A 144,179-nucleotide genomic window follows, 5' to 3' on the forward strand; every position below is an offset into this window, starting at 1 on the left:
TACAGTTATTAAATTACTGTGTGCACCGGGAAGGAAGAAAAATTGTTGGTGGCTAAAAATGTTTATAATTAAAACTGATGGAAAGAAATGGAGCAAAAGGCAATCTAGGCTGAATGCCAGAAAAACATATAATGGTAAGGTCTGTCAAACTGTATAAAAGTTCACTGACCAATGGAAGCAATTTTCAGTTATTACACTTGAATTGGACAAAGAATGGAAATGTGTTCTAGGAAATTTTTTTGACATAGTGAGCTGAATAGTGACTTTTCAGAATATGTGAATAATTATTTTCTCTAAAAATCTTGTTAGCCAGGCTGTAGGTTTGGTCAGTAGCTTCCTTTCTGCTTGAAGATTTTGTATTCTGAGTTGCAGGTGTAGGGAAACATGTAACTTTCAAAATATAGTTCTGGTTGAGCGACATGTACAAATTTCCCTGTTGCTTTTAGAAAACAAAAACAAGGGGAGATCAGGACTTTCAGGAGAAATCTAGACTGAAATATTTCATGCAGAATTGAGAAATGGGAGAATGACCACATGCTAGGCAAAATTTAATTCTTCAATGGTTCCCACAATCACAGAATGGTTGAGGTTGGAAGGGACCTCTAGAGAGCATCTGGTCCAGTCTCTGACTCAAGCAAAGTGACTTAGAATTAGGGCTGTGTCCAGTCAGCTTTTGATTTTCTCCAGGGATGGAATCTCCAAAACCTCCCTGATCAACCTGTGACTCTCCCTGGTCATCCTCACAGTCAAAAAGAAGTTTTTGTTGTTCAGAAGGAACCTCCCGAATCTGTTTGTGTCCATTACCTCTAGATCCATCACTGGAAAAGAAAATTACCTGGTTACTCGCAAACCTAAGTTTTTGACTTCTGGATGCTGTTTACTAAAATGGCCAAAACCTACCCACACTATTTTTTCCCCCTTTATTTAATTCCAATTCCAGTTATCAGCAGAGAATACTTAAAAAGAGACTTAACTCTGTAGCTGTAATCAGATTTGTGAGAAGTGAGAAAATGTAGATTGTGCATGGATTTCGTATCATCTCTGTGAGATGATGCAGTGAAGCTTGAAAAGGATTCTGAAAAAGCTGAATTTGTAGAACTGGAGTTTAATTTGTTCAATCGTGTTGTTCAGCCCTTAAGAAGCTACAAAATACAATTCACCCCACCTTAAAATAGAGATTGGTAATACCTGCACCTTCTGCTTCTATGATTAATGCTTAAATTGGAAGCATCCAACGTTCCTCTCTTAGATGGTGATAGAAAGAACAAGAGGTTGGGATAAGAAATCTACCACCCTAAGAAAATGCATCTTAGGAGAAGGTTTCACATGGCGCTGTTATTAGTATACATCTGGCAACAGCTTGTCTTAGGCTTTTGTGAGTGTTTTTGCAGAAGATTCAGAAGAACCATGTCAGTCCAGTATCTACATAGGCATGTTTGTGTTCATATGCAGTGCAAGAGGCCTTACATACATAATCTTTACCATAATTATCAAGAGAAAATTAATCACCAAAAAATTTCGTAAGCAACAATTTCATAGTAAGCATTTTATATATAAAAATAAATATTTATTTGTGAAAAAATATTCAGAAACAATTCCCTATAAGCTTTATAGTATCTATTATTCATAACAAATAAAAGGACTTGATAGCAATTCAAATACAAAATAACTTTTTTTTCAGTATCAGTGGCAGCTGATTTTTAGCTTAAGGTGATATAAAATATTGGGACATGACTTTGTTACCTAACATATAGCTGCTAAGATTTAATGTTGCTGAACGGCTTGCTTGGATGCCTTTCCAATGATATGCAAATCCTTGACGATTTCACAGTGATTAACTTTACCATATGCTTTTTTTCAAAGGCCAATTTTTCCAGGCCATCAGTTTATATGCAGATTAAACTGGCAAGTGTGACCAAACTTTTAGAATCAAGTAAAGTAAATGTTAATTTCTTCTAACACTTTTAATTTTCTTATTGCAATTGGAAAGTTACAAAATAAGATAGACAGGTAATAAATGAAATTCCCATTTGGGATGATAGCTGGAGTAGCAGAAAATTCTCCTGTTGTCACAGGTTATAGCTACCAGTTATTTTACGTATAAATCATTTCACTCATATCTGGTTGGTAGGATTTCTTGGCAGCACCAATATTTACAGTGGCTGATTCTCTAAGAGAAGGCTGAAAAATATTTTCTTCTCTCACTGCTTATGAATGACTTGTGTTTGCTACCAGAAAGAAGGCAGATTTCTAAGTACACAATAGAGATTTTGGGCCCTGGAAATGGATGGAAATAGGCAGGTATGAATAAATACACCATGAAGTTAACTCAGTTGGTTAGAGCACAGAAATAACACCAAGGTCATAGGTTTCATCCTTGTATTGGCCTATCACTTAGGAGAAGGATGTGATGACCCTTGCAGGTCCCTTCCATCTTGAACATTCTGTGATTTAACTAGCAAGGAAGGTGATTAGAGAAACCCTCCTTCTGCAGCACCTCATTGTCCAAAGAGAAGACAATGTGTTGCTTCTCTGGCCATAGACAATGAGGTGAAACAATAGATACTGGTTTGTAGGAAAATGTGAGGTGTCTGCCACAGCAGCCTCTAAACCAGTGTCAGGAATTCAGTACTCAAAAAATGCACTTTATTACTATTGTCTATAGCTCAATTAAAAATCTCATATATATATATGCGTGTAACATAGACTTACAATTTATAAATAGGTTAGTGGATGATCTCCTGCTTTTGTCCTGAGATCTCAGTCTCTCTCTGCCAGGAGGGAAAGAACATTTTGCTCTCAGAAAACGGAAGAACTACTCATTTCTGGTAATAGATGGCTTCACTTAGATAATAATGTTTTCTTAATTTATGGGTATGTGAAGAAGTTTTCCTGAGCAAAAAGCTAAATTCAAAGTCTTGACTGATTCCTGCTCTCAGAAATCTTGATGCCATGAAAAGGGACAAGTCTGAAAAAAAAATACAAGGAGAGATTTAGGTTTAGAATTTACCTGTGTTCCCAGATTGCCAATCCCTTCTAGTGTGTCAGACCTAAAGTCTAAGTAAGACCAGACACACAGCTGAGCTTGTGGCTAGATTACAAGGGAGACAACTGCTAGATGACAAGATGAGGATGGCTAAGCTGTAAAGAGGAATAAACCAGGACCCTATTCGTGCTGTGATAAACAAGAAATCTGTGTCTTGGCTCATTTCTACCCTCCAACAAGAGGGTTGATACAGCACAAGGGTTTACAGCATGTTTGTAGATAGCTTCCTGTTCTTTTAGACTGGAGACACCTAGAAGAGGTACTGAAAGCAGTCCTGATTTACATTTATAGATCCTGGCACCTAATTTTATCTTCCAGGAAAAGGTTTCTATGCAGAGCAGGTAATGCATATTCAGAATTAGGGAAAGAATAATTTTATATCCCTTAGATTTCGTAGCTACCATGGTGAAAAAAGCTAGAAGGATCCTGAAAAAGCACAACAAGTATTCAGTAGGATGAAGTTTTTTCATTGTACTGAATGAGATGAGGAGGGAAGTTCAAAGACTAAAATAGGTATCATACCTTAGAGGGGTCAAAATTTAAATTAGGGGAGAAAATGAACACAGAATAAGCAAGAGGAAATGAAGATGATAATTTAATGCATAGCAAGGAAATGGAAATATTAGCTATAATTAAACACTTATTGGGGGAGACAGAAAATTAAGGAAGGCTGAAGTGAGGAAATAGGTGATTTACTAATCAAATCATCTTGGGGAAATCAATAAACGCATCAAGGTAGTACATCCTAGAAAGAAGTAACTGCATCACCTTGAATATAAATGACTCAATGAGAAAGACTATGCATAAATATTGAGAGTCTAAATAAACAGGAGGTAATTATATCTCATTAAAGGGCAGGTGTAAGAATACTTGGAAATACTGCCCACACTGATCATTTGAGACAATATACACTCCCTACAATACTGGTAAACAAAATCCATTAAGGAATGAAATTGGACATAGAGATGAACATTTCTCAAATTTTAAACTGGGTTAGATAATGAAATTAGAATAAGTTAGATGTTATTCTATGTTTAGAGGTACATATCTTAGTTGAAAGTTGCAAACTTCATGTTGTCCTAAGAAAATATGCTGTAAAGTGTAAGAATTTGCCACACTTCAAGAACCTTTAAAGGACTACCTTTTTTATTTTTAAAGTATTTTTTCCTTTGAGACCAAATCTAGAAAAAAATAGGTTTAGTAGACTAAAACAGATTATGAGTAAATAATAATAGAATAAGATGAATAAAACATGTCAGCAATTCTTTCTTAGTTGGACCACAGAATCTTTCTTGTGGTGACCAGAAGGGGGAGAAGGAAGGTCACTGACTCTGAAGAAACCTTTACTTTATGAAGGAATTGGCCAACAGAGAATGAAGTTTTCCCAAAGCTCTTCCATGGAAACAATATGGAAGAAAACATGAGGGATGTGAGAAACTGAACTGCTGACCTCAAGAATTCCATTTTACTTGTGATATCTGTTAAGGAAAATGGCAAAGTTCTAAATCCTTTGGAAAGTTTTTTCCTTCCCACTATGTATACACATGATCACGAAGAGAAGCCATGACATTTGGAAAGACAGTAGTAAGGAGTAAAGGAGGAAATAAAAAATGGCAATAAAGAAGAAAAATATATGTAAAGAAAAGCCAAGGCTTGTGGACATAGTAAGGAAATAGTGGAACTGTATTTCACCGGTTTCATAATGCTAGCACTTATATTAGAAAAAATATTTTAAGGTATTCATTTCAATATACTGAAATACTGCCTTTATTTTTGGTTGTCATCTTCAGAATAAGGGTCAGAAAATTCTCTTTGTTCCTTCTTTGTCTCTCTCCCCCAAAAACACAAGCTAATTATTACTGTGTCCTTTTAAAGGGATACACCAGAGAAAATCTTCCATTCACACTGAGACCCACTTTGATGGAAAATGAGTCATGAACACCGAGCCTAGTGTAGCCCACATTAAATTTATCATCTGCTTGGTGTTGCAAATTAATCTTAAACTAATCAGGAAGTATCTTGTAAAAGAGGATGTGTCTGAAATAAAATTCATGTCATACATTGATTGTAGACTAAATAATAGGAAGTAATTTACAGAGCCAAACACAAATGGTTACATGAAAGGTACCTATTTTCTAGGTACCTATGCTAACCCTATGAAGACAAGACAGGTGAGATTGCTACAGAAATGAAGAAAAAAAATTTGATTCACTTTAATCTTGACCGTAAAAAGTTTGGTGGTCTGGAGATATATTTATGAACAGGCCTCCTTATTATTTCTGATACCATGGCATGGCCGGTGGGTCTTGATGTAGAAGTTAAAACTACATCTTCTTACTTCAAAACATGGAGATAATCTTCAAACCAGAAGCATGAATCTAGGTCTTCTCTACTATGCAAGCCCCAAATGGCTGAGGTTGGGAGGCAGCTCTGGAAACAACAGTTCAGCCCCCAGTTCAAAGCCAGGGAAGCCAGGGCAGGATGCCACAGGCGGATCCCTAACCCAAAGGTTATAAAGAATGTTCAATGTAGTTTTCCCCCACGAGATTAGACGGCTGCGGATGGCAAGAGAAGAGTCTGGCTCTCTAGAACCAGGTTGGGTATTACAGCTTTTATTCTCAAGTCCTGCTCTGATTGCTGGGGATCTTTCCCGGTGACTCGCCGATGCCAGAGAGACCTGGCCCCTCCCCCGATGTGGCTTTTTCCCCCAGGGGGCAGGGCCCAGAGGCAGGGCCCAGAGGAACCACCCCATCAGTGATAAGTGGGAGGGAACAGGGTTAGGTTACATCTCATTGAGGGGGATGGGCACTGCTGGGCAAGGACAGATAGAAAAGAACATTACAAATATAAACCAAATTAATGCATTACAACATTTCCCCTTTTCTTATTAAATTAAGAAGGAGGAAGGCTCAGTTCATGGGAGATGCTCAGAGTTTGGACCTTGAGTACCTTTAAAGTTGCAAAAGAAAAATGACCTTTAGTGCAAACTGTTTAGAAAGGAATAATGATAATTAGAAGGAGAAGGTTCGGCACTTTCGCCTCCTCCAGGCAGCACTGGCCACTTGTGGGCCCTCTGCAGGGGGTTGTGCAGTTTTGGGGATGCAGGGTTTCACCCCCTCAGCTGGCACCCACTTGAGATCTGGGGAAGTGGACACATAGGCGTACCCACAACCCCAGGTGACCTGATCATGAGGACTTTTTGTTTCTCTGGTCGCTGGATCCTTTACTATCATATCTGGTGACTTTTGCTGAAAGGCAGAACTGGTTAAAGCAGGATTATTTAGTTTAACATTTACATTTTCTAGTTTCTTTGAAAAATTCCCTTTAGACCTTTGAGACCTCCTGCCCCCATTGTCCCAAAAGTCCAGAAATGGCTTCTTCAAAGGGCATTGAGATGCCCAATGTCCAGCCTGATCTCACAGGAGACACGTTGTTCTTCTCTTGGGCGGTGGCCGTGGTACACGAAGCACGGTGTCTGCAGCAGCTTTTTGTGGTGGCTTGACTCTGGAATTGTGGTTTTGATGAGCCTTTATGAAGGGAATCTTCCTGGCACACACCTGGAGCATGTCATGTAAAGTTGGAGCTGGTTCTGTGGACAGGCTGAGGATAGCTGCCTTGCACTGTTCATCTGTATCGGCCAGAGCAATCTCCTCCAGGACCTGTTCCTGGGTTCCCTTATTCTCAACCTGTAACTCGATAGCTCGTGTTAATCGCTCCACAAATGTTACTGAAAGGTTCTGATGGAAGCTGCTTTATTTTACTATAAGGTTGGAAAGACTTATCGGACTGGGTTGCTAATTGAATTGGCAGATTCTTATTACCAACAGCCGTTTCAGGATTTTACCAAAGCTCCGGAAGTAAATCTTCTTGGAGGTCAAAGGGAACTGTAGTATTTCTTGCTAAATTTGCTTTTAAACAGTTGCAAAAGTATTCTCTTTCATATTTGAATTTGGCCTGAGCTTTGCATAAACCCTGAATCGCTTGTTGGGGGAGGGGTCCCGATTACTGTGGACAGCACCCTCTCTTTTTGATTGTTGATATGTGAAAGGGGCGGCAGAAAAGCCGGGATTGCTTCCTGCTTCTGGGTTCCCAGCTCCCCCCACCCTCCCTCCAGGGTGTGGGAACTGGGACTGTGGGCTGGGAAACCGTGGGAACCAGGGGCAGGGAGGGGCTGGAGGCTTGGGTCACACGGGGAGGAGTCAGAGGGTGGAGGTTTGAGGGTAGGGGGCAGAGTCAGAGGAGAGGGCAGTGCCAGGGGTGGCACTGAAGTGAAGGAGGGGTCTGGGGAGAAGAAGGAATTGCCGGAAGGAAGGGCAGACAAAAGGAGAGGTTCCTCCTCGCTCAGGAGCACATGGCTTAGGCCATTTTGGACAAAGGAATCCCCTCCATCTTGTGACCCACCCACCTGGGGACTACTGAGATGGGAGGTTTGAGCACTTGGACTGCCTGCAAAGGTACAAGCTGGGGAACATTCACAAAGAACTGGCTTTTTTCCCCTTTTTATTTTGCTTCTGCAATGCAAACTTAATTTTTAAGCTATAAAAAGCAAAATTTGCATCTTCTTTATTGTTAGAGGAGCCAGATTCAACTATTTTTTTTGTTATAGCCTCCCAGAATTCTGGGGAGCTTATCTGCTCTAATGATAAGTGTGGAAACTGAGAAAATAACCACAGGGTTAATTTTTTCAGCTGTTTCTTTGAATAATGGGTCTCATCATTATTCAAGGTATATAAAATGTAATAATAGACTCTTTTGTGAGGAACAGACAGCCTAGCACCCATTTTTGGCTCAGATTTTGAATTTCTGTGTCCTCTTTATTGTGACTGAGAGACTGAAAGGAAAAAAAAAATTGCTGGAGAGAAACAAAAGCCAAAAGTTTCCTTTTCCATCCCCCAGGCTGCCAAGAGAAGCGTGCTATTTAAAGCACTTTGAAGGTTTATTCTGAAAGCAAAACCTTCCTCGACAGAGGAAAAAACCCTTTTCCCTGAGGAATCCCAACTCTGAAAAAGATTTTCCATTAGAAAACCGAAAGTAATACTCACCAAAATTCCAGCGTTCCTTTCCTTTCTTTCCCAACCACTCCTTTTGCCTGAGACTTTTTGGTGCAAAAAGAGCTTCCAGTCCCAGGGTCATATTTCCACAAACATGTGGTCACATTCTCTGGGAGCTGCTTGCCATTCGTTGGGGCTTCTTCGCAGCACTCTGATGGGATTTTTGAGTCCAAGGGAGAAAACTGCAGCCCTGGCCTGTAGAATCCTGTGTTTTGGAGACTCCACAGTGAACGCCAAGCCTGACGGGTCTGTCCCTGCATGGGTGGGCTACGTTTCGTGACTCACGTACCTGCGTGAGATTCCTCGGCCACGTGCTCCCCGAGTGGTTCTTCCAGCTTTTTGGGAACCTTTTGTGGCTTCAAGTCCCTGTTCGGGCGCCAGTTGTAGTTTTCCCCATGAGACTAGATGGCCACCGATGGCAAAAGAAGAGTCTGGCTCTCTAGCACCATGTTGGGTATTACAGCTTTTATGCTTAAGTCCTGCTCTGATTGCTGGAGACCTTTCCCAGTGACTCGCCGATGACAGAGAGCCCTGGCCCCTCTCCCACCGTGGCTTTTTCCCCCCGGGGGCAGGGCCCATAGGCAGGGCCCAGAGGCACCACCCAATAAGGGATACGTGGGAGGGAACAGGGTTAGGTTACATCTCAGTGTAGGGCGATAGGCACTGCTGGGCAAGGACAGATAGGAAAAAACATTACAAATCCGATGAAATATAAAACCAATTAATGCATTACAACAGTTCAATTTCTTTCTTTCAAGTTCCACAGCTGGAGAAAGAGTTGATGTGTTTTTAGAGAAATAACATACCATGTAACCACTTTGTTTATGTGCATGCTGGGAATCTGGGAGGCGTAACACTAATCAAGCAGAGGAGGTAAATAGACTTTTTTTTTTTTTTTTTTTTTTTTTTTTTAAATTAGTGCTCCAATAAATATATTGCAGCTTGAGGCAGTCTATTCCAGACAGAACCCTTCTGGAAAAGAAAAGATTCCTTTGTGGCTCTCCAACTTGTTTAAATACACTAGTTACTAGTTTAGCAATGTTATTGGTTAGTAATTCTGCACATATAGCAGAGCGGTATCTGCTGAACTTAGGAGGCAGGCCCCCCTCCCGCACTTCCAGCTTATTTTTATGAAACCAGAGACTCCCCTGGGGGAGACAGCAGCTGGATGGAGGTTTCTGGGGTTAGTTTGGATTCAGGGAGAAAGTTAAGTCACTCCCTCGCACTTTCAGTGCATTTTTAACTTGAACTGGTTGCTGAAATACAGTTAGGTAGATGGCTAACTGTTAAGTTGTTCTTCCGTTTATGAAGAAATTGAAAATAGCTGATAAACTGAATTCACAGATAATTAGAATGACCTGTTAATTGCCACAGTGCAGCATGACACTCCATCTGATTTGCACATGATTTGCTCAGAGACAATCATCTGACATTTTCTAAGGGCCCGAGAAATGCGTGGCTGAGCAACCAGGTGACCCTGCTGCACTGGGTAAACTGCAGGTTGCCTGAATGGTTTGTGATCCCACATCTCACTGCACCATTTAAATGCCTGCTCAATTAGATTGGCCAGTGGTGAAGGTGAATGAAATGAAGCTGCTGAGCCATCAGCTAGGGAAGCAAGGTAGAAGCATGTGTTCTCACTTCTTGTCTCACTACAAGGATATTTCCTCAGGGATGGGACAGAGAGGATGGTTGTCATTTCTGAGTTGCTGAAGGATATCTTGTGAATCATATATATGTGTGCAGAATAATAATAATAAGAATAAGAATCAACTAGCAAAAATTTTATCTGTCTCCCTTAAAAGTAAGGGAATATTAGTACTGAAGGAAGGAATGGAGTCTTCCCGTTAGTGTACGGGTCTAAGTGGAATGATTCAGATGTGTGAGTTCTTTCCTGCTGCTTTCCAGACAGAGTTGAGAGTCTTTGTTAAGGAGGAGGATGTGATGACCTGCAGACTCCTGCAGACCAAAGCGATAGGTGACAATCACACTGAGGTCAAAGTAAGTGAAGGATCAGGGTGAGATTTGTACAAAACCCTGGGTGCAGACTGTGATAGCTCAGTAACAGTGAGTGGTGCCTTTTATTATGCACTATCCTATCAGGCAATGGGCTGGAGATGAGGTAAGATAAAGAGCTGATTGTTATGATTGTCCTGAAATCTCAGTGGGTATGGGAGGAAAGACATAAAATATTCCTCTTGTCAAGTATGCCTCTTTACTCAAAGTAGAAGAGTACATAATTTAACTGGAATATATATTTTTTGCTACTTTGCCACTGTTATAGGATGAAAGGAATGGAAACTGTAGAGCAGCAGTCAAATAGAAAGTATGGAAATAGCACAAGGTTGGAATGGTTTTAACTGCCAAGAGGAGAGATTTAGATTAGATGTTAGGAAGAAATTCTTTACTGTGAGGGTGGCGAAACACTGGCACAGGTTGTTCAGAGAAACTGTGGATGCCCCAGCCCTGGAAGTGTTCAAGGCCAGTTTGGATGAGGCTTTAAGCAACCTGGTCTAGTGTCATCACTGCCCATAGCAGGGGAGTTGGAACTGGGTGATCATTGAAGCCCCTTCCAACCCAAACAGTTCATTACTATGATTTTATGAAATATTTTGATTCAGGGTGAAAAGAAGTTTCAACACAATTTGGGAGGAGGAAGGAAGGAAGGAAAAGAAAACCATTGATTTTGGATAAAATTTAGTTTGGTTTAGGTATGTTATGATAGACTCTACTGTCTTACTAACTTGAAATTAAATTTTGAAAAGATTTTTCAATTTGGAAGACAGCTTCCAAACCCACTATCAAAACACTTTTTCAGAAGAGCAGAATCCTGGTTTAATGGGGAAAAAAAAAAAAAATGTTCCAACTCTTGGTTTTCTTCCACAAGAAGAACAGTAAAATCAAGAATAAACTTTACTCAAAAGCAGCTGAATGCCTGTTTTTTTAGACACACATTAAGATCCCAAGCCTCTCTTGCTCTCAAATACTGCATTCTGAACTAGAGAAAATATCTTCTTTCACTGCTATTTCTATTATAGACTTCCACAATAAATCTTTTTTGAATTTTTTTAAATTCCTCATATAGCCATCAAATAAGTGCAATTGAAATACAGCATATGTTTTATTTGAAATCCCAGTTTTGCCAGATATTTATGGAAATTCAATTTCCTGTTTTATTGGTCTATTTCTTACACACATACATAACATATTTCAAAGCACAGCAGGACTGCATAAAAGGCAAGGGCTGGGTACTGGTTAATATGGAAAGCTATCATTAGTGAAAATTAAATTAATTGTATTATGCATTATGTGCTGTTGAATTTTAATGAAAATACTATAAAAAACCAGCAGGATTTCTTGAGAAAGGACAACCCTGTAAACAAAGCATCAAATACCTCACCAGGAAGCCTTAAATTTCTGAAAACTAGAAAGAAATGAACCATAATTTCCAGCCTAATGGGGAGGTTAGAACCACAGTCTCTAAAATACTTTCAATTCACATCAATGCCTTTACTTAGTCTTTTCAGCTGGCAAATTCAGGTAGTCTTCAGAATAATTTGTTTCACACCATAGAAAGATTATTTAAACTCTGGTCAACTGGATAGGGCTGGGTCATATTTAAACACAATGTCCATTTTTGTCATTTACTTTTTTCTGCTTGAGAAATTCTTGTCAACTTTAAAAATCTTCTTTTTGTTTCCAAATGATAGAGAAAAGAACCTCCTAGAAAAAAAAAACCCAAAACAACTAGATTGCAAAAATCTGGCAGAAAGAGTTGTTTTCCACCATCCAAATAAATTTTTAAAATTTTCCTTTTTGTGTGTGTGTGTGATTTTGTATTGATTACACATATATTGAATTGATCCACGAACTTTTAGCAAGATAATTACTGTGATATCTAGAACGTCCATTAAATAAACAGAGGTTAGTCAAGGTTGCTGTTATCCACCAAAATATCCACAGATTTTGAAACATATCCCAGTTGGGTTTTTCAGTGCAAGGGCATAGATTTTGTGGATTACATTTGTGCAGCACCAAAATGGAACTATTAAAAGTCTTCTAAATTCATTGCAGGACCTTGCAGCCTGTTCTTATCTGGAGCCTGAAAGCTGCATACACCATGAATCTCTCCTGAGTACTTACAAATTCCCTTCTATGTTAGAAAGTCACCAGAAGGAAAATTACCCCATCTGAACACTTTTCCAAATAGAAGAGAGTCTGAAGCATCTAGTAAAATTTCTCTTTTTTTTTTGGTGAAACCTTTAATCCAATATTGATACATAATACTCCCTAAAATGTGGAAGTGTAAATACTTAGGCTGTGTATAATGAGGTATTTAAATCAAATGGACATTAAAAAAGCTAAAATACTGCATTACTGCAGTAATCTGTAACTGTTTGCTTGCTTAGCTCATTTCCTTTTTCTTTACAGGTGAGAATTTACAGAAACCATAAATTTTATTTTAGTCATTTTTTTCTCAGGTATGTGATTTGGTGCTTATATATTAGCTCTTCAGCTGCAAATTGCACTGCAGACCACTACAACACAGTTATATATTTTAATGCAACAAGAAGATGACCAAGAGTTGTTCAAGTGGAAAAACAAGACATTAGTTGGAGCAGAAACAGAGAATGACTCTGAGGAGTGACAGTGATGCAGATAGATAACAGGACTCTTTAAAACAAACGTTTTGTCTTGCATCTGTGGAGTGAACTTGGAGTGAGAGTGCTACCCAAGACACACTGCCTAACATGATGAAAAGTAGGACAGCTGTCCAAGGGCTTAGTTTTCACATGGGGACTGATATTTCAAAGAAGAAGAAAAAAAAAAAAAAAAAAAAAAAAAAAGAGGCTTTTATAGAAACAGCCAAATCACTGACATAATGTGGTTAGAAAGCTTTAGATCCTACAGAATTCAACATTTTTTAAAATTTTTTTTCCCCCAAGTGACTAAATTGGAATGAGAAAAAACAAAACTTTCCAAAGTAAAATGAAAAATACTTTTTCTGGAATGGATGATCAACAAAAGAGATGTAACATAAAATACTTTTAAAAGTTTTTGAAGATTATTAGATCTCTGGTGTTTGTGGGTATGCTTTTAAAACTGTTTTGAGGCTGATCTATCAGTGACTAATGCAGAAAAGTGGAGATGGGATGTTGTGCCACATGGTTTTCAGTGATATCACAGCTAAAAAAAGGGAAAAAACCTCACAAAACTTGATAAATCTTATATCTGTTTTTTATGGGTCTTTCCTGCGGAAAAAAAAAAATCAAACTAAATAATTCAGTTCCTGCAATATGTGTTTCCTTCTGTTTTCCTTAGATTTTGTTGCTCAGGATCAAGAGACTTTTCTTTTTGTTTTGTTTGTTTTCATCAAAAGCCACTGTTAGTAAAAACTTCAGAGGTGATTTGGGATACATAGGCTTAAATCAGGCTTAAAAAGTTGCATTTATGCATTTGCTATTATTTCCAATACTGTGCATCATATGGTAACAAACCTTTAAAAATGTAGTAGGCAGTGCTTTGCACAGCTTAGGAGAATTGGCTTAAACAAATCCAAAGCATCAGACTTACCTGAAGATAAGTCAGCACCTCTGACTTTTTCTTTGACTTCAGTAGGTGATAAAGAAAGGTTAGTTAAGAGACACTTATTATATACTCATATAATGACCTTTAATTTTAAAGAAATGACCTAAAATTAAAGCAATGTTTCAATGTCTCAGGTCTGTAGATGTGTATTTAAAGTGGCTATGGCTTTCTATTGACAGGGAACACACATAGTGTTGTGCCTGAATGCTCTCTGTAAATTACCAGCCAGCTTGCCTAAAGGTGGCATCTGAGTGAAACAGATGAGTAATAAATATCCCTTGTAAGGCTCAGAATTAAAACTGGTCTGTGAGAAGGGAACTGCTGGAGCACTTTTCCACATTTTCAGAGGAACAGAAGGATAGAGTAACTTCAATACTTCAATAATATTAATTCAGACCCAGTTGACCATTCCTTGTGGCAGACAGTAGGACACAGAAGCAAGGACTCCTCAGACATCTTTGGTATCTTTCTCTCCATTTCTTACCATTGTAATTCTGATATTTTTTCAATATCTCTTATCCTGTTTTGAATTTCATTAAGCTTTTGTCTTCACTACCATTTGTGACAGTTAACGACAGCACACAGGACATTCGCTTACTATGTGAAAATTACTATTTCTAGTATGAAACGTAGATTTGATGATTCTGGTTTCATGCACTGGCTAGAGACTCTCAGCTTGACATTTCAGGCCTATCTAGCTATCTTCAGATGTGTTCAAAAACTCAGTGTATATGGTTTTATAACTACCCCACATACAGGCAAAGTTTTTGTATCTATACTACATTTGACAACTAACTTGACATGCATCTTTAACTTGCTCCCACTAGACGGATTTAGTTTACAAAGCCTCTGCAAGAAAGAGACAAGATTCAGTCCTGAAACACTGCACATGCTTAGGTGCATTGGATCCATGCCTAGTTCAAATAATAAAAGGTTGTTGCACTGTCTTGGAAAATGCTAATGGACAAGGATCATTAAAGAAGGCAACGGTCACACAAAGGTAATTGTCACAGTACTCTTCTATTGCATTTCCATGTCTACAAAAAGGTAATTTTATAAAAAAAAAATCAGTTACATTGATGCATAATTTCATTTTGGAATTACATCTTCATTTGATTTTAATTCATGAAAATACAAATACATTTACATTCTGTTTCCTTTATTATCTTTTGTGTAGATTGGAAAAGCTGACTTGCCATTCCTTGTTTTTTTGAGGCTCTCTCCTCATGCACTACATTATAGCACTACACTTTTTCACAGATATAACAGTACTTTACCAGATGGATGAAAACAGATGGGCTGGTTTAATTTCTTCTTTTTTTTTTCCTTCCTCTTAGTCTCTAAATAAGGATAAATTTCTTGCACCTAGTAAATTGCCCTTACTTTTGCATGGGGGAAAAAATAATCAGATCTTTCATAAAGTAATTATTTAGCCATAATTGGCAATTCATGCCTGAAAATTTAAAAAATATTCAGAAGGATGTTAATTTAAAAATATGTAAAATACATAAGTCAATACAATTCCTCCACTGACCTGTAAGAAACAATTCAAATGCAAATTCTTTTATTATTAGCCTTTTATTTAAACTTCTGGCTAATAGTATCACTGATGCATTTCAGAATTTCAAATGAGTACTCCATTTTATTAATCCCACTTAAAAATACTGTTAAAAAGGTAAGTTGTACAAAACTGTGTGAAACCTAGCACTTCTGCCTTTAAATTCAGGTTTGTGCCAGGTTTGTATTCCTCTTTGTAACTGTCAACTGTATTTGCATTTCATTGTTGTCAGTTTGAATTTCTTCCCTCTATTTCCTGTGTGCTATATATTGTAATTTTGTTTTCTCGGTCCGCATTTTATTCTTCAGAGAGAAAATACAATCAATAACCCCTTCATCAAAGACATTTCATGCTCTAGTGAAAAGCTAACCAGGTATGCACAGTTTCAGACATTTTAACTGTTTGCTTCACAGGAAGCACCATCTTCTAAAGGGAAATTTGACTGACAGACAACTGAAGTGATGCATTTGGTACAGGGAGGATGTGGGCAGAGCTGCAGGGAAGGCAGTCACTGACACAGACTGCCTCTGCCACGGTCTCTCTGTGTGAGAATGCAGTTCGGCTTCTTGTGGAAGAGATAGCTGAGCCTGAAAGAACTGTGACCTCAGATAAGATCTACCTAAACAAACAATTACGCATGCAAAAAAGCAGCTTTTAGTAAGGAGGTTGAAGGCAAACACAAATTAGTTGGGTTTTGTTTTGATTTTTTTTCTTTTTCAGCAGCTGCATGTTTGCAACAAACAGCAAAGTTTTGCAAAAGAGTACGTAGAAAGGGTTTGTAGCTACAAAAAAATTCCATCCCCCACCCCACAGCAAGTAATAAAACACAAAGCCTTTGGGGAAGATTTACAGAGTCATAGAACCATAGAATGGTTTGGGTGGAAACCTTAGATGTAAGGTCCAACCCTGCTGCAATGAGTGTGAGGACGTCAACTAGATCAGATTGCTCAAAGCCTGTCCAACCTGACCTTGAAGTCTGCATTTGTTACCTCTAATGTACTCTCTTTGGGAGAAGCACAGGGAACAAGACTTGGACCTGGCAGGCATTTGTCACAGTCCTTCATTGAGGCAGCTGGACACATCTGGACAGTCTCCACCTGTAGACTGAGGATCTTGTCCCTTTTTGGGTGTCAGAAGGTACTGAGAGGAAGCAAAGAGTGCACATTTGCTGTGGTATGTAGTGTTCCTCTCCAAAGAGGTTTTCAGATCATCTGAAGCTACGACTGGAAGGTCAGTCCGGTGAGAAGCATTTTAGAAAGGCTTGAAATGAAACTGAGTCTACTCAGTCCTTGCTGAACAAGGTTTTTACATTTTAATAATATCAAAAAAGCCCCCCCCCCCCCCGCCCCCCCCAAATCCTTTGCTAACATTTCATTCTCTCTGTCCTTTTGGAGAAATTCACAAGGCATCAAATATGTCTTAATGATGGGACTTGGAGGATGACACTATGAATGAGACTAAGTTATAAATGAACACTCTTATGCAATATGTGCCTACCTATAAAAACGGAATAACGGCTTTTCCTCATCCTCCCACTTACCGATGATGCACCTTAATTCCATTTCAAAGTGTGGAGTTTTTTGGCACAGGCAAGAGACATAGTCTGTGACTGTTCTTTGAGCTTTCCAAGGGTGGGATGGTGTTGAATGATGCATCAGCACAATCTTGAATTCAGCTTTCCCTGAGCCTTGTAAAGCATGCCGGTGTGAAACCTATCTAAATTTCATAGCAAATCTCTTAGAAATATATGGTACCATTAACATGCATAGTACTCAGATTTTATAAGTAATAGTAATTAAGAGAGAAAAAAGGTTAAATTTTCCCAATTTTAGATGGAGAACAGCACGAACTGCAGAAGGATTCTCTCATAAAAACACATGCTATAACCTAAAATGGTGCATAGGCATAAGGAAAGACAAGAAATACAGGAATTTTGTTCTAAAGCCAAAGAAAAAATAGAAACCTCATAGCCATTTCATGACAGGACAGCATCTGGTTAAGCTGCAGAAGACAATGAGTCTGCTTCAGAAATGAATGGGATGATAGAAGTTCTGGTTAAGTGGAATTTTAATAGCACTGGGAATTTTCATTGCAATGCTATTGCACTATTACAGCCCTGTGTTTTCAGAAATACTCAGTTTTATCTTTCAAAAAGATCTCTGGGGATAAAATAGATCCTGATTTGTCTGACATATCAAGTCAATCTATTCCTACCAATATTAAAATCCCTGAGTCCATGCAAGGGAAAACTCTTGTAGAAAAAAGCATTGCAAGAAAAATTCTCAAGGGTACAAAAATGTACAGCTCTGCCTTCACCTGTTTCCTCAAATACATTTAAGAGTGTCCTGATTCCAGCTACGACAGAATTTTTGCAGCAGCCAAGAGAGGAAATGTCCAGGACACAAAGGTTATTCTGTACCACTCCATGTTATTTTCCAGGATGGTGGAAGGGCTCCCTTCCGGGTTGTGTAGTGTGATGGAGGAGGCGATCAGGGTACTATGGAGGCTTCTGTGAGAATCATTTGCCTCTTTCTTGTACCCTCTGTCATTAGTATTGTTGCTGTTACTGTTTGTTTTCTTCTTTGTTTCCAGTAAATTGTTCTTATCTCAATCCCTGATCTTTCTGCCTCCAATTCCCCTCTCCAGCCCATTTCAGGGAGAGGGAGGGGGAGTGGGGTGCAGGTGAGTGGCACATGGTATGCAGAGTCTCAGCGGTAGCACTAAACTGGGGAGTACCATTCTTAAAAGACTACAGCCTTATCTGAAAATTAACCCTGTCTTAGCTGGAACCAGGACAAAAAGCTATCCCAACCACCCTATGTAAAGCTCCTGCTTTACGCAAAGGTAGTTGTGATGGTGCCAGCTCTATTGAACCTGTACCAGAGCTGGACTCTAGTGGTTTTTTAATATTTTTTTAAAATACCTTATTCTTAAACTTCTTGAGCATAATTTTCATGTATTCCTCTTTGTAACTGTCAACTGTATTTGCATTTCATTGTTGTCAGTTTGAATTTCTTCCCTCTGTTTCCTGTGTGGAAACTCCTGTATTGGAGTTTTGTTTTCTCACAGTTTTCTTTTCAACTCAACAGGTACCAAGTTTTCATTAAAAGGGCTTTCCTTCTCTGGAACATGCTAAAATATTTTAAAATAATTCCCCTTTTTTAGCCACATTTATAAAATTTTATTTTCCTCCTCTTGTCTTGCATGTATACACTTCCATGGTAATTTTTTAAAAACAATCATTCACCTTGATTTGTGTCTTATCGTCCTAAATTAAATACTGGCCATCTTTTCACAGACCATATTAAATGAGTTTTCAGCTTCCAGACCCAGCAGCAGCATGTCAACATTCGGGTATTGGACTAACAGCAAGTGGTCATTAATTTTATAATGAAAATATGCAGGACAATGTAAATAATTTTTAAGAAATGCAAATAATAAATCAGAGGGAGAACTAAAGGATTAACCCACCTGTCTACAGCTGTTAAAATTGCTAATCTGCAGCTTGCTCAGAAAATGAAAATCAGATCTGATTGATTGCAGCATTTTTATCCCCATAATTTTCAGTGACAGACAAAAAATTACAGGAAGCGAAGCCTACAACAATCCTAACTTGGTTTAGTGTATACAATTTATCCCTCTATCCACACTCAATTAAACAATATGGTATGTGGCTAATCTAATTTCCTTGTTCTAACACACAGACACCCACCACTGAAGTTAATGGGTTTTATATTATTTTACAGAGCTATTCTAACTTAATTAAATAAACAGGATCATTTTATTCAGTGCTTGCAGTGGATAACCTCTTGCCAATCTCAGTGGCATTACAGCTTGGTTCACACAGAGGGTGTGTCTAGTTAAACACATCCACGCACTGACAGGTGCTCAACTCATAACCACAGACAAACTCACTAAATTGTACCATGTGATCAGAGCTCCAAGAAGCTTGAGTTAATGTCAACATTGCCTTTCTTGCTATTTTCAATCTGCAGAATGAAATTACAACTGTAGTATTTGGAAAAACACGCATATTATTAACCTTTGGAAACTTATGGATTGAGCACTGCTAAAGCTAAGTTTGGTAAAGCACTGGTAAAGCTAAAAAGCTAAAGCTATCATAACTGTTTCTTTTGGGTCTAGAAGACAACTCTTCTGAGCAACAGCTCAGGGAACTGAGGCTGTTTAGCCTGGTTTAGGGTGACAGAAATGGCCACAAAATGTCCAGGGGAGGTTCAAATTACATATTAAGAAAAGAAAAAAAATCACTGAAAAGTCATCAGGCATTGGAATAAATTGCCCACGGCTGTGGTGGAGTCACCAACTCTTCAGGAATCTCTGTGTGGCACTTCAGTTTTGGGGTGATTATGGTGGTGCTGGGTGGACAGATGGATTAGATGATCTTGAAGGTCTATTTCAACCTTGATGATTCTGGGATTCTTGCCTCACTGTACTTTCTCCAGCATGGAGGTGTGTTTAATTCTCAATTGTACATTGTGAAACATTTGAGGTTTATTTTTTGGTAATTTTTAGGAACATTGCCTCAATAAAAACATCTAATTTTAATGTTCATTTTTTCAGTAGAAGCATTCTTGTGAGACCTCTTCCATTTTCCTATATCACTTCCCATCAAAGATGAAGTAGAAAAGATACAACAGCATCCCTTACTGAAAATAAAATTGACTTAAGTGAGCTTAGTCTGAAGTCTTGAGTTATTAACAAATAGCACTATATATCCAACAGCAGGCAAATCCATTTTGGTCCTCTGGAAATAATAGAATTACTATTTGCTATGTATTCCTAGTCTTCTTCAAAGTCATCTTGCACAGTCATCAAGGATCACAGGAAATGTGATTACATTAAACATGTTCTACGAGTATATTTTCACACTAACTACAAATAGAAAAAAAAAAAAAAAAATCTTTACTTTCACACATAATACCCAAGATACCATCCCAAGAAAACAGAGACTGGTTCTGCATAGTGGAGCAGGGGGAGTATGAGAGAGCGCAGGCACAACATGAAACAAGAGAAGTGCTGCCTGGATATACAGAAGAACATTTCCTCATGAAGGCATTGTCAGTCACTTACTTGGAACTGGTAAAGCATATCCTGTTCAGCTCCACCATGGGAGTAACAACACACACCCACTTAGCCTTGCATATCGTTTATAGACATAAAATCAGGATAGGTAAAAATTCAAGCTCTCCTTTGGAGGGTTTCAGTTCTTCCTGAAGAATTCTGAAAGATGTATAAGAAAAGTAGTTCTCAAGAACACCTTAGTGATGCTTCAGATAGCTAAAGCAGGTGGAAGATCCTGTGTGTGAACATTTTATTTAGGCATTTGGAAAGGCATCAAAAAAATCCCTAATTTATTGCTCTATACTGATCATCTAACAAGAAGAGAGAATCTCACTTCTCTTCTGTAAGATCTCTGCTAATTTCTTTACTTAATAGTCTCTCTTCTTCATTAATAATAGCAATAAGATTTCATATGGAAAGAAAATCATGGCAGAAGTATTTCAGTATCATTTCTCTTAAGAAATGACACAAAAGTTGCATTGTACTGACCCAAAATGTAGTCTGAATTTTATATTTAATCAATACTAATCAATATATCTATGTCACTTGCTGTTGTGTTTCATGAAAATTATTGTCCTTTCACACTTTCAGTGTTCCAAGGGATCAACTTAGTTTGCCAAGTATCTACCACACCTCCTCAGTGTACCATGAACTCTTCCTTCTGGGTGAGCAAGGGGAGGATTTGATGTGGAATAAAAGTAAATGTAATAATTTTGGAATTTTCTGCAGGAAAATTCGGTTTTTCAGTTCCCTATAAACCCAGTCATTGTCTCCTCCATAATTCTCCCATGTCATGTTCTGAGAGGGTAAATAACGTGATCGAGTTGCACAGGCAGATCTCAAGGGATGAAAAATACTAGTGGAGAAAATTAGCAACCTGACAACATTTTAACCAGGTTCCCAGGCAGAAGACTTCAAGCTATGTTTCAAACAGGAATTTCCATGTGTTGTACATTCCAGATGCCAAATTGTGCCAAACCTCCAAGTAGAGTTACCAGCATATTCAGTTATTTCTTACAATAAAAGAATAGGCTGTTTCCAGCCCTGATCCCTGCTTCTGTCCCACTTAGTAATAACCAATTGTCTAATTAATATATTGGGATCAACTGGAAGGGAAAATTCATGGCTGAAAATTAAACCAGTAGTGAAAACAGGCTATTTTTAGCTTGTTCCTGTTCCTTGCCTATCAAACAGCTCCACAAACAATCACAGTGATGCAAATGAATCAATGAACTGGAGCAATAGCTGACATGACCGTTCAAAGAAATCTAAGTATAAACTCATGATTTTCCTTTGTCATGATGAGCTGGGTATAGTGCTTGTGAGTCTTCTTTCCCCTAATAAAATTATCCTTTGAGAGCTGTGAACTGTGAAATAATTTTAATGAAATACCAACTCTGAAATTTAAAGATATTAAGGTTCATACTGCACATTGCTTTGTCACTGATCATCCTAGCAGAAGCAGCCAGCTAATGAGATCCTTCCTGATCCTGCATTTCCATTTCAAATATTTGGAAACCAAATGTACATAAAACGCTCAACAAAATTACCAAAAAATTCTTAGGATCCTGTTCCCTCACTCTAGTTCTTTTCAGGCTTTATGGATGTATCTGTTACTGAACAACTGGAACTATGTCTTCCCTAAATAAATTTATATGGTGAAATGGTTATTAATATTGGTTCATGCTGTCTTCTTCCCTGAGCATATTTTTGTGCAAAGATTAATATTGTGTAGATATTGTGCCATCTTTACTTTTCAGAACTAACTCCTAACAGCATTCTTTTCTCTTGTTTAAAGTTCTTCTTTGATTTAGTCTCCTCAGCTTTTCTGCATGTTCCATTTTTCCTGCTGTTTGATATGATTATTGAATTATCTTGAAGACTGAATATCTCAAAATAGCATCAATCTCCTGGCACCAAGTAAAAGATGGACAAACAATTTAAGATGGTTTCTTTCTGTTCACATTAACACGCAGCTCTAAGCCTCTCAAACTAGTAATGAAACATTCACTGAACATATTCACCATGAGAATATGAGAAAGCATGTGAGTAACTCACTAAAATCATGTCACATATCTTTCTGTTATGAAGACATGTTTCTTATTAAATAATGTAAAGGCTGTTACCTAAAGGAATTCTTAAATACTTCCACTGTGAAAATTAGTTCTCCTTGTAAATGGATGAAATAAAGTTGTCTTTTCAGCAGTCGTTTGTAACTCAAAAAGTCATTTGACTGACTCTTGTTGTAGAATTTAAATTTAGGTAAATGGTCAGGTTTTTAACTCTTTTAGATCAAATATGCACAGAAGTAGGATCACAGATTTTTAATTGGCTTTGATTGAATAATTAGTTTTGAGGGGAAGAGGTCTGCTTTGCTCATACGAAATGTATGTGACCATAAATCTGTATTTGGTGATGACTTGTGAAAGTAGTGCAAACTCAGTTTTGTATTTCAGTCACAGCTGTACAGAGTAATGCTGTTTTTTCCACATTTGTCACTCCTGTTTGTGCTCTGGTGTGCAAACTCCGTGCTGTTACAGTATATTCCCCTTGTTTCTCAAAAATTATCTTCAATTTAAGTGTTTGTTTTGTTTTGCTTTGTTTTTAAAGAGTGGGTTTGAAAATACTGTTTCAGAGCATTTCTTTAAGCCTGGAATTTCAAGGAGTGTAATTACAGTTTTCAGTCATTTATTTTTAATATCTAGAGACATTTAAATAAATATCTGTAAGTATAGTATATCTTGCAATAAATCCCTTAAGAAATTTGGAAGAAGAAGAAGCTAGGCAAATAATTTTTTTCTGTTAGTTAGAATCATCACAAAAAGATTTTTTAAAATTAATTTCTCCCTTTAATATTTTTTGTCTGTATCCCATCTGATTTCCATTATGTACATGGGAAGACAAAAATTTTTAGACAGCCCTTTTTCAGATATCCCTTCTTTTGATATCTCTAAATCAACTTGACCATGACTTTGCTAAGTTATAAATAACTAAGAAGTTATTTTTCACTAAGTCGAACTTCATTCACCTTTAATAGCAGCAGGGTGAATTTCTGGAGGGGAGGAAAAACATACTTTTAAATAGATTTTGTACTCTCTCTCAGGGATGGAAAAATGAAGATAACAAGTTGTCACAGTAATGGTACAACTTTTTCATTTCTCGTGATGTGGATGCTTTTGAACCTGCAGGCTAGTGTTAGGTGCTTCCATGCAGCCATCAATTTGGAAAGAATTAGCTATGGGCTTCGGTGAATTTATTGCCCCAATACCACTAGGAAGAATTTCTAGTGAATTTGCTCTAGCAAAATTTAATAACAGCAAGGAATTTGCTGTTCCTTGTCAAAATTTTAGGTGTTTCAGTAACTCAAGCAATATTTTTAACTCTCCCACATTTTTCCAAGTCAAAACTATGGATCTAATCAGCGGAAGTGTCTTTCCTTTATGAATGCACATTACATTGTTTGGTTTTCCATTACCATGGTCCCTCCTCCTGCCGAAAAGCAGCTTTTTCTTGCTGACAAAATGTTACTGAGACACACAAAGCAGTCACACGGAGAGAGATTTTCCAGCGCAGAGGTTCCTCTGATCCGGCTCAAGGCTGAGTCCAGGCCGAGAGAGAGCCTCTTTGTTTATTTCTTACTTTTTATACATTTGTGGGTCTAGCAGAAGATTGGCTTCTGGGGTTTTTCACCTTTGAGCCAAGTGGCTAAACTAACTCTCAGTTACAATTGTTTTCAGGTTAGAAATATGCAAACAAAGGACAGAGAATGAAAAACAAAGGATTTGTTTATGTTACATATGTGGGAAAAAGGTAGAACTGCTTCTAATACTGTACAGTAACTAAAAAGATCTGACTCCATTTTATGAAAATTCAAAAGGCTATAAAAAACTCAGAAAAACCAGGGTAACAGACAAAATTCCAAGGTATTGCTGTATGAATGGAAGATTATCCAGGTTCCCAAACACTTGTTGCTATACCAACCCAAGTGATGGCACGGCCTTGTTGCTGAGCAGCTGGCTTGATGCAAATTGAGGTTTCATCAAGCTAAACTACAAACACGTGGCTTGTTTCCAATAAGAGGTTTACAAGACAATCCACAGCTCCTGAAATCTGCCTTAACACATTTGCTGAACTAAAACTCTTGAGTTTTCATTTAAATAGTGCAATTTCTATTCTCATTAAAAATAAGCTTTATTTATGAGATCTAGTTAACAAAATATAACTGTTCCATAACAAAACTTCCTACTGTCATTGACCTTCTTGATCTGTCAAGACACTGAAATTAAAATTAGAGAATTTTCATATCTATAATCTGGAGAAAAATCTGATTTGCTCTTGCAAAATTCTCTACACTTTTATTACCTAGGAAATTATTTGATAAAGTCTCAGTACAAGAATGAGGTAATATTTCAGGATCTCAATTAGAGCTGTGTGGGAGATTAGGGACAGGCGGTCAGAAGATATCGCGCTGTACGGGCAGACAGAACCCCTCCCTCAACTTTTAGTTGGTTAGTGTCCTTGATAAGATAAGCAATACCTAACCTGTAACGTAAGCAGACGGATGTGATGTAGCAAACAGAGGTTTTATAACTCCATGTAACCAGTTAATAAACGCCATTAGCCGTCCACCACACTGGTGTCTGTGAGCTGATGGACCGAGCAGCCTGGGTGTGGCTGCCGTGTCGTTCCTGAACCAGGTCGCTACACCTCAGCGGAGGTAACAAGTGGTGCCGAAACCCGGGAGTCACCCTGGAGATCGGGAGTCGCCTGGACGGGTGAACGACGGCCGAGCGGCTGGTCCAGCTCGGCGGGAGGGACGCCTCCGGACCCACGCAGAGGATGGAAGCTCTCGTGAAGGTCGTTTCTCAGATTCATAAGCAGTGGGGAATTGATTGTAGAGCAAAAGATTTTACCCTCGCAGTGACGAGGCTTTTGCAACTTAGTATTATTGATCGTCCGGTGGATATCCTCCACCCAGATGTTTGGGATCAATGTACTAAAGCTCTTGCCGAAGACACAATGTCTTCCAGCTCAGGGAAAAATCTTAAAGCATGGGGAAGGGTCGTAAAATCTTTACAGAAGGCTTTGCAGGAACAGGACACCTGGAGAGCTGCGCGAAATTGTTTAAAGGTTTCCCCCCAATTAGGTATCGCAGCAGCAATGCAAACTTTCTCAGAGGGAACTGTTGTTGAGAATTTTCAGACTGTAAAAGAATGTACTCTGAATGTCAGTGATAATGCTCAGAGTGTTGATGAAGTCGGTTTGGCTGAATGTATGGGCTCGGGCTCGGAGGGTCAAGAGCTTGCTTCGAGGCCCCCTCACTGAAGAGATAAAACAGATGCAGTCATTTTACAACGGTCTAGCTGAAGAAGCTAAGAATGCTGAAAAAGCGGGGGAGGGACCTCCACCTTATGCGCCTCAAGATAGCGCTGAAAACAAAGAGAGCTCGTTTGCTAATGCAGGGGCGCGCGAGCAGAAAAAGGGAGGAGAGCGCAAAGATAGAGCTGAAGCCAATTTTTGCCAAAAAGCGCGTTTTCCTAAGGCAAGAATCTCCCACAGCAGGAGGCGGGGGGAGCGCAGGGGCAGGGGGCAGCTCAGCCCTGAGAGAAAGGGGCGGGGGCCCAGGGGGAAGGAGTGGCCCAGCCCTGAGGGAAAGGGGCGGGGCCAAGAGGGAAGGGACGGCCCAGCCCTGAGGGAAAGGGGCCGGGTCGGAGCCCGACCAAAAGGGTCCAGAGCCCGGAAGCAGCCAGTCAGTCGACTTCCGGCTCTGACTCGGACTTCAGCTGGGACTGGGACAGCCGGTCCTCTGCAGCCGGCTCTGACTCCGGCTCTGACAAAGAAGAAGTAACAGTATATAAAATCAGTAACAACAATGTTTCTACTTGGGCTGAGGGGAAGTCAGAACAAACTCCCCTCACAGACTGGAAGAAGATAAAAATGGCATGCTTTAAATGCAGCCAGGCATTTAAATTGGGCAAACGTGCAAATTATCAGACTCCCACCTTCAGTGCCCCAGTCATTCAAACCCTATCAGATTCTCACAGCATGCAGACACAGGAGAGAGGCCACATCTGGCACCTCCTCCTCATTCAGTCCTTTAGCTATCTACCAAAAACCTAAGTCAGATCCTTACAATCTGTTTCTTAGTGTGTTAAATGCTACCTTTTTGTCATTGAACCAATCCAATCCAAACTTTACAAAATCATGCTGGTTATGTTATAATGCAGAACCTCCTTTTTATGAGGGTGTCGCCCTTGATGCTCCTTTTGAATACTCTGCAGCAAACAATCCACACAACTGTAAGTGGGACACCCCCCGGAGAGAAATTACCCTGAGTCAAGTCACAGGCCGAGGCAAATGCTTTGGCAGTGTAACCGTAGCAAAGCAGATGGGAAATATCTGTACTGAGTTCATCCAACCTAGTCAAAAGACTGATAAGTGGGCAGCTCCGTTCCTATCAGGAATGTGGGTCTGTCAACAAATCGGAATAACTCCCTGTGTGTACCTTAGCAAATTCAATAACCTTGCTGACTTTTGTGTCCAAGTTCTGATTGTTCCTAGAGTCCTGTATCACCAAGAAGAAGAAATGTATCGCTTTTTAGAAGAAACCATCCAGCTCCACAAAAGAGAAGTAATGACAGGTATAACCATTGCAATGCTCCTTGGCCTAGGAGCCACTGGCACAGCCACAGGTGTTTCAGCTCTCGTGACCCAACATCAAAGACTTTCTCAGCTGCAAATGACAATTGACGAAGACTTACTAAGAATTGAAAAATCCATCTCCTCTCTGGAAAGATCTATCTCCTCGCTTTCGGAAGTCGTCCTGCAGAACAGGCGAGGACTGGACCTCTTGCTCATGCAGCAAGGAGGCCTGTGTGCCGCCTTGAGAGAAGAATGCTGTTTTTATGCAGACCATACCGGAGTCGTGCGAGACTCCATGGCCGAACTGAGAGGAAGACTGGCCCAGAGAAAGAGAGAGAGAGAGAGGCCCAACAAGGATGGTTCGAGTCATGGTTCAATCAGTCCCCATGGCTAGCCACCCTTGTTCCCACATTAATAGACCCTCTCACCATGATACTCCTGACATTGATTTTTGGGCCTTGCATTTTGAACAAGTTAGTGTCGTTTGTTAGAAGACGTTTAGACAAAGTCGACATCCTATTTGTCGAACGCATGCAATTATCGTGAAGTGTGTTTGTTACTAACATTTTATATTATTTTTGTATCCTATTATATTAACTTTAACAGCTTTTGTATTTTTATGACATTTATACTTTTATAACATTTATACTTTTATACTTTTTTATTTAGTCATGGGAGGGGGGGAAATGTGGGAGATTAGGGACAGGCGGTCAGAAGATATCGCGCTGTACGGGCAGACAGAACCCCTCCCTCAACTTTTAGTTGGTTAGTGTCCTTGATAAGATAAGCAATACCTAACCTGTAACGTAAGCAGACGGATGTGATGTAGCAAACAGAGGTTTTATAACTCCATGTAACCAGTTAATAAACGCCATTAGCCGTCCACCACACTGGTGTCTGTGAGCTGATGGACCGAGCAGCCTGGGTGTGGCTGCCGTGTCGTTCCTGAACCAGGTCGCTACACCTCAGCGGAGGTAGCAGAGCTGACTTACTTAAACAAATATAAAACTTCTTTATTATCTTATTTCTTAATTAACTAGTGTGCTTTATTACATCTATGTAATAAAGGATGTCCAGTCCCAAATAAGTTAGGAATAGAGGTTTGGCTCTGGCTGACTGGAGATTAGCCCTGCAGAAAAGACCCTGGGATGATGGTAGACGAGAATTTAGGGGAGGCTGAAGTGTTCCCCGGTAGTGACGGTGTGGCTGCATTAGCAAGAGTGTATCAAGAAGTCAAGGGAAGTCTAAAATTCTCAACATCTAATGTTCCCACACTCCTCCCCAGTAAAAAAAAAAGTCCGAGACACCGGAAAACATCCAGCAGAAAGGTTGTAACATTGCTGGGGTGCTGCAGTTTAACAAATGAGGAGGCACTAAAGAAAGAAGCTTATTTCATGCTGGAGAAGAGAAAACTAAAAATGTAACTAGTCCTCATCTTCATAAATGCAGGCTATAGAAAACTCACTCCAGCTTCTCCATAGTGCATAGAATGACAGGCAGTACCCTCAAGAAGTAGCAGGGGAAATTCTGACAGGTACAAGGAAAAATGAAAAATAAAAATGAGAGTGGTTAAGCAGTGGAATATGTTAACCAAAGACATAATATCCTTGCAGGTATCTAAAAGATGACTGGACAAGGCAAGAAATCCCTTCTGAACTAAAATATTCTGTGATTCTAAGGTCAAGTTAAGCAGATAGGATATCTGTTCTTTCCCAGGAAAGTAATAAATGGCTACATTTAGTCATTCTGATAAGGTCAGTGAAAACAATAAATGCCTCCCTAGAACTGCTGAAAATGAATTAAACACTGCCTTCCTCTAACCCAACATTAGAGCTATCACAATCTGTCTACTCTTTGCCACTCATTGTCCAGTGACACATTTTGGCAGTGATGATTTATAAGATAAATGTATTAATTGCAGAGCTGAAGATTTGTTTAGTGTTTACTTTTACTTCCCTGAACATATCTATCATCTCATCGGCACTTCACATACTATGCTTACAATTAGTCTGCCTCAGAAATGAAGATGTTTGTGTATCTTCTATCTTTTTAAAACTATGACACATGCACTACTGTACTGCATTACACTGATACTTATGAATATAGGTCCTCATAAGAATGTAATCTTGACCTTATTGAAAGGAGTGGTTAAGTCCCACTAATTGTAGTAAGGAATGCACCCTGCTCCCTCTTCATGGAAATGGTGTATGGGGAAGAGTCTGGAGAGAAACACCCACAATTTTTTCCAACACCCAAAATAAGGAATGAGTGATGCTTTTCCCAGTCATTTATTCAACAGTAGAAGCTGCAGCAGTTCTATAAATCTGACTCTGAGATTATATGTCATAAAAAATACCACTGGAGACAGCATTTTTGTACTACACGTTAGAGGTCAGAAAGCTCTGCTATCTACCACAATTATCTACATTCTACAAAAGTGTAGAAATGAAAGGTTGTATGTCCATACAGGTTTCCTGTTCTGTCAAAAGATAGTTTATGCTTTAAAAAGATTGTATAAAAAGAATTGATTTTAGCATTATTTTATGCCTTATCTATGAAATATTTCTTTTTCTATATCTAACTTGCTTCTACACCTAAAACAGCATTATGCCAGGAATGCCTTCAATTTGAATCTTTTCCAAATGATGACACAAACCAGCTGGACAGCATTTTCATTTCCCAGGAATATTTCCTGGCCCAAAGCATGACTCTGTTTAACAGTTTTATCTTTTTTAAGTCTGTGAAATAAAACTTGAGCAAAAGTGTTTTTCCGAGGCAAAAATCCCTGACACATACTGTTTGCTATCTAGACAGTGACTGTGGCTGTTTGTAGCCCTGGATCAATGTCATTTCACCATTTTCAGGTTACCTCTGAACACAGAAAGGCTTTTGATACTCTTTAAGGGAACTTTTGTAAGGACTCCTCACTGACTTACAAAATAGTATGTGGCTTGGAAAGATAACTCTGTGTGTGTTTAGTTTCACTTACTTTTCAGAGAGAAAAACGTGGGGCAACACTGGTTTACCATGTTTCATTCTGCCCTAAAGTTTCCATGTCTGAAAATAACTGGGTTTTTCCTCTCTTCGATATTTTTTTAAGCAGCCTTTTTAAAAAAAGTATTTTTATCGGCATTTACCATTAATCTTACCTGAGTGTGACAGTAATGAAGCAATTCACCCATCACTTCAGATTATTTGTTGGGCTAAGTAAAAACTGTTTGCCAGATATGAGAAGCTCTTTGTACTATCAAGACAACCCATACTGCTCTACTGTACTCAATGTACTACTCTAGTATCCTGAAATCAATACAGTCATGTGGTATGTTAAAAAAAGACATACTTTCATTCACACATTGATTTAGATTCACTGAGGAAATCTAACATAATTCTGTTTGGCATTTGCTCTAGACCATGTTTCATAAACCCCTCAATATTCTTGAAATACATATTGGGTAAATTTGTCACTTTTTAACAAGACAGGAAATAGTCTTTTCTAGTTTCCACTCTACAATCTAGATCTGCCTCTCCAGAAGCAGTCTGGATCTCATGCCAAAATGCTCCAAAGTCTTCTGAGACCTGGAAAAAGCTTTGTGATCCAAACTCTGGAGAAGGCAGTTTTTTCAGTACCAACTATATGTTTGTAGCAAAGATTGTTAACTAGTATTTTCACTTTAACTTTCCAAAACATACTGTCTCTATTTACCAAAAGGCATCGTGAATTTTAAATTAAGTTCTGGTAGGCTGTCTCATCCTTTTAAAATGCAGTGTCTCGTTCTCATAGATTTATATAACTTCACCATTTTTATTGTGAACAGCATGTTTCTTTTATGTCTGCCCTATTACTTTTTCTTGTTTTCCTTTGAAACAGAAATATATTGCCAGTTCCTTGGCTTTGCCACATGTTTAACTATTCTGCCTGTTCTTATTTTGCTCCTTCCAAAGATACTTATTAAAAAGTGTGCCTATATTAATCTATCATTACACTGGATTTATTTTTGATACCAGGAATAGCTCAAGGCAAGAAAAACTCAGATGAATGCTTTTTCAGACTGCAGGGCTTTGCTGCATTTGAATTCATAGATAAAGTACCCGTTTTAAACTAGTTTTCCAAGTCCTTAATGATAAGACTCTTAGTGATGCAAAATTTTGTTTTCTTTCCTTACATACACAATGGAACATTTTTTTTTACCAAATAAAGAATTTAAAAGCAGAACTTTTACCAGAGTGTACTTTACATTTAGCTGGCTCCCTTAACTCTGGCTGTGTCTGGATGCAGGAAAAAGGAAATTGGAAATGACAGAATAATACCTTAACAGGAGTTGACATAGACATTCAACATCTAAGATTTCGGATGCTGGATTATTTTTCAGAGATGGACATCTAGTTTTAAAATGGCAGCCAGCCAAAGAACAAGCTCACTTCACCCAGAAGCTGCTGTTTTCAGAAATAGTCACAGAGTACAAGAAAAGAATCTTTGTCCTTATCAAGATATGGTAATTAGAAATAAAAAGACTATTTCTTTTTTGTCCATACTTTTTTTTTTTTTTCTGTTATCAACCTCTTCTTTCAAGTCTAATATGGAATGAAAGTGTGGTATGGGTCCTGTTCTTCTGTTGTACAAGTTCTTTCAAGTCTAATATGGAATGAAAGTGTGGTATGGGTCCTGTTCTTCTGTTGTACAAGTTCTTTCAAGTCTAATATGGAATGAAAGTGTGGTATGGGTCCTGTTCTTCTGTTGTACAAGTTCTTTCAAGTCTAATATGGAATGAAAGTGTGGTATGGGGTCCTGTTCTTCTGTTGTACAAGTTCTTTCAAGTCTAATATGGAATGAAAGTGTGGTATGGGTCCTGTTCTTCTGTTGTACAAGTTCTTTCAAGTCTAATATGGAATGAAAGTGTGGTATGGGTCCTGTTCTTCTGTTGTACAAGTTCTTTCAAGTCTAATATGGAATGAAAGTGTGGTATGGGTCCTGTTCTTCTGTTGTACAAGTTCAGCTCTTAGCTGTGTCACAAAACCAGTAATCCCATTTATCTTTGAATTAAACATGCCACAACTTTCTAAAAAATAAATAAAATTATGTCATTAACATTCAAAATACTAAAACAAAAACACATTTAAGCAAAACTGACAACATCGATAATATTCCTTTTTACATGAAAAATCATCTCAAAATACTAAAACAAAAACATATTTAAGCAAAACTGACAACATCGATAATATTCCTTTTTACATGAAAAATATCTAACACCATAAATAACATCAGTGATCGCAGTAGATAACCTTACAGATTGTGTTTCCAATTATCATTTATCAAAATCTTGTTTGCAATTACTATCTTTCACTGTCATCTAGTGTACAAAAATACTTTCTGCAAGTGCTTGGTGAAGAACAACACAAGAATGCATAGAAGAATGAAACACTAATTTTTCCCAACTTAATTTAAAACCTTTTAATCAGAAAGTAATTCCTAAGGTTTACTTCTGTCCATCTAATTACTCAGTCTTGAAAAGTCTATATTGCTGAGCATACATGGCCACCAATGAAATATGAAATGGAGAGGAAATACAGAGCTTTGAAGACCAATCCCATTTCAGAACACAGCAGAGCAGGGATTTCAGGTCTCAGCTATATCAGGGCTTTAAGGGCCACAAGAAAGTACAGTCAAAATATGCCTGTCAATTTGAACAGAAGAAATAAGTATCTAGTAAAGAAAACCATTAGAATATATTGCTAGATAAAACCCTCAATCCCCCCAATAACTAAAAATTTAATTGCCCCAACAGAACATGCATTAAATATATTTCATATGTTCCCATGAATGGTTCATCTTTTCTACATAAAACAGCAAAAAAGCAAATGTGGCAGGTTTGAGTCAATCTCTCTTGGTGCTTTTGTGAGGTATTTCAGTGAGGAGTGTTTCAGTTTGCACAGTGAAGAACAGAGCCATATTCATAGCTTTTATGTTTGAGCCTTACTTGTCACAAACACCCATGTCTATAGTTCTAATTAGAAATATTGCACTGAAAGTATCTGATCACCCTTTCAAGGAAATATTAACTTTCAAAATGAAAGATCATATGAAACTATTGTTTCTACCTACATGTTCTTGCCACAGCCAAATTACCAAATTCACTTTTCATTTCACAACATTCAAATACTACACAAATTATTCTGAGCAAAGGGAAGACTATATTCACACATCCAAACGGAAACAGGGTTAAAAAAATAAACATGAATAACCTGAGATGATGTTCATCTATTTAGTCTGGGTAAAACTGGCCTCAAGGAACCATGACACCAGCTACTTAAAGTGACAAACTTAATGCAGAACATTAATATCTGTTCTCAAATGTAAGTTTGGTGCCAAATGTTCATTACCTGTTCACTTCATAAATGTTACTGAAAGGGCAAAAGGCAGTATAGTGAAGCTAAGAAACCCAAAATCACAAAAGGGCGATTTATTAACAGGAAAAAAAAAAAAAAAAAGGTGATTTTTAAAAATCATATCTAGAAAAAGTTGCCTTTGCAACAAAAAGCTCAACTCCAAAAAACACAAAACAACAAAACCCCACCAATAATTATTTGAATAATAATAATGATAATTGAAGAATAGGTAAAAGTTGCACTGATTCAAAATTTTAAGAAGAACAGATTAAGATTCATCTTCTCATCCTTACAAAGTGGCAGAAATATTATTGCAGGTTCAGCCAAAGGAATCTGGATTGGTGTCCATACAATTTAAGACTGGGGAAAAAAAAAAAATAAATAAAGCCCTCACAAAAATTTCATTTTAAAATAATAATTTGGCAGTTGGTGGAAGAGTAATGTAAACTGAACATTCTTGATTAAGGTAGATATTGAACTTAAAAGAAAATAAAGGTCTCAGCCTATTTAATATTACTTTTCCTAATTTATTTTTTCTTTTATTTTCTATATCTAGAAATAACCAATGACATTCACCAGTTTTCTATGAGCAAAGCACTCTTCCTAATTCATAACTAACAATATTTCATTAACTCAAGGTCCTAAAAGTATTTTAACTAATTTTCTGTAAAGAAAACAATTTCTTCTATAAGTTTGAAATGTCATTTCCTTACATTTTTTAGCTATGGTTATCTTTGAATTATGAACATGGTAATTTTCAATTGGAACATAACTTTGATTCCACTAAGCAGTTCAAACAACTTCAATCCTTTGTGAAATTGTGTATGTATCTAGTAAAATATATCTTCATCAGAACTTGAACATTTGATGTCATGTTGCATTGCACCTCTATATTTCTGCTTGCTGTTTACTAGTGCATTAGAAATATTCAACAACATAACTTTTGGAAATAGTAAGAGACTTTCAGACAACGTTGCAATCATTTGACTGTAAAAGAAATAGAATAAAGTTAAAATAACTTTCTGAAAACCCTCCTAGCCTCACAAAGGATTCTACATATGATATTATGCATTGGAATCCAGTCGATATTCCTAATATTGTCCTTTAATGAAAAATATCAAAAAAATAAATTCATCCTTGCTAAACAAGAGTTTGGAAAAATACTTAAGAACCAATTAGAGAGAAATAAATAAATTGCACAGGACTGGCACGCAGGTTGCTTTTCAATGTATGTATTTTCTTGTCTCTTCTGTAGGGCTGTCTTACTCCTAAAAAAATAAAATCTACTATTTTTAAAATATTTATTTAAAAAATCCAAAAGGAAATGTGAAAACTTATGAAAACATACATCAAGAGTGGATATTCATCTCCGACATACTGCACACCATGCATGTTTAAAGCATATTGAAAAGCAACTCCTATCACCAAACTGAGAACACCCAACACTTGCTTTCGGAGAGATTAAAAATGGAAAGACTAGCAATGACCTCTAGTGTTGTAGTTTCAGTACTGCAGAACACTCTTGCTGGAAATAAACCACAGCATCCTTGGATCATTCACAGGATTTTAGACTATTATTCAGTTATTAGTTATTTAAAGAAGAGAAAATGTTTTGTCTGTTACCTAAAGCTAACAGCAGCAGAAATACTCTGCTATTTCTCCAGTTAAATATATATATATATATATATATATTACTGTTTGGGTTGAAAGTGTCTGTATCTGATGATACTGTTGACGACTTTCTGTACTCTTTGCATGTGTTTCAAGAACAAGGATTATGTATCCAGTGAGATGCTGCTCTGGCTGGGTTATAAGCCCAGGGCAAGTAGACAAGGGGAGCAGGAGATAGTGAATGAAATTCCGAGAGGAATAGTAAATAAGAAGGAATTATGTTTCATGCTAATGCTGGACACATATATTGGACCATCTGCAGAGAAGGGGAAAAGCAGTGTTGTTTTCTAAGATGACCTTCATGCCATTACTGTCCCCTTCACAAGGAAATGTCCATGTTTTATATTGGTTTTATTAGCCATGAGAGTGAACAGAACAAGCCTAGATACACAAATGTTGTTATAAAATGACAAAGTGACGGTACAGGGACCTACACCAATTGCCCATTGAGGTTTGAGAGGAAATGCACTACTTGTCTTTGGTAACACCACAGAATTCTCGGCCTTACTCTTACAGCTCAGACTTTGCTTTTAGATTTTTTCTGTACTTATTTAAGAAGCAGGATATATATATATATATATTTCTCTACTACATATTGAACAAAAAAGTCAATAGCTTCAGTGACATATGAAAAATTGTCTTTAGGGACAAATCTCCACTGCAGAATGGTCAAAAAGATCATATGAAATTCACTGTGAAATCCTTGTGTGGGTTACCTGACGATTGAGAGGTACTTCCCAAACACAGCTGAACTGAAATTACAAAGTGATCTTCTGAGGTTTTCCAGAGCTTCCTCTTGAGCACTGAAGAGAGCAATGCCTCTGTGTCTAATTCCACTTTTGGATCTTGCTTACTCTCACTTGTGCCTCATTTTTTTCCTTCTTAACATTTCCTTCTTTTTTTTCTCTCTAACAACAATGTTAAACACACTGCTGGAGTTGTTCCTTACAGTAAGAGTTTTCATGTGCTCAATCACTTTGGTTTTGTTTAAATGCCTCAATTTTACTGCTACTTTCTATATCAATGCGCATATGTTTTGCTTTTTTTTTTTTCAGACTACACCTGGCAATACTCTAGCCAATCTTTATCTGTGATTTAAGGTTATTTTTCACAGACTTTCAGAAATGTAGTCCTGTGGTTAGACACAGTAAAACCTCATGCCACAGGTTGGACGCCGCTGGCTGTAAATTGGTAGCAGCTCTGCGCTGCCATAGCTGCAGGAACACGGAGCTCAGGCTGGGTTGGCCCATTGTGGATTTCCCTTTGTTGGCACTGCAGCCTTGCCTGAGCCACACGATGTTTCCTACAGTTGTGTAAAGCAAGTCCCCGTCTGCTTTGATGGTCTGAGATCACATACAGAGCACCCCCCTTCATGCTAGAATATGCTTCACAAAAAAGTTAATGGGCACAATGACCTTAAGGCTGTGTGGGGGAAAAGAAGGGCTTTTTGAGATGGTAGTCTGGAGAATTTCTGGATTACAGATAATTGCACAAAATCCTTGAAATTCTGTATGGCATTGGAGAGCATAGTGCAAACCCAAGCTTAGGCAGGCTCAGATTATAAGAAGCATTTGGGACAGACCAAGGTTTCTCCTCTTCTGCATCCTAAGCAAACTTAGAAATTGAGTTTGCATGTAGAGAAATAATTTTTTTTTTTTTTTTTTTAATTACTGTTTCTCCAGCACTGTCTTTAAAAAACAAGCTCATAACTAAGCTGGAAAAAAACCCACCAATTTCTTCTTTAGAGAAATCTAGATTAACTGAGTCTTTGTGATTGTTCAGTGATCATGAACAGTTTTTATTTTATATTCAAAACAGATATATTTTGTTAAGATTAAGGGACATACTTAAACTTGGCAATTACTTTTGACTAACTTTTCAGAGATCAAAGTACTGACAAAAATTAATTGAAAACACACATACAAATCAAAATGTAGATGAAAATTGAGTATCTTAAAAAGGATTTAATAAGCAGATAAAAACCTCAGATTCCACAATCTAGAGAGCTATTGCTACACACTTTTCCATATTCACCAGTTTTATAAAGATATAGTTCAAAATTAAACAGCAGTAACAAAACTAATCAGTATTATGTATCAAAACAGAGGAAAAGAGAAACTGATAGGAGTAATGTGAACTTGATGCTGTGAAACATGGTCCATAGCCAGTCAAGGCAGGGATCAATTGCTCTTTTTTTCCCCAGAGTCCTAGAACTAAACACTGAGCCTACAACAAAGTGCTGAAACTATTAATGACTATAAAACTATAAAAATCATCTGCTGCTAATTAAGAAAGTGACTGGACAGAGATGGAAGTTAAATAAGTTGAGCCAACTTGCCGTTTTACACTGTGGTCTACTAAAATTAGTACTAATAAAAGGAAAACTTTATAAGATTGGAAGTATTAATGTTAGGGCAGTGTTCAAAAAGGACAAATAGATAAAACTGCTTAATCTATAGTCTGATCTGATGTCTACAACACACTTCTTTATGATGCCAATGGTGCAATTCAGTTAACACAGATGGAAGGATTAAGAACTGTTAATATTGCTCAGAAAGGTTTTGTGAAAAGGGACTCCAACCAGTAAATTTTAATTGACTGTAATTATGTATTTGAGTAAAGCACATACTGAAGTTAATTTCTTCCTTGTTAAATAAGAAACAATGCTAAGCTTTATGTATTAATCTGATTTCGTACCTAGAGTATAAAAAAAAAAGAAAAGAAAAGAAAAAAGAAAAGAAAAGAAAAGAAAAGAAAAGAAAAGAAAAGAAAAGAAAAGAAAAGAAAAGAAAGAAAGAAAAGAAAAGAAAAGAAAAGAAAAGAAAAGAAAAGAAAAGAAAAGAAAGAAAGAAAAGAAAAGAAAAGAAAAGAAAAGAAAAGAAGAAAAGAAAAGAAAGAAAGAAAAGAAAAGAAAAGAAAAGAAAAGAAAAGAAAAGAAAAGAAAAGAAAAAAAAGACTTCAAGGAAGTAGAATATGGTGCTAGGAGGAGGGATTTTGGGCATCTCTAGCTGAAAACTCAAGCCACAAGCCAGCCAACATCACAGCAGTCACCTTGTAAATGTTCATCACCAGGCCCTCCAATGAGCCAGACTTGGCATTACAGTTTTGACACAATTTTTCTTTCTTTCTTGTGCTCAAATAATCAGGCAAGTATTGATTTCTATTACCTCTAAGTTACTTCAGTAGAAGACAGTAATCTGCAATTACTAGAGTTTTGCATGTGTGAGTTTCTATTCAGTTATCCTTCATACACTGGCATAAAATGTACCAAATGAGATAATTTTAGAATTTTATTTTAGAAAAACATTAATTAAAGAGCCTTGGTATTTCTAACTGCAAAATAGCCTACCACAGTCTCCATCTAAAGAATTCCCTGTCTACACAGATGTGAACAATCTATACAGGCTTTTAAAATACATAGGAAACATAAATGATGCAATCAAACCAGCAGCCATCTGAGCTGCTGTATTGGAAAGCTCAAGAGAACAGCAGATTCCAAAGCTGCAAAACTCTGAAAGAGAACTCTACCAGCACCCACGCCTGATCTCATCAATGAATATAAAAAAACTCCTAAGAATGAGTAACAAATGCAAGTGCACTCAGAATAGTCAGTTTTCTTTTTTTTTCTTTTTTTTTCTTTTTTTAAATGATTTAAAACCTATTTTAAATTAGTCCGCTCCTACAGTATCTTTTAAAATAATGTAGCTAGGAATTTAGGAATATTTGAAAGGTATAGTCTCTTCTGGAAATGCAAAGAATCACCGTTGCAGTGTACTTAGTTCATCATTTCAGTTTACTCTATTAATTGAGGTCAGTGACTAATTCTTTGAATTGAGACCTTGGGAGACGTAAAAAAAAAGGAAGATGGCTTTTTTTCTATTCCATTCAGAAATAAAAGTGAAAGAAAAAGGACTGAATACTATAAGTTAGCAGAACAAAGGACAAATAGTATTCAATAAATTAATAGATGATATTTTCAGTTAGCAATCCATCTTTATGTAGGTACAAAGTGGGTTTTATTTCTTTGATTTAAGGCTCTTTATAGTTTATTTAAGTATATTAATAAAATATATTAAAGAGTTTCGACATCATTAATTTCTAGTTTGTATTACTAGAAAGATTGGGAAGGAGAGGGGAATTTAAAAGCTTATTTTGGAAAGGCAATTAGTACTTACTAACAAAATGTAAAAAACCCAAATGGCTAAATTGGTGGGTCAGATTAAATGGAACCATACTTTTCGAGCCTCTAAAAACAGACTGCACATTAAAAGCTAAATATAGAAGGAATGGACATAGTCTAGAAGAACTTGAGTTTAACTCTCTGGAGTGCCTGATGCAGTACATTTCCAAGCCAGCTGCTATGACGCTGGCTGGCTTGTGGCATGTGGTTTCAGCTGGAGATGCCTAAAATCCCTGCTCCTGGCACAGCACTGCCATTTGGATGTGGATTCCCATACTGTTCCGTGGGTTATAGTGAGAGACAAGTCCAATGGCATGCAGGGTTAAGGGAGAAACTGAAGCTTGTACCCCTTGGTTTACCGATTCTCTCTTTATGGTTACCAAACTAGGAGAGCGAGTGATGCAAATGATGAAAGGATCAGAATATGTAATCTGTGAACAGAAAGATCATTAGAATGCTATTTTCTAAATGGGGACAGTATATATATATTTTTTTTTTTTCATGACTATAAAGAGAAAAATATGTCAAGTTTCTAGCAGTACAGGCCAAACAAATTCCTGGTATAACTTCTTCAACTGAAATATGTGCCTATGTAATTAATTTTTTGTTAGCATGAATTAAACTTAAATTTTAAAAGTATGATTTTATATGTGAACAAGGAGAGCTGCTCCTGGACAAAAACAGAAAAGGGAAGCCTACAGAGGGTGGAAGTGAGGTAACATGGAAGGAATACTGGCAAATTGTCCCAGCAGCCAGGGATCAGGTTAGGATAACTAAGGCCTTGAAAGAATTAGGGATCTCAAGAACAGTAAAAGCTTCACTAGGTACATCAGTAGTAAAAGGAAGACTAGGGAAAATGTGGGTCCTCTCCAGAAGGGAATGGGGAAGCTGGTTACCCAGGATATGGAGAAGGTTGAGGTACTCCATGACTTTTTTTGCTTCAGTCTTCATTGGCAAGTGCTCCAGCCACATCACCTGAGTTGCAGAAGGTAGAGGCAGGGACTGGAAGAATGAAGAACTGCCAGCTGTAGCTGAAGAGCAGGTTTGAGACCATCCAAGGAACCTGAAGGTACACAAGTCCTGATAAGTTGCATCCATGAGTCTTGAGGGAACTAGCACAGAAAGTGGCTGAGCTACTTTCCATCATATTTGAGAAGTCATGGCAGTCCAGTGAAGTTCCCCTTGACTGGAAAAGAGGGAGAAAATCCTTTTAATATGGGAAAAATGGAATACAGGCCTATGACAGCAATTTGCTTGCTAGTGTCTCCCCAACACCAGTCCTTAGTAAAGCTGTAAGATACAGGAAAGAAGTTTTTTACAGTGAAGGTTTTAAAATGATGGAATAGCCTGCCTGAGAGGGGGTGGATGCCCCATCTGTGGAAATATTCAAGGACGGGGTGGATGGAGCTCTGAGTAACCTGGTCAGGCTGAAGGTGTCCCCTGCCCATGGCAGGAGGGTTGGAAGTAGATGATCTTTAGGGTCCCTTCCAATCCAAACCATTCTATGATTCTATGAACATGACTTCAGTGCTTTAATATAAAAACCAAAGCTGCTAGACAGTAAAGAACGGGAATTCTATTCTCAGTAACACTAAATATCCAGTAATGCTTACACAGCTATAACTTCCTATAAATATTACTAACATTACTGTTGCTCTAAGTAGTCTGCACTGTAATGCTTGTTTGACCTTGTTGTACTCATCATCATGTGAGTGCTGAGAAGTGATGGTATAGGAAGGTCCCTTAAACAAATGGAGCCTCTTAAATGAAAAAGCACAAGGGATTTTTACAGGATTATTCAGGATGTGTGTTTTCCCTTGAGAGCTTCTGTCCTTAACCACTTCTGAGGGTATATCCATTCTGACTTTTTAATCTGAGATTTAAATGTCCTTTGCATATTTCTACACAGGACCAAGAACTGATCTCATGACCTAGATGTTAAATTGAACCTAACTATTCCCTTCCTGCAAGGAGCTCTGGCAGCAAACGAGAAAAATGACTTATGAATTCAAAACTTGTGTAGTCAGAACTACTGAAACATTGGGAAGCCACACGGTGTTAAAATCACTAGTTGGGAATGATCCATAACGAGGTCAGAGGGAGTGGCATGCTTTCAAAATGGCATCAGCTGCTCTTGAGTCACTGACCATTCAAAAACAAATTAGTGATTGCTTATGGACCAGTCAGTGCTCTGGAAAAGAAGCAAGAGGTGAGATAGGACTTGGTGTTTGCCATGGACTGCCAGGCTGCGTTAAAGGAAAATTGAAATTCTTGAAGCATCTCTCAAAACACGCAGGAGCACTTGTGTTGTTGGAGACTGGTGTTCACTTTGCATATTCCAGGTCAGATCAGTACTTTGTCCTTTAAAAAATATTGGGTTCTGAAGTGGTTGTTTAGTTGGAGGAAGACTTAAATTGAAAAGAAAAACTTGTTGAAGGTTACTTTGCAAGATGCTACAAAGCATCAACAGAAGGAAGGAACTTGGGTTTAAAGCATCAGCCTGACCTAGCAGAGGAATGAATAGAGCTGTTTCTAGTATTTGAAAAACCCCAACAAAACAAAAATCAAGGGAATTGATGAAGATAGCAATGTGTTTGATTTTGACTGGGACAGAGCTAATTTTCCTCTTAGTATTTGGTACAGTGCTGTGGTGTTTTTTTTTTTTTTTTTTTTTTTTTTTTTTTTTTTTTTTTATTTATTTAGTGCGAGAATAATGTTGCTAACACACTAATGGTTTAGTTGTTGCTAAGCAGGGCTTATCTCAAGTCAAGGACTTTCCAGTTTCCCATGATCTGCCAGTGAGCAGGTGCACAAGAAGCCAGGAGGGAGAATGGCTGGGACAGCTGACCTGAACTGGCCAAAGGGATGTTCCGTGTCACAGGGTGTCATGCTCGGGGTATGAACTGGGGGAAGTTGAGCCTGGGAGGGGCCAAGCACTGCTCAAGACAGGGCTGGGCACCTGTCAGTGAGTGGTGAGCAGTTTATTTAGGCATCACTTGTCTGTTTCAGGTTTTAGTTCTCACTCTTCTTGTTGTCTCTACTATTACTATATTACTTTATTTGAATTATTAAACTGTTTCTATCTCAACTCATGTGTTTTACAATTATTTCCTGCTTCTCCTCCACATCTCACTGCAGCGGGGAGCTGTGTGAGCAAGCAGCTTTGTGGTACTTGGTGGCTGGCTGGGGTTAAACAAAGACACAGCAGTAAGGGAAGCAGAAGTACACAGGGTGAATTTCTGGCAAGCAAAGCTAAAGAAAATAGGAAGATGTGGGTTTTGAAGTACATTTGGAACTAAATAAATACTGATAGTATTGGTCTGTTACCAGCATGCAGATAACAACTGTACAGAAAAACTGCCACCAGACCTCAGTGATACTGTGGGACTGTGCCCCTTGCTGCCAGCCACAGCTCCCAGTTTGCTTTCCCTGAAAGAGCAGCCTGCTCTTTTTGCTCTCTAACTACAGCTGCATAAATATGTAGTTTAAGAGACATGTTGTTTGGTATGTCAAATTTAGCACCTAAAATTAAAAACACCCAGTGAAAACCTTCAACCTTCTTGGTTACCTTACAGACTGTGAAAAAAATATATAGGTGGATCCTCAGCAGTATCTTGAAAGAATAATAACCTACAGTTTGTACAGCACTTTGAAAATGTTAAGAAATCTCAGTAATCCTGATCCAATGCTTTCTTCTTGTATATCCTAGGGCAAAAACTTCTTCATAAAAAGCTGCTTTTTTAGGCTAGAAGTGCTAGATATTAGATTTTAGGTTTTGTTCAGACAAGCTCATGAAAAAACCCTGTAATTAGTTGTTTGGCAAGAAGTACCTCTGGAACACTTTGAGAGGAAGCAACATAATGAAATGTTACAAGAACAAGCCAGAACAACCTGCTCTGCTAGCAGCACTTTGCTTACTCCTAAGAACTGAAGTTCCTGCTTCAGTCCTGCCTGAGCTGCCTCTCAAATCAATTAACAGTTGTCCCACACGTGCTGTAAAAACCAGAACCATGCTTAAGTGCCTGAAGCCTCATTTTATGCAATTGTTGAAAGCCTGACTGGCAGAGGTGCTTTGCCAGAAAACTACAAGCCCTGTTGGCACTGCTGCTTCAGTGTTTGAAGAGATGCTACTGCTTCTCTTGCCAATGTCTCAGCTTCTCAAACTTCAGGAGGTCACTCTCAGTAGTTTCTCCTCAAGAGAATTTTGATGAGACTTACTTGTGCTTCAGTCTTACCAAACCTCAAAGTTCTTTGTTCTTTTGACTTCTGATAATAGCATGCATGACACTTGTTCTGTCAAGTTCTATCTGGATATCATTACTTTCACGGTAAAGGTTAGTCCTTCATCACAATCAAAAACTTTATGAAGAAGATGACCATTTTAGGAGATGCAAAAAGCAGAAGTTGACATCTGTAGAACTAAAACAACACAGCTTTGATGTAATCAGTGTTACATTACAGAAAGCTGCTTTGATTGAAGCAACTTGTATTATACTTCCCATTACTCTGTTTGAGTACTGATATCTTCCCAGGTCCATTTATTGTTGTAGCTTGAAGTGCCAAAGGTGTCTTTTGGAATTTGGATGCATCTCCCAACAAGCTGCAGAGTTGGGGAGTACTTGTTTATGGGGTGCCACAAGGTGGCAACTGGGGGCTTTCTTTAAAAGGCCAAGAAATTCCTGTGTGGACAGGCTGCGGCTATTCAACATAGCCTTTAATGTGTCAAACAGGCAGGAAGCTCTCCAACATAGCAGAGGTGGCTCCCACAAGTTTACTGTGAAAACCATAAGCCTGGCCCAGCTTGTGAGAAGTACCTTAATGCACTAGAAAACTGCAATTAGGTCACCCCAAAGTCTTTTCCTTTCTGGGATGAACAAAGCAAATTCTCTCAGCTTTTCCTCATAGGAAAGATCCTCAATCCCTCTACCCAACCTGGTGGCCTCCTCTGGACTCTTTCCAGCATGTCAATGTCCTTCCTGTGCTTGGGACCATGACATGCTTGCACTGTTTTTTACAATTCTCCTCTTATGTAGAGTATATTCTATATTTGAATATACCCTGGCCGGAACATTATGCTTTGCAGTGACCTGCTGCCTATGGTGTATGTTACGGAAGGAGAGGTGAAGGCAGCAGAGAAAGTACAATCCAGATGAATGGTGTTCTCAAGGGATCTTGGCTAGAGGATGTCCTTGAGGCCAGCACTGTGATGCTCTCCCACATCTCCGAGTCAAACAAGCCTCTTGCTTGTATTACTGTCAAATTCACTCTTCTCTGATTTATGCGGAAATGTCCTCATCCCAAAGTTCTGTCGGCCAAGCCTCTAAAGAAATTTGTAATAAAACAGAAACCAAAAGTGACATGTGTGAGGTTTACTTTTGCTTTCTCAGATGGGAATAAGAGGTCAGTTCCCACCCAGTTCCCATGGGCTGCTTTATGTCAAAAGCTCCCCAGGGGCCCAACCCTGGGGGATGGGAGTCTGGCCCGGACAGTGAGCGCACCCAGGGCCAGTCTCACCTGCTGGCACACGGATGAATTGAACATTTACTAAATTCTGCCTAGCAACTGGAAACGCAAACAGCCATCATCTTAAATGCTGAAATAACAGTCAATGCCTATGGCAGGCAAAAGAATATAGTGACAGAAATCCTTTGATTCCCATGCAATGAATTCTCGTCTTTTTATTTCTTTCAGGTTTATCATTGTTAGCCAGACTCAACTTTTAGTCTTAAAAAAATTCCCGTGTGTTTGGGAAATAGACACATCTTTTGGTTGGACTGGCCATGGTGATCTCACTTTCATTGAGTGACAGGTGATACCTAGAAGTTTGGTTGGAACTGGTATCCCTGCAGTTGTGTTTGATAAGTTTCTCTAGTAGAAGCTGGTATTTTTCCGTTTTTGCGGAGTGTGAGAAAATTTCACAAGTCATATAAAGCCATCTTTTTTTTAAGATATCTTTTTGTAATTCCAAATGTCAATGAAGCACCTAAGTTATTTCAGTATAGTTCTTTACAATAAAACTCAAAACATACTGGACAGATTTCTAAACCTCTCTGTAGATCTCCTAAACTTTTGATCTCTTGTCATCTCAGATTAAAATTGAATAAGCCTCCTGCTTGGCTAAAGCGAAGGGCCTGACTTAGAAAATCCAATAGCGACCTGATCAAAAAGGATCAAAAGCAGTACAGCAGGCAGAATGAGGGGGTTTTGCCCCTTTTGCTCTGCTGAGACCACAGCTGCAGCGCTGCATCCAGCTCTGGGCTCCCACCCAAAGGACATGGACCTGCTGGGAGGGAATCCAGAGCAGGCTGCCAAATTGATCAGAGGGATGGAGCACCGCTCCTGTGAAGAGAGGCTGAAAGAATTAGGATTGTTCAGCTTGGAAAAGAGAAGGCTTTGGGGGTGACCTGATTGTGGCCTTCCAGTACCTTAAGGGAACCTGGAAGAAACACGGGTCAAGACTATTTACAAGGCCATGCAGGGACAGGGTGAATGTGTTTAAATTGAGAAAGAGTAGGTTTAGATCAAGTACTGGGAAAAAAATCCTTAGTCTGACGTGGTGAAGAAATGGAACTAGCTGCCCAGAGTTAAGGTGGGAAGATCTTGCTCACAACCCCGCAGGTATTCGGGGCCAGGGTGAATCGAGCTCTGAGCACCCCGTGGGGCCGGCACCACAGCACTTCAGGCGCCCCGTCCACCCGACCCCTCCCGGCCTGCGCGCGCCCGCCGGGGCCCCGGCGCAGCCGCCGCTTCCGCCGCGCGGTCCCTCCCGCGGGCCGCCCCCTCCCGGCAGCCCTCGCGCCGGAAGCGGCTGACGACAACAACAAACACCGGCGGCGGCGGCGGCCGCGCCAGGCAGGGCTTCCCCGGTCCCGCGGCCCCCGGCCCGCCCCGCCGAGCCGCCTCTCCCGGCCCGCCGCCTCTCCTCGCTCGGCCGCGGGCCCCGCCGAGGCGCTGCGCGCCCCCGCGGAGCCGCCGGGCCCGGCCGCGCGGCGCGGGGGGGACGCGCCGCCACCGCCGCAGGATGAGCGGCTCTGCCCGCGCGGGACCCGGGGGTGAGTGCCGAGAGCTGCCCGGGGACGCGCGGGCTCCCCCCGCCGCCCCGCTCAGCCCCTCCCAGCCGCGGGGAAGGCGGGGACTCCGGTACCGGGAGGGCGGCCTTGGCGAGGGGCGGCGGTCCCGGCGCTGGGCGCGGGGCTGTACTCGTGGGGCGGGCGACAGAGAGCTGGGAGGCGGTGGAGCGGGGTCGAGGAGGACCGGGATCCCGCGGCTAGAGCCGGTCCCGGGGCGGCGGAGTGACCCCGGCGCAGCTGCTGTGGGGAGGCGCTGGCTGCCAGCCCTCGGAGGGCAGCAGCGCCGGGCGGGCCGGGGTGTCCCTGCCTGCCCGGGGCTCCGCTGCCAGGACGAGGGATTCGCGGTGAAGTTACTACAAGGAATGACTCAGCCTGGCAGCGCCTCCGTGCTCGCCGTCGGCGGCGGTCGGGCGAGCGCCGTTCAGAAGCGTTGTGTGTTTACAAACGGTGTTTGCCTCTCCCTCGGTTGTTTACTTGGTCCTGCTCCCGAGGAAGCATGTGTCCTGAAACGATTTTCCCTTCGGTTTTTCCTTATGGCTCTTTAGTACACTTCCAGGCTGTTCTGTGGATCAGTGCTCGCTTTTCTTTCTCGCTGACCCCTAAAAGTACTGGCTGCCAGTGATCCAGAGATAGAAATACTAATATAAATGCTGGGAGAATTAAATGAGCTGATCTTTAATGTACATGTTTCTTTCTTAACATCATCTAGACGTGAAATAAAAAGTCATGTCTAGTCCTGAGAAACCCAGAAATGTTAGTTTAGACCTCATATAACCATAGCTTTTTTTTCTCTTGTGTCATTCGTTTTTGTCTGAAGTAATTACCTGGTATGTCCTGGCCATGAGCCATACCTTGTGGTTCATATTTTAAGCTTTCACCTTTATTTCTTTATGGGAAAGAATGGGGAGGCTGAGACTTGTTTTTTTCCCTTTTATTCACATACATGTGTCAGAAGTAGTTTGTGCTGTTGGGTTTATGGAGGGACACTTCTGGAGGTGTGTGTTTAACTGTATGGTATAAGGTACCTCAGCAATGCTGGAGAAGTAGCAAGAATAGAAAAGCATGTTTCTTCAGATAGTTGAATTTTATACAGCTGAGATGTACTGTGAGGAATAACACTATAAATAGAATCAGAATTGTAGAATGGCCTGGGTTGGAAGGCACCTTGAAGATCATCTAGTTCCAACCTCCCTGCCATGGGCAGGAACACCCTCCGCTAGACCTGGTTGCTCAAAACCCCATCCAGCCTGTCCCTGAACACTTCTAGGTATGGGACATCCTGCCTAGCTTCTCTGGGCAACCTGTTCTAGTGTCTCACAATCTTCACAGTAAGGAATTTCTTCCCTATATCCAATCTAAACTTACACTCTTTCACTGTAAAGCTGTTGCTTCTTGTCTTCTCCCATACATACCCTTCTAAAAAGTTTATACATCATGGAAGTACTACATAATAATAATAATAATAGTAAAAACATGCACTATTATGGTGTATTTAAGTTGTGAATTTTAAGAATATTTAGTACCTTGGGCAATTTTTAAAAGAGGAAGCACATGAAGAAATGACTTTACTCTTATCTCGTGCTCTAATGCAAACTTTTGTGCCCAGAAGCAAATATTAACAAGAAAGAATTTAGATGTTCTAACGTCATTAAGTTTAGATTGAAGTGTGCAGAGAATATATTTGTACTTACTCTAAATGCTGCCTAGAACTCAAAATGGCTTATTTTATTATGTTGAGAGTAGTAAAGAAAATTACTTGCTGAAGAACACATGGCAAGAGACTTCAGCTGTGCCGGTTATAGGGCTGGAAATACCAACGGGTTCTTTTGGGATAATGGATTATTCTAAGATAGACCTAATTGTGCTTTGGAAGTACATTATTGTTGTCCACTCTGTACAGGTAGCTGTGTGTTTTGTAGATTGTAAAATAGCAATCTGTCTTAGCCGCGACTGTGTTGCTCTAGGCGTGTGCTCGGTACAGATTTGGGTTAGTAGTTTCTGAGATCTTGTTCAAGGGGCTGTGTCTCTCGCCATGTCAGGTTACTATATTTATAATTAGAAGTGTATGCAACAGACTTGTGCTCTTGCTGGAGAAGAGGACAAGGGTTATTTTGAGGTCTTTTGTGGTGTCTCTTTAAAAAATGGTGTATCCCTGCATGTTGTCTGAGCACAGCTGTTACATAGCCTTGCAGAAATGAAGGTGGAAAACATAATTTCTAAACTGGACTTCAGTTATTTTGGTTTAATAGGGGACTGAATGTATGTTGGGGATAAGGGAGTAGCACATGTTGATTTGTTTTTGATAAGAGTGGCAGTTACAGTGAAATCACTGGAAAGAATTTTTTTGTATGTTATCAGTGTGTCCTTAAGTATTTATTTGCTTTTAAACTAGCAGTTACTTTCTGTGAAAGACTGGCTTAGAGTGGTGTGAGGGTCTTAAGACTTAAATTGCACAGGATGGGTTCATTGGCATGTTGAGGTAAAGTGAAAACAAGTTAAAATGAAAAGCTGTAGTGTGTGTACCCAGTTGTTACATGAGCCACTTCAGTCATTTGGGTAGTGCCCAAGCAGTCATGTGTCTTCTTCTGCATTTGCAATATTGCTCAAGAAAGTTGTGCTCCTGGTTTTTGGTTCACAGCTCAGTGACATTATTTGAACGGTTTCTGAAGATGAGGAGGGGACAAAAAAACCCCCAAAAAACCTTACTACTTTCAAGGAGCCTCTTAATAGTTAGCATTCTGATGCAAAGTTGTTAATCAGTATTACTGACTAGCAAACACTTGATTACAAGATTCCACCTTACATAATAATGTTGTATTATGCGATTGAATGCAGTGATACCAAACAGGCAAAAAAAAAAAATCATTAATATGTAAACTACTAATCCAATTACAAGATTTACAGAATGTCTGTTTTCTAGCTGATTTGCCAGACTAGTGGTTTTGGTGTACAAGTTGAAAGATCTTCATATGAATTGCATGTTGTAAAAGCCTATAGCACAATTAATGGTGATAAAGAAATGGCTAGCAATTATTTTTGTGAGCTAATTAACATTCTGTGGTTACTGAGAAAGTCACTTATCTATTTATGAGTTGATTTGTAGTGCAGATCCACTCTTTAGTTAGTTTTTATTTAAATTTTAGGTTTTTTTTAATGTAGCTCAATTGCAAGGCAAGTTGGAAGACATCATAGCCATGTACCAGCTTTTTCTGTATTTTCTATTTGTAAGCAGGGTTGGAAGTGGATATGCTTTGTGTTTTCTAATAGGATTCAAGCGTAACTATATTGTTAAAAAACCATAATATTTCAATACTAGTTATTGGAAGTTGTCAATAGAAATATCAAAACAAATTTATTGGTACCACTTTTACGATAATAGATTGAGACAGGGCTGGTTAGGAGAAACACCAGGGCTGTCAGGGCAATTCTTTGTTGTCTTCTGTTCATCTTCAGGTGTGCATTTCCCTTTTGTTGTTCAGGTTTGCTGTCCATGGTCCAGCAGGGCTCTGAGCTCAAGCTGCCAGCTCAGGCACTGGCTCAGTGCAGCTTTTTATGACCATCCAAGATGTTGACAGTTTCTTTTGAAAACAGATTTTGCGGCTGGGCCTGCTGTCTTTATTTCATCAAAGTGAAACAATTACGGTGTGCTATATATAAAGCTCTAGTTTGTGCATCTAGGAAATAAGCTGTGGTAGAATTAGGTAGACTGTTTTCTATGAATTAGTACCAGTAAAGACAAAAAAGGCTTGTTTGAGTGCTGTATGATTTTTTTTTTCTGACCTGTGTTAATGGAAAGTAAAATAGGAAGCTGCTTTGTTGACTAGTTGGGTTCCAAATGTCCTGCATCCATCTTGCTGTGTAATGCTATAGGATCAATGAGAAGAATGGTGTGTGAATATTTGAGAGCAGCTCTCTGTAAGTAATGTTCTAATGGGTTTTTAACTGACTTCAGAGCATGGATTTATTTTCTCTTTATAAAATAGCTCATGATCTCTTACCTCTTAGGACTTTCTTTTAAAACAGTATTTTTGTTTTTTCAGGAAAGTAGGAAAGCTGTGGTGGCAATAGTGAAAATGTGTGTTCAGTACTTCAATTGCATGTTGCTTTTATCTGGGGGGATTAGGTGGAATTAGTATCTGTATGATACATCAATCTTCATTATTTTTCTTGAAGATATGTTTGACAGGCCAGTATGCTGTTTTCATTTTGAACAGATTGAAAAATATGTATTTTAGAGGTAGAATGCAGTATTTAAGAACTGATTATAGGGAGAGTTTTACTTACATTGTGGATTCAAAAAAATCATACCACCCTTAGCAAAGCAAAAATACAAATTCTGTTAAGAATTGCTCTTTGCTGAGCAATTGCTCTTTGCTGATTTTTGAATGCTTCAAGTAGCTGTTTCTGAGTTTCCAAATTCTATTTTGATTTAGTTCTATGATTGAACGTGTTATGCTCTTCTGTGTTGTAGTTATAGCTGCAGTACTTTTTGATCTTTATCATTGAAATGGCAGCTTTTTTCCTGATATTGCAGGGACTTTCAATGTCAGTGATTTATCTCAAACTTTGAGTTTGTTGATGCCAAGTAGCTTTGCTGGTATGTCAAAAGTGTGAAAATTTGACCCTTATTTATTGCAGTTGGTTTAGGATAAACAGTTCATGCTGGCAAAATGGTGCTTTTATTTATAAAGTTTTTCTTCTGTCTTCCACAGTGTGTATCTTTATTAAATTCAGATGAAGATTCTTACATAAGAATATATTGTGTAACAGGACTAGAAGCTGTCTTCTAATACATTGTGCTTATTGTAAGGGTTCTACTAGTAAATTCAAGCTGGCTTCTCTATTTAAAAATATTCTTTACAAGTACTTGTGTTGTCTGCTGATTGAAAGAGACTTGATTCTCACCCAGTGAATGGTTTGAAAATATGACTCAAAATTCTCAGTTCTGTCTGAATGAAGTGGGGGGGAGGGGTAGTGTGTAAGCTTTCCTTTTTATATGAAAGCCTTGGTGGTAAAATACCTATACATTTGAAAAAGAAAATGTGTTGTGACAACATTTTGATATGCATGTTATGGATCTAAACAGCACAGCCAGGGTTCAGTAAGGCAGGAATATAGCTGTAATACCTCAATTGCTGTAAGTTGTGTTTTTCTTTGGTTTTCTTGGGGTTTCTTTTGTGATTGTATAGTTCTTAAGTTGGTAAAACTGCATAAAGGAATTTATCAGTGCATGTTGCTAGCTGTTACAAGCTACCAAAGATTTATATAACAGAAAGGTAAAGAAGGGCGGAAGAAAATTAGAAAACACCTTCTTGAAATTAGAGGCCATTTAATGTTCTGCAAACTATCCGACAGCTTTTCTCCTTTCTCAGCACAATGCTGTTGTCTTCTTTCACACTGATTCCAATAGAGATCCAAAGGTGATTTTTAAATATGTGATATGCAGGAGGATTTAAACTGATTTGAGAAGAATCTAGACATTTCTGAATATGTATTCCTTGGGAGACTGGGGGTTATATCAGCTCTGCATCTTGCTGATGGTCATTTTCTTTCAGATACCACTGAAAACACTAGAAGGTTGATGAATAGGGAGAGGTTGGTAGGTGACATGTGAGTTATAAGTAACTTAAAAAAGAGAAATTTGATAAACTCTATCTTGAGATCATGAAAGTTCATACTAAATTTATAATTGGTATAGGATAAGAAAAATTTGAAACAAGTTTGAAAGTTGCAAACCAATTAAACAGTTTACCAAGATGGTAGTGGATTTCCTTATTACTAGAAGACTATAATGTTTGTTTTTTTTAAAGCTGATTGCTTAGGCATAGAAATTAAGGAGGAACCTGTGACTTTTATGTAGGCAGTCAGACTAAATCAGAAGGATCTTTACTTGCCTTACATTTCATTATTGTCAGTCTTTGGCTTTCTTTTCCATATGTAGTGTTTTCATTCCTATGATGTAAATGCCATTTAATCAGTCTTAGGTTCTGTATTTTCATCTTTTAAATAGTTCTGGCCAAGATTTTTCTCTTTTCCACATAAAAGAAAAAAAAAGTTGTAGCATTAGGATGTTGTAGCTGAAGAGGGAAGAACAGGGGTAATGGCCTCCTAGACTATATTATGAGAAACTCTCCTTGGTTGCATCTGTAATAATTGTAAATTATTAAGTTATCTTAGCCTGCTTTGTAGGAGGGTACTGGTTTGGGGTTTTTTTTACTAGGTTTCCAGGAAGTGATCTATTTGTAACTCAGGGTGGCATGGGCAGTTAGAAATGTGAATGATGTCTTTTGAAAACTTTCACTTGTCTTCTTGAATGGTAATTCTGATGTTGAGTATCCTGTGTATTCATTGGCCTATTTCCAGCTTTAGTTGAAGTGTAGTTTGTGGTGTTATGTAATGAATCATGGAACTAATTTGAGCTATCAGTATCCTGGAGAATTATGCTGTTTCTAGCTTATTACAGCAAAGTCATCCAGTTTATTCCACAGAAGTATGGGTAGTTGCCATACCACTGAAAGTTGGTGCAGGGAAAGGACCAGAAGAGGAACTGGCTGAGGAAAGGGATTCTTCAATCTGGTGCTCTTTCTCGCTTGATCAGAGAGAGTGTTAGTGGATGAAGCGTTGGTGCCGACTTGTGTGAGTTGGGCATAAGAAAGAATGGAATTTTTGTTGTCTGTTTCTTGCAGACTTGTTTGCAAACAATTGAAAGATTTTACATGCTAATTATTTTAAAGAGTATGTACCTACAGGAAGAACCTTCTATGGAGTCAGTCAGTAACTTGAATAAAACCACCTGAAGCTCCAAGTACCCGAGTACCAATCTTTGCAAAGAGAATGCACTAATCTCTCTAATTCGAGGGAGGCTTGTACTCCTCAAATGCTTTCAAATGGCAAAATTGTACATTAAGAAAAGAAAAATCTGACAAAACCTTCAGTTAAATTTATCTAAGACGTAGACAGCTGTGGAAAGACTTGTTTCCATCAATTAAAAACAAAAGAAGGAAATAAAGGAAAGGGATACTTCTACAGGCTGTGGGCTATTTCCTAGCAATAAGATTGTCAGAAATCCTAGGTTTGTTTTCTAGCTTTTACCTGTTAACCGAGGCACAGAAGTTTCATTTTCTATCATGTAAGAGATGTGAGGTTTTGAAAAACGGGGTACAATTGTATTTACTATTGGAAGAGGAGAACTTTTGTCTGATCTGTTATATGGTCTGTGCTTTGGCAGCTCCTCAACTCAGCAAAAGCAGCAGTGTAAATAGATGGTAACCATCGGATTTGAAGCTTTATAATCACGTCCGTATGGAATCATGACACAGTGCCTGATAGTGGGCTTCTTGCCTTATGAACATTTGAAACTATTGCTTTCCTAGAATTCACAGTGTAAGTTTTGTCTGAACTTGTGAGAAGCTGCATTGTTTTGGGCCACACCCATTATAAAGCTGCTCTAATGCACAGTGTATTCTTGCCTGCCCAGATTTGCTTTCAATCTGGTCTTTCACCCTTGATGTTGTAGAGGACCTCTGAAGGCATTGCAGCACCTACATAGCTGAATGAGGAGCTTCCATGTAATTCAGAGTTGTAGATACAACCCTGAATATGATGGCCATATGTAACTGAAGTATTAGGTTAGTAAAATATAAAGTGATTAATCTTAAAGGAGGGGAAGGGGGGATGACGCCTATAAGACTATGAAACACTGAATTACTGACTTTTGAAATTCCTCTTTAGTGAATTGGGAAGTGGGGGTTTAGGAGTGCTCTGCAGGATTGCAGCCTGGCTCTTGGGTTGAGTACAAAAGACCTCCTTGGCTGACCAGCAGTTGAGTTTGAGAGCTCTTGAGAAGACAGTGACTGTTGGAGATGCTGTAATTAAGTAACCGCCTCTGTGCCTGATGCACATCTCAACATATAAATAGAGCTCCAGATGGCACCTTACAGATGTCAGAGATTGACAGCCTTTCTTTAAGACTACAGTGTGGCTTGAACATGAGGTTTGTAGGCTTTGATATAAGGTGGTAATGGGAGATAGGATCTCCACCTTCAGCAGTATATATCTTGGTGATTAAATGTGGTCTTCTAGTTAAATTTATTTTGGACGAGTAGGAGAATTAGTCTCTGCAGTTGGACCAGGACCTGCTACTTATTCATCGCACAGCTTAGGTTTGTTTGTTTGTTTGTCTTCTTTTATTTTTTAAGTTTTTTAAGTGCCTTTTAAAGCATATTTCCTTTCAACAGTTGGCCATCCAGAAAATGGAGTGTATTTGCACTGTGTTTTAGAAATGTAGTCATTTCTATTGCATAAAGCGTTACTAAAGAGTGTGCCCTCACAATGAGGTCATTCTTTCTATTCTTCTAGTGGTGATATTAGTAATGTTCTGCAAAATTAAGGTATTTCTGGTTAAACGCATTAGGTTGTGGTATTGAAGAAAGATCCTTGAAGCCTACTTTTTTAGAGGATCTTGCAACTGACATTAAGAAAGGTGTTAATTGCATTAAAATTAGCTTCAGTTTCTATTTTCATTTTCCTTTAATTTATGTGCTATAAAATACTCTTCTTCTAGGGTCTGCAAGTTGGAGCAAGAGAGCATTTTTTGGGAAGGGCACTTGGAAAAAAAAAAATGGAAGTGGAGGTAGAAGGCAGGTTTAGAGAAGAAAATAAGGTGAATTGTAAGGAATATTCTGCATTGGTCTTGTACCTTTGTCTATTACAGAGTTGCTTAAGTCAAGCTGAAGCAGGAAATCCTGCTCTGAAAGCTGAAAGCACAGGAACTGTAGCATCTGAGAGGCAAACCTTTAGATTTATAGTATGGAAATGAAGCACAATTTAATAATGTGCAGATGTGCTCCAAAGTTGACTCCATCTTGAGAGGTAATAAAGGTATATTGGCCTTGAGGGGAGATGTTACCCAGATAAGATGTTTACTGAATTAGAATAGCGCTTGAGTCTTTTTAAGAGTGTCACAGACTTATCAGCCTTTGCCTCAGATGAATTGCCTTTTCAACAGGCAGAAATTCCGTGGTGGTGTCCTGACCCTGGTAATTTGGGCTAACATTTATGACTCATATAGGAGACGCTGTTACCTGTAGTGCAGCCTTAGTGCTTCTGCAGTAAGGGAAGTGAAACTTCTTTATTGGCCGCACACAGATGGTGGACACACAGAAGTATGTGAATGTCTAATAGCAATATGGGAATGCAGGCAGTGTGTGAACGATCTTGCCTTGATCAGGAAATTCAGCTAGTTCTGTCTGCTTTCAGGCTTGAGCCCATTTTGACCTGGAGATACACACAGAGGGAAAAAGAGTTTGGACTTCTTGGTTCTATCTGACCTGGCAGATGAAGCATTGATAAGTACCACACTTAGCATACAGATGTGGAGCAGTGCTTCCATGCTCTTCCCTGGGAACAAAAAGCAAGATACTATATACTGCTTGTGTGTTGCTGTAGTGGATGGAATTTTACACCACTGGGTTTAAAGGAAAGCCATTACTTTGGCATAGTTCAGTTTAAATTTTATGGTGTTAAAGAAAAATTTATCAGTACCTCTGTTTGCTCAAGTTTAGTTTGTAATCCAGATTATAAAGGAAGTATGGGAAATGAGATATCAGAAGCATGAGTGTGAAAAATTAAGATAATACAAAGGGAACTTAATGGGTAAAGTGAAGTCAGTTAATGATCCCATTAAACTCAAACAGCATAAATGTTGATTTCTATCTTTGTCTTGCTCTGAATGCCATGATTCAGTGTTCAAGTTCATGAAGTTGGAAAGAATTGTACCATGAAACAATGGAACAGTCAGCATTGGGTAATTAGAAGCAGAGATTCTGCATTTAAGGGCAGAAATGGATGGTTAGGGTAGAATGGATAGGATTATTTGTAGGGTGCTGTGCAACCTGTGATGCCTGTGCTGTAATGACAAAAAGAGTCTGTAAACAGATATTAATTTGCTTTTAGAGATGTAACAGTGAGCAAGTTCTGAACTGAGATACACCTCAATACTTGTAAAACAGCACGTGTTGAAAATATTGATCAACACCGACTTCAAAAGTAGTTGGTTGTTGAATAGTTTATATTGTATAGGAAAAGATTGCAGTAATTGCATTGCAACGTAAATAGAGTGTAGAGCAGTGAAATATTTGTTACAACCAGCGCAATGTATCCAGGGCTCATTTTGGTGTTTTATTAGATAATGTGACAATATACATATTTTCAGTTAATTATGGGAGCTTTCTATACTTTGTTCTGTTCTTACATTTTTGTCATCTCATTTATTTTCTTTTATTTATGCCTATCCTCTCTGATCTGGCAGCTATTACAGAAAATCTCAAATATTCAGCTATTTTTTTAATGGTATTACTGATAATTCATGGCAGTTGGTCATACAGACTTCGATCCCATAGTGTGAAGGATCTGGTTTATATGATAGCATGAGTCTAATGATGCAAGTCACACAGTTTTAGCAAATAATCTGGGCAGATTAGTCATTTGCCGTTTTGTTTGATTACATAGGTAGCAGTTCTGCCTTCAGTAACTGTCAAATTGTGTAGTTGTTGAACCTCTGTTAAATGAAAATAATTTCAGCCACATAACACTAAAAGCCTTGAAACTTGTAACACTACATAAGCGTTTAAAGGTAAAAACAAATAAAGCCTGATATTCTCCTAATGGCTGTTGTGGTAATAAAAACAGAAGAAGAACATAACATGTTTGGATATGTTCTGTTGAAGCTTGATGGTGTGACTTTCACTCCAAGATTATGTTAAGAACTTGTGTTACTGCTGGATGATGACAATATTCTGGAATATTTGGAACAATCTTAAAGGCTAATTTGTGATATGTAGCTGACCTTGCCTGTAATAGTGTGCAATAACCTGATCTTTGAAAGAAAAGAAACTTAGGTAACTGTGGTAGGTTTATACGTGTAGCCTCTGTAACTTTGAACACAGTCAGGCAGATGTTGTCCAGAGATGCAAAACTAGGGAGAGCTCTCAAAATTAATTTTCTTCCAGTGTTGTGAAGACAGGCAGCTGGAGAGAGGCACTTGACATAGTTCCTGCTGAAGGGAAAAAGGGCTGCCGTGTGTCTGTGTTGGACATCAGTGAATCTGCAGGTGGTTGCTGTTTAAGGCATGTGTTCTCTGGAGCATTGCTTTATGTTATTCTCCTCTTCTGAAAGTGTTCACTGAAAGTTGTAACAACTGTGAGAGCAGGTGAATTTTGTGAATTCTACCTGCCACTTTTTTTTTTTTTAAGAGTGACTTAATACAAATTTGTCCTACCTGCATTAATGTAGTTCTTTTCCTCCAGCACTGTCTGATGAAATGTTGGGTGAAGAAACACTACTTTTTTTTTTTTTTTTTTTTTTTTTTTTTTTTTTTTTTTTTTTTTTTGTCTTAGTAGTTGCAGTGCAATTATAAGACCAGAGGTTTGTGTTGTGTTCCTAGTTTATGGCAGAAGTATTTCAGTAGTTTAATGTTAATGTGCATTACTTTGACGTAAAACAAGTATCCATAAATTCATTTTACTCTGGTACAGCTACTGGCAGCTGATAGCTAAAGAGGAGGAGGACACTCCAATTACAATTTTTTTAATGGCAGCACTTAAGCATGCTGGTTATTTCCCTTTTATTGTACCTTTGCTTCTGATAAAATGTCATGTGTGCATTTTGCATAGGAGTGGAGAGGTAGTGGACAAAAGGGAGGAAGGTAATTCTTCCATTCCATGACCATAAAATAATTTTTTCCTTTATTAAGTTATTTGGATGTGGGATGGAGTGTTTTTGGTTTATCTGTAGTAGCATAGGTTGTATAAAATGGTTTACATGTTCTAATGGTTTTCAGGCTTCAGCAAGCCTATTTTTAGTAATGGATTATCACCCTTTATAGTGCCTGATCATCTTCTCAGAAAGCTTGCTAGAGCATTAACATGATAGAAATAATGTTTGCTTGCAGTTTGGAGTTTGTGCACTTGCTTCACTGCCCTGAGCCCAACAGCTCATCCACATGTTCTTTGCCAAGGGTCCTTTTCCTTTGGCACTGCTACTTAACCCAAGAGTTAAAATGAACTAGGGTAGCCTAAAAAGGTCACCTTTGCTGATCTGGCTCATGGTTGTTGTAGTTTCCATTGTAGTTTAAAAAGCAGTTCTAGGAGAGGAAGCCCCTGGCAAAGATGCAGTGACAAGCAGCTGGGAGTGGTAACATCTTCAATTTATTAAAAAAATTAAAAAATAGAATAAATAAATATAACACAACTTGAAAGTAGGTGAATGACTTAGCAAAATAAGTTGCCTTTCAGATAAGGAAGGTGATACTGATTCCTGGAGGAATCTGTGGGAGACAGCTGCTGGATAGGACTGTTCATTCAACAGCAGTACGATGTATGCCTTTTAATGCTGGATTTTCTTAGATAAATTGCATTGTTAAGACTTTCTCTGTTGCTCTCAGCATCACGGTATCAGCATTCTGCATCAGTTCTGAAAAATAACTTCAGTTAATGAAAAAGCAAACAGTTCTTTATAGTGAACTAAATTTCTCTCCTTGTAAACACTCAAAAGTATGATTAACAGTTATTTTAAACAAAAATGATGAGCAGAAGTATTCAGATGTGTAGCAGATCTGGGCAGATTTGTGACTGGATAGCATTGTTAATTAACAAAACCCCAAACAACTACTACATGATTATTCTTCTGGCATTAACATAGACTGATTTCTGTATTAGATGCAATTATGACATAAAATCCTGACATTTTAGTAATAATTGCATTCTGAATCTTTTCTTTGCAGATCTTCTCTGGCTTTGAACAGCCATGCTACTCAGTTGCCAAAAATCAAATAAAGCGAATGTGTGCAGTTACTCTCCTCTTGAATTTGAAGAAGGTGGTAGCTCTGTATAATGCCTGAAGGTAATTCTTTCTTTGTCTGAAGTTAAAAAGTTAGAGACTCCTGATGTAAGGCAGATGCTGTCATAAATATTGTTGATCTTAACAATGTTTTGTCTTTTTATGTTTTAGTTAGGTTTAGTGTTATGATATGGATGGGTAAATGCTTGATTAAAATTTTGCTTTGTATGTGTCTTGGACACATTCTCAAATATTACTTTACCTTGGGTAGTAATGTTTATATGAAAACTATGTACTATACAAGCCTTTTACTGTACTTAGATGGAAAAGAGTTTGGTCTTCTGTTGTTTTATTTTTTGTGGGGTTTTTTTTCTGCTATGTGGTCTGTGGTGCTTGCTTGAAACACTGTATTATTTTATGCTTGTTTCTAATTCTGCCTGGGTCACAGTCACTAATACCTTTTGGGAAAAGAGGGGTGTGTGCGTGAGACTCACCAATTCTGAAACATGGTCCAAAGAATTTATTAATAAAATAAGGAGCTTTTAACTTTTTCTTGGTGTTCAGCAGTTTTTAGCTGTCTAATAAGTTAGTTTATAGAGTGTGTTGTTCTTTTTCTGATTCAAAATGAGGCTAGTGCCACTGAGTACAGTAGAGTTCAGGTATAAGGGCAACAAAACTCTCTTCGGATCAAGTTATTTAACTGTTCCTTTTTTATTTGATGTGCATCTGTTTCTGAAGCCTTTTTGTGAAATTGCATGTTCTAACTAGGACTGTAATTAATGCTTGAAAAGTGTGAGGATAGCTGTTCTCTTGTAAGCAAACTCTTGACTTTCTGGAATAAATATTCTGATAAAACCTTGCCCCCCTCCTCATATTAATGGCATATTTGTTATTTTTCTCTGTGGTTTGTCAATTTTTCTTTGTGTAGGCAAAGAGATAAATGCAAATTCAGGCTATTTTTTGAGTAATATGATTAGCTGTGTGGACCCTATACGTGTGTCCTGTTAATGTTTCAAGGAAAAAGGGATGACTTATGTTACCTGTGTAGTAATATAATCCAAAAAGTCATTTTTATAATGATATAAAGATAGTGCTTAGTAGCCAAAACTTACAGCTTAACTTTTTGTAATTCCTTCCACATAAAAATCTCAGGTCATTAGTGAGTGCAGTGTTTGAATTTCTGCAGCAGCTTTGGTAGTGTGGTGGAAATTACTCATAAGCTTCCTAGCTCCTAAGGAGAAGAGAAAAAGGGTCCAGAAGTATTAAGTTCTTGTGTGATAGAATCTCAAATTAAATCTCAGTGTTTTATGAGGCAGGTTGAAGTTTTTCATCTGTCACATACATGGAAAAACACATGCTACTCATCCAGATTTTTGTCAGGCACAGGACTGAAAATGTGTGTTGACCTGCACACTCTTGCTTGAATAATAGCATGTTTGCTATTGGTAACAAAGAAAGGAGCTACAGATTTAGCTAACACTGATAACAGAAGGAAATGTTTGGGGTTTTTTTTAAGCTATTACTTATTGTAGAGAAATACAAAAAGGAATTTTTTTTTTTTTTTTTTGGCCAGATCTTCAATTTGTGAAGGAAAAGGTATGGATAGGGGTATAGCAGTGAGCAGGTAGACTTAGTAGCTATAAGTTGAGGAATTACTAGGTTGTGCTGCTGTTTGTAAAATCTAGAAAAGATGCCTGGAAGTTACTATCTAGGGCTTTAAAAAGGTATTTCATAATTGAGAAAAGCCAGGTAATGATTTGGGATGATGGCTTCTGCAATTGAAAGTCATATTTTCTTTTTTTTTTTCCCTAATTTAGTTTCTTTTATTCTTCTCAGTGTATATTCTCATGTGTTCTCTTAACTGTCTGTATATGCAGCGACTTACCTTGTCCATGTTTCTGGCTAGAGGAACAACATCTGTCTTTGGTAATGAATAAAGAGCTGTGGAATGAGAGCACTGATGTATTCACACTATATCTAAAGAGTGATTTTGAAAGCATGTCTTTTTCGTAACTCCCGTGAAACTAACACTTGACATTTATGTTTCAGTTTCTAAATGATTTTAACAGTGGAAGTTATAAACTTCAGAGACCTAAAGAAATCATCATGAAGCTATATGTATTTTTGGTCAACACTGGAACTACCCTTACATTTGATACTGAACTTGCTGTACAAAAGTAAGAGAGTAAATTAATTGTGTATTGTTTGTTTTAAATTAAAAAATGTGTATACTTTAATATACTAAGTATTTGACAGATAAAGATTAGATTTTTTTTTTTAGTATATCATTGTAGTTTTCCTCTAGGTTTTCTGGCATTTGAGTGAATTTTGGTGGTGTGGGATTTTTTTTTTTTGTCATTAGGATTTTAGATGGCTTGCCAGGTGTCTGTGTGTGTGCTTCCATGAAAGAAGTTATTTACTTTCTGGGACAGTGGCAGAGAATGACCTACTCCTCACTGAGTGTGGTGTTGAAAAAAACTGTCAGAATGACTTCTGATATTTTGGCCCTTTTTTTGAATTACTATTTTTATTTGGTATTTCGCTATAAAAGACTTATTTTTTACTGTCTGGTATCATAGAGGGAGTTTTGTAGGTTGTTCTTTCTCTTGTCAGTACTCTCATTTTGAAGAAAATGTGTTCTCTGGAATGTTTTTAGATTGGATGCTAAGGAATTGGCATGAAGGTCTTTGTCTCATGGTTATATGGGTAAAAGTTGGTTTTCTGCTATGTTGTAAGGCTCCAAACTATTTTACATGATTTTATATGTAAACAAGGAATTTCTGAATGCCCAACTGTTTGAAGCCTGATCGCTAGTAGAGGATCACAATTAAGTCCCAACAAATTTACTGTTTGTGTCTTTTTTCCACTGCATACTAAGAGCATCTTGTAAGTGTATGGAGGCTGTTTAGAGATGTTTGTATTGCATGCTTTTTCATTGTTCTTGTGTGTAAGACACCTTGGGGGTAGCAAGAGCCAAGCTGTCTTCATATTCTGTCAGTGGTGAATGCGTTGCAAGGAAGATTTTTACCATGGATGTTTTGTTTTCTGGTTTTATTTCCCTAATTCATCATTTCTTTTCTCCTGAATTCTGATTTGTAATTTTCATGACTGAAAAAAGACTGGACTGTTTTTGTGTGCTCTTCTCTGAAGCCAGCTGACAGTCAGGCTATCACTGAACATGAAACAATGCTTCAGCCATTCTGTTTCTACTGGGTCATTTACAGATGTGCCCACTCCCCTGTAAGCTGGCTGATACATTTAGACATCACATTTCTAAATCATGATGAGTGAGGTGCAGTATCCAAGCTGCCATGCCAAGCTCTTAATAATTTGTTATGGGCCCACTTTTTGCTCAGTTGAGTTGTTCTTTGAGAAAGTTTTCCCAACAACTGAACCATGCCAGATCAAAGACTCTTCAGCTGAACAGTGTAACTGCTTATTCTATATATCTGTATGTATAGACTTGCTCTTTCTAGTAAGACTAACTTTCTTGGGTTCTTTGCCTGTCTCCTTGTACATGGACAGGCCAAGTTATCTTCCTAAAGACCATGGAGGTGATAGGTGAATGGTTACTGTAACACAGCTAGCAAGTACAAGCTTGTGCTTGTGAGAGGTTTGTAATGAATTTATGATGTCATACTGAATCATGATTGTTTTAAATAAGAGATCTTTATGATCTTTTTCAAGTAACAGTAACACTGTTATGTTTCCTGCCAGCTATATTAAAACGGTTGATGCTTATTTTATCCACTTCATATTCTGAAGCTTTTTTATACCTCTGCACAGGTGCTGCCAGTGTGTTGTGTTAGTTGGGGTCAGTAACTGTATCAGATTAGTAAATTCTTGTTTACTTTGCTGTTTACAAGTGTCTTAATGACAAAGTCTAGAACTGTCTAAAATACTCAGTAATGTTAAGATGTCATCAGCTAGAATTAAGTGTGTGAAACTGGTGAGTTAAAACCAGAAATGGTCTACTGATATACTGTTTCTGTGTTAAAGTCTGTGATATTTATGTTAATTTGTTGTATATTTATTGATTATTAAATGTCCTATTATTGTTAAGTGCTTTATGGTACTTCATGTACAGTGAATCAGAGTTTATTAGGTGGAATTGTGATTATGTTATAATGAAGTGTTGATAGCCTTGACTTCTAGGGCTTTAGCAAGTCATCTGTTTGGTCATAAAGTATAAATTCAAGGAAAATAATGAGACTTTTACAATTGTTATCCTAAATGCTTGGTGTGACTTAATCCAGAATTTCAGCGTTCTAACAGATCTTGGAAAAAACACTACTGGCATTACTGGTGACTTATCAGCAATGCAGAGGTTGTTTTCTTTTAGCTGATAGCTTATTAACTAAAATCCAGAATGCAACACATCACACCACTTAGATATATGTCATTGTGCAGAATAAAAATATTTCTTTTAAAAATGTTCTTCTTTGACACAGAAGTCACCTGTGTCTCTTACAGAAATATGTAAAATTAGAGACATAAGTAATCTGATAGCATCATGTTCTCTTCCCATTTTTTTTTTCAGTGTGGCTGATCTGAAACATGCAATTCAAACAAAGTATAAGATAGCCATTCAGCACCAAGTATTGGTTGTCAATGGAGGAGAGTGTATGGCACCAGACAGAAGAGTGTGTAGTTACAGTGCTGGAACAGTAAGTGCATTCTTAGTCTAAACTTTCATTTATAGGGGAAAAAAAAGATTAATTACTAAGCAATTTTTAAGTTTTTTTTCCCATAGTGTGTTGTTTGCTGGTTTTCTCTGATTTTAGTAACAGGTGTTTATGTATTCAGCTTCTAAGTTTAGATTTTAAATTGTTCTCAATACATGTTACCCGCATGAGGAAATAATTGATGATTCAACAGTAAGTTGCCTTTACTCAGTGTTTGGTTTTGTTTCCTTTTTGAGTGTAGGACACCAACCCAATTTTTTTATTCAACAAAGAAATGATCTTGTGTGAACGTCCACCAGCTATCCCCAAAACCACATTTTCAGCAGAGAATGAGATGGAATTGAAAGTAGAAGAATCTCTTATGATGCCTGCAGTGTTTCATACAGTAGCATCACGAACACAGCTTGCTGTGGTAAGTATTTTGTTACTGGATTTGCACACCAAAGGAGAATATGTCAGAGGGAAAGCTTGATGTAAAATATGAAGTAGTTTCTTCAAAAGGCAGTAAGAATGGTGTATTAGTGATGATGTATTCTTTGTCTCAGAGTTTCAAGATAAGTTTTGAAATGTGCTTGCTTCTACCGCATGTTCAGAGCTTCTCTCAAAACTGTAGTGGAAGACATTTTTGGAAGTGTACGTTTGCAGTATTTGCAATGCAAAAGTGATCAGGTTGCTTTGGTACCATGCCTTAGTGCACTGCCTTATTTTCAGTGTCCTCAGTCTGCCTCAAGCTGAAATGAGAAAAGTAACTTTGGAAGCGTCAAGTAGAAAATTAACGCTATAATTTTTAAAAGCTTCTTTCCAAGCTTCTGTTCCATGTTTCCTGTCTGAGCAGCTGGTGAGGAATTAATAAAACTAAGCTCTTTTCCAAAATTCAGGTTGCTTATTATCGAGTACAGCCTCTTAGTTGCATATTGTATATATTTACTTGCAAACTGGTTAGAAGTCCAGTTTGATTACTTCTGTGTTGTTTTGATAGGGAAAAGTCGCTCGCTGCAACATGATCAGTTAGTGTGCATGCAGTAAAAATGAGCTGCATGCTTAAGACATTGAGGCAATACCTTCAGCAGCTGGACTGATTATGTTTCAATGGTAAAAACTGATCTCATTTTCTTTACAAATTTTACATTTAAATGGATTAAATATTTTTCATATCTGTAAAGATTATTTAAGTTTCCAGTGGCTGGCAGCAGGAGAACAGTTACGTGGAGCACTTCACAAAATGAATAGTAATATGTTTTTTGTCTTGGTAATAAAATTTCTTAGTTTCAGTGACAGCTTCAATGCCATCAAGAGGAACATTTAGCACTTGAAGTAGCTGGGGTTTAATACTATACAGTGGAATTTAGAGAAAAATTTTACCTGTTGCGTGTAGAGCAGGGATTTTGGTTTCCACCTTGGCATCCTGGCCTGTCGGGGGGGGAAGTTCTCCTGAATAATGTGAAATAATGTGACCTTGATATACTGTCTGATTTAAGGCACAGATTGAGTTCAGTAAACTTTCTCTCTCCCCCACCTGTTGACAGTTGGAGCTGACTTTGTAAATAGGACCTTGAGTTATTAGGTACTGTCAGTCATATGACTGTCATAGAGGAGAGTGGATATCAATGTGAATTCAGCTAAGGAGGGGGAGGTTTTCAGTTGTGCTCTGTGAAGAGTGTGAGGGTTCTGGTTTTACCAGCTGAAACTGAAAGTGCTTTAAAACCATTTTTGTGAGATATTAAGAGGAGATTATTATAAAATAAACAAGACTGATAGCTTCTAAATACTTAACATTGATTTTGATATGAAGGGGGGGCTGTAGTAATTGCTTCAGTGTTTGTGTTTTGTTGAGGGTAATGGAAGTGAAAGGTGATGATACACAGTCTCATGTTTCTCACTATGTTTTATCTGGTTTTCTATTCTGTGCTGTTTTTTGCTCTTAGGTTCTTGATTTGGCTTTCAGTTTGGTAAAATTACTGTACAATCATGGAACATGTTTAGTCCCTCTGAAGTAAGCTTTTTTGTTCCAAGGTTTTATAAAAAATACTCCTATTTAGATTTGAAAAGAATTGTTGGTGCTGCCTAATCTTTTCCCTTTGATTCTGAAGATTGTATTAATATGCATTGCATGCAAGTTTATTGCAGTGTTTATGCCTTTAACTATGTTATTTAGATCTTTACTGGCTCATTCTGGTGGTGAGTCCATAATACTATTAATACTTAGCTACAGACTGAATAGTTTATGTATAGAGAGTGATGGTGAGGTGGTTTGCAAGAAAAAAATAAATCTTTCCATACATAGTGTTGCCTATTAGTAGTATTGCAGGACTGGGGGAAGCAGGGATTGGGGGGGAGGAATTGTCTTTAAACATGGATCCAAGTAGAATGGAGGCACTATTTTTAGCCTGCAGATTTATTTTCAGGAAGATTATTATTTGTTCCCCACTTTTGACAGTTATTCCCTGCTTATGAAATAGTTATAGTGATGGTATTTGTTTTCTCAATAAAAACTTGGAAATTTATTTAAAGTTTAACTAGGTAATAATATTCTTAAATCTGATTCACCTTTAGATCCATAGTTAAATTTTGTCCAAGATTTTAAATATTCTAATGCCATAGGTTCTGTGTTAGGCTGTGAAAATGAATTGAGTACTTCTATGGGATGTCAGGGTCCTGACAAATCCATCACACGTGATAGAAAATTAGTAAATAGTCTGTTGTGATTTTTAGATGTACTGATTGTACTGAAGTAGTTTTTCATGATGCCTGCTTTAAAAATATTGTACAGTAATTCAGAAGAAACTGAGGGAGGACTGGGACTGTGGTTAGAGCATTAATCTTTACCAAGGTTCACCATAAGCCTCTTGCCTGGGAGGAAGAAGGAACATGGGATATTAATCCTTCTCAAAATTGATTAAGATCTGGGGAGAGGTAGAAAGGCTCTGAACCTCTGTGGTTATGTGATTGATGCACCCAAAGCCACACTGAGAGTACTGTGTGGGAGAGTTCTTGCAAAACAGACATGAAAAATCCAAGCTTTGTCTTTTTATTAATTCTAGAGAAATGGTAACCTGCTTTACCGGAAAAGCAGAATGGCAGTACTTGATGATGGAGAGGTTTTTTTTGCCTGTTGTAATTTAGAGCATTTTAATTAATTACATTGGATTAATTAATATTTACTGCTAATACATGATGATAATGTAATATGTAGTAGGAAAATAAAGGTTGCATTCTAAATTACTGCTCATGATAAAGTCTTACCTGTTCTTGTCAACAACAAGTAGCAGTTATGTGGAAATATTAAAAGAAGGGGAGAATATCTGACAGCTAGTTGTTTCTATTTAATCTGGTATCTGCTGTGCCCAGAGACTATAGGATATGATCTTTAAAATCAGAGTTTGTATGAAGTTGCAAACATACAGTGATATATGGCCTCTAGGTTTTTTTTCTCTCAATAAAAGTAGTTCTAGAGTCTCCTTTAACATGTATTTTTACTAATCCATGCTATTATGACCTCTTTATAATTTTTTTCTATGTCTATGATTGACCATTATTGACTTAAATTATGCTTTTGCTTTCTGCCTTTCCCCCCCTCCCCCCAGTAATCTGTTATTACTACGCAGGTATAACTAGAAGTTATATTTTAGTTCATAGTGGAGGTCCTGGCGTTCTTATGGCCTATTGCGTATATATTTGTAGGATATAAATAAAAGTAAAAGCAGCAATTCCCCCCTCCCCCAGTTAACACTAATTTCTTTGAGTTACATGTAGGCTTTTTTTAGATTTCATAATTCCTAACCAAAAATTATTCCTGTGGGGAACTTGTTTGGTTTTCCATGGTACTGTGTTTGTCATATCAAGATACATCCGTTTTCTGTTTCTTTCTGTTTTTATGATTTTAACATCTATTACAGATTTTCTTAAGTTTCTCTTCACTACCCATGATTGCATTATGTAGAATTCACAGCATAAAAATTAGGTAGCTTTAAAGGAGATATATCCGTTCCCTTAACTTGTTCCTTTACCATTTAAACTGAAATTCTTGCCATGAGTTTTGTCTTTGCAATATTTACAATATGATGTCTTTATTTATATGTTTGTTTAAAAAGCTCAGTTAAATCAACTTTCTAAGCCTGTTTTCATTTTATGTCATGGCATTCTGGTTTCTCCTGGGCTAAAAACCACTGTTTGAGATGTCTCTGCCGGAAAGGTTCCAGGCTGTTTTTTTTACGACTAGCCCGGTCTCCCACCTTCCTTGCAGTTAAACAGTTCTTGCCTTGAGCTGCAGTATGTGGACAGTGAGGTGCACACCAGCTGAGAAGACAAGCTATTCTCTACACAGTATGTTGTGCAATAGGCTGTGTTGTGTCAATCTTGTGGTCTTCTTAACACCACTGCTTAAAATAATTTCTGCCTTTAGGAAATGATTTTTTTTTTTTTTTCCTTTGTGATCTAACTGTAGTTCCCATGTCATTTGTCTGAGAAGGGTATTGAACTTTTTGTGGCTGGGTATGTTTCACATTTCATGGGATGCTGGTGCTGCTGTTATGATCAAACTGTCAGTTCCTGTCAGTTCTTCTTTGAGAATTGGAAATGAGGATGAGAAACTGTGTGGTCATTTCATTTGCTTGTGTAAAACCGCAGCTGTAGTCAGAGTACGTAGTCATAGATCATTCTCAGTTTAGTTTCAAACACTTCAGCTATTTAAGCCAAGAAGTATAGTCATGCTTCCTGAAACGTGTAGATCTACTGTTTAGAGAAATGCTCTTTTCTACTAGAAAGTTGCTTTGAGACTCTTGGGAAAGAATTACTTTGAAATATTAATGTTCTTCAAGGTGTGTAGTGTTTCAAATAAGAGTGTGGCCAAATTAATTTTGGTAAATTATTCATCTAACAGTCGGACACACTTCTGGCTCCTCTTGAGAAGTCTAGATTTCTCTGTAGCTCAGATTAGTGATCAGTCTCAGTCTTCTAAAGTAATTGAGCAGGGTGAGGTAGACTGGGTTTTAGTTTATCGTAAGGTATAATGGAAGATTTACTTGCTTCTCTAGCTTTTTTTTTTTTTTTTTTTTTTTGCCTTTGTAACCAAAACTTTAGATTGAGCTTTTAAAAAATTGATCAGAAGGAAGAGAGTTGGGTGACTTGGAATCAAGCTACTGAAAATTAACACTTGCCTTTTGCACAGACTCCCTGACTGTGGTGGTTTATGTCACTTCTCAGTATGTTTTTTGATGGTAAATTCTGTCACTTGACTTCTCCAAACCTGCTTATAATATCAGGGAGAACTACTGAAAGCAGTACTGAAGAAAGTCATTAATGTGTGATTTACAAAATAACTTTTTCTGTGCTATGCTGGTGGAATAAGTACTTTCTTAGTAGAAAATAAGTGGACTGTGTGGACAAATGTCCAAAGGATGGAGTCACCAAAAATAACCAATATTAAAGAAGGATGGAATAATCAGCTGTCTACTGAAAGGAGAAGGGTTGCCATGAAATATCAGTCTCCCTCACAGTAAAGCTAACTGCTACAATTACAGGTTTTAAAAACTGAAATCTTGAAGTGTATCTTAATCTAGTAGGTTCAGTGATGTTGTAGCTGTGTATGTGTTAGAGATAATGGTCTTGGTTATTAATTTTGGTAAACAAGATAACAGTTCCTTGTGAAAGTGTTTATCTTCTATAACAGTGTATGAGCTTGTGGAATATTACTTTCAAGGACCATTTTTATCGGTCAGAGGTTGATTTTTATACTGATTACAACCTGTAAGGAGTCCCTTTTACAGGGTTTCAGACATATGGCAATAGAGGACTTTGACTTATTTCCTTCCACCACAGGGTTTTAGAGAATGGAAAGAACCCTACATTTCCTGAGAACTTTGTTCTTTAGAGGTAAGTCCAAAGACCACTTAAGACAAAAAGACCTTTGTCAGAATTTGCTCATACAGATGAGCAGATTTATGACATTAGGATGCAACGACAGTCTTGAAATTGATCCTAAATGCTTCATCAGTTAATTTATGCTTTAGATGAAACAAACATTCTTTGTTGCTTCTACTGATTTTTGGTTGAAACCTAGAAAACAGAATCCATTATAATCGGAAGACTCACTTTAATCCTCAAAGGAGATAATTCAACTAAACACTTACAACACACAAAGATTAAATGCATTCTGGTGGCCATGTGGATTTCTTGAAAAATTGGGTAGTGAAGATGTCATTATTTACTCTTCCAGCACATGGGGATTAGGCTGGGGCTCTGTACTCATGTTCTGGTAGTGGTGCTCTTTTAGGTCCTCATTGCAGTGGTGCATTGGGATGGTTGGTGTTCTAGATATGCAGCTGTAGCCCAGTAGGATGGATGTAGCCCTACAAGGCAACTGAAGTTAACTTTTGTGCTCTATGAACCATTGGGTGTCTGCCAGTAAGACTTGAGTGTGTCTGTGAATAGTCAATGACAAAAGCAAGCCTGTTGTTAGGCAGGCTTCATTTTCTGTGCTGGAGCTGGCAGCCTTACTGAGAAGCATTAAAACATATGTTGGATTGCAGGCCATTAATTCTGTGCCTGATATAATTCAGTTTTCAGACTTTATTCATTTAGGAGAGAGCTGCTTAATTCTTTCTTGCCTAGAGCCGTACAGTTATATAAAATAAATTGGTTTAGATCCTCCTAAAGTAGCCTGAGTCTCTCACAAAAATCTTGTCTATGGAGGTAGACAGCAGGTAGGAAGAACAAGCCACATCACCTGAAGGTTTATTTCAGAAGTGATGGCACGATAAGAAAGGTACATTTGTGTAGCTTTTAATTTCATAACTTCAAAGAAAATAGTTATAGTTAGACTTCATATAAACATTGATACTCCAAAGGAAGCAAAGCAACTTCTCTGCTTTGTTTTCTTGCTGCACATTTTCACATTTTGAAAGAAGGATTGACTAAAACAAAACAAATAAAATACTGGTTTAACATAGTGTTCTTGTATGCACTGGTATCTGCTTAGTATTATTTAAGGCTGAAACAGTTCTGGCTTGTGGACAAATAGTTACTACGTGTGGTTTGACCTTCACTAGAAGGTCCAAACATCCATCTGTTTGGAACCTCCTGAATTCAGAGTAATATTCTTTACTATTTGAATGTAATGAGCTTATTTCATGATATGGCTTAAGAAACCAGCATCAAAAGCAGTACTGTGTTTCTGTGGACTCTAATTGCATTCAGGTTCATCCATGCTGACAGAATTCTCCTGTGTGCCTCCCATCACCTAGACCGAATTTCTTTGACACGTGTAAAAAATAACTTTGAGAGGATGATAATATGGAATGCTGTTGTAATACCTTGCATATGTGCCCTGAAGTGTGTTTGTTCATTTGTACAAGCTGATTTGTAGTTTATTAGCATATGGGTAACTTTGAAAACACGTTGTTTGAAAGAAACTTAGATAATGAATGTTGATCTCAGAGCTAGCTCAGGAAAAAATCTTTCGTCTCTGAGAGAAATGGCATGTCTTGATGCTTATGATGGAGATGATTTATGAGCAGTATTTATGATGGCTTTCATAAGGGGATTTTTATTTTAACATCCGCATCTTCTGTGTGTACATTAAGAAGCTGCAGCTTGTCTGACAGTGAATTTCTGGTTGAATACTTAGATGTTGTTGGGGTATTTTTATATAATGGTTCCTTTGGGCATGTATCTGTTTATATGAGAGATTCTGATGCTTACTAGAATGTCCTGTTACAAGGTTTCTGAAAAATTAACAAATATTAATTTGCTGCCCTGGGAAATACTGTTTGCCCTTGTTTTTCTAGGAGCCAGAGTGCTGGGACAGGAGCTCCTGATTTGTTTAAATTTGAGCAAATTGCCACAGGTTAGACTCTTAGATACAGAGTGTTGGTGCTGGTTTTCAGTTGTGTAACACATGATCTCAGTTGTGAGGATTTTTTTTTTTTTTCTTGTAACTTCTGTTTTGTGTTTAAAAATGTTTTGCTGAGGAAACAAGGTTGTTTAAACTAAAAATCTTAAATTGGAAACACTTAGGTTCTGGAAGGAGTATCAAAAGTGACATATAATAAAGCTTCATAGGGCAGATCTAACTTGTAGTTTTTGACTTGTATTGTGAACACAGTAAATAGATCTAGCTGAAAAAGCAAACATTGCTCACTAGTTAAGAAAAGGTCTCAGGGTGGAAAGTTTGGTCATATGAAGCCTAGTGCATACTTTAACATGTTAAATGTTTGAGCTGTGCGGTGCTAAGTGAGTTTGTCCAAAGGAAAACAGAACTGGCAAAACCCTCTACTTAGGGCGTTTAAAGAGACAGCTGACTCCAGTCTTTCCTCTTCCTCTGACTCCAGTCTTCCAAATACTTATTTGGAGGAGCTGCATATAAAGACTTTATGATTAGTTTTAATTTTGTAGATGGGTTATGTTGTTTTAAACTGCTTGAAACTAATGTATGTTTTTGTATATGCTCTCACTTATGGAGCTACGGCTCATAGTGGTTTGGAGTGGTATGGCTCCTCATTTGGACGAAGGTTGACTTTGAGAGAGAATAATTTTTGTGAGTTGAAAGTAAAATGTTTGTGTATGTTTCCAGGATGTACTTTAGAATGCAACAGAGAAATTTAGTTACCTTTTCAGCTTTATGTTCTTGGTATACTTTGTCGGTATACCTTAGGGTAAAACAGCCTGTTCTTTTGGCTCTTAATAATACTGAGGAAGCAGTAATTACACTTTTTTTATATGCTGTGCAGTTTGCCTTTGAATAACTTGTATACAAGGTGAATTTAAGACAGTAAAAAAAAAATGTTCAAATGTTCAAGTTAATATTGTGTTAGTCAGCTTATGTACATTTAAATTGTATAGCCAAACTGGGGATGGTCTGGAGAAAATGACTTGCAGATTTCAGCATTTTCTGGATACCATTCCAGTTGTGTTATTGGTTGATGTTTTTCCTTAGGAAGCAAAAGTTCCGGCAGCAATTAAAGTAACCATTCTTTTCAAACCGGAAATCATTTCTCACATGCACAGAAAGCTGCCAAAGTTCAGAAAACAAGAAGAGAAATACCATCTCTACCACAAAGTGATAGGAATTTGTAATAACAACTTCAGATTTCGTTGGAGTTGCATATATAACTATTTTGAATATTCATTGTTCATCTGTTGATAGCTATTAGTGATTTGAAGGACAGTAGAATTTTGTCATGCTATCAAACAAGGGTTGGATTTCTGAAACGGGGAGGATGATCTTAACTTTCAGGTTTTGTCAATATGAATTGTAAAATGTTGGTGTAAAATGCTAAAATGTGGCTTATCTCAGAACGTAAGTATTGTTGGTCCCTAAATTTTTTTGAGTGTGTATATGTGCTGCTAACCAAGTGTTAAGTAACAAATGCATTCTGAAATATACAGATGTGTTAGGTTTTTAATCTTGCTTTCTCACTGCATTTTGTTTAACTTATTTTTTCCATGCATGGTTTTCTCACATGTATGATAGCACGAAGAGTTGTGTTCAGTCCTGGTTTAACTGCATGCTCAACCTGAAGAAAGTGAAAAGACTTTTTTCTTGTAGGTTAGATAGATACTAAAACATAAATTACAGCTGTGCACATGAAAGTATTTTCCAGGGAGACTGTTAACTGGTAATGTTTTGAGCTGAAGGATTTATCATATGACCTTTATTACTTTTTGATGTTTTAGTAGCACCTTTGAGGGGAACAGCCTTTTTCTTAAATTCCTAAACTTAAGAATAGTTTCTCTTCCTACTAGTTGAAACTTTGGAATTGATTATAATGGGCATTGCTGTTAATAGACTTTTATGAAGATCTGGTAATTGCCATATGTAGATCTGTTTTATCTTTGCCAAGTGGGGTGATAAACTCTTATGGCTGTAAGATGCCTCTGTGTTGTCCAGTACTTGAACAGAAAAACTTCCACACTGGTTTGCAGATGCCAAGTTTCAGGGTATGTTTTAGAGTTTTGGTGACACTGTAGTGCTACTTGTCATGTTGAGTCTGGTGAATTAATCAATGAAAGACTGAAATCATTTGCCCTGCTGTTTCCTCATGCATCTCTTCTTGCACCCAATCCACCTGTGCTTTTTGCGGACTGATTGTGCGTCGTCTATTGTCTTCTTCTCAGCTTCTGCTTGGCTCATCAAAAGTGTTCTCCTTATTGGACCTTGATTGCCAGTTTTTTCTATCATATTATTACTACAAGGGTTATTATTCATGTGTGTATGTCCTGAATATTTTCTATTAGCAGTGTTTAATTAATTTTATAAGGTGGTTTTGGAGTTACAATTTTCACCTCTCTGTTATGAACATAGTTCCCAGTAAATAGTGCATACTTTTTTGTCATCTACTTAACTTCCTTTATTCTTAATTTTTTTTTAAAATGTTATTTTTTATTAAGTTGTCGGGTATGCAACTTTTTAGCTGTCTAAATTTCATACTGTTACTTTAATATCTTCAATAAAGTTACAACAATAGCCTGATTTTTATTTTGCTGATTGTTTTTTCAGGAAATGTATGAGGTTGCCAAGAAGCTTTGCTCGTTTTGTGAGGGTCTCGTACATGATGAACATCTTCAGCATCAAGGTTGGGCTGCCATAATGGCCAACTTGGAAGATTGTACATTGTCTTACCGAAAGCTGCTTTCCAAGTTTGATAATGTGTATTCAAGCTATTTGCAGTCCATAGATGACATCAAATTGAAACTTACACAGTAAGTTTGCAATTAAATGAATTCTTAATCTCCACATTTACTCTATTTTAAACTTAAGTCTTTTTAAGTGTTTTATGTCTGGTGCTTATTCTGCTTAACCAAACATGCATTTGTTTGATTCTGTGCCATGGAGAACATTCTTTTTTGTTATATACTACTGGCTTTTTATAACTGACATTTTTCCTTGTATTTGTCAGCACAAAGAAACCTGCATTGAGTTATGTGGAAGATAAGCCTGTTAGTGAACAGTTGCTTATGAGCTGGAGTAATTCCAAATGTGCACTACAAAAAGCCGGATAACAAATGTAGACATCAACATTTGAAAATACGTATTTACACTTTTGAATTAATTGGTTTTTAAAAACTTGAACTGATATTTAGAATTACAATCTTTATTGAAAGTATGAAGTCATAACACAAACTTTGAATTAATTTGTATACCTTTGAAAGGCATAGAGGGCATGTATGTATATGTAACACTTGTATGTCTGTGCTTGTGTCTTGGAAACTCTGAGTGTTACTTCAAAGAAAATCTTTTACATCTTTATAGCCACTGTAGTATTATGGTATTTCTGTGAGTGTTTTGCTTAATAGAATATAAATCGGAATTGGACCCTTAAAAAAAAAATCATAAATATGTTTTGTCTTTAAAAAAAAAAAAAAAAAGTTGAGCTTAATGGCTTTTACCAAATAGAAACTATTTTAATTCTGCAAAAGTAGTCAGACAGAGGACACTCAAAGCTCTGATAATAAGCATTGATATCCATGCAGATAGGAAACATAAGTCCCAGTTGTGTGTTTAAACAAAGAAATAAGTGGGTGTTTCTCAGTTTATTGAACTGTCCTTTTTTTCATTCAGTATCCATTAAGCTTGGAAGTGTAGAAGATGTCATATTCAGCAGTGGAAGAGAGCAAAAACTCCAACTTCTTTAGCTGTCCTTTCATGATGTTGATATTCAACACAGAAGTTTTAGAGGACAGTGGCAAAATAATTTTGAAATCTGCTTCAGTTCTAAAATGAATATCAGTTCCTGTTGTAGGTGATTTTTATCTAAGATTTTGTGTCACGTTGGCTTCTAAATACTGATGGATTTTTTTCTTTTCCCTTTTTAAAAACAGTTTGGGTTCTGCTGTTTCTGTCATGGCCAAGATACCACTACTGGAGTGCCTAACAAGACATAGTTACAGAGAGTGTTTAGGAAGACTGGAGTCTTCACCTGAATATGGAGGAGCAGAAAGTGAAGAAACTGAGGATGGGAAATCTGCTGAATTGGTGCTTTATCCTGATGTACCTAAAGTGAACAGTAAATCAATGTTAGCATCATTGTGCAAGTCAGTTGAACATTCAGCTTTGGAAGGCACAGATCCTGAAAATGTAAAAGATGATAAGGAATCCGGTCAAAATGCTACTGTCCAGGACAGTGAAATGTCAGTAGAATTGAAAGATGATGATCAGCCTTCCTTCAATGTGTCTTTGTTAGACTGGATAAATGTTCAAGATAGACCTAATGATGTTGAATCCCTGGTCAGAAAATGTTTTGATTCCATGAGCAGGGTAAGTTAATAATTCTTTTTTAAATCAAATTGCATTGCCTTGAATGCTGCTGCTTTTTTTTCCAGATGCAGATGCTTTTGGAGTGACTGACTCAACTCTTTTGTAACTTGTTTCTGGGATAACTTTCTGAATGAAAGCCAAAGCAGAGACTGGGGAAGGATAAGTGTGGGGAAAGTGTTTTATGAGTTTGAATGTTAAGAATTTGATCTTTAGGAAGATGTATAATTTTATGAATGCTTGTTATCTTGCTTGTTTTTCAAATAGCCATTTCTTTTGGAAAGCCAAAAGCTTCTTGTAGCATATAAACAAAGTGACACTACTGTTATTTCTTTGCCTTTTTTATAAAAAATACATTTATAATAAAAATAAAGATTTTCCTGGACCAAAATTATTGTTGAGTTCAAAATAGTTAAGCTTTTATTAAAATATCAGAAAATTTTATATGGTTAATTGGGATAAGTTTATATTCTGTATCTCTGCATTCTCAATTAGCTGATTCAGCGGTGGTCAGAAGGACCCAGTCAGTCAGTTTGTATTTCTGCTGCTGGAGGTATACAACAGTGCTCACTTTACTTTCAAATTTAATATTTTAATCAGTGAGCCTTATAACCTTTTAAAATCCTTTTGTCTATAATTTTTGTTCTCTTTGCTTTCACTGTAGCTGATATTTCTTACATTTTCTAGCCTTGTTTGGATAGGTATAATATACTATTACAACAGAATGTACCTTGATCAAAGAAAGCAATTTCTATTATCTTTGACACTTTATTTCCTCTGTATGGTAGGACTGGAAGACTGAATCAGTGATTTCTAAAACCCATCTGTTGTAGGGATCATCATGGTGTGTGGTTGGTTCTATACGTTGATATTTTGATTCTGTCTTAAAACTAATTGGAGAATTTGGCTTAATTTTAAGGGCTGTCTAAGATTTTAGTAGTGCAGAAAAGGCTAAGGAAAAGATTGGACATGACAGGTTTTCTTTTTCCTTAGCAAAACACAATTTTTTGTGTGTAAAAGACTTCGTACTGACTGAAGTCTGAGACAGTTCTCTGTCCTGTTGGTTCAGTAACACTATAAGATACTTTGTACTATGTGAAAACAAGAGTAACAGAACCTGCTAGATGGTTCTGAAGCCATCTATTCAATTTCTATGTAATACTAACAGAACACAAATGTAGTATGGTTTAAAAATCAGTATTTGAAGAGATGGACATTAAGCAGTTGCTTCCAAATAAATTACAGAGATCCAAAAGACACAAAAATGCAAAGAATACTTTGGCTAAGTACATACCCTACTGTTTTTGATCAGCTTGTAGTATAATCTGACATATACCACATATTTTAGAGACTCTGTCTTGTACTTTTCTTTTCTGACCATGTCTTATCCAAGATTAGGCAGAAATCCTTTATTTTGACTGTTGGAATTGTTTTGTAACTGCAGTCAATTTTTATGGGAAAAAATTGTGATAGAACCTGAAAAAAATGCAGTTTCTTTTTGTATTCTTGGCAGAAGCATAATTGGCAGGTAGGGAAAGTGCTTCAGTTAAAGTATTCTGGCTACCACCAGAGCAGTTGTGATTGATCATTCCTGATCCATTTTGATTCACAAAAAACTCCAAAGCTTTGAAGTAATGCTTTCCTGATCCTCATTAAGAAAACATTAATTAAGTTTTGATAGCAGCACAGGCAAAGGGTTGAATCTTTCCTTACCATTGATTTAGAATTAGTTGTAAAGTGAAGTGGCTTGCAGCTGAAAAGGAAAAGAAAATCCCAAATTCATATCTTGCCATATAATTTTCCTTTTAACATTCATCCGAGGTGACACTTTAATATAAAAAAAAATTAGAATAATAGAATAAAATGGCACTAACTTTTACTAATTGTTTTGCCTGCATTCTCCCCCATGCCCCTTTCTTCTTGGAAATATGACCTGTACAAATGATTTGTGATTGCAATTCTTATTTTAAAAACTGAAGTCAGGTAAGATTTTCCTGAAAGCCTAAAGCGCCAAAGTAAGAGCTTTGTACATTTGGTACTGGTAGTCTCCACTTAACTGGTGTGTTGCACTGAGTGTTGCTAAGTTTCTGATAGTTCTAGCCTCTACATGCTTCTACAAAACAGCCCTTCTAATTACAGAAACCTTGGCTGCAGTAAAAGCACTGGGTAAGGAGGAGCTAACCAGATGTTTTTGTTTAGTGCTGTTGTAACCACTTAAATAAGAGGCTAGAAATGAAAGATACTTTTAAGAGAAGGAAAAAGAGGTCTTATCTACCAGTGAAAGTAGGGCTGGATCCTACAGTTGCAATTAGGTTGAAGATGGGATGAAAACAGTGGATGGAGGAAATAGGTAAGAAAAGAATTAGAAGAATAGCGATTCTTCGTAAAAAGAGATAAAACACCATTAGTTTAAGAAGGTAACAAGAGTAAAAAAAAACCATTTTGTTCTCTAGTATTTTGTTCGTTACGAAAATCTTCTGGATGCCGCAGTGGACTAATTCAGGATGTCTTAGGGAGTAATCCTCAATAGGATGGAAGTGAAGATGATCCTGTAAAATCAATCTGGTTAAATACTTCTGTTACTGTTTCTTGAAGATGGACAAGTGACTTGAGAAAAGACCAAGATTCATAAGACATCACATATGAAAAATTAACGTTTGTTTTCAGAGGATTTGGATGTATTTTATCACATTAATAACAACACTAATTGTTTATTCTAAGGAGTTCTGGGTTAATTGCTAGGTTTTGGCACTTTCCCATGAAGTTTTTGGTTGGCTGGTTGGTGTTTGTTGTTGTTACTGTTTTCGGGGTGGTGTTTGTTTTTGTTTTGTTTTTGCTTGAAGTAAATGGAAGACCTGTTCTTTATAGTTGCTCCTTAATTTTTATTGTTTCTCCTCTCTAGATTCCTCTCTCTACCCCCCCACCCCCTGAAAGTTGTTTCCAGAATAAAGTGCTCTGTGTGAAAACTTCGTTAAATAGTAGATTAACAGGAAAATACACTTTTACTTAAGTTACTCTTGAGTCAAATAAATGCTTTTTTTGAGGGTGGGGGTTGATTTGTGTGCTCTGTAAGTGGCATAAGCCCTGCATGTTGATGAAGGAAGCCAGTGCTTTGACAGCCAGCGTCGCCTCACAAATAGCATCCTTTTTGCTGGATTCTCTTGCAAGAGATGGCATACCATAACGATTTTGGATAAATTTGGGCAAATTTATTCATCTTCTGCTATCACCGAATGATTTTTACTATGTTCTTAACTAATATATTTCAGATTTACACTAAACTCTGACCTTTGTAAGAAATAGCAATTAGCTATGTTGTTTCTATAATTCTTATTTTAATTTACTACTCTTACAGTGAAGCTTGAAGAGTAACCCTTAATATCTGTGGACATTGGTAGACTCTTAATGTTTCAAATACTTCTTTTTCTCTGGATAGTGGTGTGTAATGGAATATTATGAAATTACTTCTAAAATGTGTTTCCATTAGGAAAAAATCCTCTAGCTAAAAGTATGACAAATTTACTATTTTTCCATGGGATCTTTTCCAGTTGCTTAGAAATGATCTACTTTTTTAAGTAGTCAATTAAAACACTCATTTAGTGGGAAAAGATTGATGGTTCCTGCAGCTTTTTCGCACTAACCTCCCTTCTGCACTTTCCATTGAGCCACATTCATCATTGGTTTTGATTGTAGCTGTATGGACTCTGTCATGGGTGCCTCTTCCTCCTGCACCTCGTCCTCTCAACCAGTGTCCCTTCCCTTTATAAGGATTCAGGTTGCTGTGATGGTCTGGTTGGAATACTTCAGAAAAATTCATGCTGTGGTATAGAACCCAGACTCATTTACTCATAATTCTGAAATCGATGATGGATGTAGTCATATATTAGATTAAAAAAAAAAGGAAGAAAATATTGAGCTTAAAAAACCTCATTTAGGTAACTTGATTTAACCTTTCAATGTGTCAACTATCAATAAATTTCTTTTTTTTTTTAGCTTGATCCAAGGATCATCCAACCCTTTCTGGCCGAATGTCGCCAAACTATCGCCAAACTAGATAATCAGAACATGAAGGCTATTAAAGGTCTTGAAGACAGGCTCTATGCATTGGACCAGATGATAGCAAGCTGCAGCAGACTGGTGAACGAACAAAAAGAACTTGCTCAGGTAATACACAGCTGTGTGTGTAACACTGGAAGATGGTAGGTTTTTGATATATGTATGCTGCTAAAGTGACAATGAACCAATTGCATGTCTTTATGCAGGGTAGGTTTCAACATATCACAGTGGGATTGGTCAATAAGGTGCTATTTCATAATAATTTGACGTTTAAATATTGGCTGTTTTTACATCTTGTTGTCATGTTTTCACACGGTTTAAAACTACAGCTAGAAAATCAGAACTTTAGTTAGATATGGAATAAGAGTTAAGTAGATCAGTTTTAATTTTGATGGGAAATACTGAGTCCTTGGTAATTTATCACTCAGTGATGCAGGATCAGGGAACAGGTTAATGGTTGATTATCAGTATTGTAGTATGCTTTCACTGTACCGTGTCATTTTAAGTTATAAGAAATTTAGTTAAAGACTATTTTATATTTAAAATACATATTTTATATGTAGTGCCTACTTTTACCAAACACTCCAGTATCATATGAAAGTTACTTCATTAAATACACTTTCTGTAAAGAGCATCCGTTAAACTGATAATTAGGATTTTCCTTTAATGTCTTGTTTGCTGCTGAAAGTAAATGAAAGTTTATTTGGCAATACATGATGATGTTCAGATTTTCACCATCACCTTGGAGTTGAGATTCTGAAAAAAGGCATGAGTTTCTTACTCCTGTTTACACACTGATATATTATTAGTAGGAATAAATGAACAGTCTTGCCTCCCTATCTTGAGGGGAGTTAGCGGCCCCTTTTGAGGAGGGTGTGCTGGGCTGAGAGTTGTGTAGGACCATGCTCCCTGTTGCCTCTTTGGTCTAGTTTGTGAAGTTGGATACAACCAGTGCTTCTGGCAGCACTGTTTAAAAATGGAGCCTGTCTCTAGATAAATCTGGTGAGTAAATTTAGAAGCAAGTTTGTACGAAATCACAGTCTTGAGGTATTTATGTTGTAGGCCATTGCTAAACTCAAGTGAAATTTAGCATGATGGCTAAGCTAGTCTTCCCATCCCTATGCTGGGTTGCCCTATATTGTGAGTAGTGCTTTTAGCTATTTTTTCCTTCTTCATTTGGATGAACAGCGTATCTCAAGTTTGCAAATCCCATTTTGGAGTGAGAAGCCTAGCAGTCAGCTGGAAAGAGAATTTGTCACCTTATTTAAATGCTACTGTAAATTTAGAATTTGTACCTTTTTGAGACTTGGCAGAGACTTTAACTTTCAAATCTTCATCCTTGCCATTCATTTATTTTTATAAATTGTCTCTTCCTTTACTTATGATGTGCGTGTTGATTCTGCATGCAGATAAAATATGTAGCTCTTGATCTTGGCTCTTGGTAAGAATTAGTTTCATGTGTGAATTTCTTTATGCAAGGAATATAAATTCTTTAGCCCGCAGTAGTATTGAACATGCTCTGAGTGGATGTTAAATCTTGCAAATGCCAGATGTTAAGAAGATGGTTGCTAGCAGAAGTCAAAATGATGGTTGATCCCCTCCATCCTAGTAATTGTGTTTCTGCTTCATTAGGTTTTTTGGTCTTTGACTGGTGTTGGTTAGTTGTGTAAAGTTCTATTAGAGTTGTGTTGGTAACTATTTGGGAGTGAAACACCTAACAAGATTGATTTGGGCCAGACTACAGAATGCAAAGAAAGCAACTTTGACACTTGCTTTCTTCATGTATCATTTGGTTATACTTTGAAATGGTTACAGTAAGTTTGTTAAAATTCTTGTATTCTTAAAGATGTATCACTTTCATGCCTTTTTATTGTCACAAAGCTGGTGTAACAAATGTCTCTCTTCCTCTAGGGATTTTTGGCTAATCAGAAGAGAGCTGAGAACTTGAAAGATCCTTCTGTGCTGCCTGATTTGTGTTTGAGTCATGCAAATCAGCTGATGATTATGTTAACTAATCACAGAAAACTGTTAGATATTAAACAGAAATGTACCACTGCCAAACAGGAGCTTGCAAATAATCTGCAAGTCAGACTGAAGTAAGTTAGCTTTTCAACTTTATATTACTTCCACTTGCAGCAAGGCTGTCTAAGGAATGTGTGTCTTAAGGAAATTATTACTATGAGAACGTCAAGAGTGCATATCTTGTAGTGTCTCTGTTAGTATGTATTCCTAATTGCTCTCTGTTAGTATATATTCCTGATTGCTTAATGTTAACTTGTTTGTATTTATTATTTCACTTTTGCTTCACTTCTGTCAATTAAAGCAATTTTATATGTTTTTTATTACTTGTGAGATATACATTCACCTTAAATCTTCTCTGGTGAGGATGTTGCTGTCATGTTTCTCCTCAAGCATACCAGTTCATCATCTTCTCATTATCCTGTGGCTTGATTATATTGGTGTGTGTGCTTGAAATGTATCTATTGATTGTATGATTAAGGAAACTGACAATGTGGTTACAAGATGTGAGAATTTGTTACAGGGGCTGTTTGCTTGTAGTGCCTGAGTGCATTGTGTGAACTTCTCAAAGAGTGTTGTGTTCTTATTTCTTTGACAGCATTCCAAGCTTTAATACCTCTTGCTAAAGCTTTTCAATAAGTATTTTATAAAACTAGTCCTTTTTTTGCTCAGGATGTATCAGCTTTTTTTAATTCTAATGGAGAAAGTTGCATTATTACTACTCCTAGGGTTATTTATGCTAAGAACTTGTCAAAAACAATGTCTTAACTAAAATGGTGGTAGGTGTTGATTTTTGATCACTGATGTTGATATTCTATTGTGAGAAATTAATAGGAGACTGCTGGGTGACCACTGAATTCTGAATAGCGTGGTACTTTCAGTTAGCCTGTTGTTGTCCCATATGAAATGATGTCATTGTTCATTTCATCCAGGCATGTTGCTAATCTAATTTAAATGGGAAAAAATTGATAAGATGTGGTCTTCTGAAGTGTAATCGACTTTTGTAGGTGGTGTTGTTTTGTGATGCTGCATGCTGACCAAGATGGAGAGAAACTGCAAGCACTGCTTCGTCTTGTAACAGAGCTCCTGGAAAGGGTGAAAGTTGTAGAGGCTCTCAGCACAGTTCCTCAGATGTACTGTTTAGCTGTTGTTGAGGTTGTGAGGAGAAAAATGTTCATAAAACACTACAGGGAGGTAAGTAAGTAAAACTTTGAGACCGAACCTTTGTGTTAGCATAAAAATTAACAACTAACTACGTATTTTCCCCTTTCACAGTGGGCAGGTGCTTTAATAAAAGACGGGAAACACCTATATGAAGCTGAAAAGGCAAAAAGGGAATCTTTTGGTAAACTCTTTAGTAAGTATTTTCTTTTCTGTGAAGCTGAATTGTGTTAAAGTATATCTCTTGTCTTTGTAGTTAAAATAATTTTCATCATATTCTAATTTCAATACCTGAAAATTTTCTTTTACTTAAATAGGAAGTGCATGCTGGTCCTATTACCAAAAGAATATTTTTCTATTAATCAAATCAATTAACTGTTTCATATAGATTAACCAAAATAAGGTGAAAGTTGTGATTAATGGTTTCAAAAGATACGGTTTCTCATGATCACATTTGAATGTGGTTTGTGCTTAAACATGCCTTCTGAGCTTTATTGTTCTTTTAAATAACACTTCTTAAACTGTTACGGAATATTTGGCTATGGCTATGACTTCCTCTGTACTACTCCAGAAGAATCCAAGAACTAAGACTCATGTCTTTTAAAACTTTACCATAAGTTTTAAAAAAATAATTACAAAGATTCTGCTAAAAGAATTTTGATTACTTTTTCTGCAAAGTCTGCAGCTTATGTTCTGAATGGACAGCTAAAATAAGAAAACTGAGTGAAAGTTTATCAATTTTTTTGGAAAGGAACTGAGGAAGATTACAGTGAAAATTTGGAAAATAAGTTGAGGCTTTTGCCTGTGTGAACATTAAGCAAAAAGAGGCTTCTGTGCAGGAAGTTCTGCTTGAATGGTGGGTTTTCCTGATGTTCTGTGGTCATTTGTAATTTTATGTAGTCATAAGTAGTAATGCTTCCAAATATAGTTCATCTATTAAACTGCAGTAACTTCTGTTGACTTCTTTTGAGATGTTGGATTTCTTCCTTTAAATAGATTGATTGTTTGGATTTTTTTCTTCAGGGAAGTCTTTTCTAAGGAATCGTTTGTTTAGAGGACTTGACTCCTGGCCTCCATCCTTTTGTGTATGTACTCATATCTTTGGGCTTATTTAATCTCTATATAGTTTCATAAATTAAAAACCTGGGCTTAATTAATTGGAGCTATATATCTTTTGCATTGCTGTGACACAGGTGAAAAAGCTGGGAGCTGGTGTTCTATGCCATTTCAAGTGACCTGTATTAACATTGGTTTGTAACTTGCAGATCAGTGGGAGAGGAAATGTGAACTCTCCTTTTTAGCAGTCCTTTTTTAGTCTGTGGTATTGAAAAAAAATTACTCCTAACGGTCAGAAAAAAAAAATCCAGGAGGAATAATTTGATCATCTAATTGTCTTGTGAATAATAGAGCAATAAAATTAATTGGATGGTAAAAACAAGTAAAAGGTTTCCATGTAATCACTGGATGAGTGGAAAAGCATTTTTGCCTCTTAATTGGCTGATAACATGAGGGCATTGTAATTAAGCATTGCCTGTTAGCTTTGATTTTATACAGTTTGGTTAACTGAACTAAGCTAACTCCCTGATTCTAATGTTGCCATCTCACTTTGCCTCTTTAACCTTTTCAGCTTCTCCTTTTCAGCTTTTTTTTTTAATTTAAAGGCTACTTGGAAAATAAAATGCTACTCATGCCAATGTTTCAGATACTGAACTGAATTAATACTTGTACGTATAGCAGCACAGTGCCATCTCTTAGCCCTTAACTTCTAAATGCATCCATGTTTATGAAGCTTGGTAATAGGGAGGAAGTTGGACTAGATGCTCACTGTAGGTCCCTTCCCTGGAGTGCTCTGTTCTACTGCTGCTCAAGCACTAAGGATAGTTAATCATTACAACTGTAAGAGGTTTTTTTAGTGGTACAGGACCAGACATGGTTTCCTAAAAATGAAAAATCTTTTGAGTAAGAGATAATTTACTGCTAACTTTTCTGTGTTATTTATTAAGCTCTTTTTAATCCTTCTTTAGTAATCTGATACTTTACAGATATGTGTAAATTAATTATCTTCTTTACAGACACGAAAACCTCGCAGATTTGATAGTGAGCTTCCAGACATCTCGTTGAGTGACTTGCAGTTTTTGCAGTCTTTCTGTCCTTCAGAAGTACAGCCATTACTCAGGTAAGGCACCTTTTTACACTTTGTGTATTATGGAAATAGCTTTCTTGAGGATTCCACATCCCATCAGTTTTCCAGCCCCTTAGGTCATTTTCTGTGAAGAACAAACAAGGATATTTTCTGATCTGCAACCATTCTTACACAGTGATCTTCACTGACTTAATGCAGGTATATGTGTGCTCAAGCTCTGATGATTTGAACATATCTATTCAGTAGATCTATTCAGTATTGAGTAAAGGATTTTGAGTGTTCCTTTGATCTGCCTCAGAACTAAAAAGCAAAAAATATTGCCATCAGTTTTAAACTGAAATATACTCATAACTATGTTATATCAGATCAGAATGAGATTTGATTCTTTTTTCTTCTGCTCTTTCTTGTGTGGTATTCTGGAAGAAGTAAAATAAATGTCTTTAGCTCAGCATGAGATCTTAAGAGATCTCATATATTCAATTACTACTTTTTCTCCAATTTTATTAAACTGATTTTCTAAAAAGTGTTCTCTTAAGTGCCTCTGCTGTCTATGGAAATCCATCATTTTGAGTAGAAGCTCTATTTCTTTGTTTCTTATTTACCAACAGTGAGGTAGACATGCATATGTAGACAGGAAAGCTACTGGTGTGTCTCACAAGCAATTTACAGGATTAGTTCTTTATCTAGAACCTGGGAGATATCTTTGTGAAAAAGATGACTGTTAGTGTGAGCTTCCAAACTCAGAGCAGTCAAGGCGGAGGAATGCCAACCAAGGTAATGAGCCAGAAATTGGCAGTAGCAAGTGCTGTGTAAGGTTTTCCCTAGGAGATCTATGAGTATGACCACAGTCAGATGTTTTATGTATCATCCTCCTCCTCCAAAAAGAGATCTGCTGTTAGAGATTTGAGATTTGCTGTGATTCCTCTGTTTTGGTTTTTTGTTGTTTTTTGTTGGGCCAGAGTCCCACGAAGTTGGGATTACATTTACAAAGATAAATGCAAGAGTAGGATGCTTAACTGCCATCTGTCAGGTTCACCAACAATGTCAGCCTAATACCTGTTACTGGTGAATAAGGCAGGAGGTGAATTCAATGCTTTCTTTCACCTGTATTTTGGACTGGCATTCTTTTTGATTCAGAATTCCTGACTATCCTGACTTGGTGGAGTTAATAAGTGTAGTGAGCTTAGCTTGACAGTGGATTTGCTGTAGGTCATTTTCTAACTGATGTACCCTTTTAATTTCTTTTATTCTGCTCCTTGGCTTGTTCCTCATCAGTTTTGTGGGGAAGAAAGTGCAACTATGGGATTTTATTCCTAGTATTTGCCTGATTTTTTAATTTGTGAGAATTTTACAACCTTCCTGGAAGTTTATACTGAGTTCAGGAAGGATTTTGCCCTGCTGTTGTCAGAAAACCAGTACTGACTTAAGAAGTTTTAATTTGTTTGAATTGTAGTGATGTAGCTTTCCACTTGATGGCAACAGAGGTGGGATTATGTCACTCCTCCTGGTTTCTGGGCTCAGGGTTGCATTTGGTGAAAAATACAGAGGATAGTGGTGAACTTGCAACTCAAGTGGGCAAAAGCTGTCGCACACGTTGGGTAGATGCTGATCTTCAGAAGAAATTTGATAGAAGTAATTTCTTTGGTGCTTTCATTTAGCATGTAGAGAGCAAGCAATAAGAAAACTGAGACCCAGCACAAAGTCCTTTTCTATCAGCACTGAGTGTCTCAGCTACATAATTGAAATGATGTTTTGATTTGCTTACGGTGCTTCAGCCTTCTGAAATTATGGGTTTTGAGCAATTATTGAAATCTTAATTCTGCAAAAATATACTTGATGCCACTTGCCCTATATATTGAATAGAGAATGCAGAATACATTGAAGTGTAATCTGCTTTTACTATATTGTTAGTCTAAATGAACTCTTGCTTCATGTTTTCTGCTTATCTTGCTACACTTGAAATGTGATCATGACATATGAATCAGTTGTTTAATTTAGGTTACCTGTCATGAAAAGAAAATAATAGAGAATTAATTGCCTTTTCGAAGGAAAAGCTGGATTGGAGAGAATCCAACTGGAGACAAAATACAGTCATTGCAAACACAAGCGCTTCAATTAGAGATTCAGTCACTCCTGTTACTGTCATTGGAACTCTAGGGACTACTGGCAAATGCTTTCCTTGAGACAAAAGACTCATCACTGTGTTTATTGTTATGGACTCCTTAAAGAAGTGCCCAAGCTTTTAAACAAAAATACCAGGGAGTCTTAGTAGCCTTTTTTCGATATAATATAGATGAAATTAAGAAAGTACAGGCCTTACACAGAGGGAAGCTTAGTGTTGTTGAAATGTACACTTAATAATTTAATAGATTGGAGTATGAAACTAACAGTGTGGAAAAAAAGTAATCCTGTACTGTTTTTAAGGGTTCCCATACTTTGTGACTTTGAACCTCTTCACCAGCATGTTCGTGCTCTACATAACCTGGTCAAGGCAGCACAGAGTTTGGATGAAATGTCACAAACCATTACAGACCTGCTGAATGAACAAAAGGTATTTTTGCTTTTCTTTCTCAATCAAAAAGAGAATATTATATTTAAAACAATAGAATATTTTCATACTATTGTTTTATCAAACACTTTAGAATGCATTTTTTTCCTGATGTAAAGATTAACTGCATAAGTTTCCTTTCTAATCATGAACTAGTAAATGTTCTGAGAGTATTTAACAGATGTTTGTATTCCACAGAAGTTGTAGAAGTAGAATTGCATTATTTATATTCTTATTTTCTCTCATTTTCAAATCTTCTGCCTTCATTACTTTAGTTTGTATTTAGTGAACTTGTTACTTCTCCAGATTTCTGCATCGTTTCTTAGGTCCTTTTGGCACAAGCAGTTAAGGAGATTTTAAGGCTTTGGTTGGCTGTTGTACAGTCGTTTTCTTTGAGTACAGAAGGAACAGATGGTAAAAAGATTTCTTCCTAGTTTCACTATGCCTGTCAAAAAGATTCCTTCCCATAGAAACTGTGTTTCTGCCAATCACTTTTGCTTCTGTGCATGCAGCTTCTAACTTTCATAATACCCCCAACAGATTCCTTTTATCTTCTGACTGTGGCTTCTCAGGGAAACGCTGTGTGAATTTAGCAAAGCTTAAGATTTTTTGTGAAGTTGACTGCTTCAAACTGGGTGTTTTTTGCTGTAGAAAATCAGTAGGTTTTTCCAGGGGGTGTGTTATTGTCTGCAGTGTAAATTGTTGTATGCACTTGGCTGACTGGAAGCATCTTATATAACAGATAAGGCTATGGGCATGTTTAATTTTGAATAGCAATTTCCTACTTAAACTGAGTGACATCAAGTTCTCTTTTTATTTCTCTGGGATTTGGACAGGGGGTTTATTGGAAATCTTTTATTTGTGTGAAATAGGAAATCTGGGCTGCTCTTTGTTCTGTAATATAGAAAAGGTGTGTCAATTTCCCAGCTATTTTCTCTCTTTATGAAGATTGTTTTTCAAATGAACAACCATTAAGAATGAAAATATTAGAGCCTGAACACTCTAACAGTCATTGAAATTGCTGGAAGTGAAACTCTGTGAAATCTTGGCATTTTCTGAACGAGCTCTTACAACAGACCTTGCTCTCCAACGTAGAAGTTCACTCCTAATGTGGTGCATCCTGAAATTTATCTCGTAAGAAACCAGGATGTTACCAGACAGTTGTTCTGATAAATAAATTGTTTTGATAAATTAAATTTTTCAGTAATGCTTGCAGTGTCAAAAGACTGAAATTTAGGTTTTTAATTCAAAATATGCATACTAACAGCAGAAAGATAAACAAGAAATATGCCTGAATTTTTGATGCCTTTGTAGTTTCTCCTTCTTTGTTCAGACATGCTTATCTGAAAATTTTCTATCAATATTTGTCTGTACAGAAAAAGATGCTTGCCGAATCGGGAAAATACTCTTTTCTTTGACTTTGGTTTGATTAATTTGGATTCTTCACTCACACAGAAATGTCAGGTGCTTAGACAGATTTGGATAATTGTCTCTTTCCTTAGAGTAAATTGCATTGCACAGTCAGAGCTGGGCCATTCATGATGTCATCTTGAAAATGCCCATCTCTGTATGTTGTTTCAGTGATTCATTTGAACTGTTTTTGGAATTGAAGCAAACAGATTTGTCACAGATTTTTTTCTTTTGAAAGGCAGCATTCTTACTACTACTTGATGCAAGACACAAGGTCTTTTCTCTGTGTCGCTTTGCTCTGCAGATAATATAGAAATGTTGTTTTAAACTATATTACCTTTGCCTGTGTAGAACTACTGAAGTCATTTTTAAAGTGCTCCTTTTTATATCTTCAGTATTGCTGGGGATTCGCAGTAAATAATTAGAAGGATGAATAGACATTTAATAATTGTCCGAGGATGCCTACATCTTCATGCATCCACTTGTTCTGGTGGTGGACTGTCCCAGCTTGGTGCAGAGTTGGTAATAACTGTGCAGGTGTTGAGTGTTGCCCATATTATTACTCTTGTACTCTTCAAGGAGACACATTGGACCCCAGTTTGCCCCTTTCCATACTTAATGGCAGCATAAGCCTGGTTCTTCAAATTTGGCTGGGATTGTTTCCCTGGATTGTTGGTAGTGCAGCAGCTGAATTCTGTCTGGGTCAAGTGGAAGTTCATCCTGCTGCATTAGCCGCAGCAACTGTCTTTTAATAGTTGCTTTAAGTAGGAGGGGAAGTTGTGACTGCAAACAAGTGAGCAAAAAGCAAGTCAGAAGAGATTGAATACCTTACTGGAGCTGTTGAGAATATTTCTTTTTAAGATTTTCTATAACTCTTACTATTTCAGCTTTCAAATTCATAGAACATTAATGATGATTTTTTACTTTAGTATTACATCAGAGTAGTTAAAGGACTTTTTTGTGGATATTTGTTTAATTTATTAGTACTTTGAAATCTGTTTGCATTTTTAATACCTTCTGCTTATTCTTTGTAACTTAATAGCCTCACATCAAAGATGTTGCTGTGCCCTCTTATTTCCGTAATACAAAGTTTAAGCAGATCGACAGTTGGGTTAAAGATGTCCAGGAAAAGCTAAGATGCTGGTAGGTAAGATGATTATGGTATCTTCTCAACAGTTAGTAGGTAATTAACATATGTGATCCTTTGGTATTAAAATTTCTTGTTACAAGAGAAGCTGGCTTTTCAAATCAGATCATAAATCTGCTGTTTCTTCTAACTGAGTTTGGAATTGAAACACTGCTTGTAGTCTTTCTGAGAATTGCACCATTCCCTGCCTATTGTTTTTTGTAGGAACATAATTAGAGCAAGGCACGTAATCCTGCAGTTCCTGAGATCTTGGAAATTAATTCTTCTTTTCTGTCTCTATTTTCTTATTGTTTGCTCTTGACTCCTCTTTCTTTGTCATTGCAACAATTAGTGTATGACACGTGCATACGTTGCTGCCTGTAGATTCTAAACAGACTACATGGCAGGCACAGGCTTCTCAGTAGACAAAGCTTTTGTGTAGTTGTAGCCATTCAAAATGTGAGGTTTAACTCTTCTCTAAGCAGTAATCTGGTGTTCTCATTAGACACCCAGCACACAGCAGCCACTGCTGAGGCATGGAGTGTGTTACAGCCTCAAGTCATGAAGAAACTGAGTTCATTATTGTTCCACAGAGTGACTTTTTTTTTTTTTCTTCTTTATGCTGTATGCATACTCTTTACCTTCTAGGATGATTCTGCAGGCTTACCAAAAGTAAATGCTATCAGTCATTTGCGTGTGGATTTCTGTAGGACTTTCCCATATTCAGAGGCTTTGAAGTGCTTTTTTTAGTGTGTGCTTCATATCTGTGATGCTAGTTATTGTTAATCCCCTGGTTTATTAATGGTAGATATTTGTCACTTAAAGCATGCTTTGAACCCAGGCATGTATCAGCATACACAGTCCCTTCAATATCTGTTTTTGTAAGTTTTCTTAGATAAAAAACAAGCTGAAATTAAATCCGGGGAAATGCTTAAGCCTGGGCTAATAGGATCATTTAAATAGAAGCATTTCCTTTTTTTTTTTTTTTTCTCATGTCCTGTTCACTTTTCATAAATACAATATTCTCTATGCAATGACCACAAGGTGTTTTTTTTCCAATGTATTTAAAAATATTCATGTGATTTAGATTCCTAAAGATGCAAAAGCTAAGGGAGCTGAGGGGAAAATGCAGCTCTGCTAATAAATGGGCATTGAAACTGGAAATAGATTCTTCTTAAATCATAACTGAGAATTGTTAAACATGCTACATCTCCGTTAAGAGAACATTTACTTGGTACAGAGGATGATAGGGTACCTTTTTGAGTAACAATCATTTGTACAAGATCAAGAAAGCAAAAACCAGCTATTTATACGGCAGCAGATAAATGTCTGCCACGTCTGGTATTTTTGGAGTTCTCTTGGTGAGCATTTATTGCCAAGCTCCACCAACTGTTGCCAGTCAAGTAGCTGAATTCAATGGATGGCAGAAGTTTCTCCAATAATAGCTAGTGTAGTAAAGAACACCAGACACACATTTTAGGTGCGTTGAGGAGTGTGGATGGTTTGGGAAGGAGGCATGAGCAGGATCACAGAATTATCAGCTGGAGGCGGTGTTGGCTTTTTGAAGAAGAGCACCACAAGCATTTCCAGTACTTTGAGACTGAACATCTTATCAGAATTTTCTACTGGAAAAATTCCCATGAGTTTTCCTTCAGGAACTATTTCTTTTCAAAGTGGTCACGTTTCTTAGATGAATAAAATCGAACAAGTTCTTAGTGATGAGGGATGGAAGAGCAAGGTAATGGTTGAGCTATGATGTTACAGAGAAAACATCTGGGATCTTTCAGAGCACTGATACATTCAGAAACTTTGCATCTCTTCCAGTTTGTGATCCTGATGATTCTGTGCAAACCCCTTCATTCTGTGTGTCATAGCTACTTGCCTTATGTATTTTAACTGTGTGTGTTTCACTCTAATTTTCCAAGGAAAAATTGGTTTGCTATGCATCCTGTTACAAATTTTTTCAGGAATGCGTCCTTGGTGGGTATTGAAGATATACATTACTTTTTGTCTTATAGTGGAATGTGTTGTGTACTTGCTGAAGTTTAACATTTATATTTTTGTCTTAAGAATCTACAGATGTATCATTGCCATTAGGGCTTCCATTTTCCCTGTTGTGTATGTTAATAGCATAAGGTATTAAGGAGTTTTTAATAAAGTATTTGCAATAATAGAATAAAAATATTTTAGTAGCAAAATTATTAGGAAAACTGAAATAAGTAGTCTGTAAGAAACCGCCTATTTCTGACCGGTAAGATACAGTTGGGTATGTTCTACATAGGACTTTTGGCTAAGCGAGCATTTAGTATTTATGTGTTTAAAAATGATGCTTTTCTGAAACTTAATGGAAGATCTCCTTGACTTCCTGCAATTTTTATTTAAGTTTTAGTAGCATATATTTTGGATTGTTACAAATAAGGCTGATTTTTTAAAGTTCTTGTTTTGCCTGGTGATTTTGAATTAATTTTTAATATTAACAGTTCTTCTTATCAGTTTGTGTTTATTTCTTATTTCATAACTTACAGGCCTCCAATAGTCAAGCATCACCACAATCTGCTACCACACCAAGGATGGAAAGCACTACAGGAACTGCAATTGCTACCTCTTCAAGAACTCCTCCATCACTCAGTCTTCAGGGTCCCCTGTGTCCTCCCGTGTGTCCCCCAGCTCCATTAGAAGAATTGTCTCCAGACAGCATTGATGCTCACACGTTCGATTTTGAAACGATTGCCCATCCGAACTTGGAGCAGGCTCTTAAGCAAGGATCGTTAGACTTGGATTCATTAGCAGAGAGTCCAGAATCTGACTTTATGTCAGCAGTAAATGAATTTGTAATAGAAGAAAATCTAGTGTCTCCTAATGTAATAAGTGACCCACAAAGCCCAGAAATGATGGTGGAATCTCTTTATTCTTCAGTTATCAATGCAATAGACAGTAGACGTATGCAAGATACGAGTTCTTGTGTAAAGGATGTTTCAGGAGAAAACGCTTCTCTCAGTGTTTGTGTGGAGAAGTGTAGGGTTATTGCTCAAGACTCAAAGGTACATTTAAGAGGTATAAAAGAAGATCTTTGCCATTTCAAAACACTTGTACAAAGAGAACAGTGTGACTTTTCTAATTCTTTAAAATGTACTTCCTTAGAAATAGTAAATACAATTGAAAAGGTAAAACTTTCACTTGAAAAAGCACTAAATGATAAACATCAAAATGAATTACAGTCCTTGAAAAGTGAGTATGAAACTAAAATTAATAAATTATTGGAGGATGGTGAAGAAAATAAAAAGAAAATCAAAAAGTTAAAAGGTGACCTGTTAGGCCTTGAGGAAGTTCTTCAGAATAAGAATGATGAATTTGCAATAGTAAAGAATGAGAAAGAAGCTGTAGTTTGCCTTCAGAATGAAAAAGACCAGAAATTACTTGAATTGGAATGCCAAATGGAGACACAAAATTCTGAAATCAAGGAACTGAGGCAGTCACGTGAGATAGTACTTGAAGACTTGAAAAAGCTTCATGTTGAAAACAACGAGAAACTACAACTCCTGAGGGCAGAACTTGAGAGTTTAGAGCAAAGCCATTTAAAAGAACTGGAAAGCAACCTACAAGCCAGGCATTTACAGGAATTTGAGAAGGTCCTAGCTGAGCACAAGGACTGTTTGGATAAATTAAAAAAAGAGAACCAGCATAGACTTGAACAAATGCAGGAATCTCATGAAGTAGTTATGCAAGAGAAACAACACCAAGTAGAAGAGTTACAACTCAAGGTTTCAGATCTGTCTGATTTGAGGTGCAAGCTAGAAGTTGAACTTGCCTTGAAAGAGGCAGAAACTGATGAAATGAAGCTTCTTCTGGAAGAAAGCAGAAACCAGCAACAAGAGACCTTAAAGTCTCAGATTGACAAGGAAACTGAAAGCTTAAGAAAGGAGATAGATAAATTAAACAATAAAATACAAATCAGCAGTGATGAATATCAAGTGGGCTTATCAGAACTAAGGACTCTGATGACAATTGAGAAAGATCAGTGTATTTCAGAGCTAGTAAATAGATATGAAGAAGAATCAAATTTGCTTAGAACTGAATTAAATAAAGTAACTCTTCTTCATCAAAAAACTGCTGAGGCAGAAAAGAGACTTTCAGAGCAAATAAGAGAACTGCAAAGTAAGTTAGAGTTGGAAATGAGTGCCCTAGAGAAGGAAAAAACAGAAAAATTGTCTCTCTGTGAACAGCAGGAAAAATACGAAGCAATTATCCATAAGCTAAAGGAAGAGAAAGAACTGTTAGTATCTAACCAAGAACAAGACAGGCAGTTACTCATTCAGAAGCTCAATTGTGAAAAAGAGGATGCAGTGCAAACTGCTTGTAAAGAGTTTGAATTACAGAGGGAAGCTGCTGAAAAAGGGCTTTTGGAAAAAATACAACAACTTGAGATGCAAGTGAATCAGAGGTACTGTAAGAATTAAGTTACTGTGTTTTCCTAGTATTTTAATTGATATGGTATATTCATGACACACTGTGCAGTAACTAAATTTGTTGTAATTGTAGAAGTGTTTATGTGTACTGGTTTCTATATTCACATTTCAAATTGCTTCCATTTTATAGGTAGTGATGTTCCTATGTCTGTAGTTAATCTCTAGGATTGTAAAATATGCTATACAGGATTATTTCAAGCAGTAATGAAGGTTTTATATTGCAGTCATGTTGAAGGAGTGTTTCCACATGTGAGAGCATGCAGTGGCTGTGTTTTAGGCTAGCTCGATAACTTTCTTTATTGGCTAAGCGTACACCAGATTGGTGATGATGGTGGCATGAAACCTTGCGTGGGAATTTATACAGGATTGACTGAGAGCTGTCCCATGGCCACATGGACTTCCATTGACTTCTGCTGCCCCACTTCTGTATTTCAGGTCTTCAGTTTGAGTTTTCATAATGAAACACAAAGGTGCAGTATAATCTTAAAGAACACCCTAACATCACCATTTTACTGTGTTAATTTTGGAAGAGATTTTCCGTTTTAAAAATATATTTTTCCCTTGCCAAGAATGTGTAGAATTATTCTTTCTGACTTCTCGTATCTTATGAGTTTGTAATCCCTTCCAGCAGCCTAGATTATGTTGTTACAGAGTGGAAATAGTCAAATTTTTCAATGTGACTTAGGCTTAGCAACAGTACTGTTTTTTTAAATGCTAGCAGTTATCATTTATGTTCTTGGAGTGTGAATCAATGCAGCAGATCATCTTGTTAAAATATCTTCATAGAGGATTTTTTTTCCCAGGTATTAGGCTAAACCAAGTACGTGAAATCAGAAAAAATCAATAAAATGGACAGAATGGACATAAAAGCAAGAATACTGCAAAAAATGAGTACAGACTTAAGTTAGCTTTTAAATTTTGAGTATCAATGTACTAATAACAAAAAACAGTAGGAGAGCAGAGGTCATGCAGAGTCCAACAGCATAGTCCAGGGGAAATAGGAATCTTCTTCACTGGAATTGTCTGCTACTTCAGGATTTTCACATGCGAGCAAATCCGTCATTACGTGATGTGTTAGTTCATATGTTTGCTTGTCAGTGAATAAAGGAATGCATGAAGATAATAATGCTTCTTTGAATTAAAACTGGGATATAATGAAACTTAAGAACAGCCCTTCTTAATTGAAGAAAATACTGTCTTAATGAAATATGGTGAAATGAGAAGAAAAATTATAAATTCTGCTTTCTATTTTCTTTTCTGTGTATTAATGCATTTTAGAAATTTGAAGAACTTGACCCAACAGGAAAAAGATGTAGCTGTGTCACTCAGACTTTTTAAAAATCCACCTACCCTTCAAATTTGAACTTGTGAGCACAGCTGTGTATATTCTTATCCAAACTGGATAAAACAGATAATTTATTTCAAAGAAATATTACCTGCTTCAATCTGAAGAAGTGCTGTTAGTTTGTTACAAGTTCTTTCAAGTAATTTAATTTTTAGTGTGACATTGAAATATATATTGCCTCCTTCCTAAGGCTTCTTTTTATGCCTTTATTCTGCTGTTAGTTTTTTGCTCTAGGAATCAAGATATACTATGTTTTATCTCCCAAGGGCATATATGTTAAGTAAATCTGCCCTAATATTTCAGTCACTATTTAGTTGTTTGATTTTTTAATTCCTAAAAGCCCAAGCTGTGTCAGTAACTTGTGATGATTTGTTATCCTCATGTTTAGCAGTTAACTTATAATGGTAGAAAACAACTTTTATTTGACATGTGACTATGTGTTTGTAAGAGTAATGTTACATTAGCCATTCAGAAGGTACATACAAATAGAGGGATTGTTAAATTTGACCTGAGTATTGCACTGCTGTCAGGAATTTAGATTTGAATTTTCATGAAAACTAACAAAAATACTTAGAGGCAACAAAGAAATGTTTGCTGTCCATGCATTACCATAGTTTAAAATTCAGCGTGGTTTGGTGTGTCTGAAAATCAAGTAAATTTGATTAGGAAGGATAATAAAACTGCAAGGCATTTGTAGTTCCATTTACTTTTTCTGCACTATGTAGTAGTGTCAAACAGTAGAGAAAACCACGACATCCTTAATGATTTGTTGTTAAACATTTTGAAACAGTTACCGGCTTAGGTAAAATATCAGTAATATAAAGAACATTAAAAGTAGAATAGGAATCCCAACAGCTCTGAAGATGGAATTACTGCTTTGGTATCTTCCAGTCTTGGTATTGTCCAGACAATTCTGTCAGACCAGCAGAAGTAGTGAAGCTTCTCCACAGAGAACATGTCCTCTCTCTCTCTCTCTCTTAGCTAGGCTTCATTAAGAAATAATTTGAAATTTAATCAAGCACAAAAATGTTTTCTCAGTGGCACAAAAAAAGATTTGCCTGAGTGTTTCATGACTTTCTTTTCTCTACTTATTTTACTTCTGACTTCTAGAATGTCAGAGGGTGTTTGGCCACTCTGAGAAGTTGGCTTTCAGAGCTCTTTTATTTAAAGCTTCTTATGGACATTTTGAGTGCTTAGCTGCTGCATAAGACTTTGTATATTCAGTATATGGCCACTGATAGATCAGTAGCAGTACTGTAAAGTACATCCTTTGTCATTTTAGAGCAGTGCAAGTGTTTGCTTGCAAAGAAACTCCAATCTGGAGATATATGCTTTAGGTATCTTGAAAACAATAAAGTTAGGCATTGTCACCGTTGCTGTAGTTGATAAGACCTTCTCAGATTAAATATTTAAACCTACTGCCTGTTACAGTAATGAAGTATAAAAACTGGTAATGTGCTAGCATCCTTTACAGGACAACAATATCATTTACTTGGCTGTCATTTGCAAACAGTAGTCCAGGCAATCCATCTGAGAGGCAGATGATTCCTGCTTTGGTTGAGTTCAGCTAAGACCTTTGGGTTTAAATATGTTTAATTTTAATATCAATGTGGTTTAAATATGATTCTGGTTGAGATGGATAATAGAAATATTAAATAATGCAGTTTTTCACAATTGTTGCCCAACGAAGGGGTTTCTCTATTCTAAAGTTCTTCAGTTGGGTTCTTGATAACTCAAGCCAAAACACAGAAGGGTGTGTTTAGTTCTTGCTTCAGTGGTGAAAAATACTTGGCCTATGTAACATTGTTTCAAAAGCCATTTGAGGTCATTATCCCTTCTGCCTTTGTGACTGTTGATGATTTCCTTCCTTTATGATCATTACTTCTCTCCTCCAGATTCTGCAATCCAGAGTTTTGAATTTCATGTCTGTATTCCTTAGCATCAGATTTACTGCTGAATTGTTTTATGTGATATTTCTGAAGGCTTTGCATTTTGACTTAGTATCTTTGTGAAGTTTTTGTTCTTTTTACCACTTTCCATGCCTTCTGTTAAATTAGTAAAAGTATAAACAAAAGTCCTCCCCCACAAAAAAACCTGAAAGTTAGAGACAGCATGCTACACTAAAAGCACAGAATGCCCAAGAGTAAGAATTGGTGAGATGCTCATAATTAAAAAGTAGAATTGAAATTAGTAATGGCTTAGTTGTAATACAGTATTTATTAAATATTTCAGAAATAATGTCTCGAAATGAACATCTGACTTTTTTTGTGTGCGCTTCTTTTGTGTCTTGTGGGATATATGCTGCACATTTAAAACCTAAACATTTTCTTTTAAGTCCTCCTGCTGAATCATCCGCCGAATCAAACTTAGTCGCTGAACTTCAGGAGAAACTTCAGGAAGAAAAAATGAAGTTCTTAGAGCAACTTGAAGAGCAAGAGAAAAGAAAGAATGAAGAAATGCAGAACATCAGAACATCACTCACTGCAGAGCAGCAGGTAGAGCTGATTTTTTTTCTAATTATTTTTGCTCCCGTGATAGTGTTTTTTCTCTGCTTTGAAGTTGAGAGTACCATTTTCTCTTTTGCTCTGTAATGCTTCCACATTCTAAATTTGTGTGATTAGCTGAAGCCAAGATATGATATGTTAATGAAATCAAACATTTAAGCATTAAAAAAACCCAAAGAAACAAACAAAAAAAACTCCAGTGGGGGGGAAAAAAAAAAAAAGGCTAAACCAATTACCAAACAACTGGCCATCCAGATTCAGTTTTTGTGGCTTTTTTTGCTTAAGTGCTTGAAATTTATATTCATTCATCTCTAATTGCAGAAAGATACCAGGTATTACAAAATTTGTGGACAGCACTAAATTAATTATTTGAAATACTAATTGATTTGGAATGCTACTTACTGGCTTTTAAAGTTTATTATCATGGACAGGCGGTGTTTTGAGGTTCAAAGCACAAATATATTGTATTTTGAGGTTCAAATAAAGTATGTTGCATTTTACATAATAAACTTAAGGCCACTATATACTCCTTGATAAAAAATCACTTTGCACTGGATTTATATTTTACATCTGTATTCATGCATTTTTTTCCTTTCAAAACACCTTGAACCTCTTAGTTTCTGTGGATGAGTCTTGAGTTCTTAAATTAAATCTCTGTTAGCAACAGCTCTTATCTGCAGCTTTGTTGCATTTAAATACTGAGAAAGAATTTTCTGTTTTAAGCACTTCTCCTTACTGTAGTTGTGGTAGGATCAAATGAGGACAAAGAGTCAAGGATGGTGATCAGCCAGCTTGGTGAATGAATGCTATGAATCACTTGGTGCAGGGAACACAAAATTGCAGATGGCTGTAAAGGAAGGAGTGTTACTGTAATTGGGATGCAGGCATTAATACTGAAGTTAGCCTTACATAGTAAATCGAATAGGAAAATTTTTCCTACATTGGTAATGATTAGGTTTATTTTTCTGTCACAATACTCCTTAGTATTCCATTTTCCTCATTATTTAATAGTATTCATCATTTTTTTCAGCAGAACATGCAAGGGAAGGTTCTGAGGCATTGACAGCAAATTCCAGGGAAAGCTGGAACTTTTTTAAAAAACAACAAACAACGAACAACCTGCCTCCCCCCAATAAAGACCCCAACCAAAGCAAACAAATATCCCAAACCCAGAAAAACGGTCTATCAATCAGTGCTGACAGTTTACTTCACTGACTCTACTGATTACTGAATATTTGGGGTATTTAGCCTTGTCTTTGTCTTTTTTGGGTTTTGATTTCTTTCTGCTGTGAACTTTCCTTAGAGGTGTCACGTATGCTTGTGGTAGGAGTTTTGTTATGCAGACGTATAACAAAGGCTGCTGTGCCCTATATAAGGTGTGTAGCCCACCAAATAGTTTGCATTTTAAGACTGAGAGTGGATAGCTATATATCAAGACAATCTTCAAATTCACAGAAAAATTAAAATTAATTAGAAATATCCTTTTAATAGATGGTTGTTGGTAGGTTTTGTCTGTTTTACACTTTAGGAGTAAAAGGGCACAGTGGTCAGTACAAGGATTGAAGAAGTGGAAGGATTTTTCAGACTGGTACTGAAGGCTGTGCTGGCCTCTTTTTTTGTTCACCTATTCAAGCTATTAACCAGGATTCCTGTGTATCTTTTGCAATAGTTAATTGTTCACTGAAGAATTAATGCATGACTTGAAATACATTTTTAATTCAGTTTATAGTGTATTGATAGTGGCATTTTTCTTTTTCATTGTATGTAACATATCTGGATGCAGTTCACCTTGATCCTAATAATTTCAAGTAACTGTTTTAAATATAGAATGTTCAACTATTTTACATTAACTGGAATATAAAGTACTCTATTTTAAAAAAATTACAACTTACAATTTTTTTAATAATTATGTCTTGTACTATTTGTATGGATCAGGCTTGATGGAATGAGAGAGTTAAAAATAAAATTAATATTTAAAAATTTTACAAACATAAAAATAAAATGTACAGTCATTGTGTCTCTTCACCAAAGCAATAAGTAAAAAAGTTTCAATTTCTTGTTTAATTATAACGTAGAAAACGGAAACGCATGCTGTCTTGTAATGTTTTGCATTACATTTTTATAATGCATTCATTATTTCAGTAATAATTCCTTTCTGTTTTCAGACCAACTTTAACACTGTTCTGGCAAGAGAGAAAATGAAAAAAGAAAACATAATTAATGATCTTAGTGACAAATTAAAAGTGCTTACACAACAGCAAGAAAAAGATAAGGGTAAGCAAAGTTGTGAAGAAGTATTCTTCTTTTCTAACCAGGACTATTCCATTCTTTGCAGATTGGTTTTGATTCTTAGTGTGGCTGTAATTAAAAGAAATTCTGTTTATTTGTGTCGTAGATTTGATTGAAACACTTTCTGAAGATCGAGCTCGCTTACTTGAAGAGAAGAAGAAGCTTGAAGAAGAAGTTAATAAACTGAGAAGTAGTAATTTTTCTTCATCAGCCTACTTGGCAGCAGCGTCGGAGGCTTGTGGAGCCTGTGCAGCTGATGTGCCCCATGACACAGACAGATTGTTTGCTGACTTTGGGGCTGAAGGGAGAATGGACTCCACAATGGAAACCAGTATGATGGCTGTGCAGTAAGTATGGGGCATTAGAGTAGAAATGCACAAAGCATGCTCCCGTTCTGGTGGTGTGAAGTACAGATGAGCACATTTCACTCTCCTCCTGCCTTTGGTGCTCTTCCTGAAAATGCTATTTTAAACATTCATGTGCATACAGTTGTGGTGTGGCAGTCATTAGGTATGTGTGGGTTTGATGACTTTGAGGTGTGCAGCTTCAAGGTGAAACTTAAATATAGGTGACTATACCTAAGTATACAAAATATAAGTCAAGCAGAAGGAAAACTGTAATGGTGAATGTGCTGGGAAGGCTGCATGTTACTGACAGATCTTTTGAACAGTGTCTCACTTTCATGCCACTAGCATTTCAAACAACCCCAGGCTTCTCCTCCATACCTTTCACAGAAGTAGGAAACCCGACTGGGAACCACACAAGAGGAGCAAGGTTTTTACCAGAGGAACGAGAGCAGAATTGTTAGATGTACTTACATTGACTTTAGTCGGTGTCCATCACAACCGATGCTGCCTAACCCAGAATCACGTACCCAGAGAACTAGACAGCTTGGTGGAAGTGAAAATGAAAACAGTTTGTCCTTGCCAAATTAAACTTGCACTGGTAATAACAAGGAACTAACCTATCTTTAGAAAAAGAGCTGTTTCTTATAGTAATCATTCTAGTCCTGCACTCTTACAACAGATGTACAAAAAAAATTAGGTTGAGCTTGTGAACAAAAAAAATATGGCTTAGTGTATGATTAGACAGAAACTTCTACATGTTTGTGTTGACTACTTCCTATTATATGAGAGCTAAACAACCTTTTAACTGAAATGAAGTAATGATTAGTATGATTTAATTCTAATCTTTTAGCTTTGCTGAGTATTTTGGTTGGATTTATAGCATGTTTCCTCCCAAAACTTGTCCATTTTCTCAACCAAATCAGTTTGGACCAGAAATTACATTGTTTCTTCTCTATTTGAAATGCTTTTAAAGTACATTGTAACTGTTTTAGGAATTACTGTTTACGTTCTTAAGAAATTACTTGGATGTTAGTATTATTTTATTGTGCCCCGGTGCTCAGTTTATCCCTCAGATGAATGGCAACAAGTAGTAAGTTCACATTAGTGTCTCTACCAGAGAGTACCAGGGCGCTTTAGACTTCTCCCCAGTAGCCCTTGAGCTGCAGACTAGGAAAATGGGACATAACTGAGCTTAATTGCAATATCAGGGGTTAGCTGTCAAAGTGTGTGGGGCTATAGCTTTCATCCTGGTGTCTTGAAAACAATGCAAAATACCCCCATGCAAGGTATGCCCCCATGTAGGTTGATAAACTAATCAGCGGCTGAAAATTCACTGGCTTGTTGCAACAATGAACCTCCTTGGTTTAAAGAAAAGAAAAAATAATCCAAAACACCAGCTAGAAATACTGATGCTGATTCCTAATCTGTCTTTCTATGCTGTTCTCTCTGTGCTAGCAAATATATAACACTCCTCACTGAGTGAACACGGCATGTGGGTGTGTAAAAGACAGTTTTATTATGAAGAAAATGTGAGTTTTTAACCTGTCCATTTTCTTTCTCTTTTAGTGAAAATGTTCATATGTCTGAAGAAAAGCAGAGAATAATGTTGTTAGAAAGGGTAAGTAGATTGTTTGGGTGTGAGGTTAAGTGTTAAGACTAAGTACATTAAAAATATGTACATGTGAAGTTGTGCTGTGGTTAGTTACATGCTGTGATGCAATATAGTGTCTGCAAGGACTATAAATATTACTTCAGGAAATGTTTTTCCATTGTACTCTTGGATCACTGTAATTACTAAAGTAATTCAAGATAACTGCTAAAACATTACTCTTGGCCTATCCTTGTTATGTCTGTGTAAGCTTCAGGTGTAATACCTCTTCTTAGGAGTGACAGGTCATTGATTCAGAGAATTTCTGTAGAAAAGAAAGTTAAAATTTCTTTTTCTAATGAAGACATACAAAACAGCTGGACGGGATTTAAGATTGGTTTACCAGTTCCTCATGAAAATGGCTAATTTCTCCTCATAGGCTGTATTCTTGGTAAAATGTGAGATTAAGCCCTAGCAGTTACACTGGAGTATTTCAGATTCTAGTATTGTTTTTACTGTCCAGTCATATCTAACTTCATTTCAGTCTTTTTTTAAAGTTGACTTTTTTTGAAAAAAGAAAGTTGTCATTAGCTTCCAGCTTTCTAAGATCACTTGGACTAAAATCTGGGACCCAATAAAGAACAGGAATGCTTTTCTGTTAATGGATTGTGAACACTGACTGATGCAACTGCCTGGATGTTTCTGACTATGAGCACATACATGCTTTTTTCTGTCATCTGATTACAAAGGATTTCTTATGGGTAGAAGCTATAACATAGTAATATATTACATTTCTTTTGCTGTTCTGTCACTGACATGTTTTTCTAACTGAAAGAGAAGTATGAGTATGGAGGTAAAATCTTAGCAATGGGGTTTGTAGCACTAGGATAATTACTAGACTTCAAGGGGGTTTTTTTTTGCATGCCTTTGTCCAAAAGATGTTTTAATAATTGTTTTAGAACTGGAAGATGTAGTACTGTACAAGTAGTTGGGCTCTAGTCATATCAGAACTTCTTTAAAAAATGTTTATACTGTATAAAGTATAATATTCAGTTAATCAGATTAAGATTTTCTTTTAGACTTTGCAGTTGAAAGAAGAGGAAAATAAGAGATTGAATCAAAGATTGGTAAGTATTTGTGCAATCCATTTTTTAAGCCTCATGAAAAAATAATAAAAGATTAAAAATGTTAGGTTTGTTAAAATCTAAGATTTTTTTTTATTAATTTAAAATATATTTTAAGTGTTAAGGCAAATGGTAAATAGTAACCTGATAGCCTTCCAGAGATACCTGAGCTTAGTCTTCTCATGGAAAAAGATTCACAGGACTGGAAAGTGACTTCCTCCCAAAGAACACAGACCATCCAAAGTTGGGGTAAGGGGTGTTAATTTCCAGGGCACCATGACTCAGTTTTCAGCAGCAGCAGATTGAAAGCCAGTTTAAAAGAATATAAATATGTCTGCACTTTAAGCCCAGTTGTTAGTTAACAATAACTTACAGATTGTTTTGGGAAAATTGCACCTGCCAGCTTTGTAAGGTGTGAATGAAACTGTAATTCTGCCTAGCAGCTGGAAATGCAGGCATATGAAATGCTCAAGTACAGTAAATGCCTATGGAAGGAAAAAATAATTAGTGACAGAGAGCCCTTGATTCCTGCACGATAAATTCTTCTCCTTTTATTTATTCTCACTGTATCCTTGCTAGCAGGTCTTGATTTTAAATCTTAAAAAAAATTTGTGTGTGTATAGGAAACAGGCACATCCCTTGGTTCGACTCTCCATGGAGATCACACTTTTTTTAAGTGACAGGTGATGCCTACAAGTTTGGTAGGAACTGCTATCTGTGTTATACTTCATACCAGGCCTAAGAAAGGATTGCAAGACATCAAAAAGTATATTTTTTAAAGGATTATTTTTAATTCAGAATGTCAGTGAAGTACACAAAATTTATTTAAGTGCAGTTTTTACATTTTTTAAGTGCAGTTTTTACAATTCAAAATACACTTGAACAGTTTTCTAAAACTCTTTGTAGATTTCCTGAATCAAACTCTTGAACTCTTGTTATATTAGAGTAAAATAAAATGGAAGAAACACTGTGTACAAAACAAATAGAAGATTATCCTTGTTATGATTAATGTATGGTTAATGTTATGATTAATGCAAAGCCATGTAAGAGAAATTGGCAGTTCATTGGTCTCTAAAACGATTCAAATTTGATTTCTAAATGGGCATAGGAACTTCATATCTTTTCAATTCCTTACTTATAAAATGAGTTTTTACATAGATAACTTTATTATTTGTCTCTTTATCCTTCTTTTCCTCTCCCCCTCCTTTTAAATGCACTTACAAATTGAAATTTAAATTCCACTTAAAATTGAAATATACATCAACACTTAAATACCAGTGTTTATTTCTGTTGAGGTACTTCAGATAAGGAGCTCAGAAGGCATTCTGTGTGAAAAAGAAAATCTTATAAGTCACTGGCTTTTGCAGAATAACTTGTGAATTACTTCTACAAAGAACAAAAAAGAAACTCATTTGAATGCTTATACTTTGAGTATTACTACAGTATTTTGGTTACAGTAAATGAATTACTGAGAAAGGGAACCATTTTTTCTGTATAAAGGTTATTACCATTGTACTCATAAAACATTCCTTGCTAGGTTTTAATGTAATTATTCTCAGCATTCTAATTTGCTCTGTTTTTCTTGAAGTTAGAAATTAAGGGGAAAAAACCAGAATCAAGCTATTTTATGTTTTCACTTAACATTGATTCCAGTTTTAAAAAATCGCAAGAAAATATCTGGTCTGTATATCTGAAGAGAGCTCACAAACACTTTTGTGAACAGTCTAAGCAAATTTGACAAATTTCATGCTAGCTGCAACTTTTTCAAGAAAGAAAGATAGTCTCTAAAAAAAATCTGAAGTTGCTGAAAATGTCATCAGAATTTGAGAGCTTTCTGTGATGGACTGCATTCAATTTGGACCCATTCTTTGAAGAAATGAAGAAAATGAGCTGTGAATAGGCTTCAAGCCATATGAAGACAGGCTGGTACTGCCTTTGGGGAAGGCAGGGGGCAAGATTGACAATAGGAATGAAATTCACTGTAGGAAACAATATTTGAGTTAGAGCTGAAAAATCATGTGCTAAACTTCAAGTGTGAGCAATCTAGGTTTGAATAGCACGTATAAATGGTCCAGGAAGTAGGAATAGATGGAAAATCTGCAGGGTCTCTAGTCAGAGTTTCTGTGGAGCTATTATGAATTGTCTTTTGTAAGGAGGTTACCAGAGGGTAATGGAACTGATACATTTACATCCAAACAGCTTCCCCAGCTACTTGCCTGCATGTGGGATAGGTATTCCTTTGGAGATAGAAGCAGCATTAATTACCCATTTCTTGGTAATCATAGTTGTCATTTCTTGTTATCACAGTTACTGTAGGAACTTCATGTGCACTTATATTTATTTTTAGGTCTAGTTTGTCCTACTGAAGTTGGTCCATATGCCACTCTTTTATTAATTTAACCAATTAAAGGCAAATATACATATAGAAGATAATTCTTATGACCAGAACCTTACAGAATTGAACTTTTGTTTGGTTTTAGTAAATCTGACTCCAGTTTTGTTCCAGGGAGTGCTGCCCTATTGATTACAATAAACTTTAGATTTTGTGGCAGTTTGTAGAAAAACTGAGAGACTATGTTGAGCTCAACATCTAGAGTTTAATTGTAATAAACATGTTTAATTTCTGGTGTTCTACCATCAGCCTTTTCTAGTGCCAGTGACTTCTCTGTTACAATGGACAGTTTTGGTCAGTTGACACAAGACAGTTGGTCTTGTATATGCCCAGAATAAATCTTCACTGGCACTGAAATCAAAAGCCCTTCCCAGTTTTAAATAATGAGGGAGAAGTTAGTTATTCAGAAACTTTTATAATTTAAGGTAGCTATTAAAAAAAAGTACAAAAATAAAACCAAAACCACAACACAAACAAATCACAAAAACCCCCACTATAGAATGACAGAAGTATGTTGGATTTTCTGAGTGAATATAAAATCTGCAAGACTAGGCACTGTTTGAAATCAATGAAAAATCATCTTGCTGTATTCTTACCTGCAATGTACATTTCATCATAGCTTGCCAGTACTTTGTAGCTTTTCTCTTTTTTTATAGATGTCCCAAAGCATGTCATCAGTATCCTCAAGACATTCTGAAAAAATAGCAATTAGAGAGTAAGTACATGTTAATTTTCATATAAACAGATGAATATGCTTTGAATAAAATAAGTGTATAGTTAATGTTACAATTCTTGTGTTCTTGCTCTGTGGTGAGAAGATGCATAGATCACTATAATTTAGCCATCAGCTATTGAACAGTCCCAGTTGAGCATAAATCAAATTTTATAAAAAATTTTTATAAACAATAAAATCGCCTTTTTGAGTTATCTGTCAGTGACTTTCTTGAGTTCATGGGATTTCTAGAATTCTCTGAGGCTTTCTTTAGAGAGAAATCTTACCTTCCTGAAGTCTTCAAAGTTCTTTTCTTACTCTAACAGAATGATATAAAATTAACTCAAACATTTTGTTTGGTAGTATCAATCTGTTAGCAGCTGCATGTAGAATTGTTGCAGGAAAAAGAAGTATTGTAAAATTTGAAAGCTACAGACAGCTACTTGATTAATATTAGGCTTATAAACTACTTGAGTAATATTAAAAAATCTTTTGAGAATTAAAACCTGCACAGATTTTTCTTTTAATGTTTTTTGAATTACACCTATTTCCATTTTTGCTGTAACAAGATCAGCAGGTGAAGAATTGGTTTTTTCCCTCTAGCGTCTGAAAATTGTCACAAGTGTCTTGGTAGTTTTTGAGGAGGAAAATGGTATGGAAGAAGAATTCATCTGTCCAGTAGAGACACTTTAAGTCAGTATAGCCTGTCTTCATAGTAAGTCCAGGAAGAAAAGTTTGGAATACTGTTTATTTAATCCAAAAATGAACTTTGACGAAGATGACCTAAATTTCTCTAGAGCTTCTCAGTTGACTGATTGTGTATCTCTAGTCTCCTTAAACAGAGAGGTTTTTCACTTTCATTACACTTCCTCCCTCATCCCCAGAGAAGTAGTAATATTTATTATTAGAGCTCCCTTGTGATCTAGTACTTAATTTGTAGCTATTTTAAACTTCATTTCATTAATGGGTAAATAATTTACTTGCAACACTTTACACCATGGAACAAGAAGTTTGGAGACAGGGGTTGTTGTCCTTTGAATTCTGTTACTGAAACTTCGCCTGAGAACTTGGTGGCTTCTTGTGTTACCCTGGTGTAAGGAAGAAGCAGTTTTAAAACTTCTTACATACAGTCACCACAGTGTTTCTTTGGCTTTTCATCATTTGATCAAAGATGAACACTTCATCCCTTCTTTGTCTTGTGTGCTTAAAATGTCAAGATTTAAAGGTGTGTAAATGTTTTTGTTGTACTTTTCTGTGTTCAAATTTGCTTCAGTTTAAAACAACAAAAGAATGTTTGTACACACTGCTACAGTGATGGTTGTCTTAAGTACCAGTGAATCAAAATAATACAGTTTGGAAACATTACCATTTAGTTATGTACTTCTGATTATATTTTAAAGCAAAACTGACAGTTTTTTGAGAAAAATAATTTGAGCTGATGGGTGTAGAACATTTCAAAACCACTTTTTAAAGCTAGCCTGCTTTTGTTGTCTGCAGAAAACAGGAAATGTATATGAGTTGGTGTAGCAAGTGGAAATGTCTGCTGCTGTTCAACTTAGTCTGTCTCATGCAATACATGGAGGAAAAATGTAGTGTAATTAATATAGTTTTAAGCTTCTGTGCCTTTTTTACTTAAGTTCTGAGATTTTTTTTTTTTTGCCAGTTTTCAGGTCGGCGATTTGGTTCTCATTATTTTGGATGAAAGGCATGACAACTATGTGTTGTTCACTGTTAGTCCAACCTTGTATTTCTTACACTCAGAGTCCCTTGCAGCATTGGATCTCAAACCAGGTGAGTGTGGTAAGTGTCAGATTTTTTTTCCTCATTATTATCTCTTCTTACAAACTAACACTCTTAACTTTCTAACACTAAGTGATTTTTATAAGTATGTATGTGATGAATACAAGAAATATGCAATAGTTGTCAGCTGTCTTTGTAGCTTTTCCTGCTTGTTCTGATGCAAAATATTTTTCAAAGCAGAACATTTTTAATTAAAAATTTATGTAGATGCTAATATCTTGGAAAGCTTGGGAAAAATATCTGCATCTTCAAAGTAAGCTGTAAAAAAAAGAAAAGAGAATATGCCAATTTAGTACACACACAGAGTATGTTAACATTCCCATCAGGCTGCTTTAACAACTCAAAATAAATAATAAATAAAAAAATGTAGACAACAGTATATGGGAATTTGTAAGCAATATATTTGCTCATAGTTTTCCTACCAAATTAAAATGGTATTTATTATAAATTTTCAGAGAAGACTTTCTGTATTTCTTTGTTTATGTTCAAGTTGATGGCACATTTAATTTTTTTCTCCCTTACTTTTCAAGGCTTTTTGTTGGCTTTTTTTTGGCTGCTATCTAAACTTAGCTAAATTGAAATATTTTTAAAGGAGGAAAAATAACAGTGCTTTGCACTAAACCATGCACTACATGAAGTGAATTCATGGAAATGTCTTTAAGCTATCATGTTTTCTCTCAAACCCACCTGTGTTCCCAGCTTTGTAAAAAACATATGAGAATATGCATCAAATGAAAATTTGTATTAATTCCAGCTTACCAGTGAAGGTTTCTGTGTTTTTGCATGTCACACGCTGTCAAATAATTTCCCTGAGCAGACTCACTGTAGATTTCAGTTATGATGAAAAATGATAGATCTTGAATAATTGTGTAGTCTCCAGAAGACCACTAAGCCGTAACTGGATTCAGAGTTTTCTGAAGGATCTGTGTAATCTGTGAAACTTAAGGGGAAGATGCCTGTTTTACTTCCAGATGTAATATATCCTAAACCCTGGCATTAGTAGTGCATACATAACTGTGTGGAATACGGTAGACTTTTCTTCCTGGTTTTTTACACTCGGTAAAAGCCATGTCAGTTTGTATGTTACTGTGAGTACTTAGGTCACTGACCTGTCTGTTTTCAAATGGATCAGCTTACTCTGGTCCTTACCAATTACTGAACTGAGTTAATCGCAAATCTGAGAAATCTACACATAAAACAAACATCAAAACTTATCGGTTGCCTGGGGGACACATTTGTCTCTGTCTCACTGTTCAGGAAACCATGTCTTGATTGTATTCCTGCATCAGGGAAGTGGGGAAAATGAAATTCAGAACACTAGTTGAATTTGTGATAGGTTAAAATTGGTGTTGGCCTAGGTACTGCAAATTACTGTTCTAAGGACCAGCAAAATGTTGCATTTAAACATGACCTTAATGTTTGTTCATTTATTTAAACTGAGTTTTTTAAAAAAATTCTTTTAATGAAAATATAATGTAATATCCTGGTACTTGTAGTTGCTTATCCAAAATATTAAATATATTTTCTCTTTAGCATCGGGCGCATCTAGGAGACCTTGGGTGCTAGGAAAAGTGATGGAAAAGGAATATTGCCAGGCAAAAAAGGTAAGAAAATAGTGATGAGAAATCATCTGTGACTAATAGAGAAGAAAATCAATTTTAGTATTTTTAACAATTGTGACAAATTCTCTCTGCATATGAATTTAGTTGAAAATTGTTCTAAGTTCTGCTATTCCTGCTTTTCGAGTCGGTGAAGACCGAGAGTAGGGGAAGCAGAAGAGTTGAGCAAGCAGTGGGTTGGGTATTTGCATCCACACTGTCCAGAGCCTTGCCAGACTCCTAAGGGACTCCTGAATACTGAGTAGTGGGAATCAGTTTGAGCTTAAAAATACAAAAATCAGTAGAATAATTACACGTTTTCATTTTTTTATTCTTTTTTTGTAGGCACAAAACAGATTCAAAGTTCCTTTGGGTACGAAATTCTACAGAGTGAAAGCAGTACCATGGAACAAGAAAGTATAACAACAGTTTTAGTTCATTCTGTCTCCATTCTTTTTTGACTTGTCCTTCAGTGCTCGTTCATCGCTCCAAATACCAGGCCATCTTTTTATACTGAGGTCATGTGACAAGATACGTCATTGATGTACTGCTTTTACTTTTTAACAGGTGACATTTTAGAAATTCATCAAAAACTCTGGCCCTAACTGCTTCGATTTTTTTACCCAGATAACTTTAAGAGTGTGGACCAAATGAGTTCATTTTCTCGAAGGGCAACCACATGAAACATGGTTTCTTTGCCATGTTAATTGCCTGTTAAATATACATTAGCTTGTATTTAGATGTTAAATGTTAGTTACCATTATTACCAGCATATGTCCTTTTGTGAAATCATTATCAAAGTACTTGCACTCTTTAACAGATTCTTTATATGTGTAAAATTCATCAACTATTTAAAGAGGGTGTTCATTGCATGCAGATAATCATATAATTTTTCTTCAACATGAGTTTGCCTCAGTAGATGAATAAAAATAACTACTGCAGCTTGTTTCATTACATGAAAATGCTCTTTAATGTTAAAAAGCCCTTGTAATTTGATGGACTGATTTTGAAAATCAGTCACAGTTAGATCTGCAATCTTCAAAAGCACTTTCGATGGATTGATCACACAGATTCTGAAGGGAAGACACCTGTGCCGTTTATTCAAGGTGAAGCACTTGTTCTTCCCAACAAAACAGAAGTCTTGTATTAATCTATTTAGAAAAATCATATTGATGAAATTGTATTTCATGGTTGAGTTTCAGGAAAAAACTCATTGTACATTAACCATACAAGAGTCATTTAAGTAACAAATTATTGTAATTGTAAAAGACATGTAGAATTTTAAAACAATAAAGATTTGAAACTGTATGTGTTTGAAGTATTTGTGTGCCTTTTAATTACTATCTCTAATACTTACTTCATGTTAATCTGTTGTATCTCTTCTGTGGTTTCTCCAGTGGTTTGTTTACATAGAAATACCCCAATTTACTATGAGAGGTAGTAATTTTCAAAAACATTTGGGAATTACAAGAATCACCTTGTAATCAGAAAATGAATTTAAGTAGACAGAAATTTTAATTTTGTCAGCATATTAAATGGATAAAGAACATTTTTTTAGTAGTTATACTGCCTACATTTTTAAAAGGTAGTTTTATTTATTTTATTTTTAATAAGAGAATAAAAGGGATGTACTATAAATACATAGCCAATGGGAAATGAAATTATGAGTTTAGCTATTATCTTATGCCTTGGATTCAATCCATAGAGTTATTTAGCTGTGATTTATCTTCACGTGTGGAATGGAAGAGGAAGAGATAAAAAATGACCACATGAAAATCTCAATGCTTCTGCTCATATGTTGCAAATAATATTTCTCCAGACTAACCAGTCCAGTTGAATACACAGAAACATCTGTATAAAGCTTTATTTACATTTTTTTTCCATAAAAATTTTAAGTTCAGATTTTTATTAAATGCATGGGCTTGTAACTGTATCATATCTTTGATTAAATAAATCTGAGACAATTCATCTGTGGAAAACAGAATCTAATTTAATCAAGTTGCTTTCTTACCTGATTGTTAAATTTACTAGTTGATGTACTGATTTTTTTTAAATTAGTTTTCAGATGTGCCTTGTTCTTCAAGAATAGTATTACCATAGTTGGGTACTGCCCAGTGTCAAATATGTAAATAGCATAGATCTATAGGACAGGCTTATTGCGTAAAAAATCAAGCTAAAGAAACAACCCATGATGCAATGGCTTTTTTAATCACTGATTTTTTTTTACCTTCAGCAAAATGGGAATTCAGTTCTGTCTGCAATTTGGTGCAGTCTTGTTCCTCATGTCAGCTGAGTCACAAGTGGTAAGAAGTTGCACACATAGCGTAACTCATTTTTTTTAAAATGCCAAGTATTTAGAAATCTTGATGTGTTTTGACCCATTGACAAAACTTTCCCAGCCTCAGATACTACTGCTGTGAATATTATAAATCTTCCAGGGATTAGTTATCTCTTGGAAGCCATTAGGTTTTACTAAGAGGCACTGAATTCTTCCATTTTGGGGAGGGCAGTAATGAATCTCTATAGCAAGGAGCAATCCAGTGCTGTAACATAAGACCCCACTCTTTTGTTATTGCATAGTCTACTTCAAATATAAGTAAAATGTTGCCTAGAATTTTCTCCATGGAGGAAAGGATGTGTTGTCAATCAAGTTCTTCCAAGTTGGATAGAACTGCTAATTTGAGGATGGCCCTACATGACAGAGTGCCTACAAGTGGCACTCCTTTTAGGGCATACAAAAATTAGCATTTTTCTTATACCATGAATCATTAAGCACTAAGGTTTGTGTGACTTTCTGCTTTGTGTTGACGTGCAATGAAGTTCATTTGTTGCAGGCTCTGAGATGGTGCCCTGAGTGCTGAAGTGAGGTGAGTACAGAACTCATGCTGAAAATTAACCTCCTTGCAAAAACACAAAAAACCCTCAGAAATTCCTTCATCCTTGTCTATAAAAACATCTAAAATTTCTAGTCTTATGTTACTGTTGCCTAGATTAAAAATACGTGCTTTTAAGCTTATATATGGACAGTAGCAGTGATGATTTATGATACTATGAAAGTTGGCTTGATTTCTAGTTTAAGATAAAAAGGCATGACTGAGGTTTATATAACTCAGAAACACATGTACAATATATGAAAGTGAACTTGGGAAGCACCTAAATAAATTGATTAAAATAAAGTGCTGTAATGCAAACTATGAGGGAAGAAAAACTCCTTCCCTGCTGATATCTGCCACTTAAAAGAATGCCAGGATGTATCTGTTATTGTTACATGACATCATATTTTTAAAGTATAAATAAACAGCAGTGGCTTTGGGTTTTAGGAATATTTGTCATGTGTTTCATTTTATAATCTTTATGTATATTCAGAATGGAATTTCTGTCAAACAAACTCCTAACGTATTCAGTAATGATTCTGAACAGTCATTGAGAAAAATGTGGTTTACATATTTTTTGTATGTCACAGCCTTACTAGTTCTTGAAAGTATGTTTGTTATGTACCACCTATGTGCTTCGTCTTGCTCCATAATAAAACTTTGTGTATGGTTATATAATTTCGACGAGGAGCATGGTCAGGAGGGATGGGGGAGAAGTTGGAAGGTAAATTTGATGATCTCAAATTTCCCTAATTCCTTTGTGGAGCAGCATGTCAGGAACTTAGCAAATACTAAAAAAAAACAAAACAAAACAACCCAAAACCTCTTGTGCTACTGCAAATACATGTTTATTCCAAAGTCTGGCTTTAGAGAGAGGAAACTTATTTTTCTGAACTGTAAAAAGAAAAATGAATGGTAGTGAAAGAGTTGATTGAAAACAAATGCTGTCCGGCAGAGTTAACACAGAAGGGATGTTATAATTTAAAAGGGATTTTTTTTCCAGTGTTCCTGGAAAGCTGTGTCCATTTAAATACTCTGAGAAAATGTATCAGTTTTTGCACTGCTCTGCAGTTGGTCTCCTGTCAGCAGCTTGTGCTGTTTAAAATTCAGGTGTGTTGCATTTGAATCTTAAGATGGTCTGAGTAGGACCATTGTCACACTGAAGTGTACACTTTTCCCTAAGTTACCTATGTTTCATAGTAGAACTGGCAAGTCTGCCCACTGCAAAATTATTATGTGCTTTTTTTCAGTGCTAGTTTTCTTTGTGACCTACATTGTGCCCTTCTTTTGTGGAGTTTAGCTAGAAGCCAGATTGGCTATAAGCAGCTATGGCAAGAATTGATTGGTGATTCTTGTTATGGCAAGAGTTTGGAGTGCTGTTTCATTCCTATAAACTTTTTCATTATTAAATTGTAACTCAGGGAATTACTGCTTTGTGCCAAATCAATAATTCCAGAAATGGAGCATTCTTCATACAAGAAGACCCTTACCTTCTCAAGCCTTTTGTACTTTAGTGATCTATCTCAATGCTGCATTTTAAGGTCACTGATGTCTTTAGCTCACTTTGAAAGCCATTCTGCAGTCCTGAAGCAGCAATGATAAATGATAAAGGGTAAACAGTTACTTCCTTTAGCATTCACTCTATTAACACTTGCTCATATTAACAACATCCACATAAAATACTGAGGAGCATGGGAAAGTCTAGTCCCCAGACTCCAAATACTGGCTAAGAATTGAGTTCACAGTTGGTGCTCTCAAGCAGCATCAGATTTAGAGAACAGCTGAGGTTGTCTTGCCCAACTCTCTGCTGTGGCTGGACTCCTGTGATGTTTTTAATAAAGGTCTTCAGTTTGCAACTTAATTTGGTGATTGAATGTTTGCAACTTTCAATTTAGTCCTTTGTTTTGAAGCCTGGATTTAAACTGCTATTTTAATTTGAGTAATTTTTAAATTCTTCTGTATTTCTGGCTCAATTTTCTGAAATTAATAATGGGTGGCATCCTTGCTTTCCTTTTCCCAACTTTGGGTTCTTGGACTTAAATTCACTGTGTGTTTGACTTTTTAGGCAAAATTACTTAGTAAGCAGCAGATTTTTTTTCTGCAGTGGGAAGAGCTAGTTTCTTTCCTCCTAGTCAAAAATTTGTACTGTTTGCAAAAGAGTGTTAACAAAGAACTTTTTTTCATCACACTCAGATTAATAAGTTATGTTTCTGCCCTGGATCTCTACGTGAGATCTACCTGTTCTGAATGCACGGGTGCGTGCTTTAGCACACACAACTTTAGCAAATACTGCAACAAGCAGCAGCTTTGGGCCTCTTTACCTGTACTGGGAGAACCAAAGGTGCAGAAAAAATTGATAAAATAAATAATGGCTCATTTTTATTTTTTAATGGAGATTAGGTACAGAACTATGAATTACGTATTAAGAAAGCATTCTGCTCTGTTGGAATTTTACACTTACGAGTTGACACATTTTATAGGCATGATCAAGGTCATCACAATGTTTATATGTCAGTTATCAATGAGGGACAAAAAAAGTGTCCTGAAGATCCTGGATCCTTAAGGAGTAGCAGTCAGTTTTAAGTACCAGTCCATCTCAGAGCCTGTTAATTTAAGCAGTTGAAATGTCAGCACTTAATGTCTAATATAATCAAAGTGCTAATGAGGAGACTGCTAAGCTATACTTCTTGTGGAATGCTTAAATTGTCTGCCATGTCTCTTGTGAATGGTCGAGTGTATTTTTAGCAATGATTTAACAGTGATTGAAATGGTAGAAAAAGGTTATACTTACACAGTACTGAATACTGTAAATAACAAGTGATAATTTTGTAGACAATGGATAGCTTTTTAAGCTTCAGAAGAGACCTTTGTTTTAGGCAGCTATACAGAAAAAAAAGGTTGAAATCAGCTGACTAAAACCAACTGTCTGCTTTTAAAAGGCTGTAAGCTAGAAATAGCCTTTTTTGGTATATACTAAGATTTCTTGAATTGGACTGAAGTAATTTTTCAGAGATTGTATTTTTAAAAGTATTTAATCAACAAAACAGCTAAGCAGTAAAATATTTTATTTTTAAACCATGTAATACTAATAATATTTCTATTCCTTATGTTTGTAGCACTTATAAATTAATTTTTAGAAGCTCAAATAATTTGCTCCAGATATGATACACACTGTTAAATATGTTTCTGTTGACCTTCTAACACTACATTTTAGAGTTTGAAAAAAAATTCGAAATTAACAGTAGAATCTAAGTGTATATATACAGTGTTGATGCTGCTCTGGAACACCAAATCTTTTGAACATAAGAACAGGATAGGGTGACTGGTAATGGTTTTAAACTAAAAGAGGGTAGATTCAAACCAGATAAAAACAAATTTTTATGATGAGAATGGTGGAACACTGGGACAAGTTGCCCAGAGAGGTGATGTGTGCCTAATCCCTGGAAACATTCAGTGTCAGACTGGATGGGGCTCTGAGCAACCTGATCTAGTTGAAGATGTCCACTCACATTGCGTGGGGCTTGGACTAGACATCCTTTAGAAAGGCCCTGCTAGTCCAGAATATTCCACAATTCTATGTATGATTACAGTAGGTGTGCATATACCTGGAAGGCATATGCTTCAATTTTGGCAGTTTTTAAGCACTGAAAAATTGAGAGATGTCAGCTTGTGACTGCTTGTCAAACTTGGATTTTATATGCCTGAGGATGTGCTTTTTAATTAGCTAATTAGGTGCTGTTTTCCTGCACTTGTGCTTCCACATCTGTTCTCAGTTATGCATTAAAACCTTGCCTTGAACATACAATTGCATTCTTGTCCTTTTTATGGTGGCAGTTTCTGAGCAGAATGCTTGCTATGTGTCTCTTGCGTAAGACCTGAGTTTCTCCAGATATTTTACTTATTTTTGGTACCTGACAACCACGGTGACCAATTTGAGATACTTGGGCTGCTCTTTCAGACCATAGCAGTTTTGTATCTTCAAATCCTGTGCTTTCACCATTTTGCTCTCTCCATTATGTAAGCAAGAAGGTAAAGCAGTGTGTTCAAAGCCATGTGACATTTCAAGTAAATTTTGCAGCCTTGCTTCTCTGCTGTGTTTGACACTTGTGATTTTCAGGCACTGCTGGAAATTGTGTGTTGGTATCCCTGTGGGTCAGTTCTCACTCTGTAAACCAGTTTTCCATATTAATACAAAACACAGAGTTGTAATGTGGTGTCTGTGTGGGGTGTGTGTGTGTTAAATCACCTACTTAGTATTTTTCTCTGAGACCTAATACACAAAAAAACCCAACTTTTTACAATTGTGTATCTGAAAATGGTAATTTATTTTCAGTGGACTGTTTGATTTCTGTCTAGATATCATCTGCATTTTTCAGCTTTATATTAGACTTCCATAATGCATTGAAAAAAAACAAGTCAATCTTGGTGCTTCTCCATCTGCCAGATTATTTCTTTGCTAAGCTACAAATGTCATCTTGAACTTTCTGTTCCTATACTCCCCTAGAAATCATCTTGAGAATTTTTTTCTAAGCTATGACCCAATACTGCACAGGAAGCAGGATGAGCCATGATTCTTACATGGTACCTTTGGACTGTCTCTTCTAGTCTTTCTTCTTCTGCCTTTTTTTGTGTCACTTGTCCTCTTCCCAGCTCTTCAGTGAGTTCACAAAGAGGAACTTGCCATTGACAATTCAAGTCCATTCCCTGTATCCCTCTATAGTTAAATGAAGCAGTTGTGTTGGTCTCATTGTGTAGATGAATCACATTTTCCATTGCACTTAGGTAATTTAACCTATTCACTGGTGACAAAAAAGAGTTGTGCAGAACCTTTGATGCCCTGGTGCTGGAGCTCATTGGTTAGTGTGTAGTACAAAGTTCTTTTTTGGAAAATCTCAACTCTTAGGAGCTTGAAAAGTTCCATAAATGTACATGGGAGCTACTGTGAGTAGAGATGCCACAGTGTGGTCTGGCATGAGAGGGACCATCTGCTCTTGAGGGAAGGCGTCTCACTTCCAACTACTACTGGGCCATTGATTAAATAGCTTTCTCCAAGAGGTCTTAGTGTTTGGGGTTTGGTTGGGTTTTTTTTTTTTTTTTCTCCTTTACTGCGAGAACTAACCACCAAAGCAGTAATGCTTTCTGGGCAGGGGAATAGCTGTTTAGTAGGTACTGGTAGCACCAATCTCTTGCCTGCAAAATATTCTTATAACCAAGTATTTTAATGGATATATTGAGAAACTATGAGAAGGGGAGATGTTAAAATGGTTTTATTTTCTGTAACTATTAAAAAATAGTGTATTTTAAACTTTTATACCAACTTTTTTTGTTACCTGGTGCTCCTTAACCTATCAGACAGTGACTTATTTATTGGGTTTGTGTTTCTCAAGCAACTGAAATCAATATATCTGTTATCACATATCTTTTGTTTTAAATAATGAGCTACAACAGTTTATTCTGCAGGAACATCTTAGGGTGTCACAGACTCAGCCTAGCTTAGATAATTCTGTAATTTCACTGGCAATCAAATTTTGAGACATTTTAAAGATGGCATTGTCTATTCTGTCCTTCCTGTGACAGCTGTAGAGGTTGAAATCATAAACCTATTTAGGAGTTCAGTGCATAATTTGATTTTTTTCCTAACTCTAGAAATGTTTCTTCAAGCAACCCCAATATTGATATAGAGAACCAAAATTATACTATGAAGTATTTTTATTGTAAGGAAAATAAATCTGTAAAGTATGTCTTGCACTTCTAAGCATAGATTACTATAAATAAGAAGGGAATCTAAAGAAGGGATTGTTCACGTATTGCCCAGTAGGTGTTTTTGGAAAGTTGATTTAAAAGATGATGTGAGAAAAATGACAAATCGGCTGTGTTGTACTAATGGTTACATATCTCATTTCCTGATCTTTGCATGTTGACAAATGAGAGAAGAATATCCCTAAGAATTTATTATAATCATCTTCACTGGTGACTTTTTGCTTTCTGCTTGTCCCAGAATTTAGATCATCTTCCATAAATACTCTTTAGTGGCCCTTCATGTTTTCGGTTGCTCCAAATGTGTTATATTTAACTTGTTTAATTATTTCTCTGGGTTAGTGGGATTTACTTTTTTTCATTGGGGGATTTCTGCAGAAGATGAGTTGCTTTGCAGTGAACTGGATGTTGTTTTCCTTTATGGCCACACCTTGTAATTTTCAGTAAATGTGGCACAAAGGAGGGGATGTCAGATGTGTGCTGAGGAGCAGTGGACCTCAGCAGGATCAGAGCTCTGACACTGACAGTGGCCTGTGATCATACTCACAGCACAAACTCACAGGCAGGTTCTTCAGGATGCTGATTTCCTGCAGGTCTTTTATTGCACTGATCCAGGCTTCTGTGACTGTTCAGACTTTGGATGTAGGGGTGAGAAAAACGACATCAGGAAGAGAAGCGGGTTGAAACAGCTGTGCCAGAAGCTTCCTGTGATTCCTCTTAACATTAATCCTGGAAATTTGTACCCAAATGGAAAAAAAAAAAAACACCAAACCAAAACATTTTAGCAAGGTTTTAAAGCCTTGGCCAGGGGAACTAAAATTATTTCTGAAAAGGTTCTTGAAATTACCAGTTCTCTGCAGGATCACTGGTAAAGCAGTTCCTGCGCATGTTGTTCTGAAAGAAAGTAAACCCAGGCCACTCTTTAAAGCTCACCCCCTTTTATACAAACTGTGATGCTGCAAGAGGTAGAGATGAGCCCCCTCAAAAATGCAGTCAGCTGCTCTACACGCTCTGACATTTCCCAGTCACAAATATTCAGTTCCAATGACTTGTGGTTGTGGTGTTTCCATATCCTTAACACACCTCCAGAGGTCTCCACGTTTTTAGCTTCCTAAAATAGATGAATAGTTTCAACAGGATGATGTCTGTCACTGTTGCATAACGTCTGTTGAGTTCTTTCCGAGAGAATTTTTTTTTTGTAAGTCTGTGAACACAGTTATTAGATAAAATGAGAGAGCAATAGTAACACTTTCATTTCTGCATGCTTTCTTACTACTTTTTAAACAAGCATTATGCTTCCACATGAAAGTGGAAGTAGTTGATTTAGTGGTTATTTTCATTTGAAAACCTTTCTAGATGTGGGGGAAAAAAAAAAAAAGGAACTGAGGGGAGGTCTATTATTAAAATTTTGAGTGCATAAAATGAATTGTGATAAGTTACTATTTTAAATGTGTCCCAAGAACCCAGGAGTCTTTTTATAACACAAAATCTGTGGGTTACTTCAATGAGGGAAAAAAAAAAAAGAGGCATGCTATTATTCTCATGCAATTCTTTGACATAAGGAATGTTTATTTATAAATATATAGAATTAGGTACTGTCTTATTTTAAAACTAGAGTTTAAAAAAAAATCTCTTTTATTGTACTGCATCCAATTATGTATGCAGGGTGGTTAAACAGTTATTTTGTGGGTTTAAGACAATTTCTGGTTGGATTTGGTGCTCAACAAAGGCAGAGAACAAATGTGGAAACCTCCTTCAATGGAATTCCCTGCTTTCTTTCTTCTGTGCTTCACTGTTTGACTAAGGCAATATGCCTGAGCCATGCCCCTAACATATGTTTCTATAAAGGTTATGTAGCATGAAAACAGCAGTGCTGTGTGGATAGCTGTGTTACTTTGTGATATTTTGAATGTGCTTAATGTAAAGCTGATAATTCCCCTTGTCTGTTTCTGTCTGACTTGAGATTAGTCCTTTCTTTGGACAAACTTCCTCTAGGCCTGCTTTTAAAAGTTGCATGTGTTGAAGACAGACATAAATTAAAAAAAAAAAAAAAAAAAAGAAAAAAGAAAAAAGAGTAATTTCCTGCAAGGAATTAGTTTAGCCTCTGTTTCCTCTCTTTCCACCAAGTTGTAATTTTGACTTGTGATTGAAAATATATTCTATTTAAAAAGTTATATGAAAAGAATTGTAAGGGAAGAATGGGTCTACACAATCTTTGTGCTTTGGAAGCAGCAAAACCCACAGCTTTCTGAGAAATACGAGTTTTGGAGCAAATCCTAAGGGGAGAACTACAGATAATGGATAAAGTAACTTGCTGTGCCTATCAGACTAGAAAATACTTTCCTAAAAATAAGTAATAATGTTTTACTATACTTAGAGGATACTTTCTTAAGGATAAGTAATGCTGTTTTACTATACTGTAGTTTCACTTCTTAAAGCTGTTACACATCACTCCAGTCACATCTCTGTATCACTTTTTGGTAGGGGGAAATAAGGGTCTCAGTTGAGTTGCTTCTCCAGGTCCCTGTTTCATATGAACCAGGCCTTACAAGTCTGCAGCTGCTCAGTGTATTTTTCCTATTCTCCAGTTTGAGAAATTTTCCACCTTCTTAGCCTTTATTTTTTTTTCCTGGTTTTCTTCTTATTTGATTCTCTCAGAGAATATATATTTTGGGTGTTGTGGTGTTTGGTTGGTGGTTTTTTTTTTTGTTGTTGTTGTTGTTGTTTGTTTGGGGTTTTTTGTGGGTTTTTTTTGTTTTGTTTTGGTTTTGTTTTGTTTTGGTTTGGTTTTGTTTTGTGTTTGGTTTGGTTTGGTTTTTTTGCCTTGAAGAAATTGTATCACTTGCTCCCCCAAAGTGCTGAACTGTGAAAGAAGAAAACAAGCAGTGCCCTGCCAGACAGCTGAGGTCATCTGCTGATGGTTTGCTTCTGACCTGAAGACTTCACACTTTGAGTGACTCCTTGATGGCAAATTTAAGGAGAATGAGGCTGCTTGCATTTCAGGAAAATATTAAAACTATGAAGAGGCAAGAAAAATATTTGTTATCTTCAGGGTAAAAGTGAAAATTGATTATTCATGGCATTAGCTACTTGGAAAAGCTGCAGTACTTGTAAGGAATGTCAGAGTGGAAATGATGCTGTTCAGGTTTGAGGTAAATATTAGCAATTTGATACAGATTCTAGAATGATCCTGGAAGTTCACAGATTAGATACCTCAACTTTCAAGGAGGAAGGAAATTCTCTTTCATTTTGCCATGGCCAAAAGGAGAGTTGGAGGAAGGTGTCTGGGTACAGACTGCTGGGAGAAGTGAGGGAAGCGGTGCCTGGGACCCCAGGTTGAGCCAGTGGAGCTCTGGGGACTGGGTGACATCTGCTGGTGTGTGCTTCCTCACAGATGGAAAGATGACATCCTGGGAATATCAGCCACAGACGCAGCTCTAGCACTGCTCAGTGCAGGCTGTGCTGGTTTTTGCCTGTGCTGAAAATGAGGAATGTTTTTGAAGGCTCCCAAGTGATTTCACTGAGTTTTCCATTGGGTCCTCATTTTTTCCCAGTGTCTCTGGTTTTCTAGCATGGAAGAAGGTTCCCATAATCCTCACTGTTCCTAAGGTACAAATCTATTGAAGAGTTAATAAAGACACCTGATCCTGCACGGGGCTGTATCTCCAAAGCAGAATGACATTCCCTCACATGTTACATAAAGATACATTAAAATAATATGTGGAAGTCTCTGACCTGTTCAGAAGTTTGAGGAGGTCTTTCCAAATACAGCTTTGGCTAGACATCCTGAAAAAATGCTCAAGGTTCTGCTGTACGTGTTAAAAATAAAGATCAAGACAAGCAAGAAAACCCCAGGCTGGTGGCTTAGGAAAGATCAGTGTTACGCTGACTGCTTTGTGGGCAAAAATAGACCCTTGCCTTACACTTTGACATTTAATTTCTTGTACCATTAACCTTGTTTAGGTTTTGGTGCAATGTTGCCTACTACAGAGAAATATCCCAAGATGAAATATTCAGATGAAGGATAGTCTGTTTGTAATGAGTCACAGCTTGAGCATGAAGTACAGGGCTTTGCAGAGAAGTTCAGGCTTAGATACACGATTCTTTTGGGATTCCTCATCCCAAAGCAATGGGGAGAAGAAAATTTCCATAGCCTTCAAAGATCTAGGATCTATACCCTCAAGGGTTTTTTTTTTTTTACATTTTCTGATTTGTTTAAAAGAAAACCCAGAATAAGTGTGTTTGAAATCTGCAGTTTATCTAATACTCAAGTGTGAAAACACACAGTAGTTAACATTAAAAAAAAAAAAAAAAAAAAGTATCAATCAATCAATCCTTGGTTTTTAGGATGCCAGCAGCTGACACTGTGGCGGTAGCATGATGAGTGCTGAGAGAAAGGTGGTGCTTTCTGATAATGGTGTTTATAAATAAGATACCTTCATTTTCTTACGAGATTATCTTCAGAGAAGGGCAAACAGAGGATTAAATTACTTCAAGACACCCAAGAAAGTAAATTGAAAATTCCAGATCTTCAGTCCGGCTGAAGGAAAGCATCTCTCTTACTTTGAGGCCCAGTGCCAAATGCAGTTAATGTAATTTCTCCTGATGGCAGGGCAGTGCTGTTTTAAATAAAGACCCACCAATCCAGGCAACAGCAAAACATCACCTATAAAATGAATTTAGAAGACTGATCCTAACACTTCAGAGTTTGGAATGGTTTTTGTAAATTTTTAGGAGGCATGGAATTACTTTTTATTTTTATTTCTTTTTTCTTTTTTTCTTTTTTTTTTTTTTTTTTTTTTTTTTTTTTTTTCTCTTACCTATAGTAGGAATTAGTAAGTTTACACAACTGTTTCTTTATTAGTGGGAGAAAGGGGTAGAGATTATTCTTTGGGGAAGCAGTCACAATTGGATGGGCATCTGTGAGAAAAGCAATTTTTTTTTTATGCTTTATAGGTCTGAATATCACAACCACAATAGTGGGAAATTCCCATGAAGTTATGGAACTAATTAGAAAACCTGCTGTTGCTTTGAAATACTGTTTTCCAAATTAGGAAAAAGTTGTGTGGGACAGGAAATATGAGCCAGAAGACAACTGATTAAGTTGACTTTGATTTTTTTTTTTTTTTTTCTTTTTCATTATTCATGAGAAGCCTTATCTTTAGTAAGAATGGTTTCCATTAGTGTCTTGCAGAGATGAACCTTTGACTGCTCTAAACATCTGTAATGCCATGGACAAGGTTGTCTGTTAACTGATATGGAGTGTTCTGCAAGAATTCAAGCAGTCCTGGATATTAAACACACCATGGGAGACGTTGCAAGATCATGCAGCTTGGTCAGAAAAATGGTGCAGCAGCCTTTCTCCAACATCTTTTAAAATAATGAAGGAATCAACAATCACCTACAAAGAAATAGATGTGCCAAAATAAAAATTCTCTTGCTGAGAAAGTCTGCCTTTTGGAATTTTATTAAATCTGTCTATATGTTTTACCTAATTTAATGTTTGTTTTTTCAAAAATAATTTAAAAAAAAAGAAAAATCTAATCTCTTATCTGAAAAAGAATTCTAAATTTGCACCAAATATGTTCCTAAAAATCATCCTGCATGTCTCTTACTTGAAGAGAAGTATTGAAAGAGGGAAAAAAAAAAAGAGAGAGAGAGGAAAAAAGCTGATGATAATTTATCTCAGGAAAAATAAAACAGTCATGTAAAAATCTCTTGGAATTATGTTGTGAGACTAAACAAGTGTACATTCATTATAATGATCTTAAACATCTAGATAACTATTTTGGGAGCTGACCCTTTAGAGCAGTCTTCCACTACAAAATAATTCGATGAAGTGCCTTCAGAAACAAAAACAGCCACCGAGCAGTGAAAGTTATCTAGGATTTATGTCCTTGCAGAAGTCTTTGTGGTGACAAAATGTCTCAATTAAGGATAAATATGAATTTATTTTTAGTAATTCAATAGAAGTCCTTGTGTTAAAAAAAGGAAATTATGAAAAACATAAATAATAGTTTTTTCTTTAGGCTGATCTATTTCTACAGTGTTAAGGAGAGGCTTTAGAATAACTGTCTTCAGCCAGCACGAGGAATTCTTCCATCTGCTAGGAAAGCAAGGGATGACTTCTCTTGCTGCTATTCCAATGAGTATTTTCATACTTATTTATGTCTTTTTAATTTTATAGTGTTTAAGTCAGAAAACTGATTAGGTCACTTAATTTGGCACTCTACAGGCTGTTATATTTTTCTCTCTATTAGGATGGAACTGAACTCAACTTGCCTAAAAAAATAGCTTAAAACATGAGTCTGTCTTCCGCAGGAACACTTGGTCTTGATGTCAAGGCTCCCACTAATTCATAAGTACTTGTAACAGTGGTTAAACCTACCTTCTAAAAATAAGAACAACAACAACAACAAAAGGCCTGACTTCTAAATCCAATGCACATGGCTTATTTTCCAGCTCATATTTTAATTTTGCTGGTCGCTGGCCCAGGGTACTTTAGAGAGGGCCTAGAGGGTATGTTGCACTCAAAAAATGGTTGAGTGATCCTATGTTGAGCAGGAAAGCATCTTCCCTTCCTGGAGGTCTTTGTTACCCTGTTTTTTCTGAGTTTCTTTATTAGCCTTTTGATTTTCATAAATGGAGTCAGATCTTTTAGTTACTGTAGAATATTAGAGCAGTTTTCTGCCTTTCCCATAGAAGTAATATAAACAAATCCTTTGTTTTTCATTCTCTGTCCTTTGTTTGCAGATTTCTAACCTGAAAACAATTGCAACTGACAATTGGTCTGGCCACTGAGGCTGAGGGGTGGAAACCCCAAAAAGCCAATCTTCTGCTAGACCCACAAATGTAAAAAAAGTAAAAATAAACAAAGGGGTCTCTTCTCTCCGCTCTTTCAGCTGGGAGCTGGATCAGAAGAACCTCTGCGAAAATCTCTTGTCTGCGTGTGATTTCTTTGTGTGTCTCAGTGACAGGTCTTTTTGTCTTATTTGGGTTTTTTGACTTGCTTGCATAAACAGGTTTCCACAGACAGAGGAAAAAACCAAACCAAAACAAAAAACCCAAACCAAACAAAAAAACCCCACAAACCCACTAACATCTTATGTACTTCTAGAGATCTAAGGTACATTCACAGAAATCTGCCAGGCAGACTATTACTCTAACCAGATGCACCTCTGAGGGCAGAGACTCCCCATCTCTCATGTGGTCCAGTTCCTGTGTCCGCTGTGTCTGTCTTTGCCCATGCTCCTTTGGTGTTTGTGCAGTCTCCAGCTCTGTGACTAGAAGTTCCAGAGCTGACTGCCAGTCCTGAGGGTGGATTTCAAATTATCTCTCGGGCAGATCTGCATTGGCTCAATGATCTGTTGCCAGGGGAAAAAAATAGCTGAAGGTGTTCTCATTATATTGAAGATGTAGACATCATACTAAAGTATTTAGGTAGAAATGATAGAAATTAGAATATCTTAAAAATTAGTCTCTTATATTCAAAAGCAGTAACCAGAACTGATGTGTTGAGCAAGTTGAATACTGACAAAAAGTGACTCTAAGTGTCAGTGCTGACAAACCTCCTAGGAGATGATTTCCCCTCTAGTCTCATTAGATGTGGTGGCAAAATGTTTTATCAGTCTCTTCATGCTGGCCTTTTTGAAACATGATGAACATGATAAGCTGGGTTTATTGTTTGGGTTTTCTTCCCCTTAACTATATTTGAAAATATACTTAACCTTTTGATCTCTCTCTGATTGTTTTTGTTAGGTAAAGTGATTGCCTAATAATTGTGATAGTACAGGTAATATTCAGGAGTCATTTAAGCACAGATGATGGGCTTGGCAGCCAATGAATGGCAAAGCTTCCCAGACCTTAGGATTTGGGCCTTAGTGGAACACAAGGCCAATGCTGGGAGGGAGCAGCTGAGTGCGAGGTGGTGTGCTCTTCCTCTGTGAGCATCTTTGCAGCTGCTGTAGATGCCAGATGTGCTGAGATCTCCAAATAGGCTACATCTCCTGTGGCACTCATGCTGTGGGAGGTGGAAAACATCCACTACAGTGTGAGAGGTTCTTAGAAGCCATGAAAGATAATAAATATACCATTTTTTTTAAAAAAAAGTTTTCTTAGATATTAATCTGTCTAGAGAATTTGTCACTGGGGTAGCAACAGCCCTATTTAGCAAGATATAAACTTCCCTTTTTCCTAAACATTACAGGCGTTATGGAATTTGCAGCTTAAACAGCTGAAAGGAACAGCTGAGGTATTTGAGAAACTGCATTGCATAGACAAGTAGGGTCATAACTTATTAAAACATTTGCAAAACACATTCCAGTGAGATGAAGTTAAACAGTTAGAGCATCTTCCCACTTAAGAAAGACATTGCGGAGCAGAATGGGCAGTCATGGAAATAGGCTGCTCAGACACATTCCTTGGATTGTTGAACCCACTTTTGATACCTCTGAGCTCACTATCACTAGCTTTTATGGAAAATTCAATTGCTATTACAGGAAGTGATGCTGGAACTTATGTAAGAATTTTTTTCACCCCCCTCTCATGCTGTATGTGATTGTAGGCTGCCTTGAAAGCATATGTTTTGGTCAGAAATAGAGCAGTGTGCAACATACACTTCCTGAACATCCTGCATATAAATAGCACAGGTGGGAAAGATGAGCTCAGTTGTTCTCTAGTTCCATGCAGCTTGAAACTGGGCTGGCTGTCCTAGTGCAGTGATGTAATATTGGCCATGGTAAGCGTGGGTAGAGCCAGAGGTTTCAAGACAGTGCACGGAGCTCCAAGGCTGCTTCCCTGTGCCCCATCCAATGTACAGTCAGTGCAACAGCATTGTCATTTCTCTGTCCCCGTCCGTCCCCGTTAGCTCTGGCATTTTGAAGGGCTAGAACACTGGATAGTGTATCGCCCAAAGAACAGGCAGAATAGGTGGGAAGATTGTCTCCATCACTTCCTAAGAAATCTGTGCAGCTACCTGTAGTGAAAGTGCCTGCCCTGCAGTGTCAAATGGCAAATTTAATGTTCGCAGTGGTGCAGAAATACATCTTGTTGGTGAAGATGACAGTGAGAAGTTCTCTGCAGTCTCAGAGGTCTTCGATGAGCTGGAAACACAGATTTATTCAGAAAGCTGCAGGCACCATTCTGAGGGCAGGTTAGACAGATTTTGTTTATTTGTCTTGTGTAACAAAATTGTTCTGAATATTAAATGATAATCACTGTCATGCACAGAATATATTCAGACGCTATACTCTTCACAATTTGCCATTTAACCACATTACATTTATTTAATCACCTCACTTCCTAGCTGCAGAATTCAAGTGCATCATCATCACTTGAATGCTTAGTTGAATAATGCTTGTACACAATAATGAGTAAAATCTGCAAAGAAATCAATGAATACTGTAACTGAAAGTGAACATAAAAGCAGAGATCCTGGTTGTCATTGGCCAGTTCTGTAAGACATACAGAATTAGGATTAGTTACTCGTAACTCAGCAATACACTTCTGCAAGGCTGGGTGCTGATAAACGTCACATGCTGTTGTATTAAGTGTAAAAAATTGATTGTTTTTCTGGCTCTAAGGCTAATTGCTATTAGGCCAAATGAGCTATCAAGGTGATATGATAGAGGCCCTGTTGAATATTTATACAGAATTAAATTAAATACGCATGTGCCACTTCCTCGACAAAGAACATAAGGGAAAATATGACTAATACATAGGAGCAAAGATTAGTTTATTTGTCAGTTCACGATCATGATATAGATGGAATTTCCTTCCATAAAAACAGCATGACAAAGAGTTCATGAATATTTTCATCAGTAGCTAATGTTTCCATTCCCAGAGGAGAGCTCCAGGCCCACAAAAAAGAAAGGCTGCTACATTTATGATTCAAGGGAATGTCATCACAAAATGTAAACTGCCTGTAAGAAACTTCCAGCTTTGATAGTTTTACCTCATTAGAGACAAGTGCATCCCAGCTGTGAAGTGCTTCATAGTACAGGCCTGACCCATATTTGTAAAAATGTTTGGCTAATGCAGCATTTTGTTATATTGGAAATCTATGCTGGGCTCCACTGAGAACAATGAGAATCTGTAGGTGGGGGGCAGTATTTTGTTTCCTTTTTGTTATCATTTTCATGTGAAAGGTGCAACTTCTACACTCCTACAAGTGCAAGGACATACTTTCAGAGAAAGTCATAATGAACTTTTCTGCATTTACTCTCTGACATTTTGATTTTTTTCATAAACATAATAGATTCAAATATAGGTTGGTAAGTAACACGTAGGTGCAACATAAATACATTTTGATTTTGGTTGTGTCATAAAAATAATTGACCTGGTTTAACAGTTTAAAATAATTCTCTCCTAGAATAATGATAGTTCTCATAAGTAAATATGAATTAGTTAATTACAATCTGACTTCAGAGCCTTGTGTAAACTGTTTATGCACTAAGCTGGTTTGAAATAGCATTATCAAGTATTTGGAACTCTGTTAGCTTCTGCCAAAATGATACCTGTGTATTATTTTGATCATCCTTGTGTATTTTTCTCAGGCTCTTTATCCTTTCCTCTTGAAACTGGGAGGGATAGGCAAATAGAATTGGAAGGAATTTACCCAAATATGGGTAATAAATAGTGTTGCAGTAGAACTGCAGAAACTAGCACATAAGTGAGAGTTGTCCTAATACTAAATGAAGGAGAAGGGTGAGGGAAAAGTTGGAACAATATTTTTAAAAGTGGATATTTAGCAAAATGAGCTAGGCAGCCTTCAAAACGTGATAATGAGAAAACCAGTGAGTTTCTATAAAAGGAAAACATCCACAACCATCTAGAAATATTTTTATTTTCAGTTCAGTGTTGTTACATCTTTTCCACAGGAGTACAGAAATTTAGGAAGTTCTTATTATAACTGCAGAGCAAACCCAAATGGGCAAACACCTAGCTTTTTCCAAATACGTGCAAGCTCTAATGACAAACAGCTAAGTTCTAAAAAAATTAGATAATTAAGTTACCGGATCACAGACATTTAGTTCTAAGGCAGCCTTATAGAGCATTTTGCTACATTTCCATTGTTTATATTATTTTAATATCTCTACTTAGGAGACAGCTGGCCTATATCTATAGACCATGCTAATACATAGTCTGTTACTATTCTGTTTCACGTGCAGTGTGGTCCCAGAAGCAGCCAGAATGTATCTGGAGTGGGATACAGAGCAAAGTATCCAGAAAAAGCCGGGGGTCTCCGGGCTCCCCTGCTGATGCTCTGTGCTGAGGGGACACTTGGAGGCAGGTCCTGCACCCTGTCACAGGGTGACCCCATGGGACCAGGTACGCACATACTGTGCAGTGCACTGTGGCTTGGGCACTCATGCCCATGACGCCTGCTGAAAATTTGTCCTGCCTGTTTGCCCAGGATCCCCAAAAGTGCACGAAAATAACAGCCATGATGGGAAATAAAAGCCATGAGCAGATTGGTAGTCTTTGGGCTCCTCTAGCTGGGTTGCTAGACGCCAGATGAACCCTCGTTTCCCTGTCTCATTTTGGAGATCTTTTGTTGCTAAATGTTGCTCTGTGTTAGTGACCCACAAGGTGCAAAACCAGAGCACGAAGGAATAGAGCAGAATCACATCAATACAATTAGTATGCATTAATACATCATACATTATTATCTTGCTCAAAATCAAATAATTGTAGTCGATTTAATTACATGCAATTAACAGCCACTTGAGGGCTAAAACTTTTTTTTTTTTTTTTTTTTTAATATATGAGAAAGATGCTGCTTTTTGCCCTCTTGGGCAGCAAGGTCCATTGCAGTTTGGTTTGCTTTGTAAACCCTGGGCACACGCACTGGAAATACACTTTATTTGCAGAATCTATATTTTTGACTCATCTACAGAGAAAAAGCAGAAACTAGCTGTAAATGCTTTTTCTGCACTTCATAGCCTAAACATACAGACAGTCCTCATTGAGCAACAACATCTGTTACTTTGGAAAAACAGCTGTGTGAAGTATATTAGCAGTTGGGAAGTATCAAAAAAGGTGAAGATAAGGCTTCAGCAGCTTCAGAAGAAGCAAAGAAACCGAACCAAATGAACAAGGCACTCACAAGAGAAAAAGAATACCGTGTGAATTGGTTAATTTGGAATGATAAAGGAAAGTTCTAGGAAGAAAGGCACAATATTGTGAGACCTTGCTTATATTTTGTTATCTTATTTCTAACAGAGTTGACAACTTAGAGGTTTCCCAGGAATCCTTTCATAGTTCTGGGTGCTGATTTATGCTGAATCTCAAGGGTTTGCTACGAAGTGGATGTTGGATTAGTTGAACAATAGCTGGGTATAATTCTTGGCCATGTTATAACAATTTATGAGATGAAAGTCTGGCTCCAGGAGATCAAATAGTAGGTTTTTATTTGATATTAGGACTTTGCTCTGTGTTTTCATTTTTTTTCACAGCTTGATCAGAGAAGAGGAAAAAACAAAAAAAGTACTGGTATGCTGAATATTTGTAGTGTCATTAGAACTGAGAACTGCCAGCCCTTGTAATCTTGTGATTACTTTAAACAAGAAACTTCTTGAACCACGGAATTTAATGTTTTATGGGTATTTGTAAACCTGGAAAATTAGCTTGACTCAATGTTTTCATTCTAGATTAGTAGATTGAAATTTAATTATTAAGAAAAAAATTATTATGTTTTTAAATGTATGAAGGGATGCTGACCCATAGTACTGGAATGCTTGGAAAATACAGTCTTGGATCTCCCCAGGATTCTCCAATCCTAATGTCTTTCAAAACAGCTTTCTTGGTGGTGCAAAAGGTTGGCTTGAAGTCTTTACTCTTTCTATCCAAATCCAGCATGAAAAACTCAGTGTTCAGAAGAAATTATTAAATCAGTAAGTATAGTTCAGACAGTACATTTGAACTTCTAAAAGTTTCAATCTTTTCTCTGTTTTCCTTGAATATTTGTTTCTCCCTTTGCAGTCAAAACTGGGAGATATTTTGATACATTTCTTCCTTGGGGTAAGGATTCCTGACCCTTATATGATGCACTGGTTCTTTGTGTGTCTTTGAGAGCATTTTGATTTCAAGGCTGCAATTTAAAACAAATAGTTTTAAACAATAGTTGCTCTGCTTCTGGGCACCCTGGAGGGGGTTAGCAGAAAAGCTAAAACTAGAATTGAGCTGGCATATAGGAAACACATCTTGGATGAGGTCCAAACCTCACCTAATCCCATACCACGTCTCCAGCAATGAGTAGTGTCGTATAGATCAGAAAAAAATGGGATTACATGTTCTTGGCTAATGCACAGACATTTGAAGGCTTATTCTGAGTTGTAATCATTTGAAATTTGCTTAAATCCTGAAGGCTGTGGTTCAATGTCTCTTGCACCGAATCAGCTGTTTTGAGTGATACTGTGGATGTTCCCATCATCTGCAGAAATGACCACTCTTTCCTCAAACTTTGTTGATATCTTGACTCTAACAGTTTTTCATTGAATCCATACCCTAATCATACGTGGGATGAAAACAGCTTTGGCAGTCTGCTTTGTCCTGTATTAACAGTGAAGGAGCAGAAAAATTTCTTGACTCCATGCTCTGGAGCACTGGCTATTTCTCTGAGGGCTAGTTTGTATTCTGTTACAATGGCAACAATTTTTCCTCTTTTTCAGCGTATTTCATATGATTGAGGGTTTTTATTTCTTGTTTGATCATTTTTCAGGGCATCGTTTAGACTTCCTGTGTCTGCTCTTGTCTGACACTGATTTTCAGGATTGCCTAAGGTGGGAGGAATTTGTTAAGCAAGGCCCACTGCAGATAGTGTGTAAAGGCAGGTTTTCAGGTTCAGCTTCAAAGGCAGAGTAAGGGCTTTTCAGCTAAGAAAGGGCAGCAAAATAAAGTCTTGAAGACAAAGATGTGGGGGAGTGAGAGGCAATTTTATCATTAACAGAAGCAGTGACAAGCACTCAGAGCAAAGATGTCTCTGGTGCTGGGAGGGACAGATAAAGCAGAAAATCTTACAGGCACCCTATCTGGGATGAAATGCCCGAGAAAAAAAAAAAAAAAAAAAAAAAAACCAAACCTAATATAAAGTGTGATGCTGAAGTAAATTTTCATATAATTTACTTTCATCCTTCTGTAACTGTTTCCAATTTTGTAGCAAAAAATTTGTCCCCTGTTTTTTGGGGAGTCAGTAAACACTATAAATAGTGCAATGTTTTATATTATCAAGATAGTTGTTATAAATACGATAGACCAAATTGTAGAAATCAAAATTTAGAATTTTATTGAGAGACAGAATGACAGTCTCGGACAGCCACAATTAAAAGGACAGCATCAAGCTCGGGGTCGGCGCTGGGTGAACAACGATAACACACTCTGTCAGTCTGTTATCCCCCAAGTTCACATTTCTGGCTTGCAGCAGCCTCTTTTTATACACTGGATCGCTGAGAGAAACTCTGGTCCTTCCTCCGAGGCATCTTCATTAAACATTCATGTTCCAGTTCTAAGAGTTTGAATAGGGCAGTGGGAGAGAACAATGCCGTTAATGGTTGGGTCCAGGTGTGGTGTGGAGATGTTAATTTCAGGAGGAAACGGTCTAGATATCGATCTGATGTAATCATCTGGTTCTCTGGGTTCTCATCTCCTTTTTCTGTTGTCATTGTTCCTTTTCTAACGTTTCCCGGCAGAGGCATTTTTGGGTCTCCCTTTCTGGTAATTCCAATCATTTTTATCTCATGTCCCTCCCATGTCTTTTCAGGCAAGAGAAATTCCTGTACCTTTTCCGAGCTACTTTCCTCTGAGTTAACTCTTAGCATACGGGATTAAAACAAAACTTATACTTACAGAGATTGCACTACACTTTATATCTTTTAACACGAATTAACTTTAGGACATATATCACAATAGTGTTAGACAACTACAGACCACCAGCTAGAGAAAAAAAGAAATATTCTAAAACTACTGCATGAACTTTATTGACAAAATTTTTAAGTATGGTCTTGAGAGGAGGCATTTGCCTTTCATTGATTTGAAAGCATTCAATTAGGAAATGGTAAATGGCTTCCTCATTCTGAAGAACAGTGGTTTTTCAGGCAGCTTTTGCATTTTGGTCTGTTGAGGTTATCTATGCTAATTTGCATAAAAGGGTTTTTATTACCTGCATCGAAATACAAACAGCAGTTAACTGAAACCATTTTCAACCACAGTCAAACCACTGTTGCACTTTTTTTTGTATTATAGTAGCAGCTAGGGGCCATTTTTTGTTTGTGGCAATGTTTCAGCCTCTTTCAAAGGATCACACGTGGGTGCCTGGGGTATCTGAAATGGGTTTTTGGACAATGTACAGTTGAATAATTTGAATAATTCCTTTACTCTTTCACAGTAGGAGAATGTTATTCTCAGCAACCCATGTGCTGTGGCCGAAATACTTGTCAGGCCTGTCCCATGAGGGTAATTGCAATGCTCTTTGCTTTGCAAGCCATTGTTAGCAGCCAGGAGGGTGACCTGACTGGCCAGTCTCCTGACACTGTGATGCACCTGAGGGTCGCAGAATCCCTTCTCTAAGGCTGCCACAGAGCTGCCTACAGGCAACAGTTACTCACTGGGTTGCTTGGTACAAAAAGTGGGGCAACCAAGTGCAATTAGGAGGCAGCAAACGTCAAGCAAAAGCAAGTATGTTCCTCTACATAAAGCGTAGTAAAATTGTGTTGCTTACTGCAGTAAGATACGTCTGCACCTAAAGGTGTGAATACAACTGCTCTTTGGGGTGCTGGAAATTGGGCACAGACAGTGTTCATACTTAAATTCCTTCCTTTTTGTTACTGGCCATCATGAGAACTAATTGGGGCAAAGCACCTGAGTTAAGGACCTTTGTCTGGACCTTATGTTCATTCCTAGTTTCTTAGCTTGACAAGGTGGAGCTTTGCAGGAGCTTAATTATTTCACACACAACCATTTAAGAATTATATTTGGCTTCTCTGTTTTTTTTTTTTTTTTTTTTTTGTTTTGTTTTGTTTTGTTTTGTTTTGTTTTGTTTTGTTTTGTTTTGTTTTCCCACAAGTGTTTCACAAGATAAGTGCTTGTGATTCTGTATAAAGTAAATTAAAGGAAAGCAAGCAAACCAACCAAACTCCTTCCCCAAAGTACCCTCCAAGCCTGTGGTTGCAACTATACATCAAATATCTTCTTGCTTGTGTTGTAGTGATGCTATTGGCACGGAAGCAACTGCCCATCTGACAGCTCAGGATCCAACACTGCTTTCAAAGCACCTGTGAAAGCACCTGCAAATAACAGAGGTGAAAGCTGCCCACCTAAACTATGTAACTTTTCTAGGTACCCAGTGAGATGCCATACTTTATCTGGAAGCAATTCAGTACCAAGTATTTTAAAGAGGAAACTTCTTTCTCTCTTCAGTATCCCTTTAAAAAAAGAAAGGAAAAAAGGAGGATATTTTAACACAGTAAATTCAAATAGAGTGTTGTGTGTTTTTTCTCTGATGCATTGCTTTCACAGTATTTTTCAGATGATTTTCAGTGTGAAAATTACTGTGCCCTTACGCTCATCAAATGTCTTGCTTTTACTTCAGTGTCAGTCCTGGGGCAGCTAGAACGATCTCTAAGGCTCCAGGCAGCAATGAGATGGGCTTTTATGTCTGTCCAGTGAAACCAGTCTAAGTCAAAGGTTCTCAGACATCATCTGAGAAATCCTTGAAGCTCCCATTGCATGTGACTATTTTCCATAAATCTTTAAGGAAAGACAGTGACACAAGCAATGAATAAAACATCAGCAACACTGTTAAGAGATGGGTCTGTGTTAGTGATCTTCTGGTTTCTCTGCAGATTCCACTGAACTTAATTCTGGACCACAAGGTACCCGTGAGGAAAAGGCATTTGAAAAGGCTTTTCTACCTTTGGTCTATGTGTGCATTTCTATCTAGATTGTGGACCAGCTTACGCAAATAAAATAAATTGAGAAATCAATACGTGCCAGAGACTATTAAAATCTCAAGGACTTAGTAATATCTCTAAGAATGCTCACATTTTCATACTATGTTGCCAGTATTATAAACCTAAATTTTGTGGTAACTTGAAAAAAACCAAGCTTTGTCTTTTTTAAGTCACCTCCAGGTTTTAACACAGAGAAAAACATTCCTGCTGGGTGAGCCCAACTTTTTCAAAAAAACCAGCACAAATGGAAGCTACTGTGATTGTGTGAGGTCTGAAATACAGTCTGTTTGATTAAGTGTTTAATATCCTTCTTTAGCTGGTTGCCTGTTTACTTGCTGTGATACTACATCTTCTGTCAGGCTGTTAAAGCTCTAAAACACAATTCTAATCCTACACACAGTTCTAAATCTAATTCTAATAAACACAGTTTAGATCCAGTGCTTAAGCCTTAAGGTTTATGAATGGTCTGGTGAAACAAGGAGTAGCAACCTATTACCTTCTGGGCATGGCAGATGGTGTTTCAGAAGCTTGTGGGCTTGTTGCTCACCTTAAGTGGTGACTTTAAGACTTTGTATTTATACAAAAGTAAAAATTAACTCTGCCAGTTCAAAACTTTTAAGAGTTTTTCAACTGTAATAGAAACAGGCAGATCAGGTTAAAACTCAGCTGCATATTCTGAATTGGATAAAAATAACTTTTCTGGTTTCAATGCATATTTTGGTGCTGTAGAAATCACCCCCCTTCTGACCACCTTTAACTCTTCTAAAAAAATTCAAATGTTTATTGACATTTTTAACAGAAATCATTACAATTAAATAGGGAGGAGCCAAATTCTTCAAAATATTGGCTGGCTTTATATACAAATTATAAAAACATTCAAACAGAAACTTATAATTTAGAGAAAAAATAGTAAATTGTAAATGATTAAAGGAGGTTTAGTAGGAGTGATTCCTGCAGAGCTTTGTGTTCTTGTACTTCTTTGAAAAAGCATCCTTTCCAAGGCAATCCTTCACTATTTCAATTATTTTATGTGTCTTATAAATCATAATGAACTAAGTAATTTCCTGCCATGGTCCGAGTTGCTATAAGCTTCTGATTTCTCTGACTGTTAACTGAGGCAATTACACACTTTAAATTAATGGCTGAACTGACTGAACTGACACATAGAAAATAAGTGTGTCTTTTCATATGGGAGACATTTAATGATTTATCACAAGGATGTTCTTAAATTTGTGGTTTTTTGAGGATTAAAATATTACAAGAAGAGAAATATATAAAACACCAATATTTCAGAATAGGAAAAAAAGTCACTTTTCACATAAAAATTAACAGGAGGGTTCCTCATTGCTGTCCTTTGTGTTATTTGGCACTACAGAAATATATTTACTGTATCTAAGTGTACACTTTTTCTAAAACTACCATATTCAATTCAATATTCAAATACTCTTTGACAAGCAATAAAAAAAAAATTTGGTGAATCTTCTGGTTTGGCCTCTTCATCAAGAAATTAAATTTTCTTTGCACCAGTTTTAACTTTTTGTCACCTTTTGAGTGGGTATGTTGGATAGTGTGAGTTTGGAAATAAGAGACTGCAAAGTTTACTATTTGAGAAATTTAATTTATAAATCGGAGGCATTTGGAAGCTACATTCTGCCTTAATTACAAAGATCGTAAAATGGTAGTTATTACTTGCCCTGACAGCTCGGTGTTCCATAGGAAACTGCTTACAGGCTGATGACATTTCTTTTTCTTTGCTATTGTGGATAAGCCAGGATGTAGCCAAATGTCTGAACTTCAGTTTTTTGAAGGCAACCCCTCTTCCAGAAAGAGTCCAGAGCCTACCCTACTCCCTGTGTCCAGTGCAAAAAGCATACATTAGTCCTGCTGGAATAATAACAAAAAAGGGTCTTCTGAATTCTGGAAGTGGCTCATGCCCTGTGTAATGCAGTCAGCGCTTGGCCTACAAGGATTCAAGGGCTCCATTTCCTCTTAGAAAGTCCATCCTCTGTGCCAAAAATTACGGCACTATTCTGCCTTATCACTTGAAAAGTTAACCGATTGCCAAATTTCCCCCACTTTTATGGGGTTTGGCCGTTACAAATACGGACTTAATTAACTCTGGCAGTACATGTATGTCCTCACATGCTGGTTTAAAACTGATTATGCCATTTCCAAAAGTCTTTTTCAAAACTCTACCTGATGACACCTCTTTAAAGGTATTTTTTCTTTAAGTTCAAACTTCATCTCAAAGAAGTTCTAAAATTTATACTAGCGCCTTGTTCCAGAAGGTCCCCATTAACCCAAGGCATTTGGTGATTGTAGAGAGCATGAGTAGCTCCAGCAGCAGGCAGCAGGACTGTGAGTTTTCAGGACATTTTGTGCTTTGATGGCTGGAGTAGTTTGCTGGCACTAATGCACATTAATGGGTCTGACTTTAAAGGTTTTACGGTTACATTTGACCGATGAGGTTGAGAAAGTTTAGGGTTCCTAAACTTGTTTTCTCTCCTCTCAATTCAATTGTGCTGATTCCTTGTCCCCCATACATTGTCTTAGACCAGAATGGGTGGCTGTTAATTCACCAGGCAGGTCTAAGTTTCTCCTGCTTTGTATATTTGTAAGCAAACAAGTACTTTCCTCCTGAATTTAGTTGCTGCTGGATGGTCTTTTTCAGACTATCTCAATTAATAACATTGCAGAACAAAATTCTTTTATTGCAAAGGAATGATTGTTAAAATTGATGAGGGATAGTGGTTTGGATGCTCACTGACACAGACTGCTCTTTCAAGGTAAAGAAAAGTTTTATTTCTAAAGTTTAGATATCTTTTATTGGCTTTTTACCCCATACTGTTTTTTTACTGTGGTAAAAATAAACAAAGTTTCTGGGAATGATAAATCCTTTAGAAATCTTGTCTTCCAGAAAAAAATGTCTGTTAGACAAAAAAATCCAAATGAAGCTATTAGTACTCTGTCTGTAAGACCAATCATGGTACCAGATCAGAAAGAACAAATGATGATTGTTTATTTTGCTTTTATTGTTGCAAAAACTGGAATAGAATAGGGTGTTATCGTCTCTTCTTAACTTAAGAAAAACTTCTGTTGATCTGGAGCCCTGTACTGAAAAGGAGAAAAGTGGGGCCAGTTGAACAGTCCAAAAGAAACTGATTGACTTCTAGCTGTGACTGACTGTGCTCTTTCTTTTAGAGAATGTCTTTGTGCTGTTACTCTCAGTGGCACCAGAAGGAGCTTCTGGGATACTTTCCGTAACAGGAATGGGCCGTTTGGTTTATTTGCTTGATGAAAGAAAGCATTTTAATACCATTGATCTGATATGGAAACAGAAAAAGGTAAAGAAGAGTAGCAAAAGATAGCTCGACCTAGGTATGAGAAATAACAAGAATTTCTATAAACTATGAGTCTGTGAACATTCCAATATGTTTTATGAGATTCAGGCCCAGAAAAAAAAAAGAAAGCCTTTTCCACTAACTTTCAGACCCATATGTGTTTTGTTGCATTTATTTTCAGTAGCTTCTTATCAGACTAAAGATTACTTTTAAATCAAAGTGATGTGATTTCAACTGTGAAAGCATCACATATTTCAAGCTATTTTGCCATAACTTTCTTTCCAACACAGGTTTTTGCAAGGGAGCTTGCAGTGTGATGAACTGTGAAGAGTTATTCTTCCTGTTCTTTTGAAGGTGTCTACCACAGAAAGAATGAGAGCATTTCTCTTCAGACATGTTATCCACAGGTCTGGGTAAAATTGCTATGTAAAAAAGTCCCATGTGAAGTAAAAGACATCAGACCAAAGAGTCTTGACTTGAATAGTCAGATAAGTAATCAGGAAGTTTGCTCTTCTGTTAAGTATATTCTCATCTGAGATGGAAAAAAAGTTAATAAGAAACAGGCGAAAAAATGTATCTGTATCCCTCATAACAAGATATGGTTGATTTTTTCCAAGTAAAAATTTGAAAAATGTGAGTATTTTACCCTAACAACATAGGTACTCTGGGACTGTTAAAAGTTGTGAAAAAAATTGATGTATTTGAAAGATCTCAGTTTTATTTATTGGCACTGGAAACAAAATTATACTTTGTTATGATCATGACTTTGCATGTTAAGACTATAATAATATAAAAAAAAATAGATGACATTTGTTATCAGAAAAGTATCATTTTTTTGTGATTTTAATGAAGTGGATGACAGTTAATCTCTGGCATGGTACACATCTGAGGATAGTTTACATACTAAACTACTTCTTCAGAGTGAATTTAAAAGTGAGCCTAATTGAGAATTTGGGTATTAAAAATGTGAGAGGACTGGCCTATGGCTTAGTTTGGGTCACTGTGCCCAGTTCTTGTTTGCTGCTGAGCTAAGAAATTCATGGCTTTAATTTGGTTCATGCCTATTTCGGGAATTTTTAAACTTAGTTGTTATTGCTGAATCTGTGTGTAGATACCTAAGTTTCCTGGTAGCCCATTAGGAAATACTTCCCTTTTTCTCAGGTATGGAAATCACCTCTCCTCTGACACTTCCATTGCTGGGGATGTCTGTGAGCACCAGGGCTCAGGGAATGAAGTTGTCTCTCAGTAACCCACAGAAAACTGGTGTGTGACTGAGATATTTCCCATCTTGGCAGTTCTCAGCTCCATTAGGAAATGGTGATACCAGCTGGCTTGGGGTTTCACTGACCCCTTAGGGGAACTGGGTGCTGCAGGCTCAGGCAGTTCTAGAGAAACAGGTGTAAGGCTGGGAATTTTCATACGGGCAGAAGGGAGGATTTGGCTGGAGATTTCTTCTTCCATTTTGCCCTATCACCCTCTCCCAAAGGGAGTGGACAATGAGTGTATTCAAGTGAACAAACATGTACAGATATGGACGTGTCAGCTGAACAAATGCCTTGAAATTAATTACGTGCTTAGAGTCACTGTGGCTAACTAGTGGTGGCCTAGACCTTTCAGAGCATTGCCCTCATCAATCAAGGACAACAGGAACACCCTTCAAAAAGAGAACAGCCACTTTTTTCTGGGAAGAAAGCCACAAGCAAATTAGGGATATTGTAAACAACGCTGAGTTTGTGTGTTTGACATCAATGCTAATTAAAAAAATGTTTTCTATTTTTTCTATTTAATTTCAACTGCTTATGTTGTTCTTTCTGGAGCGTGTCGCTCATATCTGTATGTTGCTGACAAAACAAACTGAATTTATGTTGCTGAAATCATCACAATGAGTCATTAAAATCATTAAAATGAGTCAATAATATGAGTCATCAAGTGAGAGAGTTACACCTGCAACCAGCCCCTGTCCCTATGTTATGCAATTAAATTGTTGATGATGGGCTTAAAACTTATGACTGTCATGTTGAAGCGTTTCTTAACAGCTCATACTGCCACTGGAGTTATAATATTTGGTACTGCTGAATGAATCTTTGTGATTGAATTAAACAGTTAGTCACAGAAAACAGAACCTGCTGCACATAAAGGGACCCTTGTTGCTCAAAGTGAAGTGTTCTTTCGAAAAAGTTGTAGTAAATCTGGGCAGAAATTATTGGTATGTCAGAACTGGCTTTCAAAACTAGCATATATTATGAAGGTATGTCCTGCTTTCTAGATTAGAGTTTATTTACACCTTCATTCTTGCACTGGTAAATTTTTTATTTTTGTGAATTGAAACGGTTTTACTTTCTTGGTGAGGGAAATTATATTTGAAAATTATACGTTGTATATATTTGTATTATATAAACTAAGCACTTGAGGCTTTTTGGGAAGGAGACTACACATTATAGGTATCTGTAAAATGCCATACCTCTTTCTCCCTCTTATAGCTGGTGCCTTATTAGTTAAAAAACAAAACAAAAACAAAAACAAAAACAAAACAACAAAACAAAACAAAAAACCACAAAAACCCAAACCAAAACAAACCAAAACCAAAACAAAACAATAAAAAAAAGAAGGAAAAAAAAACCCCAAACAACAACAACAACAAAACCCACAAAAAACCAAACACCCAAATATTTTCCATATTTTTATGTGTTGGGTATTATTTGCCAAATTCTGAGGATTAGAAGACATTTCAAAACTTCCAATGGTTGAAGATGCACCATCCATTTTAACAAAAATTTGGTCTGTGCATTATTGGAGCTTTTTTCTGACCATAAGATGCAATATTTAAAACTTCAAATTTCCAAACTTGCTTATGTAAATACTGTCTTAAATTATTTTTCTCCTTGTACATCGCTTTAATAATTTGCTTGATTTCAGGGACCTAAACATAGCTTTTGTTGTCCACCTTTACAAAGCCATTCATGAAAACTTTGGCTATAGGTATTGACACCAGGTTTTGGAAAGGTTACACTAGAAGAAAAATAATTGTTCAACCACTCTATTTTATTATTCTAGTAGTCTCTTTCCGGATTTTCTCTGTTAGTACTCTGAGATATAAACAAGCTTGAAAGAAAAAACACATTTCTAATTCTTAGCTGATTGGTAGGAGGAAAATTAAAAATGAAAAAGAGGAAAAAGCCCAGTCGGTCAACATGTTCTTTTAAAAGAGTTTAGGCTGCTCCATAAGTGCTTTAAGATGGTGGTGACGGAATCTGCATCTTTCCTATGCTTGCCCAGTGCTTTTTCTTGATTGGGTTTAAGAAGCTCACTGAGGAATTAAGGAGTTTTAGGCTTTCTTGCAGTTTCTTCAGCAGAAATTTATACCATGCAAGAAAATGCCTTTTCTAGACATTGCACATTTGTTCTATGAGTCTTTTTCATAGTCTGTCAGATCACAGAGAGGTACCAAAGGGAACTGCGTTTTCTTTTGTGCTAAGCTTCTATTTTAAAAGTGATTTACAATTCCTAGACAGAAAATCAGAGCAATAGAGCTATAAAATTTATTATTGTAATCATATCACCTTTCTCGGTGGACTTCTGAGTATTTAGTAAGTAAAAGAGAGAAAATCCAGCTTTCATGGGTCATATATAATCTACACAGGGATGGCAATCTTTCATTTTACTTTGGCTTGCATAAACAGGGAGGTACCATTTCTGTAGGAAAATATCTATCAGGTGGTCACATCATTTGGAGCCTTCTAGAGCAAACATGGTGCTTTTAGTTCATTTTTACCAGTCACACACCATTAAGCAGAGTAGTGGCTTGGCCACTAAGTAACCATCTTTTTCTCCATATCTGTTTTCTACTCAAGTACAGCGCTTGTAGATGGACATGTAATGAAAGTTGTGCTTTGGATTAACATCAAACACATCTTGGACAGAAGAGGGAAGAAGAAAAAAGGATTTTGAGAGAACTAATTTTTGGAGGAACCCTTCCAGTAAGGCTCTTTGTGAAACTAGAGTCACATTTGCTAAGCTAAGGCAGCACTAACAAGAGCCCCAAATCTGTGAAAATGCTGATACTCTTACATTAAATTCCCTTTCTTTTCTAACTGCTAGTGTCAGAATATTTCAAGTAAATACATCTTCCAAAAATAATGCCTCCAGCTGAATTCTATGCCTTGCTTTATATTTGCTTTCAAGTTAAATAACACAAGACAAAAATCAAGAGGACTTTTATTCCTGTTCTTTTCTGAGTCTTAATGTTTCAAAAGTCTTAAGGGAAATTCTCAAAGGACTCTAATAGGCAATTTCAATAATACAACAATGCTATAGATTCTTGGCTTTTCTGTAAAGTGGACTATGATTTAAGAGACAGATCTTTTCTTATTTGCCTTAGTTCCCTATTAAGGGGTTTCTGCCTTCCTGGAAAAATGCTTATTTCTATCATTGATTGATGTCTTCAGTGAATCACAGTTTAAAACCTGGTTCAAGGGTTAGGTAATTCTTAGTGATATGATTTAATATTTCTAGACTTTTGCTTTTAAAATCGAAAATATAATATATTTTGGGACATGGTGCAGGCAATTTTAACAGCCATAACCAGAACC

General features: G+C 36.9%; 1 protein-coding gene across 3 annotated transcripts; it reads left to right on the forward strand.

Annotated features, from left to right (window-relative positions):
* The first annotated feature begins 46,142 nt into the window (after window positions 1-46,142).
* RB1CC1 (RB1 inducible coiled-coil 1) lies at window positions 46,143-111,981 on the forward strand. 3 transcript variants are annotated; one of them, XM_040059174.1, is made up of 24 exons: window positions 46,143-46,255; window positions 59,055-59,173; window positions 61,160-61,287; window positions 63,651-63,777; window positions 64,037-64,207; window positions 74,291-74,493; window positions 75,613-76,048; window positions 80,039-80,209; window positions 82,013-82,197; window positions 83,128-83,314; window positions 83,396-83,477; window positions 84,305-84,366; window positions 85,354-85,457; window positions 87,849-87,975; window positions 93,034-94,949; window positions 98,655-98,814; window positions 100,989-101,097; window positions 101,219-101,459; window positions 103,026-103,077; window positions 104,127-104,174; window positions 107,220-107,278; window positions 108,939-109,075; window positions 110,609-110,679; window positions 111,019-111,981. In XM_040059174.1, exons 3-24 carry the CDS (start codon window positions 61,217-61,219, stop codon window positions 111,094-111,096), a joined length of 4,797 nt encoding a protein of 1,598 aa, XP_039915108.1. In that variant the 5' UTR covers window positions 46,143-46,255; window positions 59,055-59,173; window positions 61,160-61,216; the 3' UTR covers window positions 111,097-111,981. The 3 variants fall into 3 exon arrangements, with proteins under 3 accessions (XP_039915108.1, XP_039915113.1, XP_039915119.1); XM_040059179.1 differs by having other exon boundaries at window positions 108,939-109,066; XM_040059185.1 differs by lacking the exon at window positions 61,160-61,287.
* The last annotated feature ends 32,198 nt before the right edge of the window (window positions 111,982-144,179 follow it).

The sequence above is a fragment of the Hirundo rustica genome, chromosome 1 (assembly GCF_015227805.2).
Source record: "Hirundo rustica isolate bHirRus1 chromosome 1, bHirRus1.pri.v3, whole genome shotgun sequence".
Classification (NCBI taxonomy): domain Eukaryota; kingdom Metazoa; phylum Chordata; class Aves; order Passeriformes; family Hirundinidae; genus Hirundo; species Hirundo rustica.

What these genes read in the sequence shown, in the direction of transcription:
- RB1CC1 (XM_040059174.1), top strand. Translation starts at nt 61,217, where the DNA reads ATGAAGCTATATGTATTTTTGGTCAACACTGGAACTACCCTTACATTT. An exon ending in ACCTGCTGAATGAACAAAAG is followed by an intron (nt 87,976 to 93,033) that starts GTATTTTTGCTT and finishes CATAACTTACAG; the next exon opens with GCCTCCAATAGTCAAGCATC. An exon ending in ACCAGTATGATGGCTGTGCA is followed by an intron (nt 101,460 to 103,025) that starts GTAAGTATGGGG and finishes TTTCTCTTTTAG; the next exon opens with TGAAAATGTTCATATGTCTG.